Source organism: Vanacampus margaritifer, chromosome 2 (genome assembly GCF_051991255.1).
Source record: "Vanacampus margaritifer isolate UIUO_Vmar chromosome 2, RoL_Vmar_1.0, whole genome shotgun sequence".
In the NCBI taxonomy this organism is placed as follows: domain Eukaryota; kingdom Metazoa; phylum Chordata; class Actinopteri; order Syngnathiformes; family Syngnathidae; genus Vanacampus; species Vanacampus margaritifer.
This window is the reverse complement of record NC_135433.1, coordinates 17,094,914-17,236,540: the sequence shown is the minus strand read 5'-3', so window position 1 is coordinate 17,236,540 and position 141,627 is coordinate 17,094,914. Positions and strand designations below refer to the sequence as shown.

The following is a 141,627-nucleotide window of genomic DNA, read 5'->3' as shown; positions in this document are numbered from 1 at the left end:
CTTGTGTGGGGAACAACGGGGGCTTGTACCCATAGGCAGCCATGAACGGAGAACGCCCGGTGGCAGAGGAGACCAGGGAGTTGTGAGAGTACTACATCCAAGGCAGGTGCATGGACCACGTGGTCGGGTGGTGTTGAAAGACGCAACGCAACGCGGTTTCCAGGTCCTGGTTTGCTCTCTCAGTTTGCCCGTTGGTCTGTGGATGATAGCCTGAGGAGAGGCTTGCCGTGGCTCCCATGGCAGAGCAGAACTTCCTCTATACGCGGGACACAAATTAAGGCCCACGGTCTGACACAATGTCCAGCGGGATGCCGTGAATGCGGAAGACATGTTGGGTGATCGGGTTGACGGTTTCGAGGGCAGATGGCAGCTTTGGCAGGGCGATAAAGTGGGCCATCTTCGAGAGTCAATCGACGACAGTCAGAACCACTGTTTTCCCATGGGAGGCGGGGAGTCCCGTGACAAAATCCAGCGAGATATAGGACCAGGGGTGAGCAGGAATGGGTAAGGGCAGCAACTTACGATGAGAAGCCTTGTTGCTGGCACACACTGGACAGGCATTGACGAAACTTGTCACCTCCCTCTGCATCTTGGGCCACCAGAACCTTTGGGCCAGGAGGGCGTGGGTGCGTCTCACACCTGGGTGGCAGGCGACACGCGACGAGTGCCCCCACTTCAAGACCTCAGAACCGAGACAACTGGGGACAAACAGCCGGCCTTCTGGGCACTCGCCAGTGACCCGGTCTTGGGCTTCCTGGACCTGTCTCTTAACTGTCCCACTGCAGGGCCCCCACCACTCGGTCGCTAGGGATGATGGTCTCCTCCACGTCATCCCCAAATGCCGGCTCATGAACCCGGGACAATGCGTCGGGGTTGGTGTTGGAGGTCCCCTTACGATAGGTCAACACGAAGTTGAATCGGGCCAAGATCAGGGCCCAGCGGGCTTGACGTGAGTTCAACCTCTTAGCGGTCCGAATGTAGGCTAGGTGCTTGTGATCGGTGTATACTGTGAATAGTTCTCGAGCGCCCTCAAGCCAATGCCTCCACTCTTGGAGGGCCATGACAACTGCCAGGAGTTCACGGTTTCCCACGTCGTAGTTAGATCCGGCCGGACTGAGGCGTCGGGAGAAGTAAGCACAGGGGTGCAACCTCTGGTCTTTGGGAGAGCGCTGGGAGAGGATGGCGCCCACTCCGGAGTCCGATGCACCAACCTCAACAAAAACAGGAAGGGAGCGGTTAAAGTGACGCAAGACTGGGGCACAAGTAAATAACTGCTTTAATTCCCTGAAAGCCACTTCGGCTTCGGGAGACCACTTATAAGCAATCTTACTCGATGTCAACCGGGTCAGTGGCCGGCCTTTTGGCTGTAATTTCGTATAAACTGGCGATAGAAGTTCGCAAACCCGAGAAACCGTTGCAGTTGTTTACGTGTAGTGGGAGTCGGCCAGTCAACTACTGCTCGAATCTTGGCTGGGTCGGCCTGGAGTTGACCACCCTCCACAATAAAACCCAGGAAAGACACCGACTGAGCATGAAACTCGCACTTTTCAGCCTTGACGTACAGCCTGTTTTCCATTAGACGCTGCAGTACCATGCGGACGTGTTGACGGTGTTCCTATAGCCTACAACCAAATATTACCAATTATTATTTGAAGTGAAAGAGAGAGAAGCCCGGAGAGCAATGGCAAGTGAGCTAGCATGAGCGGCAAACAAGAGCAAGAACTAGCTGGATCGGCTAACAAAAGTGCCAAGTGGGAGAAGCTAGCAAAACTTAGCGAGAGCAAAGCCTGAATCACGGGACTCAGTGACGACCACCTGCAGGCCGCGGCTGTGGAAGGTAAGTGGCAGTCGACTCATTGGGTCCGACACTAGCTGCAAGTAAGTACAACCAGAGGCTAACTACGTTTGCAAAGTTCTTCTCCTTCAGGTAACCATAGCAGAAAGATGGCGGCTAAACATGTCAGCCTCCTGTAAGGCAAAGCGCGACGTATGTAATATACGTAGCGATTACTAGACCTACAAATATGTGTAGGTTAAACTAAAAGACCTTTTTTTGTGTGCATATTATTAAAATTAAAAGCGGGTTTTTAAAATGAATTATTTTTTCACCACTAGATGGCACTAAATCCTACATACTCCCCTTAATGGGAAAATACGACTTTATTTTTGTACTATTATGGCTTTTGCCTTACAAAAATATGACTTCATCCTCCGACATCCATTTTTTTCTCTCTCCCAAATATTTTCCTTTTTAATAAAACAAAAAGGTGACCTCATTCTCACACTGGGTCTTTCCCTTAAAGAAAAAAAGAAAAAGAAAAGAAAAATCTTTATTTTTACTCAGAAATAGAACTTTATTATTGAAAGACCAACTTGTAACATTTTGACAATTGTTCTTGAAAAATGCAGCTTTATTCACATATCAGTTTATTGTGGTACTAAAATTACATTTTGAATGTAAAATTGACTAGCAACATATTTTGGGTTCCCGACCCTCAGTTTGGCAAACCTTGATCTAATCATTAATCAATAATGCTAATATTAATCTGCCTCACTCAGTGGTAGTGGCGCAGCACAACTCAGGCTGAAAGGCAGATGCTAATTTTTTGTTAAGCATCTTCAGGAGAAGCTCGGCGTCAACCTCCAACGTCGCCTCAACCTTTGCCCTCTGGGGACGGCCAGTGAGGTGATCTGGCCAGAGAATACATCTGCTCATTCACAGCTGCTAGCTCTCCAAATATTTATCCTACAGTGAAGGGGTTAGTGGAGAGCCGAAAGGTGATCATTACTGCACCAGTCAAACTCCAGCAACTTAGACCGGGAACAGCACAAATCAAATCATATCGTCTATATTCTATACAATATTAGGACTTATTATTATTATTATATTATTTTAGAGAAATTATCAGTTAAAAATTCAACAGCTTTATTTTTATATTATTTTCAATTTTTTTCTCTAAAAATAATAAATGATTAGCCTGAAAATACTTTTTTCTTATTGTACAACTTTTTGGGGTTCTCATAAAATTATGACTTTCCTCTGAAAAACATCTTTTCATTTAGAAAATACAACTTTATTCCCATACAATGATGATGACCTTTTCCCCAAAAAATATTTTGTCTTAAAAAGAAAATCACTCATGAAATATCTTACAGTAGACTTAAGTTTCTTAAACAGTCACTGTTTTTTAACAAGTTGACAGTATGTGCTGCTTTGAACACCCCCTTTTTTGGTACCGCTCAGTTCCTTAGACCCCAATATTAGATTTGGCAGAGGCATCTTTTGTTAAATTACAGGTATAATTCAAGTTTCCTCCTGTAAACATCATTAAGCATATGATTTATACATGTATTTAAGGCAAGTTGTAAAATGTCTGAAGTCTTCTTGTTTATGTTTAACAAATTTAAAACATCAGAAATCATGTTGTTTCTACTAAGTACTGTCACAAATGTTCTCCAATTTTGATACTGTAAATGTATAGGATCGTATGCGAAGAAATTAACTAAGGAGGAGCAATATGGCGGCCTCGCGACTTAGCCTATCGGCTATCTATCAATATATACAGATCAGTGATATTGTGCTATGTTTGGCTTCTTGGAACATGAGATACTTGTTTGGTCTGCTCAAAAAATAAACTCAATCAATCAAAGCTTGATTATCTCCACCTGTGCTTGTCGTCTTGGTCCCTTGTGTCATCCAATCAGCTCCCTCAGTCATGTGTGTCTTGTCCAGGTGCCTCTCGTTAGTATGTGTATTTCCCTGGTTTCTTTCAGTCCTTGTCGGTTCATTGTCTATGTCATGTCTTCATTGCAGTTTGTGTTGAATTCCAAGTCCTTTGCTAAGTTTGAGCTGGTTTGTTTGGAGTTTGACCCTTGTTGTTTTGGACTGTTTTTGTATTTTTATATACGGTGCTATCGCTATGGGTCCACCGCCATAGCAAACCCTGATATTGTCTTTATAATATGTTGTGTGTGGCTCCACTAGTCTACTCTTAACACAGCATTCTGATGAATAGTAATTAAGCAACAAAATCCACCCGTTTCTATTCAAAATCCACTTGTTTTTCTTCAACCCAGGGGGCGGCCATTTTGCCATCTGCTGTTGACTGAAAAGATCCCATAGGTGCTCAGGGCTCAAATAACGGCCAATCACACCTCACGTGTTTTCTGAATTTGATCATGTGATGTCGGCAAACTGAGCAAAATGACTTCCCCACCGGGACAGATTAAAACGGGTGGATTTTCCTGCTCAATTCATATTCCACAAACGCAATATTCATCAGAATACTGTGTTTAGACTAGTGGGAGTGCATAAAAACATTTTTGTAAAGAACATTTTTCACTTGAAGGAAAAATCACAAATATTTATTTTTGTAATATTCCAAGATTTTGCGGGGGAAATTCTAGACTTGAGAAAAATCTGACACATTTTTCTTTGGAACTTTTTTTCTCAAGAAAAAGTCTTTGTTATAGTATTTTCTCATTAAATCCAAACAAGACTTTAATGTTCTGATATCACACCTTTAAAAAATAAATTAAAAAAAGGCGACTTTAAAAAAAACAAAAAAAACAAGTACTTACTCATAGATATTCAAACATTTTTGCATGTGAAAAAATGACTTTTATACAATTGTATCTTTATCCTTATATTGCAATAAACCTCTTGGAATGAAATGCTCTGCTGTACTGCATATTGATCAAATCACTCCCAGAAAGTTTGCCAACACGGGCACCAGGTCACTTCACATGAGGAGCCACTTGTCATCTGCTGTAGAAATAGCTTCACCAGTGATGAGACATTGTGATTTCCTGTAGGAATCTTGCAGATTGTAGATGTAGAACTGATCATTTAAAAATGTAAACACTTGCATATAGAAGTGATGGTGGCATATTGCTATTCATCTGCTTGCTATCTCATTAAAAAATGTTGATAATAAATAAGAAATCACAAAAACGATCAGTGCCTTCGCGGGGACAAATACCGTTTATTAATACAAAGCTTTACCCTCAAAGGTTAGCTGCCACATTTGCGCTGTGCCTACATTACACGCATGGATGCATGCGAGACTGTCACTCACTAACGCAGATTTCTGCAAATGTTCCCCTCAGTGTGCATTGCACGGCTGTATTAGCACACTTTATTGTTAAAATCCATGCAGATGCATGCATATTTTGTGTTTATGGCTTCTTTACAGTAGTCACGCCTGACATTTTGCAGACCCCCCTAGCTGCAGGAAATGACGAAGGTTCCCCCCCTTCTCAATCACTAGCTGCCTTCCCCCACCCCACCACCAGCATCTTCTAGTCCCTAAGGACGCGAGCACCCAAATCAATTGAAAGAAAGAAGAGTGCACTGCGGTCCTCCCCCTACATCTGTCAGGGAGGGAACGCAGGAGGGGCCGCGCTCGTGGACCCAACGGGAGGAACAATATCACTCCATCTGTCACAGAGCGTTTCATCTCGGTTGGGATGAAATACAGCTCGCAAATACAGCCACCGCTATATCATTTGCGCATATTAGCTTACTGCAACTCCCAGAAGCAGTACTGTATAGCGAGCGGCTTTTTGTATCAGATTACCGTACACCCACCAGCGAGAACTCGCCAACCGCCTTGCAAATCACACTTGAAGCTAAACAGCTTGGATAGGATTCTCCATCACGAGACACAATAGCGCCACCACTAAAATAGAAAAATCCAAATCATATAATATAAAATGTTGCTGGCGTTCAAAATCATCACTTTTCAGGAGATCACAAAAACATCATGTTTGTTCAACCATTAACATTGCATCATCAAAGAGACCAAGCCCTTTTCAACACTTTAAATTGGTCAATAGTAGTTGGTAAAAACAAAAACAAACAAATAGCACCACACATGTGGGCTGACCAAAAGTATAGATTTGGGGGAAAAAAAAGAAATATAAATATGCCAAATTGTGACTTTTGGCAGTGATACACATGATTTGCCAGTTTAAAGAGCACATTTAAGTGAGCCTAGTTTGTTTAAAAGTGATCAGCCTGTGTCAGGCTGTCTCCATCCATCCATTCATTATCTGATTTTTGTCTATTTAACTGCATTTGAAAAGTAATCTAATGGCGAACCCTGCAGGCATAGGCAGATTTTTTTTTGTATAAAACATTAAAATAACCTTATTACATTTTTAGTCATACCCCAATCTACAATGCTGAAATTGAAAGTAATGGACTTGAACACATTTTTTAATAATATTGTCATTTATTATTGAGAATAAGTTGTTGATTTTTAAGAAAAACTCAGATTTTTCAGAAAGTATGTGAACCTCTCACTTTGCACCTCCTTCCTAATGATAACTTGATTTATCAGTCTTTCACATCTACTTTGGGGGATTTTGGCCACTCTTACTTGCAAGATGCAGCCAGTTGAGAGAGGTTGGATGGACGTCTAGCATAAACTGCCCACTTCAGGTTCAGCCAGTTTTTTGAAAGAATTTAAGTCAGGATTTTAACTGGGCACATCCAGAACATGAATCTTGTTGTTCTTCAGACATTCCTTGGTTGTATTGCTGGAATGCTTTGGATTATTGTCATGTTGCATGATCCATCGTCTACCAGGCTGTAACTTCACAGAGGACGGCTTCAGGTTATGTTCCAGGATTTCACAATATTCCTCTGAATTCATAATTCCCTGGATTATGTGGAGTTGTCCAAGTCCTGATGATGAAGAGCCAGCCCAGAATTTAACATTTTCACTCCCATGCTTCACTGTAGGGTGAAGGTTTTTTTTTGCTGGTATGCAGTGTTGATTTTTCACCAAACATGACTGTTTTAGTTGTGACCAAACAACACACACTCATCTGTCCACAGAAGGGACTTCCAAAAAGCTTCAGGTTTGTCAGGTACTCTCTGGCAAAGTTGAGATGGGCAGCTTTGATCTTTTTTTGTGAGCAGGGGCTTCTACCTAGCAAACCTTCCATGAAAGCCTTGTCGATTGACTTTTCTTCTGATTGTTGAAGCATGCACGTGTCCCAGATGCAGCAAAAGAGCTCTGCAGATCCCTCGATGTGATGTTCGAGTTGGATTTTTACCTGAATTATCATTTTTCTTGTGGTTCTTGCTGATATTTTTAGAAGGTCGTCCACTTCTAAGCAGGATTTTAGTAATTTTCAGTGTTCTCTAGTCGCAGATGATCTGCTTCACAGTGGAATGATGAAGCAAAAATTTTTTTTAGATGACTTTATAGCTTTCCCCAGACAGATGTGCTGTCACTACCCACTTCCTGAGGTCCCCTGAGATTTCTCTTTCTCTCAGCATGACTGACCTGTATGTGTTCACCTGGGTAAGACTAAAGTGATGTGGTTTTGTTTCAGTCAGTGATACACAGTTTCTTCGCTAAACCTCTCATTTCATTGGTCCATTTCAGTGGTTAGTTAAGCTACCAATTTGTCCTAACTGATCCTACTTGACTGCTTGTTTTAAGCAATGCAGCTCAGAGTTCACTTACTTTTGCACCTACATGAATTGACCAAAAACTCTTTTTAATTAAGTTTTGACTACACAATTGATAAAAAAAAAGAAGAAAAGAACAATGCATTGAATTGATAAACCTACACCTGTCGTTTCATATAAAATGTAATGGTTCAGATTGAACAACAAAATCAGGTTTAAACAATTGGAAAGTCCAATTTTCTCAAGAGGTTCACAAACTTTTTAGCAGCACTGTATACATATATATATATATAACTATATATAACTATATATATATATATATATATATATATATATATATATATATATATATATATATATATATATATATATATATATATATATATATATATATATAACTGTGTGTGAAGTGGCCCACTGGGCGGCTCACACTCGCACGCCCCGGCGCAAAAGATTATTTTAAATTATTTGACTTTATTCTTGTAATTCTATAAATGTAATTTTGTCTTGTTCAATACAGCCCTGCCACTACACTTACTAAAAAAAAAGTGATAAACAAAAATGGACGAATATCCAGTAATGTCGTTTGCATTTAAAAAAAAAAAAATCCATAAGCCTACCAATGACTTTTATTGGGAAAAAAATGCTCCAAATCCATTTGGCTAATATCCAGGATGCTCTTTCAAATAGAGTTGTAGTGGGTGGCGGGCGGGGCCCTTGATTTTGCACAGCTCTATGATGTACACTCTTATGTTGACATCATCGAATCGTACCGATGCGGCCGACAAAGTGTCTGGTGTTTGGTTCCTAAACAAACAAGCTAAGCTAAGAAGAGCACAAAATGGCCTGTTTATAAGGAGGAGGAGGAGGAGGAGAGATCCATCCATATCCCCGAGGGCCATCATGCATCTCTGTGAGCAGCAGGTAGAGCTGCAATCTCAGTCATTCATATTTAATTCCACAAGAGTTTCCGGGCTAGACTAATGCGCTATTGATTTCTATTCTCCTATTACTGAAAAAAGGAGGAGGGGCGGAGTAGATGTGGGCACATGGCGGGTGGGGTGGTGGTGGGGGCGTCTGCTGGACTGCATGGAGTGAAAGCATGAGAGGAGGAATATTAAGTGCAATAACAAAAACTGAGAAAAAAATGCAACGAGGATGAAAGGCATTGTATGAATGAATGATTTCATGTATACTCTTAATATCAACATTGCAAGAATAAAGTTACAATATTAAAAAACAGTTTAAAAATAATATTACAAAAATGACAAACGTCAATATTTGGTCCTAATACATTTGTAATGCTTAATAATAATAATAAAAAAAATGAACTATTTTTGGACAACAATAGTGGAATATTATGAGAAAAACAGTTGTAATGTTGTCCTGAGAAGAATGTTGCATTATGTTGTTGTTTTTGCATCCAATTACATAAATAAATTAAAATTGTGAGACTTAAGTCATAATTTAAGAACAGTCATAATACAGTGGTGCCTTGGGATGAGTGACTCGTCTTATAATTTTTTCAAGATTCAGTGATTGCTGAGCCCAAACTTGAGCTCTGAAAACAGTATGGTGGCACTAAACTCAATTTAACTCCATAATCTGCAACACTTTGGCAATTAGTGAACATTTTATATCAAAAGAAAGAAGCTTCAAGCTGTTTCTTGCGACTTTCACTTGACGTTTACTTTCAAACTGATAATAATAATAATAGAAAGAATACATGTACAGTACACATAATTACATGTATACCAATACTTGAGATTTTACAGTCTTTTAAGCAACAGATATTTGAATAAAAATGGTGGAACACATGTAGATAGATAATAGAAATATAATAATATTCTTTGTCTCGTACGAAAATGGTGGTGTCTATGTAAACATGTCTATAACACATTCACAACCACAGTTTGTTAAAATAGTAATAGCTTGTAGTTTTCATTGTCTATATTGTCGATGACTTTGTTGGCTTTTCAAATAAATGCATAGGTGACAAAGTTTAGTTTAGTTAATTTAGTTGAACCATGAGCTTAACTGTGAAGCTAACCTTGCTAGTATTTTACTTGCATCTGTGGGTTTCATAGTGACAGATAAAGATAGACATCGCAGTTGTGTGTCTTGTCTTTGAGTCGCACAACCTTGCATGCTGCCAGTGTCTTTTTCCTGATTTGATCAAAAACATCATCCTTGAATCCAAATGTAATTATCTTTGGCACTCCCTCAGGCTACTCGCTTAATGAGGTGGCCTCAGCATTCGTCTCATAGCATACTGGCTGGGATTACCAGGTTTGCGGCACACAAGAAAGAAAAAAAAATCGTATCTTTGGGAAATCAAACTTTTCTTTCAAAAACATAACACACTATATTGAAATGTCAGATTTTCGGATGTACCTATGAAAAGTCATGCAGTTTAACTTTAGAGGTTAATCAGTCTGCAACTAATTGATGACCAAATTAGTCAATAAATATTTGTGATAATTGATTCATCGTTTAGAGACCTTGTTTAATTTAAAATTGTCCAAATCATTGGAATTACAGCCTCTCAACAGTAAATATTCTCACATTTCTGAACACATGTAGTGCCCTCCATATTTATTGTCACCCCTGGTTAAAAAGTGTTAAAAGCCTTCAAATGAATTCAATCTTCATTGCATAAGTGCATGATACTCTCATAGTGAAAACTGTGGAAAGGGTTCACCAGACACAGACTCAAGCTCCTCCCATGGCCATCACAGCCCCCCAGACTTCAACGCCATTGAATACATGTGCAGCGAGCTGAAGCGGAAAGTGCAGAGGAGAGGACCCAGGGTCGCTAGATGGATGATTAAGAAAGACTGTGCAAAGACGAATGGTCGAAGATAAGGTGCTGTTTTGTTGGCATAAGGGGGATGGACTAAGTATTAACATCAGGGGTGCTAAAACTTGTGGCACAAATGATTTCATTAATGTGATATTTTTTCCCCGACTGAATAAATGCACTTGAATTAAAGGTTGGATTTTTATTTTATTATATTATTTTTCAAGCTAAAAACAACTTAATCAGGGGTGCCAATAATGATGGAGGGCAGTGTACTTATCTTTGCATCCAATCAAAATAAAACATATGCAAACATCTGCTTTTACTTTGAAAGAAAAAAAAGAGATCAACATTTTTGCCTATTTTCTGACGTTACGGACCAAACCAGTAACTGAATCTTAATAATTTATGTTTGTGCATTTTATACACTGTCAATTTGAAATAATGCCCGGTCTTGTGTTTTTTTTTATCTCATTCATAGATTAGAATCGAATTAAAATGGAGCCCTATTCAGGTCAGTCAAGTGGAGTCTCATGAAAACCAAGTTAAGAGCTTCAACCAAGTAAGTCCTAAAATTTGTGACTCTAGTCTGACTCCAGTCAGGTCATGTGACTTGAGTTCCCCACCTCTGCAGAAAAAAAAAATCTTCGCAGATTAAGTCATAATATAATTAAATTAAAATCTTATTATGAATAGAAAATAGTTATGTATGTGGAATAAACATGGAGGAGTGCAATGACTAAACTGTGGCTCACTTTGCATTTGCACAGCCTGTCTCGTCGACTAAATGTGGAACAAAATTGACAGTACATGACAACCTTTCGGGTATTTCTGCATTATTGACGCCATCAAAAAGTATTTGCAGTTTGCCGAGCCAAAAACAGGCACGGCTAAATGGGAGCTGCCTTTTTGCGTCTTGTCACTTCAGGAATGGCGGAAGGAGAGAGGAAAAACAAAGAGAATGTCTAAGAGCTGTGTACATTTACGGTCTCTCCCCAGATACCCAATCAGACAGGAGCCAATGAAAGATTTATAAACGCCAGCTTCATATTTAAAAAGCTGTGGAGTAAAACAGGGCGTCTGAAGAAGTGGGGGTCAGTCCTAGTTCATTCACTCCAGCTCCGAGCCATTCACGTGCATGCTGGAGCAGCATCATTCCACAATTATGTGCGTCATCGGGACTTTCCTTTCATCCAAGAGCTTGATTAAAGCAATCCTGAACCCTGCTCTGCATGCAAACAAAGAATGTGAAGAATTGTGTATGTGTGTGTGTGTGTGTTGGGGGATTTAATCCATAAATAAAAAGATGACAGGAGCGTCTACTTCAGAGACTTTCTTCCACCAGCCTGTCGATTCTAATAATAGCCCAGAGACAACGGCAGAGGAAAAGGACGATTTGGGAGGGGAAAAGTGCAAGGTGAGCCCTCGAGAGAGCCCGCGCATTAAAGAACATTTACCAAATGCACGCATAAATGTGCCGTCGTCAATACAACGTCCCACATTTGCGCTTGGACCTTTAATGTCGCCACATTGCTGCTTCTGCTGCCCACAGAGTGCCAAGAGGGACTTACAGAGACCATCCCCCACACGCACTGTCAAGAGTCACATCCACATTCGGAAAATGCAGACACTGAAGGGAAAAACAGCCAAGCATTGTGGCCCAATGCTACACACTTGTCAAAGTGTGCTGCAGCGAAGAATCCATGCTTCAGTACAGTATAATTCAGTTAATCGTGTCACAGTTCAATACATTTAACATTTTACTCAATGGACCTTTGTAAAGCATTTGTAGGCACACTGTTTATTTAATTTTGTTTAAGTGCAGTGGTGCCTCAACCTACCACCTTTGTTACTGAAAACACTCACATCTCAAATCATCTTTCCATATTTGAATGAATGGAGGTGTCATTAATCCGTTGCAGCCACCCCCCCCCCCCACAAAAAAAAAACTGAAACAACAATTTAACGTGTTTTTAATAAGGAAAATGGCACTCTATATTGCACTGAAGACAAAATAATATATAGTCAACAAATAAAATAGAACGTAAAGATCTAAACATTTTAATTAATTGTGGCTCCTTCTGGTGTAGTAACACGGTGGGCAGACAAACAAAGAGTTTCACTTAACTACTTGAAGTGACTCAGTAATCTGCAATAGTGTTATTTGTTCTTCACAGGAGATAAATAATATATGCATGTGAGTATATTAATTGTCTTAACGTTCTGAAGGGGGAAATATGACTATTTTCATAATGACTTTAATCTTAATCTTGTAGTATTTATTAAAACACTTTTTTATTTAAAAATATAAAAACATAGTTCTAAAAATAGATATGATTTTATTCTCGTATCATGATTTTAACTTTGAAAATATACAACCTTTTGATTTTGCATTGTACAAAATATTCCTAAAAAATATCTGACTTACTCTCATAATTTTCACCTTGAAAATACACAATTTATGAATTTAAAAAAATTGTTAGACAATTTAATTGCAATACTAGGACTTTAAAAAATATAACAAAATGTGGCACTTAAAAAAATATTAATCTAAAAAATACACAACTTTATTCTTCTAAGACGACTTTTTTAATTAAACAAATACAACTTCAATCTTGTAATATTGTGATATGTTCCGTATTGATGACAGAATGAATATGTGGCTATTTGTCCTGATGCTGGATGAGAATGGGAATATTTTTTGGGTTAAACTCAGCATCTATCCCTAAGTATTCCTCGGTAATCCAAGCCAAAAGCAAACGCTCCCAATCACATACAGCAAAAGGAGGCGTCAAACAATAAGACAATAACCCGTTCGAATAATAATAAAGCTTTTACGCAGGCAAAAAAAACACTGCTTGATCCTGCGATTCAGGAGCGTCCAATGGGTGCTTGAAATGCCCTCTTTAGCCACGTGAAGGATTCAGCTGCCGTGTTGCTAACCAGCCCTCTAATGAGGGGCCACAATTAGGCCCATTTATTCACATTAAGTGTGAACTGTAAGTGGGCCCGCAGTCAGTCCACCGACTTGGGCGCCTTTTGTGCGATAAGGGCCACTTTTATGCCGCTAACAAAGACGGAAAAAACACAAGCACCTAATGACAGAAGCCTGTCTTCTCTCCTCTGGCGTGCACGCGCACACAGACACTCACATGTGCACTCGCTCTCTTGCTGACAAAGTGACTCAAAGGCTCCAACGCATGCAGGCTGAGTTGAGTCACTGCTTAACAGGACTGTGGGGGCGGGGTTAAGACAGACTGACAGCGGGGCTCCATCTCCATCCTCTTATTAACGAGTGCTTTCCTCATGCAATATTCATCGCCGCTAATATCGCCAGAGCTCAGAGCTCAGAGCTTGCTACTTATGTAAGGCAATTATGTAAACCACCAGGCCGGGGTCTGTGTTGGGAAGCAACTGGGAAGGACGGCGACGTAAAGCCGGGAAAGAACGCAGGCGGGCGACGGAATAACAATCATGCAGAGTGGGAGGAAACGAGCGTCTTTGCGTTTCCTGCGCCATACATCGACAAATGCGCGTCTGCATGCACACAAAGATCCATACCGGGCGGGCGGCCAGCGATGTAAACAGCTTGCTGCCTTTGCGCCATCGCTGCTCACAGCCAGACATCTGAGGACTCGTCAAGGTCATGTCGGGAGAGCTGAGAAGCCCTCGCAGGTTCAGCTCACAACAACACAACACGCAAGTAGAATGACAATCAATTGTGTCATTGTGGGAAAGTCTCTACAAAAATAAAGAGTTTTTCATTAGCCTACATCTCCCTGCCTTTTACAAAGTGTCATGGAAATCATAATTTATGCCACACAATCTTAATTTAAATAAGCACCAAACTCATTAAAACCCTCTAGGATTATTTAGTGGCTGAAAAAAGAAAATCTTGAAATGGTAAAAAAAAGTAAAAATGGCAAGCATAGTAAAAAAGGAAAATAATTTCTACAGAAACAATAGGGACCTCACAGCAGTCACTGCTCGGGCCCTATAAGAAACAACCGGAAAAATTCTTACAATGTTTACGAGAGAAAAAAAATAAAATGGAATAATGGGAGCACAAATATACTATTTTATATAAAGAAAATAATGAAATAAAAGATTGGGGAAAACATCAATTTTCACAAAGTTAATAAAAGTGAAATAAAAAAAAGTTTTTCAATATTAACAATGAAAAAAAAATCTGGGGAAAAAGATAATTCTTACAATGTTAACAAAAAAGAAAAATTGAAAATTGGAGAAAAACATTTCAACTCTGACAATATTAACAAATGTAAAAAAGCAATCAGAACCTAACCTTGCCAGCAAACTGAATTCTCGCGGTATTTGTGAGTTCACAAACTCCGGAGAAAACATCTTTTATCGCCTCGAGCTGATACATTTGCAGCCAACCTTTTTTAGGTCGGACCAATCATATGTTGTTTAGGGCAAGACGAAACCAATAAGCGCCGATTTGGGGGGGTGGGGGGTTGGCGACTGGTGGGGGGTGGGACAAACAAACTTAACAGACGAATGGGCGCTGCAATTAATTCTGTTCTCGCAGAATTACTCACCGTTTCCTTGTTGAATTTGAACAGCAAGAGGCGCTTTGTGCATTTTTATCTGAAAAAGATGTTCGCCCCCCAAGACGAGACGGAAGACAACATTTTCATACATTGCCTTGATTGGTAGTGTTGTCACTAAGTAACGCGTTATTGTAATCTGAACGAGCAATCTAACCTGTTCATTCTTCCAAACCTGCAATCTGATTAAAGTTACTTTCCTAAGTGGCTGTACGTTACTCTTTTTTTTTTTTTACCTCCTAATGTATGTAGAATGCAGAATTTTGTTGTCCATTTTGAAGAGAATTTCGAGGAGAAAATGCTTCTCTTGCTTTTGGGAGTGACGTCACATCGCATGTCATGGTTTCTTAGCGGAAGACGCAACGCAGGCTCACGTGTACCAACATGTGTGAGCGCTTGGAGTCTGGCCAAAACAATAGACACTACGACAATAGACACTACTCCCAATAAAAACAAAAAACAAAAAAAAACAACAGACACTACAACGTTAACAATGGAAGAAGCAGGCAGTTGCATTTGCCATTAATTCGCAATTTTGTCCAGTAAAGATGACAAAAAGCTTTCAATGCGTTGCAAACTTTGTGCTGGCTCAAAAACAGTCGACCGCTAAAAACACATCCAATTTGAGAAAACACTTGTTATCACAGCACGTGAGAGCGTTGTCATCGGTGCAGATTTCAATGGACATGTTGGTGAAGGAAACAGGCGATGAGGAGGTGATGGGCAAGTTTGGTATCCAGGAGAGGAACGCAGAAAGACAGATGGTGGTTGATTTCGCAAAAAGAATGGAAATGGCTGTCGTGATTACTTTCTTCCAGAAGAGGCAGGAACATAGGGTGACCACAAGAGTGGAGGTAGGAGTACACAGGTAGACTACATCTTGTGTAGACGGTGTAATCTGAAGGAGATCAGCGACTGCAAAGTAGTGGTAGGTGAGAGTGTAGCCAGACAGCATAGGATGACTCTGGTGGTGAGGAAGACAAAGACGGAAAGGCAGAGCAGAGGACGGAATGGTGGAAGCTGACTTTCAGGAAGGAGTTGAGACAGGCTCTGGATGGTCAGGAGGTGTTTCCAGGTGACTGGACAACTACAGCAAATGTGATCAGGGAGACAAGTAGGACAGTCCTTGGTGTGTCATCTGGAAGGAAAGGGGATAAGGAGACTTGGTGGTGGAATGAGGAGGTGCAGAAGTGGATACAGAGAAAGAGGCTAGCTAAGAAGAAGTGGGACACTGAGACGACTGAAGAAAGTAGAAAGGAGTGCAGGGAAATGCAGCGTAAGGTGAAAGTAGAAGTGGCAAAGGCCAAACAAGGGGCTTACGATGACTTGTATGCTAAGTTGGACAGTAAGGAGGGCGAGACTGATCTATACGGGTTGGCAAGGCAAAGAGACAGAGATGGCAAGGACGTGCAACAGGTTAGGGTAATAAAGAATAGGGATGGAAGTGTGTTGACAGATGCCAGTAGTGTGATGGGAAGATGGAAAGAGTACTTTGAAGAGTTGAAGAATGAGGAAAATGAGAGAGAACAAAGAGTAGAAGAGGTGACTGTTGTGGACCAGGAAGTAGAAAAGATTAGTAAGGATGAAGTGAGAAGGGCATTTCGAGGATGAAGGGTGGAAAGACACTTGGTCCTGATGATATACCTGTAAAGGTATGGAAGTGTCTTGGAGAGGTAGCAGTAGAATTTCTGACTGGGTTGTTCAACAGGATCTTAGATAGTGAGAAGATGCCTGAGGAATGAAGGAAAAGTGTGCTGGTGCCCATTTTTAAGAACAAGGGAGACATGCAGAGTTGTGGCAACTACAGAGGAATAAAGCTAATGAGCCACACAATGAAGCTATGGGAAAGAGTAGTGGAAGCTAGACTGAGGGCAGATGTGAATATCTGTGAGCAGCAGTATGGTTTCATGTAAAACAAAAACAAAAAAAGAGTACCACAGATGCAGTATTTGCTTTGAGGATGTTGATAGAGAAGTACAGAAAAGGTCAGAAGGAGCTACATTGTGTCTTTGTAGATCTGGAGAAAGCTTACGACAGGGTGCCCAGAGAGGAACTGTGGTTTTGTATGAGGAAGTCTGGAGTGGCAGAGAAGTATCTTCAAGTGGTGCAAAACATGTATGAGGACTGTAAGACAGTGGTAAGGTGTGCTGTAGGTGTGATGGAGGAGATCAAAGTGGAAGTGGGACTACATCAGGGATCAGCTCTGAGCCCCTTCTTGTTTGCTATGGTAATTGACAGGATGACAGATGAGGTTAGATGAGGTTAGACAGGAATCTCCATGGACTATGATGTTTGCAGATGACATTGTGATCTGTAGTGAGAGCAGGGAACAGGTGGAGGAGAAGCTAGAGGCGTGGAGGTTTGCCCTGGAAAGGACGGGAATGAAGGTTAGCAGAAGCAAGACGAAGTATCTGTGTGTGAATGGGAGGGACCCAAGTGGAAGAGTGAGGTTACAGGGAGAAGAGACCAAGAAGGTAGAGGAGTTGAAGTATTTAGGGTCAACAGTCAAGAGCAATGGAGAGTGTGGAAAAGAAGTGAAGAAGCGTGTGCAGGCAGGCTGGAACGGGTGGTTAAATACTGCAATGATAGATAGTGATAGATATTGTAACATTTTTAATACTTCATTTCATATATTAACCATTGTTACACATTATTAACATTTTAATTCTTTATATTAACCTTGTCGAAATGTTTTGTGTCCTGTGCAGAGCAGGTGGTGTTGATTTCGGTATAATTTGACCTTAAGCTGGGACATACTATTTAGTCTAAAAAAGTTCCTTCTCAGCGTTTTGTGCGAAAACACATTTAGTCCTTGAGAACAGAATCTGTTTCGAGCACGCACTCCTGACTCTGTTTTCGCTACTGCTCATGGAAAAGTACTCAGAGATATGTTTTGTCTACAAATGAAAGAGAGGAGGTCTTTTAACTATAAGAAGCCATTGTACACGCGGAAGAGCCACATTCGATGCTCTGAATACCACCTGTTTTAGTGATTGTATTGGAGTATGTACGATGTCCAGAGATCTCTGACCTTTTTTTATTAAATCATTTTTGCAAAGGTGTTTTTTCTTACATTAAATCTGTCTTCAAGTTTTCGAACACGCAGAGGACAAAAATACTTTTATTCCTCTTTCAATAGCTATAGTATAACTATATCGCATGTTTTTCCAATATCTACTTAACTCATTCACTGCCATTGACGGCGATTACAATTTTTAATTGTAATTAATCGCATGACTTCAACAGTTAAAATGAATTTTTGACGTCTATAGCCGTCAATGGCAGTAAATGAGTTAAGAGTCACCATTACAGAATTACAATCTTGTCTCTCATGATGTTTTGAGCGGTTTATCGTAATACCTATTCTTTTGAAACATGCTTTTGAAATTGTATTTTGCTTGAAGTTGTGATTACACTATTGCAGACTCAAAACTAAAAGTATCACATTGTTTATTTTTTGCCCCCCATACACTACAAGTAATGAATGTTTATGAAGGGTATTATCCCCACTGGGGTTGTTGGACACTACGTTCATTATCACAACTTGAACACCACCGAAATCTTGAAAAATGTTGAAGAACAAAACTTTTTTTCCCCCTTCAAGGTAAAGTAGCAGTTATGGAAGAGTTCAGAAATTATGCTATAAAACTTGTGCAGTTTGAGAAAAAAACACTTCAAATAAAATCTAATTATTCTATTATAACATTGTCATCTCATAATTTGCTAATGCTCTCCTCACGAGTATTGCAGTCGCAAGAAACCATAAAGTGCCTCCTCTTTACCGGTGGTTTGGATCCACACAACAGCGAAACACAACCAGGGTAGAAAAAGAGCAAGGGTGTTACAATGACACAGGCACAACAAACAAAAACTAGATACATGTAAATCACAAAATAAAGTGGTGCAAAATACTTATATGCGTGAAGATAAGATAACGAGTACAAGACCTATGAATAAAGACAAGACTATTAAGACAGAAACATCTCTTGGCACAACCGCAGTGAGCAAATCAATCATCTGGCACCCTTTTAAAGTCCTTGATTGTAACGTACAGGTACCGTGTGGCGCTGTAGGAAACACCCACCATCACCCAGGCACTGTAAAAAAAAAAAGGTCTGAGAGCACAACCATGACACCTCCACTCCGCTCTCCATTTGCTCAAATTTGCCCGCCGACCACTGTTAATCTGTCAAAGAGACGTTCAGGAATCCTGAGCATTGTAAAAACATATACCGGTAGACGTACAATGCTGAGCGCTCCTGCTAGCGCTATTTTGCTGTGAAAAGCGATATATTCTTGGCCTGGCGTGAAGGGCTATTTTACCGTGATTACAATAGGTTGCCTGTCAATGGATTATTTTAGCGTGATGTGTACGTTGCTGAGTATCGGTTATTTTGCCATGAGCCATGCACAGAGCGCTTTCAAACGTATTGTGAGTATATTCAAACACATTTGCGAGTATGTTTGAACATATTTGCGAGTATGTTTGAACAAATTTGCAAGTATGATCAAACATATTTGCGAGTATGTTTGAACGTATTCGAACATATCTGCAAGTATGTTCGAACGTATTTGCGAGTATGCTATTATTTAATTATTTGATTTCAGTGTGCTGAAGGAGGGAAAACTAAAAGATGCAGGATTGCGGCCCTCGAGGACCTAAGTTTGAGACCTATGTTTGTTTGCTTTAATTTTAGTGTCTGTCTGCGTGTGTGCGCGCGTGCATGCAAATGGTACACAAATGGTCACACCTGTCCACAAGGTTTTGTAGAAATTGACCGGGTCACTAATCAATAAAGCAATTAGGTGGCATATACTGTACCTAGAGCAGGGAAGGGCAATCCTACTTTAGATTATGTCCAAATGAAAGGTCGAAAATTGTAAAAAAAAAAAAAATATATATATATATAATTATTATTTTTTTAAATAGCTCTGTAATGTTAGTGGGAGAAGGAATCCTCCATGCAATTTCATGAGATGGTTAATTTCCACCTGGTATGAAGTGAATCTATAGAATTCTGTATATTTGTTTGGATGAACTACTGAAAGAAATTGACGTTTTCCACAATGGTCCAATTGAATGAGGTACACTTCATTGCATGTAATAAAGGTCTTGTGCTGCTGCTCTATGTATTCATATGAATTGGTTGAGTGCAGTCTTAACCATATGACTGTACGTATTTCATCATGAATCCTATAATATTCACAATTAAATCATGGAAAATGTACTATCACAAAAATCCACACCAAAATGGAAAGTGCCACTCAGTAGCGATCCACAACTAAGACTGCTAATTAACATACCATAAAACAGCGCAAACAACATAACCTCCTTGGCGGAAGTTGCTGAAAAAACAAACATACACTGATTTACGCACTGGTAGCAGCCCACCCCCTCAGGTCAGAGGCCTATGGGATCTGCACAGAAATAGGTCATTTGTCACACATGATGTCTCAGGGCAGCGGCCTGCATTATAGATGAGCCCAAACAGCATGTCTCAGTGAGCACTCAGCTTGGACTGCGTTGAGAGGTGGGCGGACCTGCGACCAGAACTCCCCGGAAGGGCCACGCCGGGACGCCGTTAAGTAAACACAAAATCACTGCCGGCCACAATTTGGCCAAGAGCCCTCTCCATCCAACGTTTTGGATTTTGAACACATTTAGCAGGAGATGTGACACGGGGGTTCTAATTTGTTACTCCCACGTCTGCACCTGACCCCCCGATAGCGCGCCATCTGCCTTGCGCATCGCAACTTCTCCATGCTTTGTTTTTAGTCAGCGTTCACACGTGGACACATTTTCCGCGGCCTTGCCATGCGTTTTCCTTTCTGTCGAAAAGTGTATTTGCAAAGCCTGAGGAGTGAGATTGAAATGGAGGATGCAAGGGAGGGGAGGGGAGGGGTGGGGAAGGAAGAAGGGACAAGTGCTGCACCCATCTGTTCCGCCAGTGCAGGTGGAGTCCTATTCACTCAATTCTATGTGTGCGTGCATGTGTGTGTTTGTGTGAAGAGGTAGGGGGTGGGGGCCAGGAAGAAAGGAAGGGCATTGAGAAGCAGGCAGTGGAGTGATGGAAGGGCAGGGAGGGAAGCGATTGAGGAGGAGGTGGGGGGTGGTTGGAGTGTGGCGGTGGAGGGTGGGGGCTTTCGGTGATCTCTCTCCTGAAGGGGATAATGGGCGAGGAGCGCATCGCAATGGCCGCTGTGTAGTACCCTCCCTGTACAATTAGCCAATCAGCGGCTGGCTACGGCAGCCAGAAGCGCACATAAAAGAAGAACATTGCAGCAGAGGCGCAGAAGGAGACTGCAAGGCGAGCAGGGAATCGAACACACGCGAGAAAAAAAAAACCACACTCAGAAGCAGAAGGCCCTCCCTCCTCCTCCTCCTCCTCCTCCTCCACTTCCTCCTCATCATCATCATCCTCCTCCCATCCTTGGACACACCCTGCCGAGGATCACTGCTTCTCCACTCTACTATTTTTTTTATTATCGTCCTCCAGCATCGGAGAGAACGCTCTTCTCTTCCTCCTCCGTCGTCCTGCAGTGAACCCCTTTCTCCTCCTCCTTTTCATCCTATAGAGGACCCCCATACAACCTCCGCAGGCTGAGACCCTCCGTCAGGCCCCAATTTGTATTTTTTTATCTTTTTTTTTTCTTTTGATTTTTGGAACTCCAGAGGGGGGGCAGAGCACCGAAAGACCGCCGCCGAGTTTCCGCAAAAAAGAGGGACCTAGATTTCCTTGTCGTCGCACGTCAAGAATGGTTACTGTACGTATGCCTTCTGTCTCTCTCGTTTCCTCTATGTCGGTTGCGGGGGGATGCTGGGACTGCATGTTGTGTCTCTCAAGCCCCTTTGTGTTCATGCGTGTGCTGCACTGCCATAGGGTGTGCACATGTGATGCGGCCATCTCGCACCAGTTAGTGTAAACACAGATTTAAGGCGATACGGGCAAACCTCGACGCAAGCAGGAATGGATATGCTGAAATTTTTGTACAGTATATGTTTTAGGATATTATAAGGGCTCTAGAGTCATATTTATTCTTCTTATTAGATTTGACGGTCTTCGTGTCACCTCTATTAATGGCAATATAGAATTCCACACAAGGGATAAAAAAAGAGGCAAAGAGAAGGGCGGGGAATTGGTTTCCTTGGCCTGGCGCATGCATCACAAGGATGCCGGAGACAAAACGTGACGCCTTGGAGGCTGCTCCATCCAGCAAGGAAAAGAAAGAAAAAAACTAAAAGAAAAAAGGTCGAGTCACTCCATGTTTGGGGAGGAGAGACGTTACACATCCTTTGCCTTTGCTTCTTTCAAAAGGAATAATTCAAAAATGTCGACGTAAGCGTGCGTGTGAGCAAAGCAAGTAAAGCGGTCTCCATTTTAGTTCCCTCTTTAAAACACAACACACGGCGGCCACGCTTGGTAGTAAAAAAAAAGGAGAGATTCAGGAAGGAATTGGCTCGGCTCTGTGGCCTCTGGTCTGGTTTTTGGGCGTGTCTCAGGATGGACACCCGGGCCTTTATACAACCATCCACTCTACACTTCAATTCAATGACTTGTACAGTAAAGGATACAAGCGACAAGGCTTTTTTTATTTTTATTTTTTTACTTACGCTGAATTGTAGTGTTAATACAAATTCAGGTATAATATAATTTAACTGCAGAACATGCAATTATAATTGGAGCATTTTATAACAATCATTCCCATTTCTTTAATCTCTGTACCTATCCAGGTACGAACAGAGACAGTGCCCCCCCCACCCCCCTTACCCCTCCCTTCTCCCCCAAATGCACACACACTGGCCGCAGCCCTCCTCCAACGTCGCTACCGCAGTGCCAAAGCGACGAGAAAAGCGTTGAGTCAGACAACCTTCCCGAGGCTCTTACACAATTCAAGGACAAGGACGAGGCGAGGCCACCGTGGCACTCCGTCACGTAATTTGGTTTCAAAAACAATATTATATTGCCCGACGATTTAAAAGCCATGTTATTTTTTAATTGACATTTTCACAGTGAGGGATGCACAAGACACGTAATTACGTTATATAAGAAGTGTGTTGCATTACTGGATTATATCATTGTACAACTGTCAGAGAAATATCATGAAGCGTAGTAGGCTAAAGGTTAACATTTTTCTGTTTATACATCTCACACAGCTGTGACATTTTAACAAATAAACAAAAAACATTTTAAATAAGTAAAAATATATATCGGATGAATTTTTTTAGACTTGACTGTAGGAATCATTGTCCCGCAGTCCCCCGCCTGGCCGCCACGCACACGCACAAAGCGCCACTGTTGGCATTAATATTCATAGTGCCGCCGCGGCCTGTGCAAGAGGGAGAAGAGGAGGAACGGGTGGCTCTTTTGTTTGGGCCTGTCAATACGTTTATTCAGCAAAACGACTGCTGCTCGCGTGGTGAATGCCTGCAGAGCGCACAGGGAGGGACGGCGCACATGGAGGCCTGGCAGGGTGTGAAGGTTACACTCCACAGAGAAAAAGGAGAAATGCACTTTTACATATTTAATAAAAGGACAGAGCAGGCGATGAAGATGTCAAATGGCCGCTCCCTTTTTTCAGCACGCTGGATAGCGCTCGGGCTGATAGTATTTCAGTGAGCTGCTGTTTTATGGAAGCAGCACTCGACTGCTATCTTTTGCTTTTACTTTTGTTTCAAAATGGGCTCTTTTTAGAGGAAAAAGTTTGAAGGCGGTTGACATTAACTGTGACTCCTGTTGCCTTTTTTTTTTTTTTCTCAGCTGCCACGATAATCCCTTAAAGTACGGAGAGTGTGCCTAATGCCCTTTGTTTGGGATAATCCCGTAATCTGTGTTATTTAGACGGCTCATTTACACTTCATCCTAGTATGCATTTGAATTGAAAAAAAGAGGGGAAATTTGATAGAATAAGATGGACAATTGCATTTATATAACAGGGAAAGGGCTTATTATTGCAGGTGTTATACGCCTTTTCAAGGTCAATTTTACACTTGAAAGTAATTTGAAGGAATATTTTTTAAATGTTGCATCTGTGAATTGGTACATACCCATAATAATATATTTATTACATTAAAATAAATTGTACTGGAGTACAATCAAACAAAATAAATGTTTTATGTATGTTATTTCTAGTAAGCTAACTACTTGGTCAGGAAGCTATTTTTGTGACAGACACTATAATAAATATGAATCTTTGAAAATGCAACATGTAATTATCAAATACTTTTTTTAGTGTCACTTTTGGTTTGGGTAGAAAAAAAAAAGTAGATGACTCCTGATGGTCGCTACACGCTTTTCGTTCACTTCACATCTCAGTTTCATTTAGTTTCTAGTGATTCTCACAGTGCGCATAACGTGTGATGACTTCCAGTGTACATCACATAGCCTGCAGTGCTGCGCTGCATTTGGAGCAGAAGTGAATTGGCAGGCCTGTTTACATGCTACTCAAAGGAAAGGAGAGCGGCAGAAAGGAAAAACAAGTCTGCTTTTAGGTGTAGTCATGCGGCGCCTCACTTTTTGTTTGTTATTATTATTATTTTGTTTTTTTTGGGTGATCTCCGAGTGTAGGCCGCGTGTGAGCTTGGCAGCGAGCGAGGCAGCAGGAGGAGGACTCTTGTGTTTGCGTGCGAGTCTGGCTGGGTGTGCAAGAGGAGGCTGGCCTCGTGTTTGCGTGCGAGTCTGGGAGCATGTGTAGGCGATGCTGATGCAGTAGATTAAATATTAAGGGAGATCTCACAGAACCCCAAAATAGAAGGGGGTGGGGGAAGCGCAGCGGTGGTGTGGGCCACACAGCGCTAGCATAACAAATTGAGTTCATTAAAAATCTTAAAAGAGGGTTTATAAGTGATAATTTTTAGGCTTTTTCTTAAATTTTTATTAGTTAGCAAACGGGGGATACGTTTTGATGGATGGCAGAAAAAGATGGGCCAAATCAAAACAAACTAAAGGGAACATTTGATAGTCTTATTTGTGATTATTCATGTAATTATAAGCCTGACGCAAGGGTGTTGCTGCAAAGCAAACTCACCATCATCTGATTTCTGATTCTTCACAGATGAAGTAATCCCCCAAAAGGCTTATTAAAGGAGTAAAGCATCCTCTAGATGGAAATCTTAATCTGCGGTGCTGCTGGCTGCGACTGCTAATCTCTGGGGCCAGCTTCTCACACGGTTGTGATTTATATAATTTTACTCTTTTCACTGCCAGAATATGTTCTATCCCCACCCCACTTAGAATGCTTTTGTCATATTCGGGACACACGCAGTTGCTCATATTCCTGTTAGTAGGCCGCGTCACATCACATAACAATGCAAATGGGGGTTTGAATTGCAGCGGATACAAGCGCATTTCTCAACTGTGTTTTTTAAGTAATTGGAGCACAGTAACGATTCTGAGTGGGCATCAGCTTCTCGACATGACAGATTGCTACACGGTATTTTTATTTTTAGGATGTCCAAACTGTCCCCACGTACCAATTTCCCTGTCATCTTAAATTTGTCTTGCATGTCCGTGCTTGCAGTGTAACATCAGCATACAAAAAGGAGAAAGGGTCTTATTACCGGGCATGTATTAGCAGTAATAGAAGCAGACACAAGCTTGGAGTAAGAAAAAGCCACGCAAGGAAGCCATTAGACACAATGCAGTCTTTGAGGGGCGGTTGCCTGGGTAACCTGCGAGGAGGTGAGGCTGGGAGGAAGGCTGCAGGTTGCAGCGATGAGGGGAAGAGGCAGGTTAGACGAAGCTATTCATAGATGTTGGAAGAGATGCAAGAACATAGCACACACTTGATGCATGTGCTTAGAAACATATAGTACCAGTATATAAAAATTGCCCTGAATTATTATTATTTTTTTACATTTAATAATCCTTTAGGAATTGAAATAAAGCTGGGTAATATGTGGTATAACAGAATGTTAGGTCAGCAGTCAGCTGAAATAATTCATAGTTCATATTTAGTACACTGAGAGAGAATATTATGGGTAGAATTTGGGTTGATGTTTTCAGGTTGCAATTTGAGGTCGCACCGCGCCAAGAGACTTGCAGGATTGTCTTCGGTTTTTATATTTATATACACAACAAGCGTGCGCCACAGAAAATGTGGCAATGTTATGTTTGCAGCAGAATTTTTGCGCCGGGAAACAACAAGACAAAGACAGGCAAGTGAGCGAGCAAGAGGGAGAACTAAAGCAGTGGAGCAGGAAGTTTCGTTTCTGACCACACAGCTGTTACTTGAGAATCCCCCGTGGAACAAATTAAGCAACACAATACACAGCAATGCAAACACCGTACTGGCACAATGCTTACGCCACCTGCAAGTATGGGTGCAAAAAATTGCTATTCTTTGTTTAGAATCTTGCTTGTGAGCCAGCATAGGTGTCGTTTTCCTACATGAACTATGACCACTGTCCATCCCCGTGTTGTGACGTAATGGTGTTTGAACCTAGAAGTAAGCAGGGGGAGGGGTGGAGAAAGGAAAAAGGGACTGTGACATCTGCAAGACCAGAGGCAGGAAGAGAAGAAGTGGGGAGGGGATGGGGGCTGTATATTAAATCAGCCTGAGCATCCATCTCCATTTTAGCAATGCTGATTCCTGACCTTTCCCTGAGACAAGGACAAAGAGGGAAGCCACTCTTTGTGTATGTGTGTGTGTGCTTATCTGTATGGTTACCATCAGCGTTTGTCCACCATACAAAATGTCAGCCTATCTGACGCCGCAGTCTCCCTCAGCAGATAATCAGCACCATGGAAACCCAGGTGTCCAACGGTCCGAGCGGAACCAGTCTGCCCAACGGCCCAGTTATCAGCACCAACGGCGCCACGGACGACAGCAAAACCAACCTGATCGTCAACTACCTGCCCCAGAACATGACGCAGGAAGAGTTCAAGAGCTTGTTTGGTAGTATCGGGGAGATCGAGTCCTGCAAGTTGGTCAGGGACAAGATAACAGGTAGTCATTCCTTCTTTATGTACCAGATTATTTCTTTTAGAATCTCTAAAACCACTTTTCCTCAAGGTCAGAGTTTGGGGTACGGCTTTGTCAACTACGTGGATCCGAACGACGCAGACAAGGCCATCAACACGCTCAATGGCCTCAAACTACAGACTAAAACAATCAAGGTGAGAAGACCTCTACACTGGAAAATGAGTACAAAAAAAATCCACGCCAGACAAAAATAGAGGAAGTGCAGATTTTCATCAAGGGACTTGAGCGAAGTGACGACAGACATGGCAGCAGGGAGGGGAGGAGGCAGAAGGCAGCGGGCGAGGAGAACAAAGGAAAGTGGGAGAAAGGGGTGAAAAGGGACGGAGCAAGCGGAGGTCAGAAAGCACGCCGAGGTTATTGTGATGGAAATGCAATTAGGAAGCCTTGCTGTGGCGCACGAGGGGTCAGGCCAGGTTACCCCCATCTGCCTCCAGTCCGGGCTAATTAGGTCTCTCTTTTTTTGTCCCCAAATCAGATGAGGGGAAATAGGCAGCACGTTATTAATCGCCACCATCCTGTCGTCCGCCCCCTCCAACTTGAGTTCAAAGATTATCGGGGCAAAGTGCAGCACTATAAGAAATCGAATCTCCTGCTGAGGAGAGCAGGTGATTGTCTAACAGCTGCCGGCGAATGAGGTTTTAATTTTTACTCATGACTGCAGCTGCAAGGAAAAAGTCTGCGTTGGACAACCAATGAAATTGGATTGGTTTAGTATCTAAAGACGATACGATCTGTACTGACGAACCAGTCCTTTAGTACTGAACAAATTATTTTTGTTTTTGCAGTTTGGGTCCCATGATAATGTGAAAGTTATTTGGGCTCGAGTTTCTCCCATTTCCTTGCTTAGGTTCTGCATGAGGCATGAATAGAGATGGGGAGGGGGGCAAGTCCTTGTAATATAGGGGCAGCAGTAGAGGGGTAGGGGGTAGAGCTGACAGGATTAGAGGCCATATGGGCCTCAGGCACCATCTGTACTGTGGGTGAGGCAGGGAGAGGGTTAATTATAGGGCAGCCTCTGGTCCCCTAATGTAGCGTCTCACCCCTCCCCAACCGGCTTGTCCAGCGCACCCTAATCACTGTGCCGCACAACCCTCCTGCTTACACAGCGCACACAATAGACACTTGGTGTTTGGTGATCACCTGTATTCATTGCCTAAGATATCATTCAAACTGTTTAATTTGAAAAACTATATAGAACGTTTGCAGACTTTTTAGCTAATCATATAGGTGGGGATTTTGAGCGTAACAAGCCTGAGTAAAAAGGGTTGTCAAGGATCCGGCGAGTCTTGCGATGCATTTAGCCTGATTGCTGTTTGCCAGTAGGGCTGTTCCCCCCGGAGGATAGAAACAAAGGAAAAGAGGCAGGGCTCGGCAAGGCAGCTTAGCCTATCTCAGACAACACGTACCCTGTCTCAAACACAAGACTCGCGACAACGACGACGTGCTGAGCTGGGCTATCTCTCAGTTGTGCTTGCACACAAGAACATATTGTTGTTGTTTTGTTTTTTTGTTTTACAATCAGACGTTTCTCTGAAACGTTATGAAAGCGAACCAGCAGAAGGGGCGGAAAGTGGGATAGAACGACAGATGCACCAAAGTAGTTTAGTAAGAAAACACTTAAGGCTTATTATTGTGTTGGTCTGGAGTATTAAAACTATTGACTCATAGGCTTGTTGTGGACGAGAGGCACCCGACTGATTAAATTGGCTGCGATGGCCACAGTGCGTCATAGCGTGCTTGTATTCAGGAAGAGACAAAGGGACGCATACTGATTTTGTAGTTTGATTCAGAAAAAAAAAAGTGTATTTCCTGATTTGTTGAGAATTGTGTAATTCGTAGGTATCATATGCACGGCCAAGCTCTGCTTCTATTCGTGATGCAAACCTTTACGTCAGTGGACTCCCTAAGACCATGGGCCAGAAGGATATGGAACAGCTCTTCTCTCAATATGGTCGTATCATCACATCGCGCATTTTAGTGGACCAAGTTACAGGTATAGCCTTATTTCACCTTAGCACAAATGAACTCTATCTAGCTTCTTTTTTTTTTAAGGGTTATTCCGCAGGCACCGATCCTGGATGCCAAGGTAGTGACATTGGCGTGTTTTCTTATTCGGAGCAGGCATATCACGAGGAGTGGGCTTCATCCGGTTTGACAAACGAAACGAAGCGGAGGAGGCCATCAAGGGTCTGAATGGACAGAAGCCTCTGGGCGCTGCCGAGCCCATCACTGTCAAGTTTGCCAACAACCCCAGCCAGAAGACGGGCCAGGCCTTGCTGACTCAGCTGTATCAGACCGCTGCCCGACGCTACACGGGGCCCCTGCACCACCAGACGCAGCGTTTCAGGTACTGAAGAATGAACATTCTCACATCGCCCACAGGATCATCATCATGATGTTTTCAGGCCAAGTTCCGCGTCATTTATGGGTGTCACAGTGTTAGTCTCTTTAAAGGGTAACATATCTGAATGAATACATTACAAGGTTGTCCCTGACAAAACTGGTGGGTCTGTCAACAGGTTCAATGAACCCATTTACAGCTCTAGGTGGATTTCGGTCCTTTCAGTCTGATGATGCTAATTTGGTAGAGTAGTAACAAAGTCTCTCTTTTTTTTTTATAACAATTTGAGCGGTGTCAAATGTCATAGTTTTACTCTAAAATGGAATACCATTAATGACTCAACAGTCAAGATGAGCATTAGACAATGACCAACCCTCAACTACACTTTAATTTATTTATTCTTTGGCCACGTCAAGGTACCATCGAGTAGCACAACCCAATAGCATTTGTAGTCCAGACCATGTCTTAAAAACAGACACACAATTCACAATTTTCCTTATGTTAAGGGAATTGTGTGGTCGAAAAATTCAAGTGTGCATATCCTTAAAACAATATCTTTTTTCTCTGACTTTCTTTTAAACTGCAGCGTGATCCCTTCTCTCGGAAAGGGACCAGATCCAAATAACAGCTCAAAACCAATGTAAGAGACCAGATTCTTACCATAAAAACACAACTTTCATAATCACTGCCATACATGCTGACCCTTCAGATCTTGCTAACACGTCACTGGGATTGTATTTTACAGGATTAAACTGCTTATACTACAATATTCTTCATATTTACAATTAGTTTTAAAGGGAGTTTATAAAGTGGTCAAGATGGGCTTGCCATTTTTAACAGTAGACCCCTCCGCCCCCCAATTATTTGATGTAAAATGAGTAGGGATACAACGTATGCTTTAAATCTCTGTAATGGGCAATTCAACAAAGCAGTCAGAACCCAATGAATGTGGTAGGATGGTTTGGCCCAACATTGCAATGAAGGATGTCCTCTGGAGGCCAGTTGGCAGCAGCAAGCAACGTACATGTAGAGTGAAAGGCCAACACTGCCTTGTAGATCTCCTAACTAACTTCTCCATCCCTTCACTCTCCCTCTTGCGTTGCAGACTCGACAATTTACTAAACGCCAGCTACGGAGTCAAGAGGTAAATGCCAAAAGGTGTACTTTCAAAAGCATCCATGCTAAATTAAATCTCAAACAAAGTGCCCGGAATACCATCTGCTGATTTGGAAATTAGACAACAGCTTGTAACGGCAATCACGTAGTCCCATCACAGCAGGGTATTCTGGCATGGCTTTGTTTAACCTTATTTTTTGTTTGGTTTTAGTTTATCGATCGAAATTATTTACGTTATTATTTACAAACTAACATTGTCCTTTCAGTTGCTTTAATGTCCCCTTTTTCCACCAGCATGGGCATACCAGATTCCGTTTTTACGTCTGTTTGCTCCAGTTTTTGTATTATTTGACTCTTAATTTGCTTTTCATCCCTCTCTAGGTTTCTGTGTTTCGTTCAACACTATGGTTTCAGTTGAACATTGTGATTTATGTGTTCGATTCTTGCAGCAGGCTTTTGGCCAGCAGAGACAATAAGCAGACTGTGTGGGTGTCTGTGTCTCGGGGCACACACTGTCATTTTGTTACAAAAGCAGGTAGTTTGGAGACACTGCGGTGCATAGTCACTACTGGATAAGATGGGGTTGGGGTTGCCGTGACTCCTTCTGCATCTACAAACTTAAAAGACACATGGTCAACAAAGATAGCGTAGAGCAGTGAATGTTGTGTGGAACTTCAGAATGACACCCATGGTAGTTCTCCCACTCTCTTCCCCAGATTCTCCCCAATCACCATCGACAGCATGACCAGCCTCGCCGGCGTCAACCTCACTGGTCCCACCGGAGCTGGCTGGTGCATCTTTGTGTACAACCTGTCGCCCGAGGCGGACGAGAGTGTCCTGTGGCAGCTCTTTGGGCCGTTTGGCGCTGTCACCAACGTCAAGGTCATCCGTGACTTTACCACCAACAAATGTAAGGGCTTCGGTTTTGTCACCATGACCAACTACGACGAGGCGGCTATGGCGATTGCGAGCCTTAACGGCTACCGCCTGGGCGACCGCGTGCTGCAGGTTTCCTTCAAGACCAGCAAGCAGCACAAGGCCTGAGAGAGGGGCTATTGGCGCCAGCACCTTTGACCTGCACGGGGGGCTACCTGAGCCCCCTGTGGCATCACTTTATATATGGGCCTGGACTGAGTCTCTCTCTGACGCTTTCGCACACAAATCCACAATATATAATCGCAAAATACAAACACATGCAGACACAGATACTGACACACATGACCAAACCTATCCATAGGCAAGCAACCACAAGTCAGAGTTTCAAACAAACACACTAGTGGAGTTTTTCTGTTCTTTCCACAACATGCTAGACCTTTCCTGTCTTTGCCTGGATTGAATTAGAAGGGGTACGTAGCTGATTTGTTGGGTAAAGGGTTAAGAGCTATCTATTTAGGAGACAGTCTAATGAATGTGACAAAGAATGTGTACTTTCTGAGTGCTTTGATTGAATTCAGGCAAATGATGGCAACTGATGAACAAAAGAAAAAAAGAATAGCGATCAAATTTTTTGATGAATATGTGCAATTTACCCCAAACTTTTACCCCTATAATCTCTGCCAGTATCATGCTGGAGAGGTTGTAGTCACTTTTTTTGTTTTTTGTTTTGTTCCGTTTAGTTTTTTACACTTGGGCATTTTGAATCAGTGACTTTTTTAAGATCAAAGAAAATGTAATTAAGACACAGTGTTCTCTTATATACGTCTATCAAAAATATAACTATATTATCAATATACAGGTATAAGGTGGTAATAATAGCCGTATATGTAAGCATTTTCTAAAAAACCTTGACAACTGTTTCCTTACCTGCTTTAGGCGGTGCCAAGTATAAAGGCAGATTCTCTACCCCATGTGAGCTTATTCGCTTTGACCCAATGTCATTTAAGTAAACTTGTGAATCTGGGAACTGGAATTAAAAACTAGTCTGAAGGCCATAACAAACCCTCCCCCATCCCACAGTGTCACTCCAAACAACAAGACAGTACACCTAAGACAAGTCCACTAGAGCAAAAATAATTCTTAATCTATCCTCAGGGTAGAATAAACAGAAGCAGACTGTCTGTGAACTCAAAGCTGAGTAGTAAGAAGGTACATTAGGAACCCTCTGACGGGCTTGGGATTGATTGCCAGAGCGACAGAATTTTATTTTTATTTTTTTGCATCACTAACTGCATAATTTGGCATGAGATGCTACAGGAGACCAAAACATTAGGAAACAATGAACCGAACACAAAGGTTCTTGATGGCACTCTACCACACACGAGACGGCCCATGTGGTCATGACTGATAAAGTAAAAATACATTTATATCAGACAAGAAAGACTGACCAATGGCTTGCCAGGTCTGCAGAAAGATAACACACTTGCAAAATCTCGAGAGTGCCGGTATTATTCCTCAGACTCATCCCCAGACAGAACCCTCCAAAATAACAAAAGTTTAGTCTTTTCGGTTAAAACACCAACTAAGAACTGCAGCTCCAAATTAAAGGACCAAACATTGACTGCAAGCGTTGTTAAAAAGACGAGAGAAATTACTCATCCCTGAAGCTTTGACCCATTCTTGGTTTTATTCTTAACAAAAACGTCGGTAGCTTCCTAAAAATCGCTGAACTCCCGGTCTCACAAGACAAAAACTGAGCAACAACAAGATGACAAATGTGTCATTCATACTTGCCCTTTTGTCTATAATAGAGGACGCTATTTCAACGATTTACTTCATGTTTCTCAAAATATCACCAACGCATTGGCGTGTTCACGGCACCCTTGATGTAACATTAGGCCGGCCCATCTTATCTGAAGTGTCTGTCAGGGAGCAGGCGTGAGCTCTACCATGGGGAGGGGCTAATGTCTTTCAATACCTGCACATGATCATAGATTAAATAGGTTCAACTATATTCAAGACATGTTTGCGTTTTGCTTTTCTAAATGACGCTGTGTTAGCCAAAGAGGACGATCTCTTTGAAAGGATAACATTAGAGATAAATCTATTTTTATACATACAAAGGAACAAGACCTTGTGCTGAATTTTTACAGATTCTTAAGCTTGGGGAAAAAAATTGGGACATCGCATGGCTTTATTTTAAACCCTATGATGTTTGCAGCGTGAGAGGGAGGGGAAACAAGCATGCGGTGTACGGGTGGAGATCTAGGGAAAGGGGCAAAGGAGCACTGTATCGCACACACCAACTTAAACCGCTCGACCATGGCTAACGTTTTGGAGACAAACTTGACAGTTAAGAAAAAAAACAGAACAGAATCTGACATAAAGAAAATAGGTCAAGCTCAACCCGTTAGTGGTATGACAAGCCTCTAACTTTTCAGTGCTCAGACACTTTTGTGCTGAATTCATGTACAGTGTTGCTTCTAGGCTCTGACTCGTGAATCCCAGATGGGGGGAAAAAAAGGGTGCGGTGAGACCATCTCATTGCCTGGCTGACAAAACGAATCGCTGCTTGCAATGCAAAAAAAAAAAAAAAAAAGGATACGCGCAGATTTGAAATGACAATGCGGCCTTGTGGTGAACACTGAGCACGATTCCTTAGATTTGATTTTTTTGCCAAAGAGTTTGCTTTGCAAGTCAGTGGAACTTCAATATATCACACCCCCCACCCTGATTAATTGCTGTACAAATGTGTTATTTATGGTGTCTTCAAGGACCCTCTCCACAATTCTGTTCTTACTTTTGATCATCTCCGCTGCGCATATCATTTGTGGATCCTAAAACCCACCAAGCTCCAATACGCTGATACATCACAGCAGCGAGCAAATCCCATTTGCACACATTTTATGCACACACGGACTGCTAAAAAGGCTTATCAGAAACAAGCCATGAATCATATCACCTCTCGATAAATTGAAGCATTGGATACAGTACACCTCCCCCGACATTCCTATCATCTGCTTTGTCTCACGACCGATTTGATCCATAAAGATCACTGCACCGCTTCAAATACCTAATCTAACATCTGTCGATCTCACTGCTGTTGCTTAACAGCACTAAAGCCGCGTTTCCACCGCAGGACGTTCGGGTATGGGGAGGGGAGGAGGGACTTTCACAGGTACCGTCCTCTCAGCCGGCCCACTTGTGGCTGTGTCTCCACTGCGGAGTACGACCCATTTCGCGACGTCACGAGTTTCGATTGACACGTAAAAGCCGTGCGACGGTTTCTCCCGTGATGTCACCCAAGCACGGCGCCGCAAAAATCAAAACGAGGAAAGTGAAAAACTTGTGGCCGTTGCCGTTCCCCCGCCCCCGCTTTTTTTTTTATGTACTTGGCGTATATGGATGCTTTGAGTGAGAGGAGACGGAGTCTAGATGAAGAATTTGAAAAGGCTAACAGTAGGGTGGAACGAAAATAGGCAAAAGATTATTAAGAGAATTGTTTTGGTGGAAGAGACTTAAGCCGAGAATGCATCATCGTCGCGCATGAAGGTAAGATCATTTTTTATACTAAATAATTTTTAGCCAATTAGCACGAAAGCCCGATTGGGAGTTTAACGAGCCGGCGGAGTACCTACCCTCGAGTAGGACCTCCGCTCGTCCCCATAAGTTCCTGTAAATGTGGCCCGGTTGAGAAGGCTCCTGTAGTGGAGACGCGCACTTACGGGGCTGGCCCCGTAAATTTACCCCAAAGTTCCTGCGGTGGAAACACGGCTTAATATGTTTAGGCAATAGCGCCTTAATATCAAGTATGTTAGATTTTAGGGAGGCCAAGATCGCAGCCGTCCAATGTATTGCAGTTCACCCCCAAAGCCTGGAATTAACTTCCATACGCAGTCTACTCAAAGACCACCTTCACTCAATGTACAGAAGAGAGCCGAGGAACAGGAAACAGTACCGCACACACACACACACACACACAGACACCGCTCGAGCAACAACAATAATCATGTTTAAAAAAAAAAAGACAAAAAAACTTTCCTATGGAACAGTAAGTGCAATGTGCTTTGTTTTTATATTGACTGAGAACAAATGATATATATTTTTAAAAAAAGAAATTAAACGTCACACTGAAAAGGTTTGCGGAATAGCGTAAGGAACAAACAAGTAAAACGAGATCAGACGACCAACAGCGCTCGGATGAGTCGGCTCGTTAGGAAAAATCAAACGAGAGCTCTGATCTGTAAATTTCCATAACGACCTCCTCAGCCCCCGTAATTTGTGCTCTGACCATGTAAGCTCAAACACTCTGACTGAACAGAGCAATCCTCAATGACCTTGAAAGGAATACTGTCTAACAGATCATCGGTTTTTTAGCCCATGTCGACTGAATATCTTTTTTTTTTTTTTTTCCTCTTGTAATTTATTGATTTTAATTGCATATCAGGACTCACTTGTTAAATGAGTGTATTTGTGTTGTTGATGTTGCCATAGAGAACACACATATGGGTCAAGATTATGTTTGGTTGCATTCATTGGGTACGGTTTGTTCTTTTTTCCTCCATTATCTAATTAGTTGCAGTTTTTTAAAGTGTATGCCGATTTTAGACTTAGTTAGATTATTTTTGTTCAATCAAACTGTGTTCGATTGTGTTTGTAAAAGTCTGTGGTAGCTTTTGTTGCAACATAAAAATAATTTAAACTGAAAAAATTCAAAATAGCGCCAACAAACTTGTATTATTTGGGCGACTTTAAGCTTGTAGTTTTAACTTATTGTTAACTTAAAAACTATTTATTATGATTATTATTATTGCCTCGTATAAAGTATGTTTTGTGTATATTTATGGTTTCTTTGGTTATATTTGCAAGGTTAAAAGATTTAAGTTTTTTGCCGAAATTGTGGTTACACCATTACGTTTCTTGGGGAAAAAACAGGGGGGCAACTAGAAAAACAGCTTTAGAAGTTTGATTTGGAAATGTTCTCCATAGTCAAAGAATGCACTGCTATATTTAACTACCGGTAATTGAACTGTATAAACATACATGCTGTGTGCTAGATGTTATGCCTTTACTGCCTGTGTTCTGTTTGTCTTGTTCAATGAAAAATCTTTTAATTATTTAGCCTAATCACAGTCTTGTTTTTTTTCAACCGCTCAGTCAGCCCCCAAGACATGGGACAGCCCCCCCCCACCAGCCCTCTCAGTTCGCTTGGGATTTGGCTCTCGAAGAAGGGGGTGTGGCTGTCCCTCACAAGATGCTTTCCTGTTCACGCTTGTCCAAAAAGGAACATTAGGAGGGAGTATTTATAAAGAGCACCTACATTATTTTGTGCAAGAAGAATGTTTGTTTTTGGCCAAAAATGAGCAGGGAAGCTAGTTTATTGTTGACGTATGACAAGCCGCAGGAAGGTCTTGTTTGAAGGGGCGAGTGGTTCTTCTGTTTCTCAACCAACTGTATTTTGTGTCTATTTATTTAGAAGAGGGGACGCAGTATATTATTAGTGATGTTTTTCTTACATTTTTCCTGGAATGGTAGAACAAAATCAAAAAAGGAGAAAACGATCAAAGTAGTGGAATACAAACACTCATACATACTTCCAGACATGACCAAATGAGCAATGAGAAACAAAACAAAAAAATACAAATAAATCCTTTCAGTTTAGTTTAGAATATTTACTACTGGGATTTCAGCTGAAGACGCTTGAAGACTTTTTCATGGAATTGTTTAATTATTTGTACTTTACATGCCAGAAAAAAATAAAAGTTACAAATATGAGTGGGCTTAATTTTGTTGACTGAACTGATTTATTGGTGTAAAAAAAACCTCTGGATTACATACAAAATTGCGTTAGATTAAGGCCTCTGGCACACAATTAGATAATGTAGGTGACTTGAACTAGGCCGTTGCCACTGTGAACTTTGTCCTTACTTGGCCTTCCTTATGGCATTCTTGGAACACCGACTACCGGTAGTTGAATCCAGTCAAGACCGGGAGTCACACATTATCACATGGGTTTAGCACATTAAATAAGAATGAGCAAACTCAGAGTGTGTCAAAGTTACAAATATGAGTAATCCCCATTTAGGTAACTAAGCAAATATACTACGCTGTAATTTTCTGAAATGAGACTCGATGTGACCGTTTTACTTGCAATTTGATTATTTCAAAAACAGCAGAAAAACCCCCACCATAAGGACTATGAGGCGGGTTTGTTTTTACATGTTAATTTCACTACTCAATCTCTACTCGGTATAACAAAAGAAGTATTAAAATTGGTAAAATTGGGGTGTGTCAGATGAAAATGAGTAGTCCCTTATCTTGTTGACTGAAGACATAATACACTACACTGTCATTTAGGCATCACCTTAATTGCAAGAAGAAGCTAAGGTTCAATTATTCATGCAAGTTTTTATTACATATAGTTGAATCTTGATTACTTAAAAAAAAAAGCAAATACATTCTTACAATACTTTAAGGATTATTAATATTAAGATACGTCCATTTATAGCTCAAATGACCACAAACACATGTAAAAGCACTAATTTATTTATTTATTTAACATAATGAAATGGTAGTGCGGTGGCTCCTCAAAACTTCATGTTGCCACGACGACATGGTCCCTGGTGAACAACCTGCAAGAGGAGCACAAACAGTCACTCGATGTTGTAGGATGTAAACCACTTATTTAGGTGCCAGATCCCCGTGGGTTGAATTCCGAGAATGAAGCGCTCACCAGAAACCAGGCCACTATGCATGCTACAGTAGGGTCAGCATTTACAGCATAATATTTTATTGGATATATAATAAGGACAAAAGCACCACCAAGGTAAGCAAGGAAAAACATTAAATTATGCAGAACCGAAACGTTTTGAATCAATGAATGAGACAATGAAACTAACAGGTTTTTCAGGAGAATCTAGTGGCACTTAAAACAAAAACGCCACGAATATTGGAAAGGTGACACTCATATATATACTTAAAGAAAAAAAAAAGGCTTGCATGCTTTTATAAAATATCCTTACTAAAAGGAAAAATTATACAGTATATGCAAATTTTTCAAGTGGTTTACTGAGTGTAGCATGCAGTGGCGCTAATCCCATTATGTACAAGTACTATCAATTAGGTTTGAATTGTGTACATTTTCCTACTAAATTCTTACGAGAACACGACACATGCTACAACAACAAAGAAATGCGCATACATGCAGTAATTTAGCATAGACAACTTTGGCTTGGGACGACTGCAGTGCGGCATTTCAACTCTGCCAAATGCTTCTGTCTGACACCACCTCGTTAAACTGTCACATTTAATTAATTCCTGTCCCTCTATTAATGTAATGAACTCATAGGAAGATGCCATTACCTTGCCTCTGCTGCGGTCCTGCTCATTCTTCACACAGAGAAAGGGAAGGCCGTAACAGCACATCAACCCATTTCCTCACCATCAAATGCTGAGATGTGCTATACTGTCATGTAACCATGTCCACTGCGGCTGCATTTAATTTGAATTCGGTGAATTTTGTGCTTAACAATCAAGTCTTCAGAAGTGTTCTTAAGTAAGATAGCAGTAAAACATGCAAAGCCAAACACTGCAGCACATGCATTATTGTAAGGGATGACTTCTATATTAAAATATTACTCACGAGTGAAGTGGGTTTAAAGTTCGGTATGCTCATGCAGCATGGAGTCCAGGGTCTTGGGGTCCTGGCAGAGGGCGGGAGTGGTGAATTCCATCAAGTACTCGCAACGACTGGGCTCCGTCGTGGACGTTACTGTAGTCTCTTTCCCGCATTTTAGCTTGACCTGCAAGACATACCCAAACATGTTATCAAACGCTTTCGGGTTCTTTTTTCTTTTTTTTGACAAAGACTGACCGTGGTGGATCTGTTGGGGCCTTGCCAGCATCCCATTCCATTTTCATACTTCATCACAGCGTGGACATTACCCTCGGGACCGTCCCAATGACCCCATGACCTTAGAACAAAAACATTCCTAAGTTGCCAAGACCTCATGCAAGTGTTATATACGCAGGCATTTTGGCATTACCCTAAGCTAGTCTCTGAGCCGCCGTGCTTGGGTTTCTGGGTTACTCGATTAAATGGGCAGAGCCTGTATACGTACCTGAGAAAATTAAGTTATTAACACCAAATAACACCAGAAAAAAAAAAAAACGTTGCCACATACTCGCTAGTATTTAAGTCGTAGCACTGGTTGTAGAGGTAGGCAAACTCGGCACTGGGTCCAAAGTCTGAGGATGTTTCCTTTTCAAGGCTCCTACGGGAAAAATATGCATGGTCAGCTGGAGTGAGACTGAATCAGGGTGAATTTCCACCACATAATACAAGTGACACAGTACAGATTGTTTTGCTCTCAAATGGACCAATTGGGATGGCATCACAAACAGAAAAAATAAATATGCATGAATCGGATATCTTCAACCCTTTTCCAAATTTGCATAACATTTGGATACCCATCGGATATCTTCTAGTACGAGTGCAGTGTAAACGCACAGATCAGATATACACCGTCAATACCAACTTAATGTCACTAATATACTGTACCCCAATTAGTGATACAGTATATACAAAATAGAGGCTGACATTTTTGTCGGGAATCCCGCAGGTCACGGGTTTGGGACGGGACAGGATAAAAAATTCACGGGAGCAATCGCAAGCTGCATTAATTCAATATCCATTTTAATTAAATGATGCAGTTGACCTCCATAAAGGGAGCGAGATGGGACAGGAGTCGTTTTCACTGGGAATGGGACTGTTTTTTTTTTTACTATTGTCCAGGACTGGGACGGGACGGGATTTTTGCTGTGGAAGTGGGATGGGACAGGAGTGAAAATCAACTCCCGTGTCACCCTCTAATACACAAGACACCTGCCCACCCTTCAAAAAAAACAGACGGCAGCCAGCAATGCAGAAGCTGCTACCTTCAAAACCAATTTGAAGAAAAGTCTGCCCAAGCCAACTAAAACACAATGCAACATTTAACATTTGTATTATTAATGTATAAATGTTTACTTTTGTGTTGTTTATACCCGGTGTTGGCACTTTTGGAGTTATTTACGTGCAGTTATGGCAGTGCTTATCAATTATTATTTTTTTGCCTACCCAGGAAGAAAAAAAATCTCTCCACGCCCCCAACTCTCCCACTGTGACTGTAAATAGTACCATTGTGCCACTTTCACCTAATGTAGTGTGTAATTAGGGCTGGGGAAAAACAGTTGACCAAGTCGGTTGGGTCGACCACAAAAATTGGTGGATGCAAAAATGCATGCGTCAAAGCTATTTTAATTAAAAAACAACAACATATTTGCGGCACCTGTTAGTTGCCGGAACCAATATTTCGTGTTTCCGCACGGAGACTTATTGCTGACGGACTCCAACCGGCATTCACCACTACTAACTAAGATGCTTCTTAGGGTTTGTTTGTGGTCTCTTTAGACTGAAAAGGGAGAAAATAAGCATTGCTACATGTCTGATGTTTGTAACAAAACAATCCTCGTCAAAATCGCTAAATAAGTGAAAGAGATCTAATGAATTTATTGGAGCCAAACATAAGATGGAGGCCCGATGTGCATCAGCAACAGGAAGGCGGCATCTACTACAACAGCGTAAGACTCAAGACTCCTCCCGATACGGCTCTGACTCTTCCAAGTAAGCATTTGCTATAAGGACTACTACTACGGTTTTATGCGACCAAAGTGCGCAATAACTGAGCCAAATTGACCCAGTTGGCCACAATGCACTTAACAACAGACGCAAGGCGGACCTTAGAAATGAACTCGCTTCGCAATACCATTAGCTAAATCGCATTATCAAGTATGAGGCTAAAATAAGCGAGTATTCATGACATTTATGGATTTTAAATGGGATGGAACCAAAGAAAAACATCAGGGTGACGGCGTGGGAACCTGGAGCATAAAGTAAGCTATTCGAAAAACCTTTGTGTGTGGTTAGCATGCTGCGTCAATGGCCATTGTAGGCTTCAACAGCTAAATATGTGTGAACGAGACAAGCAAATACATCAGGCTTAGTAAACGTGAAAATAAAGGGCTATTTAAGTGCACTCTATTTACCATTTAATATTTTGATCAAATTGGATTTTTCATATGTTGGACTATGAAGTGATTTTCAGTAAAACTACAATAAGTAAGTGATTCGAGTTTATTCAGGGCTAATGCTAATTGTGATTCGTAATTGTTTAGCACAGGCTAATGTAGGCGTTTGTGTAATATGTGCATATGTGTTTTGATTTTTGATTTTTTTTTAGGGGGGGGCGCATATAAGCCTATGAGGGTTGTTACATGTTTTCAATGGCCATACTGGATATGTGTCAATGGTCAAACCGGTTCAGTTATGAAATGGACACAAAAAGAATGAAATAAACAAAAACAAAAATCTGCTAACAGGCATTCAGTTAGAATAGAGCACTTGGACCTGCAGAGTAAATCCAGCTGGACATGTCACAAAAGGAACATTACTGGAAATGACGTCCGTTGCGGTCTGAGTAGAGTACTTACTTCAACTGATCATCCAGTTCCCGGAGAGCTCGCTCAGCCTCATCAAACTGCTCTCTCGCCTTCTGGGCAGCTAGCAAAGCAAACATGCTGGATTCAATTACCAGGCCTTAATGCGGAATTTAATGCACTCATACCCTCAACATTAGGTACGCCTACGCCATCGAATGGGGTCAAATAGTTCGCTGTGGCGTACAGCGAACTATTTGAGGGCATTTCCATGCTGGTGGACTGAAACTATCTACTATCAAAACATGATGGAGAATACATGCCATTTTTTAAGGGATACTTGACTCATTGAGACATTTTCAGCAGTAAAAAAAGTTAATATTTTGTCCGGAATTAATTACATTAATTATCAAAAAAATATTATCTTCTTACTCTTGAAAATGGTTCAATGAGTCAGGTATCCTTCAAATTATTTCAACATCACACAAACATAAGAAGTCAACCAGTGTTGTGTAACCAGTGCATTTACATTCAAATCTTGCATTTTGTACCAAAAGCCAGCAAAGTCACTTAAGATGCTGATTGAGCTGAAGTCTCATAACATTTGTTCACATCACAAATGATGATGGTTTGAACGTTTGAGGTGTATTGGTACAAGTCCAAAAACGCACACACAGGGAATGCAGGGAAGAAGGTATGTTAAGGTTTGCATTGACATTTGCGATTTTAGTGAATCGTCAGCAGTGAGTCACACAAGCGCTTACCATCAATAAGGTTCTGCGTTTCCCCATCATAGGGTGGCATCGTCCCCTCGTCCTCATCATCTTTCTTTTCTTGGACCGCAGGAGGTCTCTGTGGGATAAGCACGCACACACACACACACACACACACACACAGTGAATCAGACGAATCAACTTTTCTCACATAGTGGACATGCTCCAAAATTGTACATTGTAGTCTGCTTCATCTGGATCTTCATCCTCTTCCTCTTCTTCATCGTCCTCCTCCTCCTGTTCATCACCATCATCATCTTCCTCTGGAATTTCACCCTCAGAATAACGGTCAGAGTCATTGTCGGAGAGCGTCTCCCTCGTCTCCCCATGCGGCGTCTCCTCTTGTGGCATCTCCTCTTGTGGCATCTCCTCTTGTGCTTGGGCCTGCCAACAAGAAAGGTCCGCTTTACAGGACTTCAGCCTCGTACTGACAAATGCCTCATTAACATTAGCCTGATTCCACACTGAGCCCGCCTCCCTTGACCCCGGATGTTTGCCTTTTGATGAGACTTTTTCGGGTCCGAGCGGTTACAATGGAACCACTTTTCAGAACCTTCGCGGATGTGGTTCTGTAGCATCAGCCGAGTGCGGCCGTGTCGTCAGTGTCATCTGATTGGCCGACACGGATGCGACAAATGTTTTTTCACAAGCGGGGGGACAGGTGCCCGCCGACAGTCACCAAAGTCATAAAAATACAGTGTATACAATAAAAAATAATGGTGTTTTACACTGCTGAATCATATTTACTAGGGGTGTGAATTGCCTAGTACCTGGCGATTCGAATCGTATCGTGATTCATAGGTCACGATTCGATAGAGATTAATCCCGATACGAATCTATAAATTGATTTTTGCGATTTTGTTTTACTCAAATCTAGAAAATACTTATCAGTAAACTTGTACACTGTAAGATTTGTATGAAAATGTATTTGAAAATTCAGGCTTATAACTGACCCACTGCATTTAACAAACAGGTTGCAGTCTGTTTCATGTTTATTAAAGCACTAAAATAAAATATTAAGGCTTAATGTTCCAATATTACATTCTTCCATGCTTAGTGTGTCAATCCTAACCCTAAGTAAGACGTTTTGTTGAATATTCCCACTAAAAAATTATGTTTAAAAATTGATTCGGCCGCATATCGAATCGATTTGAGAATTGCGCGCTGTAATATCGCGATTTATTGCCGAATCAATTTTTTCGAACACCACTGTTTACAATTCCATAGTTCAACTGGCCCCACCCCGCATCTGTTGTAAATAATGGCTAAGCATAGGAGGCCGTGCAGTGTGGTGCCCACCCACCCACGTGTGTAGTGTGGTGTGGCGCCATTCGGGGCGAATGGAAAAGTGGCAAAAGTGCGCCTTTCGGGGGGCGCTGGTGTCCTACCTCAGAGATGTATTTGTCTTTAATGTCCTTCCAGACAGCCTCGAACGCCATCGTGTCCACTTTGTCCATGCCTCCCAAAAGGGTCTGTGCACAATTCAAAGACAAATGCCACATAAACTGTCGTGCTACCACTTATCCTCACAAGATGAACATCAACACAAAGGTGACTGGGGTAAAGTAGCTCAGGTTTATAATGCCCTCATTGTTGGTGCAAATTTCATTTAACAAATTACTTTGGGTTAAACTGCTGAATACATGTTGCACAATGAAATGTCTTTTTAGTGTTTATTTAATCAATAAGTTACACGTCGAAACTCTTAAGTAGTTGTTTTCAAACTTTTTTACACTAAGGATCAAATCCATTTAATGTCCTATTCACCAAGGATATTGCTCTAATCATATACCGTCGCAAACACTCCCACAAAGTTTGACAGTTGAGCGCACTTTGCACCTGATTTGTCACACATAGCAATGCTGGATTTGCGCCAAGGAAACCATGACAGAATAATAGCAGTTGAGAGAAAAATGAAATGATCACAAAGTGAGCTTGGACCGAGGAGGTGCAAAAGTGGGACTGTCAAAAAACAGATTATAGACATTAGCGTTTTCCTCATTAAGCATCATTAAGCTGTAGAGAGGAATATAACGTCATTCATCATTTAATGTCCATAAAATACAAATAACCTGCTTTTTTTTATATATATAAATCTCAAAACATTTACCACCAAAAATGGGGGTGCCTTTACGTAAGTCCCCTGTAAACAGTCGTTAAAGAAAACACCGAACAAGAATAACACTCAGAGTCATAGTATAGGAGTTTAAATGTATTTTTAAATAAAAAGTTATGAGTACTTAATTGTGAGTTATTTCTAAGTTTTCAAATACTTGCATTCGAGCCATAAGTTTTAAAATGCTTGACTTTGCAGGAGCAGGATTTCAAATGGAAAGATGCTCTAACTGTTAATTGTGTGCATAAATAAATAAATAAATAAAATAAAAAAGAAATAAATAAAAAATTGATTCTCATAAGAATTGCGATTCTCATTTCGTACAATTCAGAATCAATTTTAAATGTCTCAAATTAAATTTTATTTAAATTATTTTATACTGTCTTGCCCTTGTTCGTGTTTGCTTTTAGTGGGAGCGCTGTTCATGTTGTACACAATTTGGCCACTGAGGGGCAAGGGTGGTTCCGAGCATTCTGATACATTATCAATTTGAAGCCACATTAGAGAGTAGAAGGAAAAAGTCACGATCAAGTTATTCTAGTAAAAGTTGTTTTTTGCAGCGTAGGAAGAGCATATGCCAGTGAGTACTGTTAACATGCTTCTCTGTACACATTCCTAAAACGTTTTGTAGGAATAGCCTTTTGTGTGTGTAGGGTTATTATAGTTTTGGAATTTTTCATTTTAGTTAGTTAGTTTTTATTTCGTTTTGAGTTTTTTATTTATTTTATTTAGTTAGTTTGAATTAGTTTTCAGGGTGGTTCTGTTAGTTTTAATTATTTCATAAATACTTAGTTTTAGTTAGTTTCAGCATTAGTTTTATTTTTTATTTTTAGTGTGTATTACTTGTGCGCAATTTTTAAAAAACACCATGGGGGCTGCTAGATGACGTCACTTTTGTGTGACACACTTTCAAATGTCCTTATTCCGGTTAATATCAAAATAAATCATCCCCAAAGGCTCATGCATTAAATTGATTACCAAAGACTAAAACAAAGGACATTTTTGCTATAATTATAGTTAGTTTTAGTTAAGTTTTGTAAACATAAAATGTAGTTTCAGTTAGTTTTTTTTTTTTTTTTTTAAATCATTTTTGTTTTTATTTTATTTTGTTAACTAAATTGTTTTTTTAATTTTAGTTTTATCGTTAGTTTTAGTTAACTAAAATAACCTTGGTGCTGTGTGTGATGTGTTGTTTGAACGATATGTCTCAAGGCGGAGTCAGCAACATAACCACTGGTCGGCCATCTTAGGACAGGGGACTCTGGTTCACTGTGCTGTAGTCGTTGTATAAATTACTCACTTAAATACTCGTAACTTGCTGACCTATGAAAAAAAATCATTATTACAAACCTTATTGACGTGGCTCAGGTTGAATTGTTAAATCAAAGATTTTTTTTAACACGGCATAGTTGTTTGTGCCATATCTAACAATAAAAATGAAAATTAAATTAAAAGTGAAAAAGTGACGCGTGATCGAGCAGCCCTGTCCCAAGAAGACCACCCTGTGGTTACCAGTACGTTTCTTCCTATTGGCTCACAGCTTGAATGAGCCATCTAGTGTTCATATCTATTGTTTCAAGTACACCGCACAACGAAAGAGCGGTAAAAACATACTTGTCCATTTTTACCATCATTCTGGGGACTGTAACAATCAGTCAAGATGTTAAAAATCAGTATGCGCGTGTGGTGCTGAAACTAGTGTTTTTTGTTTGTTTTTGTTTTTACCTGAGCCTCCATTTCAGTGAAAGAACCATCTGAATCTGTGTCGAGCTCACTGTGAGACTGAAGCTCAGTCAGGGAGACACTGAAATGAACATGCAATTTATTAGGGAATCAAACAATGAAAGGATAATCTTACAAAATACAAAAGTCTTATACAATATAGGTGGGAGGTAGCAGCATGAGTCAAAGCAAATTTTAACGAGTGAGTCATTTTTGTGTGTTGATACTCACAGGCCATCGCCATCATCATCCAGTTCAAGAAACACCTCAGTCATTCGAGCCTTGTCCTTCTCTGCACGTACTGCAGCCTTCTGATCTGCATTATTACATTTAATATGAATAATGACTTGTCCACAATAAATGCGGAGCTGCCACTTTGAGACGGATCTGCTTACCTTCCCAAGCCTTCAGATGGCGCCCTTTAGCTTCTTTTTCGGGCTCCTCTGCAGATTCTTTCACCGTTCTCAGAGCCTCCACCTTCTCCTCCAGTTGTTTCTTACTGGCCTCGAATTCTAATGCTTTGGCCTGCCAGGGGGAAAAAAACCCACATTTAATTAAGCAGAATGATGTGTTTACTAAATAAGAAAGATATTAGCTATGTGCTTTGTCACGGGATATTCATAATTCAGTTTGATAAATACTGTATAGAATTTGATGTGACCTCCTTCAATTTTAATGAATTTTCATCCACACCTTCTTTTCCTCAAGACCCCTCTTGGCCTCCTGAATGAGTTGCTGTTTGAGAATGAAGCCCTCCTTTGCAATCTCAGCCAGTTTTTGCAGACTCTCCCTCTCCTTGCGCCCCAACTCCCTATGTACAGAAATGAGCATTTTTTTTTAAAAGTGCAACCTCTTAAAGACACTTGTATTTAGGTTTTTAAAAGGAATTTATCGACCAAAGTCATCTATGGCCTAATTATCAGATGTTTCTAAAACAATATCCTGTGGTGTAGAATGTGTTAAATAGGCCTGCATCTATCAAATATTTTTTTTATTTTTTATATAGATTATTCAACAAATTATGCAATCGATTAATGTGATTTTTTAAAAATTACATTATTAAACAACAAAATGTGCATGTGAGCTGCAGGTAACTTGGGATCCTTATCCTCACATCACAAGTTAGCCAACATAAACTTGTGTTGGCGTATGTAGATGTGCTGTTGAGGTATGTTAGTTCTGTTTTGCAGTAGACACATTGCACTTTGTAATTTTCCTTTTTAAGTGGGGAAAATATCCTAAACATTGTCTTTTATACACTGTCTTCTTCTGGCTCGCCGCCATCAACCAAACTTATTTCTACACATAGTATGAGGAAAAATTATAATATAATAATTCACACCTTTTTTTTCTCCACAGTTTGGCTGGTCCTGCAACTTTCACTCAAGTGTTTCTCACAATTTAAAAAATGCTTAAGTTGTCTAAAATGAGTATTGTGTGTACCCCGCTGTGACCGATGGAGTCACACGTACCTGCAAGTGTTTGGGCAACGAGCACCGCTGTTGAACTCATCTGTTGCATCGCAGCAGTCTGCAAAAGGGCACAAATCCATTGAATAGAAATTCTGACCACAAGTTGTGTTAAAAAAAAAAAGAAAGAAAAAGGAAAGAAGTGGTCTTACCGCATACACCATCATTGATGCGGGACGATGGGATAAAGGTTGGTCGATGCCCCGCGTTAGTGCAGTAAAAGCTGCCATTGGGGCAAGCCGGAGTACCTGCAAGTAAACTAATGGGTTGGTCTGACGTATCAAATGCAATTTGAATGGGCGGGAGGCTGCCGGATGTACAAACCTGGCTCATCTGAACCATCCTGACAGTCACAGTAGTCATCATTCACCCTGTCAAAGGGAATTGTGCGGGAGCCATCCAAGCAAGTGAATGGTTTGCCCTCAACATAAAAGTGCTTTTCTGTTGAACACCACATAATAGAGATTTTCTATTATCCAATAGGAACAAGTCAAAGTTTCACACATCGGTTGAGACTTTAAAGTGGTGCCTTGACTTACGAGTGACTAAACGTACATGCTTGAGACACGGGCCTTCACTTGGTCGATATTTTTGCTTTGGCGTTTGGAGGAAAAAAAAATCATTTAGGAGTTGGGCCTGATAATGTATTTATTGATTAGCACCATTCCAATTATGAAATTTAGCAAGAAAAAATTAAACTGACCACTTCGTTTTTGGTTCCTCAACTCTTACACCAAACATACGAATTGAGCCATAAGTGGGTGGACACTAGTGCAGGCACGTCATCATGTGCCGCTTTTAAACTATATTGGTCAACCTGTAATTATTGACTCTTCCATTAATTTCGATCAGGTATGTTCCAATTTAAGATGCGGGAGATTTAAGTTACGACCATGGCCAATGAACGAATTAAAACTTGAAAGTCAAGGGACCACTCACTGCTACTAAAATCCCTTCTTACTTGTCAGGGGGACTCCCCGGGGGCGGTGCACTTCCACGGTCGACACTGCCGCACTCAGCAACAGCAGAGGGATGAGGCACTGACAGGCCATCGCCATATTTCTGCTCTCTGCCGAACACAGTTAGCGGATAAACGAAAAATTCAAAAACAACGGAACCGTTCGCGCCTCGAATGGATTTTAAAAAAAGGACGCTATAATAATTGATGTTTAATCCAAACGAACGATACAAATCGTGTGGCTTCAAGCGAAGAAGAACTGGTAGTATACAAAAAAACATTGTTAAAAAAGGCAAACGTACCTGAATCGTTGTCTTGTTTTCTTCCCTCGAGAAGACAAGCTAATGGCTACCCGTAGCCTGACCTCGCGCCGCAGTTCCGTAGTGACGCATTGCGCATGCTTGCGGCTCCAGCCCTGCTGCTTTGTAAGCATATGATTGGTTGGTGTTTTCAGAAAGATAACTGTGATTGGTTAAACATGGGGCAATCCGCATGCTGTTTCATTGACACGTCTTTACGGCACACATCGATTGGCAAGAAGGATGTCACTCAAAACGCTGCAGTGCAGCCATGTTGTGCCAGAGTTCATGGCATATCTAGGGTTTGGGTTGCAAAAGGTCACATTTTAAATTCTGTATATGATCTACTAAACATTAGTATCACTATAACCATTATTCATATTCTACTGTCTTTACGTCATGTAAAGACAGTAACATATGAATAATGGTGACACTCTACCTGTGTAGTGTGTACTGTACAATATTGGTCATGGGCAATTCCAAACATCCGGGCATTTTTTTATATTTCAACAATGCAATGCCAACACCCCTACGGTGTGGGGGGGGGACAGTGTATTACTGCTTTTGCCTGTGACTAGGAAAATAGCATCCAAAGCTCTCAGAAAAATCATGCCTCAAAGTTGTTGTGCGGATGAATGTTCCAACCATATAACATGATGGAAACTACATTTTCATTCCATGTGTTTCCCATGGACTCTGAACATCAGAGAAAATATGCACACACAAAAAAAAGGAGTGAAAGAATGCAACAGGATGGATTGAAACTGAGGCTAACCAAGACCACAGTGCTTTGTAGCGAGCATTTCCGTTTTTGCGTGTGATAATATGTATTATTTTGTTTTCTGTATATTTTAGGCATTAAATAGCTTGCATCGTCATCTAATTAAATGGAGGATATCCCCTTTTGCTCTCCTCAGAGTGACGTTTACCTGTTTTTCATAGCAACAGGAGGGCAAACATAATATAATCGTCCAAATCGCTGAAATTAATGACACAAATGTCTTACTCTTTGTATTGACCATTTGCACCAACGTCACGTAATCACGTGACTGCCCTATGACGGATGGCGGAAGGAAATGATTGTTGAATGGAAGTGGACGTGACCCGGAGCGACTTAGTGACTTAGCGACTGCAATTTTACAAATGAAAAGTTATTAGTGCCCATCGGAATCTATTACTTCAACCAAAGCTCGCCTGTCAGTCGAATTTGCACATTTAGTCGGGACTCATAGAGCGCGATATTTACTTTAGTTTGAGATCGCTAGTTTGAAAACAGCCCCTTACCTTCTGTTGCATGCTGTTTTTACCAAAGTTAATCAAATGGCCGACTTTGCCGGAATTCACAGCGCACGACCTATATCTTTATGTAGTCAATGCCGTCTCTTCTGATTTAAAGGCTTGTCGCTGGCTGAGTCTCTGGGACGAGATGCTACGCTCATAATATACCTCTTAATGCAAAGGTAAAACTTGTTTCTCATGCTAACTGACTTATTTTTACATAGTCCGTTCTATATTGAAACGCTGTGATGATGTTATGTTACTATGTTTACTAGCATGGAACAAATGACTATCGTAGTGGCAAGTTATGCAGTCATTTCATGAATATGATTCCGGCCGGCTCCAGAGTGGAAAAACTCCAAGCACAAAGACGAAATCTACCGTTATTAAACAGTCAAATTCACTTAATAGTTTTGAAGAAGGTGCATTTTAAAACTAAGCTGTGTGTTCGTGCAGTTGAAGTCATAACTAACTGTCTGATTCGTTTATGTGATTTGAAACACGCAATTGTTAGAGTGTACGTTTATTAGTAAAATGTATGAACATTTATCTACTAATTACAACATTTATCTACTAACCTCGCAAAAAAATGATGGCTGCAAATCCGTGAATACTTTGTGGGCTGCGAGTCCTTTCTGTTGATTGCGGCTATCAATCGACGTCTTTTGCCTTCATTAGTAGGTATGCGATAAAAAGCAACATTTGGTTTACTCCTTTGTGTGTCTGTACAACCGATCGCAAAGCAAGATATGGCCGCTTTATAAGATAATCGATTAGATAAAGGACTTTACGCTGTACGTGATTCAATTGTTACAATACAGACAAGTATCTCTTTTGCCATCTAGCGTCCCGTTGGGGTCGTTCCCATGAGGGTGGTGACGTCACGTGCAAAAGGTCAATAGAATGTTGTTTTTACATTCATAGCATAATGTACAATATTCAGATGACCTAAGAGCTAACATGATTACGTGGTTTTGATTGTTAAATTTTTAAGAATCTAACAATAGACCAATTAGGGTAGGTCCAATTTCTGTTCATATTGGACTTTTGCCTCTGCAGGCAGATTGTTATAGTAGTCAAATAACATTTCATCATATTTTGAAATCAAAAGAATCCTCACAAATTACAAGTACAATGATTCAAAGTCTAATGCTTTTCAATGAGCGGAGAGCTTGTTTTCACCAAGTAAGACCGCCACGTTGTACTGTATTCCAGTATGTACTGTATTTTACACTATCAACCCAAACAAACTGCATTCAAAAGTACCGTGTAATATAAAAATCGACCTTTATTGTATTTCTAACACACTTTACAGTACCGAACAGTGAAATAAAAAAAAAATATACATATATACTGATATACTATAATTTTATATATATATAGGTATTTGCTTATTAAATGCATTTATTCACAAAATGACACCTCGGCTCTTTTAAGAGAAAAAAAAACTTTCATAAAAATTATATGATAAAAAATAACCAGACACATTTTACACATTACAGCGAGATCATTTACAAATATTACAATCATTTCATGTTGTTTTACCCCCTTAGTATAATTAATCCCGCTTTTGTGAAAACACGCGCACGTACACGCACGCACACAGTCACACACGTGAATTAAAGCTAACAAAAATACTTTTTAGAGGGAGTCATTCTGCATCGCTCCAGCCTGACAGGCAGGTGTATTGGTTAAAGTTACTAAGAAACAAGAGGTGCTAGAAATGGTCGAGATAGATAAGGACACACTTATTATCTTTGAACACGTCACATCCCGCGTGACTACAATATAGCCACTAGTTTTGACTTTAGTAGTCAAATGAATTCATTCTCACGTGGCCAGTCGATAAGCGAATGGCTCGTTTTGACTCTACATTGTACAATGAGGGTTTATGATTTGGCCCCGTGGAATATCATCATTAATGGTAAACCCCCCGAGCACAGACCACACACACACGACTTGAAACTCTGCCTCCGAGCCTTGTGAAATAAAGTGCTGGTACATGTATATTTGAACAACAAATAAGTGACAGTACAGGCAAACTAGAACATACTGAAGAGGTGAAGGTTGTGGCCTGCAGTGTGTTTGTATTGTTCAATCATTTACAATGCAATATACATTATATACAAGAGTGATTATGTTTACACCTATATCCACATCATGTGAATGTTTTTTTCCCACCCACCAGCCACCTGAATGATATAAAAATAAACTGTACACACACTGTTCGAAGAAAACACACTTCCCGTGATTTCTTTTTCATCATTTCTAAATGGCAGCATCAATCCACTGAATAATCTCATTATTAATAAGAAACAATTTGCTACAGTATCGTGTTTGTATGGCAATTAAATAGTAACTTTTTTTATAGAGCTATATGACATCACAAGAAGAAGCCACCAACAAAATAAATCAATAGCTTTTACTTTACGTGAACAGGCCAGTGCATATGGGAATGTTGTGTTGATGCGTGTTATTCCATAATCCCGTGGTTACACACACAAAAGGAAGAGCTCGGTTTCTGACCTGCATAACCTGCTCTCACCACCTTTCATCATCTTTTGCTTTTTACCCTGTGAAAACAACTCTAGTTAAAAAAGATGGACAAACATACTTGAAAAACATTTTAGGCCTTCTTGTCCTCTTGAACTGCTGAGCAACTGTAAATAATTTATTCAAAAGTAGGGTACACACAGGCCGATTTTTGACATCTTAAACAATTGTTAATCACACCCAGTGGTGGAGTATCGAGGTCCAGAAAGTAAAAACTCTGCCACAGTTTAGGTTTACCAACATATGCTTCTTCTCAACTAGCAGGTAACAAACTCATTTGCCTGCCGGATTTGATGCCTGGATTTTCCACCTCCGAACATACCACACACACACGTCGCCACCACCAATTGAGTTTCTTTCCTATGCATAAGTCTGTTGTACTGGGCTCCAGGTGGCAGAGTGGTACCGTCACTTGCCTACGATGCAGGTTGGCGTGGGTTCACTTCCCCATGTGTGAGTGTGTGTGACCAAAAAAAAAAAAAAAGAGTCTGTTGCACTACCAAGGCTGTCCTGTGAGAGGCAGAAAGGAGCCACAGGGTATCAAGGCTGGTGGAAAATACAAAGAAGAAAGAAAAAAAAGCTAGGCTAACTGTTAGCTTATTTGGTAACCATGCAATACGGTGGGGAACTCATCATCTTTTCATTTTTAATGTGGTGAATGTACTGTGACACACGTTATACAACACTCAACAGAAACAGTTGCCCGTCTGTTTGTGTCTGGCCACAGCAACATGTCAGGTCGCATATTGATTGGCTTATGTTGAGTTCCACTTCACAATCACCGAGTCCATGACAGGTGGAACTCTGACCACAAACAGGTCTAACATTTCCGATTGTCGGCCCCTGCAATTTTTCAAGAATATCAGGGAGGAGAATCACTCCACAACACAGGTTAGTTGGTCAGCATCATCTTTTCGAGACATCGAATAATCCGTTTTTATGCTGCCTTTGATCGGAAAGGCGCGACTAATGCTCAATCCAGCCTGATTATCGGTATGTGTGTACCCCACTTAAATGTTCACTAAAAGATGATTCCATCTACGTGGTAGCTGCAATGTAGTGATTTTGACAACAAAAACATTCTTTATGTTGGTCAGAGCACAGCCATAACATACTGTAAATAATCGACCAACGCAAGGAAACTAGCATACAGACATAATATAAATATAGTAGGATATCTGCTATATTCCTCTATGTATAGCGGCAAGTATGAATCCTGCCTCTGACATTAAGGCAAAAAAAAAAAACATCAACAGGACAACAGACCTTTTTCTGAGGCCACCTTTGCCTGGAATTATCTTCACTCCTGAATGAATAATGTAAAGTGGATGTGTTCATGAAATGACAGAGCGTTAGTGGTCTGACAAATAAGAACAATTGATGGACAAGAGATTTCCAGAACAACATTCCTGAATTCCTTTTCCCATTACCCGCACTCGTCTACTTTGGTGATCATAGTATTGAGAGGACATAAACACAGTGCGAGTGGGCACGGCACAAAATTGATCCGCTGATGGCGTAACAACAAACCCCAACCCCCCCTTCGTCCCACTGTTAAATAGAAAGTAAAGGCAAAACGTATGCGCCAAAGCATCGCATGGCTTATTGTACGAAAGAAATCAAAGTTGGTCAGCGGTTGTGGCGGTAGTAGTGGTGGTGATTGCTCTGTTATACCAGGAGAAGAGCAACAAAGGAAGACTTGACAGCTTAAAACATGTCACCACAGACACACCACAATAGCACGAGAGACAGTCAAAAGGAAGAAAAATGCAGACATGCGCGCACACACAACTCTTGTCCCACAATGCATTGCTTCAACACAGCTCTCCATTCAGGAGGCTGGTGAGTCAGAAAGGCACAGAGCCATCTTCTAGCTAAACCCTCTCCTCGTGATGGGGTATTGGGCCCGGTCGGCCCCCCGATGTCCAAATCCCCCCACTGACGTCCAACTTCCTTATTTTTCTTTTCCGACAGAAATGGAAAAAAAAATTAAAGTTGCTCGCTTTGCTGAGGAGAACAGTTCCTGTTGGGATTCTACTGAACATGAATTGCTAAAACGGACTAAACACTCCATTGAGAGATGGCTTTTTCCAAAACAAAACAAAAGATAAAAGAATCATTGTTAGCGATCCCTTGTGTAAATGCACACATACAAACATACAGTCAGTGTGTGTTTGCAGGAAAACGGCAGCCCAGGTGGTGTAGGAGGGGGGGGGGGTGCTGCAATGCTCAATTATTCTGCATATTTGCATGTGTACGCACACGTCGCATCGCAGCATTCAAAATGACTTGGTGTGTGTTTATTTGTGTGCATTCCAGTCCCAGAGTGCTGCTACACCATCTTGTCCAATGCTCACTACTTTGCATCTACAGTTGCTGTGTGATGAACTCCTCTTCATTCCCTTTTTGAAAAATAGATTTAAAGGTCTGTATTGTCACTGCAGTCTTATTATTAATGTTGTTCTTGGTTTGGCCTCGTGAAAGGATGAAAACAAATCACATGTGCAAGTGCGGAGTGCCCTGTGACACAAGAGCAACACTCATGTATCGTCGGCTTGCGAAGAAGAATCCTCCTCTTCCTCTACAGGACTCGTGTCAGAAAGTCTCTCCCTCTTCGACTCGGTCTCCAGTTCGCCTTTCAGCTCCTCGCCCTGCTCCTCCTCCTCCATCGCCACCTCCTCGTCGTCCTCCTCCTCCTCGATGATGTCCTCGTTCTCCTCCTCTTCCTCCTCTTCCTCAGCCAGGACGTCCTCCTCTTCGTCCTCCTTGACCCCCTCGTCGCCGTCTTGCTGCACGTGGTTGGGGCACGCCGCGGTGTCGCCCTCGTCGCACACCGCCTGAGAACCGTCGTCTAGTGTGAGCTCGAACTGGAACTTGTCCACGCAGGCGTTGAGCTCCTTGTCCTGGCACACGGGAGGAGGCGACGGGCTCTGCGGGATGGTACTCTGGTACCAGTCCCTGTTGTCCTCCAGAGTGTCCAGGATGTCCTGCGCGTCGGGGTGCACCAGGTCCCCCCAGGTCTCCCACAGGGGATGGACGATGTAGTCGATGAAGCCAACCTACACGCAGAGGGGATATACGTATGGTGTTAAGGCTAGTGAAAATTGCCAACATTGTGCCCATTTTTACTGTATGTTGCAAAAGCAGTGATTTATCGACTTGTTGTAAACGTTTTACATGAGGTGTAACCTGTATGACGCTACATGAGAAAACCCTGTGAGAGTGAAGGAGGGAAAGCGTCGCTAACAGTTCGACAACAGACATATGGACCATACGAGCCAATGAATATATTAAATGTTCAATTGTCGAACATTTAATATATTCATTTAATAAAGACAGTTAAGTGCACTCTAAAAACAATTGGGTCAAAATACGCCAAATTGGGTCAAAAATTGACCATCTCAATTTTTTGGGTTATTCAATTAACCCCCAAAATTGTGCCAAATAAACAGCCCACAAAACAACCCAAACATTTTGTTTTGTGGGTTATTAATATTAGTTTTACCCAACATTTTGAGTAATTTAACCCAAAGAGTTGGGTCGTTTCATTATTGACCCAGTTCAATTGGGTTTATTCAATTTACCCAAAAAGTTGTGTCAAATGAATAATCCACAACCCAACAATTGGCTTGCTTTGTGGATTTTTATTTAATTTGACCCAACATTTTGGATTAAATAACACCAAAAAAATTAGGTCACTTCATTTTTGACCAAATTCAATTGGGTTTTTCAATTAATCCAAAAAGTTGGGTCAAACAAATAAACCACAACAACTCAAGAAAGTATGTTGCTATATGGATCATTAATTAAATTTGTTTAATAACTCAAAAAGTTGGGTCAGTCGGTTGACCAATTTGGGTTATTTTTGACCTATTCGTTTTTAGAGTGTCAGCGATTCCTTTCTAAATACATAATACATGTTGGAAGACAATTGTTGTAAATGTAAAAAGACAGAACTATTTAGTACTCACTTGTGGCGAGATAGCGGTAAAACTTTTTTAGTTTTCCTGATTTCCCGGGGGTGTGGCTAAAATGGCCCACATGAGTTGCCCCTTCCCAAGTATATACAAATTTGAGTGCCTTTATTTCTAACAGTGGTTAAAGGGTAACGCAACAGGAAGTGAGACTCTTGCTCCACCACTCACTAAGATTTGAAATCGGGGTTCAAAGCGGATGTTGCCTGGGTTGCGAATGGGGAGAGGGCCGGCTGGTCTGGCTGTGATTTACAGCAATGAAGGGAAAAAAAACATGGTTTGATATGTCCTCATGAAACCTCTTATATAAGGATATGTTGTTGTCCTGAACTGTTGTACAAATCCAGGTGCCCAACAATTTGTAAATAAAGGGCGGGATCAGCCTGGGAACTCTTCCTTGTTTATACTACAGCCTTCCCTGCTTTGCAAAACATGTTTTCGAAAGTGTCTGAGAAAGGGCTTTGCTAGCCCGGTTTCCCACGCTAATGAATAAAAGACGGAGCGGCACGCGGTCCCGACAGAGTCAGCTGCGGAACACGTACGATTGCCCAGCCGTTTTGCAGCTCATTCTACCCGGACCGTGGGCTCTCCGGTCTAGTGTCAAGGTAAACGTTGATGATCATCATATTATGCTGCTTAAAGTTGTAGTGTATTGATTGCTGTTTGCGGGGAATAAAAAGGTACAATAATTCTAGCAAAGCAAGCTGTGATTATTGCTGTTTGCGGGGAATAAAAGGTACAATAATTCTAGCAAAGCAAGTTGTGAGTATATCTGTTTGCGGGGAATAAAAGGTAAATTCTAGCAAATCGAGTTGTGACTGTTGCTGTTTGCGGGGAATGAAAGGGATAATCATTCTAGCATAGCGCAGGTGTTGATTACTGTTTGCGGGGGATAAAACGTACGATTATCCTAGCACATTATAAATGTTGATTGCTGTTTGCGGGGAATAAAAGACACGGTTATTCTAGCAAAGCATATCAAGTCTCTGTGTATTCATTGTTGCCGCCGACCACTCACGATCCTGCATAAAAATATAAAGGTGAAGTAGTGTTTTCCACAAAACAAGCAGCAACTCGCTAAGAAGGCGATTAAGGAGGTGTGTACAAGACTGAGCCGGTGGGTGGCGGGGGCGACTACGACACGATCCACAAGTGAGGTAGTCTGCCACACTTCTTGTGTAATGAGAGGACAAACAGCCAAATTGTGTTTATCTCAGTGTTTAACCTTAAGATGGCACCAAACACACGGTTGTTGCCTCAAATTCAAGCTTTCAACAATTATGCACTAAAATGTCAAAATAAGGACCAAGACATATAGACAGCATTTGTAGACACCAGTTTATACAGTTTATCAGCAAAAAAAAAAAAAAGTTTATTTAGTGTGGAGTTACTCTTTGATTGCAACATGCAGTTAGCAAGCTAGCGAGGCCTACACTTCAAAAAAGCATCTGCACTCCGGATAGCCTGCCGGTGTCGCCTTAGAGCGCCTCAATGTCAGCTGTGAGTGCGCGCATGTTACACAGAGAAAGGCAGAATAGTGAGGTTGAATGACAGCGACTGCGTGGACTAGGGCTTGAGGTTGGCATGGCAGTTTTAGAGTGCCTTGGTGTTGCAGCATGGAGAAGCCACTCGATGATTCTTTGTTCAGACTTTTGATGGGTATACTGTATAGCGTTACCAGTTGTCTCGGCATGGGCCTGCAAATGTGTTTTTATGGAGACTTTAGAGCTGCTACTGTTAATACAGTCCTGCTCACCATTATTGGCACCCATGAAGGTGAAGTACATATGTGGAATATCTTCTCCCAAAAAATGAATCAAGTAAAACATTTTATTTTTTTTATGGAGAACTTGTGTTTTATCCAAAAGATCAAATGATTAAAAAACAATTTAAAACAATAAACAATGGGCGGAAATAATATAAAACTTAAAATGTGCTCTGTCACTGGTATTGGCGCCATTTCCTGTAAATCAGTAAGGAAACACATTGTGACTCACCTTCGGTAAATCACAAATGAGAATTCCCTGTTTTAAATTGTCTGTGCCCACTTTGGTGTTTTAAAAAGACACCTTTTATCCCATTTTCTTTTGTCACAATCGTGTAAACAAAGGAGCCGTCTGAGGACATCAGAAGTGCAATTATTCACAAACACAAGACCTCCAACGGGTATAGAGCCATCTCCAAAGACTTTATTATCCCTGTTTCAGCAGTGCGTAATGTTATTAAGAAGTTTGACCAGCACGGAACTGTCAAGAATCTCCACGGATGTGGGGGGAAGAGAGAAATTGATGACAAAAGTCTTCGACGGTTGGTGCGAATGGTGGAAAAAACACTACGTCAAACATCCAAAGAACCGAAAGCCAACCTGGGATCTTGGTTTCAAGAAGTACCATACGCCACACACTGAACCAAAAACAGGGCTTCATGGGCAAAGACCATTCCTGAGACAGACATATAAAAAAATGGCTAACCTTTGCCAAGGAGTACCTGGACAAACCACAATTCTTTTGGGAAAATGTTCTGTGGACGGATGAAAGAAAAATTGAGCTTTTCGGCAATGCACGCTAACAGTTTGTTTACGACACCGCAATGAAGCTTCCAAGGAAAAGAACAACCTCCCTACAGTTAAGCATGGTGGAGGATCCATCATTCTGGGGGGCTGCTTTGCTGCATCTAGTACTGGAGGCCTCAATCACATCACAGGAATCATGAAATCTGAGAATTATTAAGACATTCTAGAGGGACAAGTCCTACCAAGTGTTAGACAACTTGGTTTGAGTCAAGGGTCAGGGGTCCTCCAGCAAGACAAAGACCCAAAGCACACATGCAAAAGCACACAGGAATGGCTAAAAAGGAAAAAATACTGTTTTAAAATGGCCAGCAATGACTCCTGATCTCAATCCGATTGAAAATCTTTGATATGAGCTGAAAGAAACCTGCAAATATTCAAGAGCTTACAGTGTTTTTTTCTATTTCTTCTTTGGAATTACATTATGTAAGTTGAAATACAATTTCCTTTGTTGAATTACTTTGGACATCCAATTAAAAGCCAATTCCTCCGCCAAGGTTGCCCTTTGTCACCGATTCTGTTCATAACTTTTATGGACAGAATTTCTAGGCGTAGCCGAGGCGTTGAGGGGATCCGGTTTGGTGGCCTCAGCATTGCATCTCTGCTTTTTGCAGATGATGTGGTGCTGTTGGCTTCTTCAAGCCGTGACCTCCAGCTCTCACTGGAGCGGTTCGCAGCCGAGTGTGAAGCGGTTGGGATGAGGATCAGCACCTCCAAATCCGAGACCATGGTCCTCAGTCGGAAAAGGGTGGAGTGCCCTCTCCGGGTCGGGGAGGAGGTCCTGCCCCAAGTGGAGGAGTTCAAGTATCTTGGCGTCTTGTTCACGAGTGAGGGTAGGTTAGAGCGGGAGATCGACAGGCGGATCGGTGCAGCGTCTGCAGTGATGCGGACGCTGTATCGGTCCGTTGTGGTGAAGAAGGAGCTGAGCCGAAAGGCAAAGCTCTCGATTTACCGGTCGATCTACGTTCCTACCCTCACCTATGGTCACGAGCTGTGGGTCGTGACCGAAAGAACAAGATCCCGGATACAAGCGGCCGAAATGAGTTTCCTCCGCAGGGTAGCCGGGCTCTCCCTTAGAGATAGGGTGAGAAGCTCGGTCATCCGAGAGGGACTCAGCGTCGAGTCGCTGCTCCTCCACGTTGAGAGGAACCAGTTGAGGTGGCTCGGGCATCTGGTTCGGATGCCTCCTGGACGCCTCCCTGGGGAGGTGTTCCGGGCATGTCCTACCGGCAGGAGGCCCCGGGGACGACCCAGGACACGCTGGAGAGACTATGTCTCTCGGCTGTCCTGGGAACGCCTTGGGGTCCCGTCGGATGAGCTGGCTGAAGTGGCTGGGGAGAGGGAAGTCTGGGCTTCCCTGCTAAAGCTGCTGCCCCCGCGACCCGACCCCGGATAAGCGGAAGAAGACGGACGGACGGACATCCAATTAAAAGGTCCTGTTGATATAAGTTTGGTACATTTCCATTTATTTTTGAAGATATTGTAGAGATCATGCAAAAAAATGAAGAGGTGCCAATAACAGTGAGCAGGACTGTAGATAAAGCTTCAATCGAATGCAATTCTGTCATTGAGACTCCATAACAAATTAGCATTAACAATGTAGGTGGATGACTACTGTCTTCCCAGATGACAGATCACTCTCTGTACGGTTCTGTTTTTAGCAAGCCACCCCAGCATGGACAGCATCTACCAGCTGGCCAGTGGTGCTGAGGGCCACACCCACGCACGTACAGTGGTACCGTATTAAGGACAAAGATGGTTTTACCTGACTCTTTTCCACCGAGGCGGTGTGCTTGTCGCACATAGGGCTGATCTCCATCCCTCGTTCCCTTTCCTTGTCACCTTGCCTGAAGAACTCCTGCATGATTCTCTCTGTCCATTGTCGGTACACGGCCAGAGGCTTGGTGGGATTGCTCAAGTCGGCACAGTGCACCATGTTCCTCAACACCTGCACGGACACGGTCACAGATGCCAGTATTAATTTGTGGGTGAATCGTGTTTGAATTAACAACTCAAATAGACACAAAGAAAAATGGCAGGTGGTGTCACTTAAATTACCATGAAAGTCATGCAACTGTGTGTAGCCTGTAGAGCGTACATCGCATCTTTAAAGCTGCGATTTATGCTAGAATTTAAACCCTTCTGACCCATAGATGATTGCAGTGGACATGACATATTTGCATGTCTAAACCAATAAAAAACATATCATTTGGATGATGTCAACACTTTTGGTTCATGATCCTATAGCTAACCAATCACAATCGCAAGTTGATTTGCATGATGTTTATGTTTAAAATGTTACATATAAGCTTAGTAACTCTACAACATGTTACAGCCATACTATCCTGGCTTATGTGGAAAAATAGTCAAAACAAGTCAAATAAATAAATAAAATAAATTTGCCCAGCAGAAAAAATGTGAGTCTGAAGGGGTTAAAGCATGAGGAGCACTCATTTTCAACAATGAGCTGAAAAATGAGCTGGGAAAAAAAAGAAGAGTTTATCGCAGGGGACATGATCCAGACCAACCTACAATAGGCAAATTTTTTTTAATAGAGATCATATAAAAACATTTTACAATATTTTAACGTTACCCCTTCAACACACTTTAAACATATTTAAATTAAACAAACACTCTTTTTAAAAACATCCTAAACGTGTTTGAACATAAAAACACATAGAATGTATAGAAAATATCCGTATACATGTATATGCCTTTAAGAGGCGGAGCCTGGTGGAGTGGCTTGTGAATGCATTGTATGTAATACAGTTCTTTTTGTTATTATAAAAATACCTTTGTACAAATGTTGTACGCCTAAGAATTGAATATTCACTGTAATTAATAGAAAACACTCAACAATTTTACCAAACATTTTACAGCTTACATTTAACTGCTGCTTCTGTGTCTTCCACCCATTGCCAGAAAATGGCTCTGGATCCTCACCCATACTAGCTACCGAGTCATTGGTGGAGAAACTCATGTGGGTGCAGCGTTCAGTAATGCAGAAAAGAATTTCATACTAATTTTTGGAAATCAAAGTAAATTTGACCTAATATCCATCCATTTTCTATAGTGCTTGACCTCAATGTAAGATGGACCATATCTAGAAATCACATTTACATCTACAGGCAATTTAGAAATGTCTATTAATCTCCTAAATGGAAGGCCGGAGCCCGGATTCAAACCCCCTACCTCAAGTGCAAGGCAGATGTGCCTTACGTAACCCACTTTGTTGCTGTTTTCCTAATATATCCCTTTTAATCACTTTAGAAATCACTTTCCAACCATGTTGCCTTAACCCACACTGGAGAATGAGACCTACTCAGATTCTCAGAATCACTCGCTTGTTAGATCTACTTGTGTAACATGGCACACACACAACACTGCTCTGCTGACCTACTTTTAGCAATGGACAAAAATCTACCTCTGCCTAGACTGGGATGTCTGATAAAAAGGCTCTTGCCGTGCTGGAGTTCTTTGCTTTGAAGACGCTACCTCGTTATCTCCCCACAACGAGTCAAATGGGGTCAGAGCGCGTGTGTGCACGGCTGCCTGCCGCCTCCAGGTTGAGATGTCACGGTCCCTCAAGCTCGGCACAGACAATAACGAGCAGCTCACTCTTTCATTAAAGTGCCTCCTCGCAATATGTTGACAAAGTAGATTAAACTCCAAATTGAAAATGTGCTACAGGGAACCAGATCAGGGCCTTGCAGCTGTAAAGAATCTTACGACGCAAGCTCTTGTGGTTTAAAAACATTCAAAAAAGGTCCTTTTAAAGTTCGAACCATTTTTCCTCAAGTCATTGTTTATGATACCATCTGCAGTCAGGGTTTCATGAAATAAAATGTGGACAAATACAGAACTTTGCCCAAAAATACTCGTCATCCAAACAAATCCAACTAAAAAGAAAGATTTTTCTCACTTAAATTTACTTAAACACTATAATTAATTTTTGTTTGCCGTTATTTGCCTTCAACATCACATATTTCCACCCCTGCATCACATCCCTTTCTCACCTGTATCCGATCAGTGTAGTGGTCCAGCAGTAGGACTCCCGAGCTCGTCACTTTCTTGGTTTCCACCATCGTCTTGAGGTCTGCCAGCAGGCTCATGTGTTTGGACATATCTGTGGCCAAAACCTGCATAGACACATTTTCACTGGTTATTATTAGCCAGGAGATGATGTATTAGCGCTCATAAGAGTGGGGAAACAAAAGTCACCATATCAATGACAAGTTTTCTCAGGCTCTGTCTCTGCCTCTTGCTGAGGTTCTGGAAGATGTCACAGTTGTCCTCGTGAAGCAGCTTGAAGCCCACAGCTAAGTGATGGTTTTCCAGAACAGACTCGTCGTTGTACATCAGAGCAAGTTCGGAGTCTGTGGGGTAACGGAGATGATTATTTTGCTAGAATGCTTGGATTTAACCTTTTATCGAGCATGGGGCGATGTATGATAACTTGCGTGGCTGTTCAAGATGGTGCCAGAAAACATTTAAAATACAGTACAATGACATTAATTATTATTTTAAAGGCACTACACCATGGTATTTTAAGCCCTTCCATAGTTAACTATAAGGCATACAATGATGAAATCTTACATTTGACACAATCGCAATGTAAATATGAGTTGTTTCGGTGGCTATTTCTCTTACCCGCAAGTCAAACGCTCGGTTCAGTAAAACCCCGCCTCTTCCCCTGTGGCTGCCGCGTCCCTCTCATGACGTCGTCCGAACCGGAACAACGGCCACGAAAAACATACAGACGGGTTTTAAACCGATTTTTAAAATGGATTCTAAATTTCACGGGCTGTTAGATCTCTGCGTTTGGTCACGCAAGCCATCAATTTTCTTGAATAAAGATTTGAAAAAAAAAAGCGGGTCTTTGCCGCAAGAAATCGTTCGAGGTTCGAGGAAAGGAGGAAAAAAAAAACACCACAACGGGTCACGAACCCACAGCGTATTGCTTATGGGGCGAACGCAATATCCACTACAACATCCATTTGTATAAACACTTCAGTGCAAATGTTTTACTTGTAGATTACACGAGTGTCAGCCAACGCATTTTAAGACAGCCAATTGTCATTTCATTGCACTTTGAATAAGAATAATTGATTGCTTTGAATTCATTTGGACAGAATGTTTATTGATAAAGGCTACTTTTGTCATTATCCCATGGAGGGAGGTCTCAGAAAAAGTGGCCGTGCGTTTAGTCCGCAGAGGCGGTGCGGGGGTGGGGGTGGGGCAGCACGCAATGACGTCAAACCGTGCCAACAGCTCATTTTCTCAGGTTGGGAGGGGCTGGTGCTTGGAGAGCAGAACAACCTCGAATTTCTCATACAGGGGCGAATGGAGGAAAACACAACTTTGGTCATGTTTTTGGTCTGGAATTAGCATTTTAGCATGGCTAAATGCTCCAAAAAGTGGATTTTTCATGTTGCAGTCCCTTTCACTGTCCAGTTAAAAGCATTACTGTATCTCGAAATGTAGTCTTTATAATCTGAAAAACAAAAATAAGACTTTTTAAAATAAAAGACAAATGTCTATGCCAAATTTAAATACGTGCTATATATTGGAAAGAAATCATATAAAATATAGTATTTTGTATAGTCCCTTTTAATTTCCAAGTACTTTCATTAAATGCCTGTAAAGGGAGAAGCAAGAGGATTTTAGTATGTGATGAATATGTGTAAACAAAGTATATCTTAAACAGGTGTGTTTGTATACGGTAAATATCATATTTTTTAGTAGTTCAATTCAAAAAGCTAAACTCTAATATAAGATCTATAGCATTTCCACCAAACTTCTATAATAAAAATTGTGTAGATTGTTGTGGAATTTTCAGCAGGTAGGCAAGATGAATGAAACAGTCTGGAAAACAATTTGTCTTTTGGGTTTCTATATTTTTGAAGCTTCAAATATCCCCAAGTCTAACAGAGCAGTCTACAAGATAGTGGTCTGTGAGAGAGTGTTCAGTAAGAATCACGGGAAGATTGTTTATGCTGCCAAGTTAGGAATTTGGGAGGAGAAGGGAAGGTCAGCTAGACAGGAAGGCAAGCAGTCAAGGTCACTTTGGTATTGCTTCATGTACAAGAAGTGAAAAGCTTATTGTTAACAAAAATACAGGTGTCCACAAGACAGTAGGCTATAAACCTGTTATGTTAATATGTGCTGAATAATTATTTTCCATAACATGTTTCGGATGTGATATTTGAATTTCTTTAGACGGTGAATGTAGGGATTTTGTTAACTGTAACTACCCACATTGGGGGGGAAATCTTTTTGGAATTGAACTACTGAAATAAAAGAGTTTTCCTACAATATTAAAATTTTATTGAGATGCACCTGTATACAGTATTGAGTACAGTGGTGAGTTTCAAGCTGTTTTCTGCAACTGCCCCCCATTATTCATCTCATATTATCCATTCCAAAATTGAAGCACATTTCCTGTCCCCTCAATTACTTGTAAAACTATCCATGCACAAAATACAAAAACATGCATTTGCTGTGTAAACTATATTTGTGACCAAATGTAACTGTAGTGATTAGTGAACTTAAAAAATATTTAAAATAAGAAATAGCTTGTGAAGAGTCACCAAGATGGCTTTTTTTTGCATCTTGCCTTTAATATCAAATATAGTATAACAGATAAAACCAGATATAAATGATCTCTTTATAATTTGATTTCCTTGCTGTCTTCCTTGTAATTGTTAAAAGGATTTGTTTTACCACAGACCAAATTTTAAATGGTAGCAATTATATATCATTTTTACGAAAAGCTAGAGGAAGAGGGGCAAAAAATTGACTACATGACTCAGCATAAGTGTCATCATCATCAAGGTAATTACCCTATTGTGTATACCTATAAGGTAAGTCTTTTTTATTTTTTTCAGCCATAATGGAGAGTATTACTCCTATTAACACAAAATGACATATTAATATAATGTTTTTCTTTATATTAATTAAGTAGCGAAGTTTCTTCTTTACCAGTTAGCATAGCAGCTAACCAGGGTTGTGGAATCCTGGTCCAGAAAGTAAAAAACCCTGAAAGAGTTTGGCTTTAGACAAAGGTGCTTCTTCTCAACAGGCGGCGACAAGGTCATTTGCCTGCCAGTTGAGTAGAAGCACAAGTGACTAACTGTTTAAGGATTTTTACTTTCTGGACCTGGATTTCTCAATCCTGCAGCTAACACAGCTTGCATGCACACTAGAGCAAAAACTAACATAAGCATGGATTTGATGCAAGGCTATTATACTTAATGAAACCTAATAAAAAAAACTAAAACAAAAATTTTAAAAATATTTTCGTTAGTGACAAATAATACCCGAAAATTAGGGGTGCACCGATCACAATTTTCTGGCCGATCTCCGATCTTTTAAAAAGTCTAACCTGCCAATCCCGATTTTTCCGATCTCGATTTTTTCATAACAAGCAGCATACACCTTCAGAGTTCCAATCTTATTTTATTGGAAAACATTGAACTATATCTGTGAAATAATACAAACGGGTTGTTTTAACTGCAAATTAAGTAGTTCTCTGAAATAAAAATGAAAAGCTTATTAGTCATCTCAGCAGAAGAGGACAGAGGCTAACTTTTTCAGACCTCTGAAGAGGGAGATGAGATCGGTGGAAAATATCGGTTTATATTTAAGGGATCGGCCGATCCCCCCCAAACTACGGAAATCTATCGGTGCACCCCTTACCGAAAATGGTTTTAAAAGAATGAAAATTAAGTGAAACTGCATTTGACATTAAACTGAATTTAAAAAACAAATGTCAAAACAAAATAAACACAAACTATTATGAAAAATCCGAAACTATTACAAACCCTGATTTGATGTGCCTTCTGTTGTGTCATGCACATGCATCCCTACTCACTGGTATTTATGAGGAACTGGTTGGACACTCCTGGATGGTCCACATCGTGGATGGCGGCCGCAAATACGGCAGCTAAAATTTCTAGATCAGTGAACACAGCCTGCCAAGGAACAGAGAAATTACACATTGGTATCTCCTCCAGATATGCCAATCGTAGACATTACAAACTGCGATTCGTGTAGCCATTAAGCATTCTTTTAGTGATATTTACATCTAGAGCCGGCGTAGACAGCAGTACATGTGTGGACTGAGTGACATCTGCGGCGTGGAGGCTGTTGTGGTAGGCCACGTTGGCATGGTAATGGTCCTCCAGCGTCATCACATAGGTGACAAACGTGTCCACTGGGATCCGAAAGGTCTTCAGTAGATCTCGCTCCTGCAGACGGGAAGCAGCCAGTGGTCATGCATGATCATCCTTATTAACCTGTATTGCTTACTGTAGCAAGTTTCGCACTTGTCTGGTCTCTTCTAGTTGTTACTTCACTTGTGACAATTATTTGAAATTTCACCCTTTAGATAATTATGAGGAAGTTAGCAGCTGCTTCTGGCTGCGTTTGGACCACAAATTCAATTCAATATTAAACTACTTACTATTATGCTTTCTTACTGTGTTGTGATGTTGAGCTTTACTGAAATGTACTGTGTACATTGTACACAAACAATTCAGAAAATTCTGGTTTAAGTCACATGTTAGCATTGACATTTGTTGAGTTGATAAAACACGATCATGACAGTACAAAAATACAAACTGTACACATTTGGAGAATCTGACTTCTACATTCAACTACTCATAAATTTACATCACACAGGGTCCTCAGTGTTAGAGCACACTTCCATCCCTATGGCATTGACATAGCATAGCGTTGTTTATCACTACCTCACGCTAATGCAGTAGTTAAGTCATATTATTGACAGTCAGGGTTGGGGAGTAACGGAATACATGTACCGCCGTTACGTAACCAGATTGCAAAAAAATATGTAACTGTATTCCATTACAATTACAGGAAAATACATGGAATCAGATTACAGGTACATTCATAAAAAATGAGGATTACTTCGAGGGATTACAATTACAATGTGAGAGAGTGCGAAAGAGGGCGAGAGAGAGAGAGGGACAGAGTGAGAGAGAGCACGTGAGAGAGAGCGCGTGCACGCCAGCGCGAGTGGGAGTGTCGGGGAGGTGGGACCGAACAAACTGACTAGTCGTGTCCTCCACACGCGGGCAGTTTGAAAAAGATTCACGGACGGGAGGAGGAAATGGTGACCGGTATTCACTGGAACTTACTCGGAGCGAAAGTTTGAGCTGAGAGTCCAGCGGCATGCTACGCGCTGTAGCTTCTTGCTAGCTAGCCCGCTAGCCTACAATCATAATGTGAGTTACACCTTCCAAACAAATCTTCCTCCCACCAATTCACTATTTAAACATCATACACAACAAATACACGGCTAAACTTGTGACTGGGATAAAAGTTCATTTTGCAGTTGATGGCACGCATCGTCATCTTCATTGGATGACTATCTATCTATCTATCTATCTATCTATCTATCTATCTATCTATCTATCTATGCTTTCAGTTACTTCAATATTATGGTACTTGGATTACTTTACTAACTAAATTTTTTAGCAGGTAACTTGTAACTGTAACGGAATACATTTTAAAAATAACCCTCCCAACCCTGGTAGCTGACCACTGGTGTATGAATGTGTCTGTGTGAATGTGAGGCTTTATACTGTATTAAGTTAACACCAGACAGAAGTACTCATTCTTATGGGGTAGATTAGGCTGACAAGGAAACATAAGAGACTGAAATCTGATTGGACCAAAACAAATAATAATCCAACATCCACATACTGTAGACATATTGGAAGCATTTCCATCAAATGAAACGCTACACTGTTGAGAATAAATTCATACAAGTTCATGAAACAAAAGTTAGAATTGAAGTTTTGAATGTAGGTCATTTTTTTCTGACAGCCCACTATTGGTTTGCACTCACAAAGGAAAGGCTGACCTGATATTACAAGTAACTAAGCGCTATTGCAATGGTGCAGTGACTTCCTCACCTGGAAGATGGCAAACATAATGCAGCTCAGGGGTCTGTTGTTTGAGAACTCTGCCACACGAAAGATATTAAGGCCCCACTTGTTCAAGTCATTCAGCTCCTGTGGACACGAGATCAAACACAATTATATATACAGACAGGAAATGACAAAGTGAAACGTTTTTGGAAGAGAGCCATGGAAATAAGGTACGAAAGCTACATTATGGATTGTTAGGTTGCTCCCCGCCACTCACTCTGGCTAACGAGTCCTCGTGTTCAGTCTTGACGCCGAAGCGAGGCAAGGTGGAGTTTGAAAGGCTGGAACTGTGTGTGAGTTTCTTCACGCCGCTGATGTGACACATGGGCTTGTCCCGCTCCCTCAACGTCGGGGACGGGATCTCCACCTCATTCTGCTTATCTGCCAGAGCAATTCCAGTCAAATGATGTCGTTAGTTGCCAGCTGGAATTGAAGCTTCGTTATGGACAGCTGCAGCCTTGGTTCAAAGCTACGAAGCAAACCTTATAGTTTGTCAAGAGGTTGGCCTTACCTAGAAAGGTAGTGGAGATGTATTCGGACACCTGGTTCCCTGAGCGACTCATCTCTGACAGATGGGATAACTCCCTGTTCAGCATTCTCTTGAACTAAATAAAGAAAGGACAAACACAAACATTGTTCATTTGATTTGATAATAAACTCGCTCTATAGACACAAAACCAGAAACCCTTCCATTACATGTAAATATCATATCATCATATTGTCATGGGACTTGTATTTACTATATTTTGATATGCATTGTTGTTCCATGCATTCATTTTGCTTATATTTTAATATTCGTGTCGTTCCACTGTCGGGGTTCACAAGGTTACATTAACAGGCTTGGGGAGTAACGGAATACATGTACTGCCGTTACGTAATCAGATTGCCCAAAAAATTTAACTGTATTCCGTTACAGTTACAGGAAAAAACATGTAATCGGGTTACAGGTACATGTATTAAAAATGGGGATTACTTCATGGGATTACAATTTATACGATGAGAAAGAGTGCGAAAGAGGGCGAGAGAGAGAGTGAGAGAGAGAGCGAGCGAGAGAGAGAGAGGGACAGAAATGATCTATCTATCTATCTATCTGTGAGGTCCGGTTGCTTTCAGGCATATGGCCTTCAATCAATCAATCAATAGCCTACATGCTTTTTAATTACACATGGATTTTTGCTATTTGTAGGCTGCCCGGGTCCCTATCACCCGCAAATAGCAGGGGCACATTGTATAGAATATATATTGTGGTGATATTTATTTTTATTTTGTCTTCTGAGCATACTCAATATTGGAGTAATCCAAAAGTAATCCAGTTACATTACTTTAATATTATGGTACTTGGATTACGTTACTAACTACATTTTTTAGAGGTAACTTGTAACTGTAATGGATTACATTTTAAAAGTAACCCTCTCAAACCCGGTTATATACAGTAGCTAGCTGTCAGATTACTTTGCCAACACACAGCTTTGAAAAGGATTGTTTTGACTCAAATAATACTAATGCCAATCCTTTGTCCTTAATAAAGTACATATAACATTAATAAGTCACACTAGAGCAGAGCAATTAATTAGAAATGTCATTGTATAATAAATAAAAAAAATGTGCCGAATGGCGCAGCATGTGTTCACAAGTATCTAAATGCACCGGGCTGTTTGTGCGGCAAGGGTGCGACAAAGTTTTAATATGACCATTTTTTTTCTATTTCTATATATTGTTTCTATTGCAAATTTTTTAAAATACATAATTATTTTACTTTGTTACCTATTTGTTTACTGGTTGTTCTTTCAAATAATATTTAAAGATGAGTTTTAGCAGTTGAATAAATTGTAAGTTTGAAAATAAATGAATAATCGGGTTTATTAATCGTAATTTCATTATCAATCAAAATGATTGTGATTAATTGTTTTTTTCCATAATCATTCAGCCCTAAGTCCCTCACAGCCTTGACATAGCATATAAAAACAACTTGGCTGTAAAACGATATAACTTGTTGCCCGCAAACTTGGATTGGGTCTCGTTCTTATAGCTGATTATTACCTTTTTTTCTTTGCTCCAAAAATATAGATAACAAAAGACAAATTGAGTAAATACTCAGGTTATTATTTATCCTTTTAAGAAATCCCATGACATTGTCAATAATTACAAGAGTGCACATTTTCATTCAGGTCTTGTCGTGGATCTCATTAGATTGTGCAGATGTACCAAAAGTCTTATGTGACAAAGAACACAACCACCCTTCTTTTGAGTCACATTTGTTGAATTCAATTATCATTATGATCATCACCGCATCCTTGTTCACAAAAGGTGAGAAAATCAGTTATGATTCATGATGCGTATTTTTCACACAACACTGCAGTGCATTATGATGGCCATGTACTGATGTTCTGCAATAATAATCTGGTTTCTTTTTCACATTTTTCCTCAAAGATGTTTTCAAACCTTAAATTAAGGTTGCCTTTTTTAAATAGAAGGTAAAAGCAGCATGTCTGAATGGTGAAGGCACAATGCGATGTCCTACGGACCGAACCCTCGCACACAACAACCTCTAGGCAACCCGAACGAGCGGTTGCCGTGACGACTCCTTCCTCGCAGCCAGTCACTTGAGCTTGATGTGAGCGCGACGGCTTGCTTGGGTGACAATTCCAAAAGGAGTAGGAAGGTGTCTCTGACCTTTACCAAGGTCAACTGACGACACCCTCCTTCCTTCTTCCCTTCCCTCCTGCTTCGTAAAAACACCACAACGTCCTGAGAAGCACCGCCCTTACCCCCCCCTGCCATTTTATTTACCATCATCGCAAATAGGTGCTCTGACAGGCTGTCCACGCGTAGTGGTCCTGGCCCCCAAACCGCCGCCCCTGTTGCCCTCCCTCGTGCCTTTTCCTTCACGCCGATGCTGTAACGCTGAGTCATAGCTGCCAACCGACACTCGCACGGCGCCAGGACAAACAACACTTTCTCTGACACTGACTAATGAAGCGAACGCTGCACAAACATGACACACACGTACACAAATGCAGCACGCAGCGGCCATTGTGTCTCTCCTCTCTATGAGACACTACACAAAATGGTTGTCTGGTGTGCGCATGTGACTGAAAACAACAGCAATCAAATCAATCAACAGTCGAGTTGTAGTTCAGGCTCAAATTTGGGACAAAAATTAGAATAGTCACCAATAGTCCACTGTAAAGGCGGAAAAGTTGACTTGGCAACATTTCTTATAGCACGGTAGTTCTTATTTTAAGAGAACCTTGCTCAAAACTAGTAATAAAATCTCAATAACATATTATGATACTGTAAGACTTAAGTAATTAATACATCATGAAAATATTGTCTTATAGGGTCCAAAACATTTGTCATTTGGTGCAAAGCAAACTGTTAACGACGTGTGTCCTGTGTCAGAGCAAAATTTGACCACAATCATGCTTTTTATATATTTCATTTTAAGTTTTCAGTGAAATAGAACATACTGTACAGGGCTCATTAACCTTTTTGAGTGAGAGCTATACTTCTTGGGTACTGATTAGTGCGAAGGGCTACAAATTTGATACACACTTCCCAAATAGCAAATTAGCTCAAATTACCTTTAACGATAATATTAGTAGTGTTGTTGTTAATGATTAATGATATTCGTTTTTGTGAAGACACTGATCATGTTAGTTATTACAGAGATACCTCGGAGTTTGAACATAATTCGTTTATGCGAAGTGTTCAAAATCCGATTTGTTCAACCTCCGAAACATTTTTTCCCATAGGAAATAATGTAAATGCAATTAATCCGTTCCCAAGCTCTAAAAACAGAATTTTATTATTTATTATTATTTTAATTTCTATTTATGTTTTTTACATTTATACCCTGTACAGTATTCAAACAATAAAAAATACCTTGCCTTTTTTGTTGTGGTTTGATGGCATCAGTGGACGATAAATGCTATGTTAATGCTTAATTTAGTTCACTGCTGAGTTTGGGTATTTTACATTGGGCATATTGTTAGACTACTAAACAGTCCTTGCGTGCGTTGTTTAACGTCAGGCTCGTTGTTGAAGGGGTGGGGGGGGGTGGTATCCTCGTGCCAGTATTTACAGAAGTAGTCACAGTAGTTACAATGGCGCGATAATCTCCTTCCTAATTCCACTGTGGTTCGTAGCACTGTATGTTTTTCTTTGCTGCCACTGACACTCTTGTCTTTCTTCAGTGCATCGTCTCAACTACTGCAACGTGAGCATTCAGCATTGCTTGGCTTCGCTCGGCTTCTCTCGGCTACCCGTTTTCAAGGTACGTTCGGCTTAGCTTGCTTTGCTTGGGTGTTCGAACTCCGAAAATGAGTTCAAACTCCGAGGCATTTTTTGGTTGAAGTCCAAATTGTACCAGTTCCAAGACGTTCAAACTCCGAGGTTAAAAATGATAAATTAGAAGAATGGAATTTTTTTTATTAATTTCATGAAACTGTAAGGAGGAATGATATATTGAGATATGTATAGAGCCACAACACTGACAGTAAGATTTGGTATTGAAAAAAAAATTGTCATTGTGGAAAAAGCTGCATTGACATTAAAACAACTATTGGCATTGTAAAACAAGCATTGGCATTGTAAAAGGTTGTATTAAAAATAAAATAGACATTAAAAAGAAACACAATTTTCTTTAAGCATATTTTTTTGCATTATGATGTCTTTTTCAATGCAGATTTTTTTTTACACCGTCTTTTTTCCCCCGAGTGTCACAGGTTTTTCGTTTCAACTCTCTGGTTTTCAATTTCACTTCTCTTTTTTTCAGTTCCAACTTATTGGCAGTGTTTAAACGTGGGGGCAGGTTTGGGGCGGGGCTTTGAGCTCGAGAACGCCTTCCAGAGAGGAGAGAGGAGAGCGCGCCCTCTGTTGGTTAAAGGCAATACTCATGGTTACAAGTTCACCAGGCACTCCTAAACCGCCTGTAAGCCACAAGGTTATATGTGGTTATATATTACTTGTCGTGTTAAAACCACCATGTTTGAAATTACTTTTTGCATCATGTCATGCTAATTTAGCTAACGTGCTAAGTGGTTTACTACAGAAACATTAACACTGACGCCACGAGGTTATATGTAAAAAACAACACAGATTTACAGGCAGTTTAGGAGAAAAGCTGGAAGACGTTCTCAAGTTCAAAGCCCCGCCCCTAAAACCACGTTAAAACACTGCCAATAAGTTGAAACTGGAAAAATAGAGAAGTGAAACTGAAAACCAGAGTTAAAACCTATGACACTCGTAAAAAAGAGAGAATGTAAAAAAAGATGTAAAAAAGACATCATAATACAAAAAAATATGCTTAAAGAAAATTGTGTATTTTTAATGTCTGTATTTTATTTTTCAGTACAACCCTTTACAATGCCAATACTTGTTTTACAATGTCAATACTTTACTTTAAAATGATTTTTCTTTAAAATTATCTGTAATTATTTGGGGGGGATTTTATGTATCGGTACTTGGCATCAGTATCAGTGACTACTCAAAATGTGAGCACTCGAACTGGTATCGGTCAGCAAAGAAACAGTATCGAACATCCCTACTGTTTATTATACATCCGCTGCAGACCCATAACTGTATACCGTGTGAAATACTACAAAAGTTCTTACACAGAAACTGCATGGTGAGGATAAATATCATGGTAAACAAACCATTTATGCCTAGATTGATGAGAGATATTTAATGACAGATTTTAGTTTTTGCAATGTGAATATCACTCCTGTCATTAAATGGCAGACCATGTATAGAAGTGACGTTTGCGTAAAACAAACTCATGCAAAGCAGAGAACGTAAACAAAGCGCCTTCCCTCCCTGCGAATGCTTTCATGCTATTCAGAATCATGAAGGCTAACAACAGGAGTTGCTAATGCATGGACAGTTGGAACACTTGATGCTTCCAGCAAACAAAGATGGCCACTGCCAGGCCTTGTTTGCCCTCTGCGAGCCCTACCTGGTCCCACCAGCCGATGAGCCAGGGCCGAGAGCAGGTCTCACAGAACAGGTCCACCAAGGGAGTCCTTCGCTGCGCCGTCGTCCCACCACCCTCCAGGACCCCTCCGGCCGCCTCACCGAGGTCCAGCTCTGCCCCTGCCCTCCCCTGCAGGGGGCTGTAGCTGGAGGAGCGGGGCAGCCGGTAGCCCCCCGGTACAGGCGAGGGACAGGGGGACGGCGTGGGGTCAATGGCCTCCACCACACCCATGCTGAGGGTGACGGGGGGGTTGGGCCGGTGGCACAGACAGGAGGTGCGGTAGTGGAGTGGGGTGGGAGCACTGCAGGTGCCCCATTGGCATGAGGGCGTCGTCAGGGTGCGTGGGGAGAGGCCAGGGCACTCCAGAGTGAAGGCTGCCCCGACAGGGGGTGAAGGAACGGGGGCGGGGAGGGCGAGGGAAGGGTGCCGACTCTCCTGGCCTACATGCAGCACCCTGAAGCGGCCCGCCCGGACGGCCCAGAGACGCTTCCAGTTGGGCCTCACTTGCGAGCTAATGAAGCGGGGCCCAGGAGCCCCCCCTGGATCTGGAAACTGTGGAGACTACATCTCAGCCCATTTGGTGATCCGGCTGACCCAAATGTAGAGCCACTGCAGGGTCGAGGGAGATGGGAGCGGATAGAGGGACGATGGAGGTAAAGCGTCTGAAGGGCACGGAGACGAGCCTGGAGAGGAAGATGAGGCCGATGTGTGAGAGACGAGCAGGACGAGGGATGCTCGACTAACAAAAAATAGGACAGTTAGACGACAGAAGCGGACCAGTTGGGGAAATGGTGACAGCAGCTCCGCAGGATGACCCGGGTACCGAACAATAGCAAAGGGAGAAGCGAGAACATGGGGAGGATAGCGAGCAGGGATGGGTGAAAGAAATCCGGGACAGTTCCTTATAGCCACAGTCTGGAAAAACAGGATCCTTCTCCCTGCGTCGACTGCCCCTCCCCCACGGTACGGCTCCAAGAGGGCCAGTCCTCGTAGCAGTGGATCAGCCCCGTTCGTCTCCAGTCGAGTCCAACGTCCCGCTCCGTGTCACTCCGATGCGATCCCCGCCGCCTTAGGCAGACGCTCCTCCTCCTCTTCCGATGCTGTCGCCTCTAACGCCTCTTTTTCCCCAGGATGCCCTAGACGGCTCTCGCAAGCTAATCAGGCGGTGTGGCTGCACGCGCATGCACGTGCGTGCCTGCGCCCGCTGGCTTCTGCTGGCGGCACCAGTACGCATGCGTGGCGACACGGCGTGTACGTCTGTCGAGAATATGTGTGTGAGTGTGTGAGAGTGAGAGACTGAGTGGGAAGACGGTAGTCAAGTGTCTCCATGTTGGATCTCTGTAGGTTGGTTGCAGCACAAAGCCTCTAGTTTAACCCCCTTGAGAGATTTTGACACCACATGAGCACAGACAGACGCCCGACTGAATCCTCATTGTTTACATCCAGAGCATGTTAAATATGAACAACACAAGAGACCTTGCGCAATAGAACAAACGGTGCCTGTCGCTTTAAGATGGAACACTACCACAAGAGCGTTGCCTGCGATGTCATTGGATCTCGTGCGGACCACATGGCTTGTGGTCAGAGCGGCGAGCCAATGACGGAAAGGCAGAGGCAGAGCCTGCTGCTGTTCGATAGCAACCAAGGTTACAGCGGAGACATCAGCATCAGGACCACTACACCCCCCCGCCACCACCACACTCATGTCCTCACCACCGACCATCACTAGTCGTTGCTCAAGACGCTGCGTGCACACAGTGCCACGGGGACGTAGTAAAGCACAAGATGCCACACATAAGAGCTGTGACTCCCAGCTATTGATGAACATTGACAAGCAGGACAATTAAATACTCTTCCATGGCACAAGGTGCACAAACCATCAGATTTTTGTCATCTAGTTTAATGTATTAGTATCATGCAACTTGGCTGCATAAAGAAACTGAAAGGTATAGTGACCCATTCATTAATACAGTTAGAGACATAGAGTTTCTTAGGTTGAATGTTCGTACAATTAAGACCAAATTAAGACCAAGGTTTACTGGAAAATATGCCTACAAAAGATGAGTTAACCATTAAAAAAATAAATAAAAAATTCTTAACTTATTCACTGCCATTGACGGCTATAGACGTCAAAAATTCATTTGAACTATTTTGAATAGTTTAACATTTTTTCCCATTTTTCTCAACAAGAGTATGATAACCTAGAATTGTTTTAATTGTATTAGAACAGATGTAAAATTTGTGATTAATTGTGAGTTAACTAGTGAAGTCATGCAATTAATTACGATTAAAATTTTTAATCACCTGGCGCCCCTAATTTTTAATAATCTTTTCTTTAAAAAAAAAATATATATATATATATATTAAAAATTAAACAAAAAAGGTTTGTTTTTTGTTGTTGTTTTTTTTTAAATGAAGAAAAGATTATTAAAAATTAGGGGTGTCAGGCGATTAAAATTTGTAATCGTAATTAATCGCATGACTTCACTAGTTAACTCATGATTAATCACACATTTTATATCTGTTCTAAATGTACAAAAAAAATCTAGGTTCTCATACTCTTGTTAACAAAAATGGGGAAAAAAATGTAAACTAATAGAAATAGTTCAAATTAAATTGTTAAAGTCTATAGCTGTCAATGGCAGTGATTGAGTTAAAAATGTCAGTAGAAATGTGCACTTATACTGTATCTGTCTCTTTATCTGCATAAAGCTAACCATAGTACACTAGTACAAATGATATGTCAAAAATATTGTCCTTCCCTGGCCCTGTGCTTTGGATTATAATTTTTTTAATCACTTTGCCCAGCCAATCACAGTCAGAAAGTGTGAACGATGCGGACATATGGTGTCAATTTGCTGTGCGTTGGTGGGTACAATTAGCTGGTCACCGACACACTCCCACAAACTGACCTGTTAACTTGTCATCAGTGTTGGGCAGTAACTAGTTACTAGTAATGCGTTACTGTAACTTAGCTACGTTTTACGATAACTAATGCTAACTAACGCATTACTTGTTTAAATACAGTATCACAGTTACAGTTGCAATATGGTGCGTTAGTCAATTACTTCATTGTGCGACACTTGTAAGGATAAGCGGTTCAGATTCAAATAATGAATGGATGGCTGCTGTGTACTGTACTACTTCCTGTTTAAAACGGATTGCCGCTGCCGAAGAAGACGCATTGTGGGCGGATATCGGATTCGCTAGTCATGGAGGCAAGTGCAAGACGAGTTTTTCGACATGTGGACTTCCTTCTAATAGTAACGCATTACTTTTTTGTTTAAGTACACTCTAAAAAATAGATTGGTTAAAAAAACTACCAATCCAGTAGGTTAAGCTCATATTTGCTTGATTAACCAATAAATTGGTCAGACTTTGATCATTCCGGGTGATTACGGGCATACCAATTTTATTGGTTAGCCAAACAACTAATTAAATCGGTTACAATAGAAAGTAAGTCTAGATAGATTGAACTCGCACGCCAATAGTTCAGTTTATACCACAGCACTGTAATCATCGGAAGGTCAATAGTGGTTTTTGCTTTTGGTGTGTGTGTATGTGTGTGTGTGTGTACAAGTGTACAAGTTTACAACTATACTACACACAGTACATTTTGTAGAGTACATTTTTCTCCCCCCAAAAAAACCCTATATTTGGTCAACTTTACATTTGGAAGAGAGTAAAATACTGTACTAAAAAAAAAAGAAACTCAAAGATTGAGGAACGATCCCACAACCTTCAGCATGGAATACAGCCTTTTTGCCATTTGAGCTATGCTAGACTTATAGCTAGTTAGCATATTGCTGGTGCGTCCAAAAGGAGACCAAAAATAGAGTGACGAGGATTCCACTTGACACCTGCAATATATTCACACAGAGTGTGAGTGGCATGGGTCAAAGGTGAGATTGGCTGCCTCCTAACCTGAAGGTTCTGTGATTTTTTTCCTTTTGGAATATTTTACCCCATCATATATGAAGTGTATAAAGTTTACTCCCTTTAGACTGGGACCGAATATCGTCTTTTTCAGAGTAAAATTTACTCTACCATATTTATTGTGCACCTGTTAGAGGGGCCTTTAAATGTGGGCAGCCAAAGAACACCTGTGCAATAACCAAGCAGTCTAATCAGAATCTGCATATGTGACACCTGTGAAATGGATGCAATCTCTTGAAAAAAAAAAAGGATAAGTGCTCACTAAAAGATTTGGATCTGATTTAAGATCTGGGAAAATAGTTTTTTTGAATATATAGAACAAGTCTTTAAAATGGGAACATCCTGCCAGCTCAGATAGGTTCCAAATCACTCGTGACCCTAATGAGTACAAGACCTATATAGAAAAGGGATGAATAGAATAAATCGGAGGTTGACCACATTGCATTGGACCTTAGAGATTCCATTGTCAATTATTGCTACAGGTTTGTAAATATGTAAAATCAGCACCAATTTGCTTAGAGTAAGTGTGAGTGAGGCACTTTGATGTTTTGCTATAAAGATACACATGAAAGAGGAATAGCTTAAAGGTGGCCGATTGGGCCTCATGTCCAACATGACGTTAGTCAGTAAAGTCTTGGAGTTTGTGTCATGTCATGTTTGTGTTGAGACGGGCACCTTGTTGGAGGCCATCTCGCTGACCGAGCGGTGGGTCTGGATGGTCTCCAGCTGGTCCAGACACCAGTCCAACTCTTCCAGTGTCTCCCGAGCCATCTGCTGGTATGTCTCCTCTGGGGGGTGGACAGGGAAACACACACACAACCATTTCAACAAATATACATCAACAAATTTGATTTATTGTGGAAAGCTGATTTCCTACATGCTGCCATAATTCATGCCAAAGACGTTTTGAATTCATATAAATGAACATACCTTTCACAAGGTCCAACATTACTTAATTACTACGCTAAATATCTTGTTTTCCTAAGTGATATTCACATTTCTTGAAATGGTGAATTTATTCATACAGTATACACAAATCATAATATATTAAAGTAAATAAATCTATATGACAATATTCATATTATTTTTTTTGCTGCATTGATCCAAAAACAAGATTTTCATTGTGCACACTATTGAGACTTCGTTAGGCACACCTTCTCAATTTATCTAGAGCTGAGCTGTGCCTAATTCTGTCCCTCTCATGTAGGTAATTGGAAAAACATCTGATCAAACAGTAGCAATAATATAGATTTGAAAAATGTGTACAAAATCAATTAAGATACAAGTGAAATGCTACACTGATTACATCCAATGCAGGGGATGGCCAGAAAATGTAAGCATAAAAATAAAAAAAATAAGCACATTATAATTTTTCTGTGGATAGAATTATAATAGTATGGTTATATTGTGAATATTCGCTTTATTTTTTCATTGTCTCTTTTATTTTGATTGTAATTATATTTTATCTATTGTTTTAATTAATCATGTTTTTTTTAATGAAAAAGCACAAAAAGCACACGTTTTTATGTTATACCTTTAAGTATTTAAATTTTTCCTGTACTTTTACTTTTTGTGTGTTTTTTTGTATATATTTTTTTACGAGCGTTTATTAATATAATAATTAATTTTAGCTACATAATGTTCTATCAATATTTATTTTTACAGTATGATTATTATTATTATTGTTATTATTACTCAATTAACTTTTTTATGTATTTGTTGTTTTGGATAAAATAACCTTACCAGAGAGGGTTGCTTGGGGAACGGTAGGTTGACTTGTAACGGGCGACCTCCTGTGGACAAAAGCATCATTACATCAAAAGCAGAACTGCACGCTGCTGCCCTCTGTCGATCTTTGACACACCTTTCACCATGAGTGCAGCAAATGCTCTTGACACACTCATGGCTTATTTTCACAAATTGCCACACATATCTCATTTAGTGTGTTTGTTTTATTCTCATGACTATTTGCATTGTATATTCTCACTGAAGGCATCAAAACTAAGAATGAACACGTGTAGAATTATGTCCAGGTGAAATAACTGAAAACATGTTTTAGATTTTTGTTCCTTCAAAATAACCACCCTTTGCTCCGATTACTGCTTAGCACACTTTCGGCATCCTCACCCCTGGGAACTTCAATACTGCTGGAAAACCATTTCAGGTGATTTCTCTTGAAGCTCATTGAGAAAATGGCAAGAGTGGGAAAAAAATCATCAGAGCAAAGAGTGACTATTCTGAAGAAACTAGAATACAAAACATGTTTTCAATTGTTTCACCTTCCTTTATTAAACAGATCATTTAAGTCTAACCCTGAAATGAAATTATTAATACATCAGTATTTTGTTCAGTTTTTCTAAAAAAAAATTTTAAATTATTAACTCATTCACTGCCATTGACGGCTATAGACATCAAAAAATCATTTGAACCATTTATATTAGTTTAACATTTTTTCCACTTTTGTTGACAAGAGTATGAAAACCTAAAAAAAAAAAAAAATATTGTACTTTTAGAACAGATATAAAATTTGTGATTAATCGTGAGTTAACTAGTGAAGTCATGCGATTAATTACGAAAAATTGTAATCATCTGACGCTCCTAACTTTTAAGAATCTTTTCTTCTTTTTTTTATTAATTAAAAAAGAATATATATATATATATATATATATATATATATATATATATATATATTTTTTTTTTTTTTAAATAAACTTTTTTTTCTTTTTCTTTTTTTAAAAGAAAAGATTATTAAAAATTAGGAGCATCAGGCGATTAATTTTAATCATAATTAGTTGCATGACTTCACTAGTTAACTCACAATTATTCACCAATTTTATACTTGTTCTAAATGTACAATAAAAAAATGTTTTCTAGCTTTTCTTAAAAAAGTGGGAAAAAATGTTAAACTAATAGAAATATGGCATCAATGGCAGTGAATGAGTTAATGAACATTATTTTAGGATATGTAACTCATTCTACAAAACGGCGGTGCACATGCATTGAAATGCTGAATCACGATTAAAGCTTTGATGAGCCCCCTCCCTGCTCCCCAAAATACCTAAAAATGTTCTTGTTATGCTTGAAATATAAAAAAAAAATAAGTCAAAGTGTAAACCGTGCTTTTTGTTTCATATAGCTTTCATAATTAAGCAGCGAGGCGGGAGGCATTTTCAGGACACGGCTGCATAATTATAGAATGCTGATCATTCTGCTGCATTGCTTTATATATCATATTGATGTGGAGGCTGAAAGCCTGCCAAAAACAATCGGCTTGCGTCTACTGCATCACAAAAAAAGAGCATCCTTTTTAGAGTTATTGACTGTGTCGTTACACTACAAGGCAGGGAGAGAAATGTGTGCCAGCTGCTGGAGGAGGCGGAGGAGAATCACATAAAGCTGGATAGGGGATACACATACTGATAATTGGGAACGATTTTGAAGCCGATCATTCAGCAAAGGCTTGATTCTCAGATGTCTCTGAAAGATTATTTTAAGTGATTATCCTGTGGTGTGTTGAGAATGATTTCTTTCCCCCTCACCGATCTACTTGCAAAGTAGTAGGGGTCAACAATTTAGAAATGTTAAACCATCTGTGATTGTGGTGTGAAACTGAATGATAGCCAATTAGGATACACACATAATGATAACCGGGCCGATTCTGAGCCCGATTTCCCCTTCCGATGTCTCAAACTGATGATCCTGTAGTATGGTGTGCATTGCAAGTGAGTTCCTCTCTGATCTGCTTGGAAAAGTGCAGACAATCGTAAACGTTAAACCCTTTCAATAGTTACGATCCAAAGTTTGTTCAACATTTTCCGATTACAATTTCTCAACACTGAATTGGGCCAAGCCACAGACTCCATGACCGTGACATGAAATGGAATGTTAGTCACTTAAAGTGCACATAAACTGATAAGCACACCAATTTAGAGCCCGATTCTCCTCTTCTGGTCAAAGTGAGCCAAGGCCTGATTGTCAAATGTGGAGCAAAATTAATGATTCTGAGCGATTATCCTGTGTCAACTATCAATGTGTGTGTTTTGAACCCCCAGTCTGCTTGAAAAAAAGGATTAACGTTGCTCAACATTTACGATTGGTGGTCGGGTTGATACTGACTTGTTAGTGGGTGTGGTGACATTGGCGAGGATGGTGAAGTTGCTTCTTACAGATCGTAGGCTGGCCAACACCTGAGGATGGGGGAGGTAAGGGAGGAGAGAGGTGGGACCACCACAATTAGGCACAATTTGATTATTGGAATGTTGTTGAACAATCAGCAACGCACCTGAGCGAAAGGGGTGACGATCATGTCTTCAGCATGCCTGTGGAGGAAAAGCGATTGGTACAAATTTGGAGACCCGTGACTCGTGATGGATTCAGGTTGATGTGTGTGCGCTCACCCCTCACTGTTGATAGAGGAGTTGCGTGACATGGTTTTGGGGGATGTGTCGTAGTCGGAGTCGGAGCGGTACAGGAAGGACTCCCTGCGCTGGCTCTGGGGGAAAGAAGGGTGCAGCACCAAGCCAGGACTCGCCTGCGAATCCATGGGACTGCGTCCCGGCGACGGGCCATTCTCCGAATCGAAGCTGGGGGAGGAGGATGCCAATGTTAATATGTGACCTCGTTTGATAGTGACACCGAGATGCGATACAATAAAGCGTCGCAGGCCGTCACTGTGTGTGAGGTAAAAGATGTGACAGGCGCAGCATGCAGCTGTTGGATGGCACGCCGCCCGCCACAAGGCTGCTGGAAATTACTACATTATAACACATTATATTCGCCAGCTAAATTAGATGCATAAATCCAGCTTCATACTGTTTCAAAGATTGCTGTTTATGCTCCTTAGACACTTGTCTTGGACACCCATTCATTCTCCTCACACACAAAAAATTGTTACAAAATAAAATATAAAATTCAATAAACACAAATGGAATACATTAAACATTTTTATTAGGGGTGTCAAAATTAGTGCGAAAATTTTGAGTTCATTTAAAGTTCCTTTAACGCCACTCATTTTTTTAAACGTGCAATTAATGACCGCCCCTTACTTGGAAATCCTGTACTGGGGGAATTCCAGTCGCAACACAGCAGACACGTCCACGTCAAAATTGATCAGTAATAAATATAAGAGTAATGCATATATTTGTGGAGACTGGGGTCAAGTTGTATTCTACAATTTAAAAAATGTGCAGAATTTTACAAGTTACCTCATGTTAAAGATTAGATAGCTCTTAAGATTTAAAGAAAAATGCACCGAGCTGTCACCAATGTCTTACAAATGCAATTATGCCATCTTGTGGCAGAAAAATTACCTCAACACATCAATAATACACTTGCTTTTTTTTTTTTTACAGTACAGCTTTTTAATTTTAACTCAATTTTGTAAATTATTATAAAATTACTGTCTCAACTAGTTTAACATTTTTCAACAAGAGTATGAAAAAAATATTATATTGTACATTTAGAACAGATATAAAATTTTCAATTAATCGTGTGTTAACTATACAAGTCATGCGATTAATTACGATTGCTATTTTTTATATAAATTGAAAAAGAATGCTATCAGTATTATATATACTTAATACTCTATATACTGTACTATAGTGGAATACATGTACCGCCGTTAAGTAATCAGATTGCAATTTTTTTTTAGCTGTATTCCATTAGTTACAGGAAAACACATGTAATCAGATTATAGGTACATTTATTAAAAATGGGGATTACAATTTCTACGATGAGAGAGTGTGAAAGAGAGAGAGAGAGAGAGAGCATGCACGCCTGCGCGAGTGGGACTTTTGCTACATGTCCCGCTAGCCTACAACCATAATGTGAGTTACACCTTCCAAACAAATCTTCCTCCCACCAATTCACTATTTGAACGTCATGCACAACAAATACACGGCTAAACTTGTGACTGGGATAAAAGTTCATTTTGCAGTTGATGTCACGCATCATCCTTGTATCTATCTATCTATCTATCTATCTATCTATCTATCTATCTATCTATCTATCTATCTATCTATCTATCTATCTATCTATCTATCTATCTATCTATCTATCAAACTGAGTTGTGGTTGCTTTCAGTGACAGTTCGAAAACAGCATATGGCCTTCAATCAAACAATCAATCAACCAATTAATCGCCTTCATGCTTTTGTAATTACACAAGGATTTTTCCCATTTGTTGGCTGTCCGGGTCCCTATCACCTGCAAATAGCAGGGGTGCATTGTATAGAATATGAACATACTTGTTATTACCAAAAGTAATCCAGTTACATTACTTTAATATTATGGTACTTGATTACGTTACTAACTACATTCTTTAGCAGGTAACTTGTAACTGTAATGGATTACATTTTAAAAGTAACCCTCCCAACCCTGTCTACAACAAATCAAGATACTACGTATCGAATTCTCTTTTATGGGAGAGATATAAAATATATGGAAATGTCACATTTACAGTAGCCTAGTGACAAGTTCAATCATATTGTAAATTGACAACAAGAAACTCACTGTGTCATAACATACCCTCTTGAACCGAGCCCTACCATATTGAATCGAATCATAATCTCATTCAATCGAACCAAATCCAATCGTTCCACATTGAATTAAACCCTCCTTTAATCATCTCACACCCATGAGGTTTTTCGTTTTTTCATATCTCTTTTCTATTTTATTCATTTAGTTCATCCAAGGGAAACCATGACACTCTTCATATTTGTGCGTGATACTTTTTCAACCATTTGCTACCAAATGTGGTTCCTTACAGTGGTGGCTGGCATGGTGACACATTTTATATTAAATTAATGCAGAGGACTGTGATTTACAAGATTAATACAGTTAACAAATTTCTCATATCAACAGCCAAAGGGGGCATGACTGAAATATGCTAATTTTCAAAATTCCTTTGCCAATGAACCTCTGGGGCATGACTGCAATGAGAGTGATCCATAAAATCTGTCTAGTAAACTGAACTGGGTCTATCCCAAGCCCAGGACCCTAATGAAGGACAGTCGGTCACTGGGCTGGCGACCTCACAATGTAAAAATACAGAAATGCTGTAAATGAATAAATAAATAAATAAATAATGTTATGGAAAGAAATCAACCTGCATACTGTAGAGGGGGAAAAAAAATGCGGATCAATGTCCTCCTAAGGACTGAATGACCTAAGGTCAAATGTTAGCAACAAGTGGCAAATCATTAACAATGCTGTTCATCTTAAAATGCATAGTAAACATGTTCTGTTGATTGTGTGATTAATGACATGTACTGTACCAACAGAAAGTTGGGGATATTCGGCATTTTTTCTTTCGTGCAGATGAAATTTAGTTGCAAGGAATTCCATGTATCTCTGTGTCAGTTTCAGTTTATTTTGTTTGTTTCTATGTTGTTAATTATCACTCATCTGGTTGCGTAATTAATGCTGGCTTGTGGTTTGATGCAGCCGCCATTCATCATTACTTTGGCAGCTGCGTGGGTTTGCGTTCAGGGACACCTTGTAAACTCATTCGCTCCCAAAAATGGATAGCTGGTCAGGTTAGTGGGTTTAGTTGGTTTGTGAATTCGTCATACAAATTTACTAAGTTGACAGCTGTAATAGAAGTACTGTAAACTGTCTTCCATGTTTATTCACTCATCATATTCACCCTTTACCTTAATTTTTTTCATAAACGTATGACACCAAAACATTTACTGTATGTATAATAAATCTGTTAAAATATTGCTGATTATAATGCAGATTAATTTATGGGCAAAAAAGGTATATATATATATATATATATATATATATATATATATATATATATATATATATATGGGAAGAGGGGAAAAAATCACAATCGCAGTAGTGAGGAAAAAAAATATAGCAATTTGATTATTTTGAAAATCATTCAGCCCTTCTATCAATTATCGGCACTATTGGTAATTACTTGTCTTCGGACATGGCCTTAAAAAGTGGACATGGTTTATCCATCTCTACAAAACAGAGATACAGAGAGACTGAAAGAGTCACAGAAAGGCTCAGAAGTTTCCCCCTGTCTTAAAACTACAATTAAATTTGTTTGTCAGCAAGAACAGTCCTACTCAAACTCATTTGGACATGTTCATTATGAATTTTGTAGAAGGTCAAATAAAGTTCACTTTTACAGGTTATAATTTATTCAGAAAAATTCGCCCAAAGCCCAACATCCCCAACTTTTTGTAGGTAGACTATTTATGTGTATACAGTTTACATAATGTTTGTAAGGCCTGTAAAACTAGTTGCTGATCCAGTAAAAGCCCTCCACAGAACAGTTGCTCAAATGTACCTGCAGTAACTCTGAGACGAGCGTCTGCGCTCCTGAATGCTGCGGTTGAGTTTCAGACGACGGAACAAGGCGGAGCCTGCGTGTCCGCGAGAATGCTCGCCCGGTGACACGGGTGAGGTGAGCGAGCTGGCCGGAGGTGGCCCCTCCGGACCGTCCCATAGCGTCAGCTGTCGCGTCAGCTTCTTCTGAGTCATGGCCGCACTTGGCCCCGCTTCAAAATGTCCGTCCTGTCCTCCTGTACGAGCGTTCCCAACTGCCTGACCTCGACTTCAGCGCCAGCCGAGTCAAAGTGCATCAACATGCATATCCCGCGCGCGGATCCTCGGGCCTCGGCTGCTTCAAATCCTTCCGCTCCCCTCCTCACTTTGTTCTCCAGATTTATGCAGGTCTCCTTAATCCGTGCCTGCGTCGGGGTCGTTTCAGGTCTGACGGTTAAAAGGAGCGAAGGCAACCCCCCCACCCCTCCTGATATTTCACCACCTCAGCTACACTCCACTCCCACCACACCACCCCCACCAGAAAAGAACACTCCCACCCTTGCTCCCCGTGAGAGCAGCCGCTTACTTTTCCTAATTAATCAACTTCACGCCCTTCAAATGAATATATGTGTGACTCCGTTTGTCTGCCCTCCCACACTCTTCACCTCCTTTCCCTGTGGGCCCCGCGAGCATGTGCTCTCAATGTCCTTATCTCATAGCTCACAGTTGCTCTGCAGCAACAGGAAAGCTGATCAGTAACAGACCACAGGCAACAACAGCAACACGCGCCGTCTGTGTGCGTGTGCGCGCAAGGAGGATTTGCAAGATAGAGAACCACCCAGAAAGAGCAAAAAAAAAAAAAAAGTTTGGAAGGCAACGGTTGACTCACGACCCCCCTGCTGTTTACACGTTCCACTATGGTGGCGGCGGGGGGTTTGCGCCCAAAACATTTCAGTGTTTTGACATCAACATCCTTGCTGGGAAGCAACACTTTGCGTGGCCTTTAGATGGGAACAGACACAACGTCGGCTTAATCATCATTTCCACCAGCAACAATTAGACCATTAAATAGCTTTTTCTACCAAGGTGCGAGCGGGTCAAGCACAACTAATTTGGTGATGACATCGGAGATAGGAATATTCGACAGCCTCGGGGTTTGAGGGCGTTTTTTTTTTACACTTACATGGCCGGCTGTTAAAAGGCGGCATTGTTTTTGCGTGTACTATTAGAAGCGCTGCTGGCGGAACGAGCTGAGCTGTTATTTGTTACGTCAATAACAGGAGCCCGCATCGATTGTTATTAACAACATTATGTTCACGCTGCACCCTTATGGCATTTGGACACAGCGCTGGTACATGTGAGTGCTTCACTGCGAAAACGAGAAAGAAGCATTTGGAAGGGAAGCTAAGCGTAAGAACGTGAGAGACCGCTTGCTTACATGATAAGAAAAAACATTATTTTTTAAATCTCATTTTGTGCAGTTTACATGCCTGGGCATAGTGCCAAAAAGATGAAGATGTAAATTGTGATTTGTGATCGTAAATATTGGACAAGTTTAACATTTATGATTGTCAGCTCAGATCATTTACTGAGCATATTGGGGAGGGGAAATCGCACTCAACACCCCCCAAACCGGAGGATAATCGCTCAGGATAATCTTTCTGAGGTATCCGAGAATTGGACAGCTACTCACTTTGGATCATGTCGGATTCTAATCAGATTCCTCCTCAAATTATTTAGTACTTAGCAAGTGCCCAAATATGTTATGGTTGTGCTCTCATTGCGTTGTTTTATTTATTTATTTATTTATTTTCAGTCTCTGATTGAGTAGAGGGGCGTGTCCACCTGCGCCCGCACCTGTTTCTCATTCGCAAATCAACGCTTTATAAGTACTGGAACTGCCGACACTCCTTGTCGGAGTATTGACCTTGCTACATCCTCGCCCCAGAGATTTATTCTGACTTTGTGTTCCGGGCTTTGGCCTTCCAGGGTGGAGTTTGCATGTTCTCCCCGTGCTGGGGTGGGGTTTCTCCGGTTGCTCCGGTTTCCTCCCACATTCCAAAGACATGTATGGCAGGTTAATTGAACACTCCAAATTGTCCATAGGTGTGATTGTGAGTGTGGGTGGTTGTTTGTCTCTGTGTGCCCTGAGATTGGCTGGCAGCCAGTTCAGGGTGTACCCTGCCTACTGCCTGAAACCAGCTGGGATAGGCTCCAGAACAGACACCCCCCCACCCCTCCCGCGACCCATGTGTGAACAAGCGTTTAAGAAAATGGATGGATGGATGCTCCAACCATATTACAACCAAATTGGGAGGAAAAATCACTCTTAACAAACCCAATACCACAGAATAATTGTTAAGAATCATCTTTGAGTGATTGATAAACTGATAATAGGGCTTTGGCTGATATTGATCAGAAGTCTTAGAAGATTATCTGTATTTGTCTAACCCTCTTGGCTATCATTACATTTCGTCACAATCATAAACTCCATGGCTTGGCCAAAAAGTGTTGAGTACAAAGTGAAAAATCACTCCACACACACAAATCACTCTCCACAGCACAGGAAATTTGCTCAGGATATTCCTTTAGAGACGCTCAATAATGGGTGTGGCTTTTGCTGATATTGATCGCATGGGAGGAAAAAGGCTCAAATTTTGAGCAATTATAGCATGTGTTTACACCACTGAATCAGCTGACACTGCGTCCGTGTTGACCAGACCATACGCAAGAATTTGCAATCACTATTATTGAGCAAGTTTAACATTTACGAATGCTTGACTGATTTTCTAAGCAGTTCATAGAAAAAAAAAATTACTGTTAACACAGCCCATGCCTTTGGATAATCGCTCAGGATCGTCTTTAGTCATCAATCAGGCCTTTGCTGACTTTGATTGTAAGCGTAGAAATAATCGGCATGTACATACTGAAGGCTTTATTTGATTACTTTATTAAGTGTAATCTTTTGCGTGTTCAAATAAATCAGAATTGAGACCTCATGAAGAAGTTTCCTTTGCAAGGATTTATTAAGAGCTCTTAAGACACAGGAAAAAAGCTTACATTCGAAAAGTGATGTTAAGCTCCCAGTGTGTAGAATATGGAAACACCCAGTATCATTATACTAGTAGAAAAGGTTCTCTCCGCCTCTTAAATTTGACAAAGAGATAGTGTTTAAAATAAGCAGGCACAGGATACTGACATGTCCATCTCAGCTCCCCACCAGCTTCGGAGAAATGATGTAGACAGGCTTTGACCTTGGACCTTCAGTTTTTACGACCAAATGACTAATGACATGAGACTTTGACAACTTTTAAAACATACACATTCTTATCTCAAGAGATGGTGAGGAGTACGAAGCTCAAATGTAGTTCACAAAATCATTATCACATTGTTATTCATTTAACTACACATAGTTATATCACATCTATATACCTATAACTAAATTCAAAAACAGTAAAAATATAAATTGAAAATGTTAAATGTCAACAATACCCTACTGAAGGCAGAGCTCACTCATGAAAACTCCTCACGTTTCAACAAAGACAACTTCAAGGGGGAAACGTCAGGAATCATCATGCTCATGACAGTTGCCATTGTGATTTGCAGAGAGCTGACAATGACTCCATCGTGTGTCAAATAGTGAGCCCGGGCTGCATAATAGCTGATGAAAGCTGGCTAAGTGACTCATGCGCACGGAGGGAGGACCACAAAAAAAAAAAAACACCCCCATGTTGCACTCTTTGTATTTGGTGTGTTTTCATGTTTTTGCTCACGCTGCAGCAGAAAGGCATGCTCGCATAGAACGCAAGATGGCGATAAGCCGCGGCCGTGGGCAGCTGGATTTGCGCGCGAGGAGCATTTCAAGTGCCGACATGATGATCAGAGGCCTTCAGCGGGACGCCGATTTATTGCGGTTGAGCTGCTCCTTCTTTATGGCAGATAGCAAAGTGTCTGCGCTGTGGATGCAGAGGAGCACATTAACTCTCACTGCTGGACAACGCCTGAGGCAAGAGATGTTAGGAAAACCCATATTTCTGGTGGAGGGATGCGATCGCTGACGTGGAACTTGTAAAAGCGCTATCTACACTCCAGGACTTCAACCAAGGAAAATGTGCCTTCAAAATCTACCGAAACGCGTCAGACTTCAGCAAATGTTGTGAGACTAGAGCAGGGGTGTCAAATTGATTTTTGGCATGGACCACATCGCACTTGTGAAACCATAGAAATATCTGATCTTATTACAGTCGACCCCCGCTGTTCAGGGCGGATAGGGGCTGGGCGAGTCTTGCCAAAATACAATATGCCCATTTAAAAAAAAAAAATAAATTTCAACCCTTAAATGGAAGAGACTGTCAATTAGTGTTTTCCACAACAACAATAACAGGATGCAGGTGTCCACTGTACAAAACAAATTGATGACTAACTAAATTATTCTTTATTTTATTTAAAAAAAAAGAGTGCACTATGCTTGCAGTATCTCAATATATATATATATATATATATATATATATATATATATATATATATATATATATATATATATATATATATATATATATATATATATTAGGGGTGTTAGAAAAAAATCGATTCGGCAATATATCGGGATATTACAACGTGCAATTCTCGAATTTGATATGCCGAATCGATTTTTAAACATACATTTTTTTCAACAAAACTTAATGGAACATTAAGCCTTAATATTTTATTTCAGTGCTGTTCAAACATGAAACAGACTGCAACCTGTTAAATGCAATGACTCAGTTATAAGCCTGAATTTTCAGATAAATAAATACATTTTCATACAAATCTTACAGTGTACATGTACAAGTTTACTGATGAGTATTTTCCAAATTTGAGTAAGAAAAAAAATATCGCAATAATCAATTTATAGATTCCCATCGGGATTAATTGGCATTGAATCGAATCGTGACCTATGAATCGAATCGCCAGGTACTAGGCAATTTGCACCCCTAATATATATATACAGTATATATATATATATATATATATATATATATATATATATATATATATATATATATATATATATATATATATATATATATATATATATAAATAAATAAAAAGAAAATGTTCAGTTGCGATGCGATTTTTTGCAAGAAACACAAAATGAACGCACATGATTTGCTTTGGCAGGCCACATAAAATGATGTGGTGGGCATAACTAAGACTCGCCACACACACCGTGTGATGTAGTTCAACCTGACTGGAATAGTGCACACGCAATCCTGCGCACTGAGCAATTCAGCCCTACAGACATGCTGCAAAAGGAAACTGTATCGGGTTTTGAGGCACCACACACTGTGTATTGTACTGTGTTATTTTTTGTTGAACCACAAAAACATGGTGTGATTGTCAAAGATGAGAATAAAGGAGAGAGTGTGGACATAAGACCTGTTCGTTGACTGTATCCGGCGCGCGTCATTGACTTCACATATCTTATTGACAGCAACGTATAAAATTATAAATATAGTTAAGTATTAATGCAAAACAAAATGTTGGTACACTAATGAATGAATGTATAGTTATAATGGGAAATAATGTTCCACCATTCCTACCCTGTAGGTGGCAGCAAATTAGAAAGCAAATTGAGCTTTTACATCACTTTGTACGCTATATGGTCATCAGACTGTTTGAGGTACATTTCCTTGCTCCGCCTTCATGTCCATACTTCTCATGTCTCCCCGTGCTTGCATGTCTTTAAGTGTCTTATATTTGGCTGGTGACAAGTCCAGGTTGTGCCGCAGCTCTCGTCTGTGCCCAAATCAAATGTAATTCTTCTCTGCCTTTTCTTGAACAAAACCAAATGTATGGAGTATGGACATATTTCTTGTGTTTAAAATCGGAATGCTCTTTTGCACATACAGGTATCAGCATCATTTGCCTATGATATTAGGGTCCTCTTTCAGGGAGTCCTTGTGTGCTGAATAAGCTGGGAAAATCCGGTTGTTCTGCTGCGGCACTTTTTTTTTCTCTCTCTCTCTGTCTTTGCACACATTCATGCCACAAAGAGGAAGGGGTGGATTAGGTGTCATTAATACAGCAGCCTTCAAAGGGCTGCGGAGCACTGAGTCCAAATGTAGCGATTTGTTTGATTAAATCTCAATGAGGGAAGAGGGCGGGAGGGTTTACATACATTTCCCTCCCTGTGCGTTGACCCCTGTCTGGTCTCCCCGCGCAACTTTCCTTGCCATTGATTATTCATTAGGATTCATGATGAGGAGGCAAGCCCCTGCCACATCAGCGTTTTCCCAAAAGTCTCGCACGGTGTCAGCTGCTGCCACCGCCGCGCTGTACGCAGCCATTAATCGGACCTCTCAGCAAAGGAGCGCTTACACAAGACTGCATTTCACTGAAAATGGTCAAAATGATGTCGATTTTTCTCTTCCTTTGCAAGATTTGGAATCAACAGAAAACAACAAAGTTGAAAACACTGAAATTGATCTTCAAATGTTTGAAGATCAAATGCCAATCGCAGGGCACACAGAGACGAACAACCACCCACACTCACAATCACACCTATGGACAGTTTGGAGTGTTCAATTAACCTGCCACGCATGTCTTTGGAATGTGGGAGGAAACCGGAGTACCCGGAGAAAACCCACGCAAGCACGGGGAGAACGAGAACGAGAACGAGAACCCAGGAAGGCCGAAGCCCGGACTCGATCTCACGTCCTCTGCACTGGGAGGCGGGAGGCTGAGACAGCGATTGAAAATGATGTCTCTTTCGTAAAGATCACAACTTAGAAGTGTCGTAGGGACCAAGTTTAATAGATTCAGTGTCCTTCAAACATTCAGAAATACTCTTGGTCGAAAGAAAAGATTCTTAAAGAAAAGAGTATTTTATTGATTTTTAAGGACTGTCAAGTTCATTGGATTCAGCGTCCCTCAGATAACAAGAAATTGTCCTGCTTGAAACAAAAGGAATTGCAATCATGTAAAATTGCAATTATGCAATATTTATATGTATGATTGTGCAATAATTATAGCAGGCCTGTCCACAGAATACCCCCCACCCCCTCTCCTAATCCCTTTCTCCGCTGAAGGAGAAAAAGGAGAAAGGCAAACAAAGATTCAACATTAATTAAAAATTGACATTTTAAACGTTTTAATTCAACCAAAATGCAATGTAGATGCAATGTCATCTTCTAAACACAAACTTCAATGTTGACATAATGTTGTTGAACCAATGTTGATTGACCAATCAATCTTCAACCGTAACCAAAAATCAACCTTCTTAACCCTAATTCAATGTTGATATAACATCTTTTGCTATCTGAGGATGCACACATGCTGATAATTAGGCCCATTTGGAACCTGATTACTTCATTATGATTGGCTGTTCATATTCAAATTCAAATTCCCCTAAAAGATTATCCTGAGCGGTTATCCTGTGATTTGGATTCATTTTTTACCCTCAACAATCTGGTTGTATAACAGTTGGAGTTGACAATCGCAAATGTTGATCCTGTTCACTATTTCCAATAGCAAATTCTCATGTGTCATCAAAGCTGGTCCAAAACATGGACATGTGATTGTAACGGAGAGACAGCAGTTTGAGCAGGATGGCAATGGCCCGATTCTCTGATATCTCTAAAAGATTATCCTACGGTGCGTTGGGAGTGAGTTTGCAACTGCGATCTTGTGAAATTTGGTTGCAGCCAACAAATGTTCAAAACATGTGTGTGTGTGTGGTCAACAGCAAGTTGGGCCGAGCCTTGGACTTGGTTCGTGATTGTGACATGAAGCCAGTCAGGGAGGGAACTAAATATAGCTGGTAGAGGAGCAACTGCTTGTGTTGAGTGTTTATACAACCAGTCTGAGAAGTCACATTCACACAATTAGGAGAAGATTACCGGACAAGCTAACAGCTAGCCTAGCATCTCCTATTTCTTATTCTAGCCCTCTTTTTTTTCTTTTTGTTATATTTTCACTTAGTCTGGATGCCTTTGGCACAAAGCTGACAGACATCTGGTTTAGGGATAGACTCACAATTCTTGGTGGAAATATTATGTATGTTGGTCATCTAGAGTTCTTCTAAGCTTTTTCCCTTTTTGGGTTTGCCATTTTTTGATGAAGCTTTGGAGTAAGCTTTACGAACAGATGCACTTCCTGACTCCAATTTGAATTTATCTGGGCTTGGAACTGCCATGAAGTTGGGCTTTAGATGCGGGAGGACTGGCAGTTGGTGTGAATGTGTGAAAAAAAAAAATCCACATTCATTCAAACCTATGCTCCGGGCTTCCTTTGTGGCGTTTGTATGTTCTCACTGTACTTGCGTGGGTTTTTTCCAGGTACTCCGGCTTCCTCCCACATCCCAAACGGAAACATTTTAAGTTAATAGAAGAAAATGTATATAAATGTGAGTGTGACTTGTTGTTAATATGGGCCCTGTGAAGAGTCACATCGCCAACGACTGACTTGGCATGCATATTACAGCAGCCATTTTTACAAGCTAATGTTAACAACAGGTAGACAATTAATTTGCAAAAAAAAAACTATTCTCTCTAACTAATATAAACCTTCCCTAAGGCTACTTAAAAAAAAAATCACAGTCAATATCCCATCCGTGCACACACAGCTTTCCCCCCGTTCTCTTCAGATCATCAAGTTAATGATTAACCTGCCCGAGTACATCACCCTCGCGCCCCACTCGCCGCACACGTTCATCCTCAGAGGAGAATGACAGTTATTTCCTGCCCCCGCTTCGTCTTCTGCCAAGCAAGCACAGATGCCTTTTTTTCAGGCGCAAGCGCCAATCCCCCTTACTTCCCTCCTCCTACCCGTGAGCCGTGCCTCACCCAGGCATTTAGCACCTGGCTGATTGCTAGAAGTGTGGGGGAGTGCAGTGGATAGGGGATAAGGGCGGTGCTGCTTGGCCTGACCATACTGTATAATCACAGCGGCTGAATCATCCTGCCAGCTAGCCATTGAGCATGCGAGGCGCTTTTATTCCGCAGCAACTCCCCAGGCCGGGGCATGCTTTCGGAGCAACGTGCCCGTAACTGACACATCTCCAATGACATGTCCATGTCCGCTTGCCTCAGCTTGCCCTTTGTGTGCTTCTCAGACAGTCACAAGAGGGCAAGGAATGACAGAGGCAAGCACCCGCTCGCTTCCATTTTAACGTTGGCATTTACAGTACAATGCACAAGAAACAGAAGCTCCCGAACGACGGGCGGGGCCAGTGCGATGGATGCCACACGGGGCAGGGCGGGGCCAAGGCATCCGGCTACCGGAGCTCCATGTGAGCCAAGATGAAGGCATGGACGAGGCCAAAGATGGCACAGCGGGGCATCAGCACTGGGCAAGGGGTTTTAGGAAGCGCGCCAAGGTGATAGTGATGCAGTGTTGCTCGGTAGACATGTTGAGACAAACCATTTCATTTGTTTAATGTCAGGAAAAGCATCAGCGCTATCCTCCCAGAAGCCATAACAATCAACAGAAACCTCCTAGCGGACCCGCTTTGTGTTCATTTCCTACCAGTATTGTCAAACACAATTTTATTAGCATTACATCACAGCACCAACTGCATTTGCAAGCTCTACAGATGCTGTCTAAGTTGATCCTAAATGCATTAGAGAGGGTTTTTTGCGAGTAAGGATTAGACTTTCAAGGAGACATACAGTGGTGCCTTGTGATATGAGTTGAATTCATTCCCTGACCAAAACACTTGTACCTCAAATTGTGTTTTTCCCATTGAAATAAAAAGAAATGCTACTCCTAAAATGCGAGAATGATGTAAAATAACATTGTATTTTATATGACATCATGAAATAGAATTCAACAGTTGTTGTCACAATGCATCAGTTGAATGCTGTGCCTTCTGTCCTGCCCACCTTGGCCACCTGGGGGCAGTACAAGACAGACGGACGGATATCCTCTTCATTGCGAAATCTAGGCAATCCTTGGTTGGATGCAGCAGCCAATCATACTGTAGCGGGCGTGTCTCAACTCTTCCCTCAATTCGTCAGTACGGCATTAACAATAGTCATTCTATGCAGAGGATAAAGAATATATGCTGAACCAAATTTCAAATGAGACTGGCAATAGACAATTTAAAACTTCTTTTTGGATTAATTGTTCACTATTTTCTCATTGTAAAGTGTGTTGAGTTGAGTACACTGCCACCACATGGTGCTTATGTCATAACTCTAAAATATTCTTGAAAAACTCTTAAATTGAGTCACTCACATCTCAAGGACCATGCATACAAGCATGTAAAAGTCAATATTACATAATATGTCTCCTTTTAAACAGTTTGGGAAGCCCTTCTCAAAAGAGTTCAATGCATTGCGCACCCTTGGGGTTGAAATGGTGAATAATGCTGCCCCTCTAACCTGGGTCCAACATCCAGCACTGTGCCGCATACGGTGTGGTTCGCTCACACAGCCATAGATTACAGCAGATTATGTTTCCCTGCTGGATCGTGACTTGAGCGCAGAGGGCTGGTCACCAAATTTACAGAACCACAGGTGACGGCCACGAGCTGACACCTGCTGGATTCCATGGGAAATTGTCTTTTTTTGATGTGCTAAACCAGGGAGGGGATTATCGGAGCCGGAACATGGCTGGCAGACGTCCACCACCTATCAGCCTTTTAAGATATTAATCCTCGATAAACTCCACCTGGATTTAGCGGTCCAGATGAGACACACTCGTTTTACACAATTGGCTTTTATTTGAGGGAATTGCCCTGAAAGCCCCACAGGGAGCCACTCACTACAAAGACTTCCAAGCTTTTCAACAGCCTGCTAAATTCTAACTACGTTATTGCTACTAAAGGAATATTGCCAAATTCAAGTCTTCACACTGCCTTAAATGTTATCTTCCACCTTTGGATGTGATTCAATACAGCCGTTCTATCCAAAAATCTGCTATTACAAAGATAAGCAGGCCAAGGCCAAATAATCCTTAAGTTGTCTGTTTGCCTTTGACTGACTTAATAATCATTTTTAAAAATCAGAGTGCACCAGGCAATAGTGTTCTATTTGATTCCTTTGTGTACAAACCACAGTTCCATCTACTGGGTCTGGCGGGTCACTGCCCCTCTTGGCACGAATTTGAGTGACTGTAACAGCAGAAAGTAGGAAGTGTTTACATTTTGTTAATTCATTGATTCCAGATGCCCTGAAGGGACAGTTCAAAAGTCATCATGCCGCTTTTGCTCTATTTTCACTACAACAAGTCTATTAAAAAAATGTCCAGCCGGGGTTCCAAGTGTGCCGAGCAGATAGCATATGGGCAGTGGTGTGTAAAGTGGGGAGACATCGGGGGGGGGGCACCCGCATTCTGCAATGTGGGAGGAAACCCTACAAGCATACGGAAAACATGAAAACTGAGCCAAGATTCAAACTCAGAACCTCTCAACTGTGACGCAGATGAGCTAATCACTAGCTCTATCACTATATATATTATATGTATATATATATATATATATATATATATATATATATATATATATATATATATATATTAGGGGTGTGAATTGCCTAGTACCTGGCGATTCGATTCGTATCACGATTCATAGGTCACGATTCGATTCGATACCAATTAATCCCGATACGAATCTATATATAAATTGATTATTGCGAATTTTTTTTAAACTCAAATTTAGAAAATACAAATCAGTAAACTTGTACATGTACACTGTAAGATTTTGTATGAAAATGTATTTATTTATCTGAAAATTCTGGCTTATAAGGTGGCAGTCTGTTTCATGTTTGAACAACACTAAAATAAAATATTAAGGCTTAATGTTCTATTAATATAACATTCGCCCATGCTTAATGTGGGAATCCTAACCTTAAGTAAGACGTTTTGTTGAATATGTCCATAAAAAAATGTATGTTTAAAAATCGATTCGGCCGCATATTGAATGGATTCGAGAATTGCGTGCTGTAATATCGCGATATATTGCCGAATCGATTTTTTCTAATACTCCTAATATATATATATATGTGTGTGTGTATTTGTGTGTGTACATGATTACACAAAAGGCATTTCCAAACTTTTTTTTACACTAAATCGCGACTCGCTACATGTGCTGGTGGGATGTGATCTCATGTAAACAAGGGTACTCACGACATAACTTGCTTCAAGTGCATAAATAAAAGCATTCAATTATAATTAGAAATGGTATCGTTAAAGAAAGAGATGCTGGAAATGACAATTAACTATATTTGGATTATTCGCCGTTGTTTGGATCGCATCTGCTATAAGGTAAGAAAAAGCACATACAGACGTGTCGCATCAATGTGCATCTTGTTATTCAACATGGATGCACACGTGTGTCTGGCTTCTGTTTGATTTTGTGCTGAGGGACAGATTAGGATGTTTGCGACTTTTATTGGTTGTTATGTCCATTTATATGAATCATTTGTGAATGACATTAGAAGCGATCGCCAGTTTATTTTGGAACAGGTGCCCGAGACGCAGCGTTAGCTTGCAGCTCGGCTAAAAACCACGCCCTAGTTACGACATAGATTGCATACATACAAAATCACTTATATTTTATAAATGGTTTTGACCCGACACCAGCGATATGTATATGTATGTATTATATTTAAAGGCCATACAGTAATGTTTTTTTTGTGTTTTTATGTTTTCAGATTGACATTAAATTGATCGATGTGACTTTTCTGATGTGTCATTGTCACCTTTGAAGGATTAACAATGTCTCAGTGGAATGCTGTATAATGAAACACAAGGTCACAGCAACTCTCAGCCGTCACGTAAAGCGCCGCGGGCGACAGACATCCACTTCCCGACAACACCGCCGACTTCAACTGGGAATGATGGAAACGGTCACCCATGGCGCGCCTGACTCCTTTATTAAGTGTTTGTCGCCTACAGAATACTGGAGAATAACGTTCACTTGCCCTCACTGCCACCAAGAACGTAAGCGTTCCTGAATTGTGATGGTAGCATTTAGCGCTTGAACCCGCGGCTCGGTCTGATTCCAACCGCCCCGAGCGGCAGCGCTTAAGAGCAGCTGCCAACGTGGCCTTTGGATTGAGCCGGGTTGCCAGGTCATGATGACAGATGGCTTCAAGACATACCGCTGAATACATTATAGAAAATGAAGACCTGGGGGATGTGATGCCGAAGAAAAAGCCTGAAAGAGGCCGCTTCCATGTTTGCTGCATTCACTGGCAACTCTCAGTATAGGACATTGTAAAGCAAAGAGATATTTTTCTTTTTTTTATATGCAAAAGTTTCCATTAGATTTGCATCATGATGCTATAATCACCATATAATGTACAGTACTAATCACCCAGCATTCAAACTGAACAGGGTTCTGCTCAATTGGAGATGAATAAGGGCTGAAGTGAATGTTAAAAAAAATAATAAAAAAATCATACATTCAAGGAAGCAAGAAGCCTGCTGTTTTGTGAACAGCATGTGTTACACAAAATTGTTCAGGGGTGTAGCTGGCGTCAAAAAGGTCAAATCAGTACTTGGCTTTTCAGCACTGCAGCTGTCCAGCACTCTTTCAAATGTCATGGATTGTTTCCAAGAGGCTGATTGATCAAGGCAGCGCTACCTGACTGCATCTCGGGAGTATCCACTTTCCTCATTGCAGCTCCGCAGGGGACGAGGCGCACCATGTCGCCTGCTGCCGCTGCAGTCTAACCTTTAACTGAATAGTGTTTTAATTAAAATGTGCCAAGATAAAACACAAAGTGTATGTCAATTCCCAAAGGCCATTTGGGAGTGGTGATTCCCCACACCCTGCTGTGTTTATACCCGCCATTTGGAATTCCGAAGGAGAGATGCTCTTTGTTTAACGAGCATCCTCCTTTAGTATGTCTTCCTCCTCCTCGTCTCCAAAACAGATGGATGGTGTGACACGCCTTTGTAGTTTCCCGCCACTCGCAGACAAATGACTAGCTGAGCGACAAAAACACTGGTGAGTGTGTCGTCCATTGGCTTTTGATGTCTAATGGACTTTGTCCGGGTCAGGATGGATGCAGGCGGCAGCATCCTGCTGAATTTAATGAGCCGGATTTTTAGCAGCTCTGACCGGCCTTCATGGAAAGCGGAAGAGAGCACTTTTTTTAGCAAGCCAATTACGGCCAGCGGTGTGCTGATGCGTGAAGCAAATGAGTTGACGGAAGGTGGACTGCTGACTTCTACCACCGCCACCCCCCGGCCTCCCTCTCTCAGCCGGCAAGCCCACACAAGCGCGTGTATTTTTAGGAGGTGGTGACTCCCTCTCTGCAGGCTTTTCTTTTCATACAAACTGAGAAAATAAAACACGAAGACAGAGGAGAGACGAGTGTGACTCATCCACAGCTACCACCGTGTCACTGTGACTGTTCCTCCTCATCTATTTCTAGGTTCCGTTCAAAGGAATAAAGCTATCTCGCTAGATTTCCAGCTCCTGTAGGATTTATCGTTCACTGCCATGTAGCCAACTAGACAGGCAGCAGCTAACTACAGCTAACAATTGTAGATTTCACTATTAATCACAAGTCTGCCTAACAGCTCCCTCGCTAGTTACCTATCCCCGCCAGATTTGATAATTTCTCTACTGTAATTAGCTAACTACTGTACATTTTATTAAGTGCAAAGTAAAAACTTTATTGAGGTAAACTGCTTATGTATGGATGTATTAGTGTACTGTATACATGTATCGATCTGTCATTCAATATGTAACCTTCACTATGTAACAAATCTAGCGATTGGGCTATTTTGCTAGCAGGCTAGCTAGTGAGCAGCCATTGAGCAAACTACTCCAGATTTTGTAGCTAACTGCAATAATAAATGTAATTACCGATACATTTAACTCCCTCACTTGCAAGCAATATTCCTATCTATTTTAGATTTGATCATTTGCTGGACTGTAACTAGCCAGTTAGCAGCTAGCTAGCTAACTATTGTGGATTTCATATTTCATTATTCACGCCAATGTAAAAAGTCCAACTTGTTGCTACATACATTCGAGGTGGAAACATCAATACATTTTGAGCGTCCACAGGGGTGAAAGTGGCTAGAATTTCTTGCCGAAACTCCCTGACATAAAGGTCGCCGCGCAGCCAAAATTAATTAATTTATTTATTTATTTTATTTTTGGGGGTGATGGTCCTTGGGGGGAATGGGGGGGGGCAGGTCTTACACATGCATTAGGCTACATTACACTTACTGTAACATGATTGCAACAAGGCATATATGAGAAACTGCTTTCTTTTGTTGCACTCTAATGTGTAAGTAACTTTATGTGAATAAAAACTGTTACAATTTCCTTGACTGTGAGTATGTTAAACCGCAAACTTTGAATACCGCTCTTGTAAAATCCTTTTTTTCCCCTCAGTTTTATAAATAATTGTATTTTGTTAGCTGTTGTGAGAAAACATCTAATGATTTTGACTTGTGGTGCTCACAGAATGCCAAAGGGAGAGTGCATTTTGGGGGCACTGACTACTTGTAAGACATAGAAATTAGATTTTTGACACATAGGTGAGTTGTTTTGGGAGAGATATGAGCTTTTGCAGATGATCCAAAGAGTTGTGCAAAATCATCCAAGTTCTTTTTGGCAAAATAACTAATTGAATGCAGATGCAGATGAGCCAAAGCAATTGAGAAGGATCTTTGCAGTTGTGACTGTACCGACTCTTTGTTTGTGAAAGGAACTTTGAGTGAAGCATGAGTGAGAAGTTTTGGGATAGATAAGTGCTTTTGATAATGAACGGATAGGTTGTGCACAAATTTAAGTGTGGTTGGTCTAATGCTAATATTGAATTGATTGTTTGAATAATTGCGATTTCAGTTACTGTATACCAAAATAATAGTCATAATTGAGTAGCACTAACTCAGTTTTTCATAAACACGCATGCACGCACAAAAAAAAAGTACATCTTAGAATTAATTATTACAATGTAACAAACCCACCCATCCATTTATCCATGCAGGCTTCAATCTCCGCATCCTCTTTCTTAATATGAATTCATGCCACATTGAATCCAATCAACAAGCAAAATGCCCGCTAATAAGCAGCCTTTGCATCAAATTTGTCATATGCCGCACAAAGATAGCGGGACGACCATTACTCGGCAGCAACGGATAATTATACGTGGTGATGTAACGCAGCGAGCAAATAAGCCTTGCCCAGCATGCAGCCGAGTGAAGAAGCGTTCAAGGTTGATTTGACATCAAAATGGTCCACTTACATCGTCACGCCCGCAACTGTCCTCTCATTTGTTAGCTGCGTGGGCGAACTAAAGGCAGGGAAACACGTCAATGGATTGCCTCCTTGCACTTTTATATGGATGAGTTAGTCATTGTCAACTCCATCGACAGCACGCAAACCATACATCTGTACACATTTTTACATACATTTTCGAAAGGGGTATATTGGGAGATTTTATGTTCCGTTTTTTTTTTAATGGCCTTTTTCCTGCTCGTGACATTTTCACTAGATTGTGTTATTATGAATTCCACTAGGCAAGACACACGCTGCAACATGATTGACTGCTGTTGTTTTTTCGCATTGAGTGTTCTAAGAATGTATGGGAGACCAGGGCTTGATGTCACTATGAGAACGAAAATGTGTACCAGTTGAAAGACCAAAGTTTTAGGTCTATACTTAGTATTCAAGTCATTTTCATATTTTGTGTTAGTGCAGAGTTATAAGCAATCAAATAGTGTGGCTAAGTTGTTTCACTACAGTATATGGGGCAACACACTATTTGCCCCAAAATTAACACGAGCTCCTCTGCGTTTACAATGTAGTCGTTAACCATGTGAATGGAAAAAAGGGCACTTTTAACACGTTCAATAAGGCAGATTTTATTATTGGGTCAGGGTTCATCGTGTCCAAAATACGTGTTAGCTGCCCCATAGCTATGTGCTTTAAAACAATGTTGAAGCTAGCACTCATTAACTGCTCAAATGAAATAAATCTAGATTAACTTGTTTGGTTTGGCCACAAAATATTATAGAATTGTTTGATTGAAAGATTATGAAATTGAGGTATGTTTAAAAAAAAAAAAAGAGCTAAAACAGTTGCTACATGATATTCCTCTGCAGGAGTGTCAGGGGAGTTTACACTATATCTAGCCAATTGCTACATTAAGCTGATAAGCTCCTGATAAAAGCATCATTTAAAGGATCTTGTTTTATGTTATGCCTACCATGAATTAATAGCACCGTGTAATTACTATCCCTGTTGCAAATGTTTCCTGGCCTCCCCGGAGATGAAATGTAGCAATTAGCATGACTGTACTCCACTATTAGAGTACAATTCCCATAAGATTTAATAGAGAGGAGAAACCCATTAGTGGGATTAGACTAACAATACGTGCATTTATGGGCGGTTAGCAAGGTAAAGGCGGGATGGTACACACGTGTGTGTACAGTTCTCAGAAAGTGTCCTCGCAACGGGCCGGTTGAATGAGTCGCATTTGTTCGATGACTCAGTCTGTCTGTCGTGTTCACTCTTGTGTCACTCGCTGCCCGGCCGGCTGCCCCTAACAGCCTCATTTCTTTTTCTTATTTTCTTTTAAAGCGCCACAATTCCTTCCCCCCTCCAAAATGTTCCATAATTCAAATGTGCTTCTTCTGTTTCCACTTGGCATCACTTTGCACCAGACGCACGCCGTCTGTTGTCCAAGGCGTCTGGAAAAGTCGTCGGCGCCAAATGAAGCAGGGAGATGTTTAAATCATATCGTGAAAGGTGTATTTTTATTTCCTTTTTTTCAGCTTTTGAGTGGTGCTCGCCGCTCGTCTGCTTTTGCCCGGAGGGAGGTGCGGGGGCTGTCATTGTGAGCGGCAAAAAAAATAAAAAAATAGCCAGTGACTTAAAGGTGCATTGTGGCGTTTAAAAAGGTAAACCTTTTTCTACATCATGCATGCTCCACCAATGCCCAGATGAGTACGAAGAGCCCTGAGCTTTTATCTTTAGTGTACGGACTCTTCACACTCCAGTTTCTTTGGGGAGGGGCGGAGTTTTTCTCACCTCATTTGAAGTCATGTCTTCGTTTGTCAACTGTGGCTGTCGCTTTAAGATCGTACACGTACTCTGACACAAATGCCGCAGTGACGCTTTGGGCCAGAAGTGGCAGTCGCGAGTAAAAAAAGTGACAAACTGCACAGAGCTCCTTTAAGCAATACGGATTCATTCTTCAGATCAGAAGGGTCTTTGTATTTACTTCTCCAACATGTTGTCCAGGAGATTAAAGGTAGCAAGACAACAGAACACTGCACTAAAGTGGCGACTGTGGAGTATGATATCATTCGGAGCTAAATTACAGCAACTGGTGAGGACTTTCTCGTTTACGCACACACATACACAATAGCTGCCACATGCACTGAGTGTTTCACTATTGCTCTATTAGTGGCAGCAACAGATGGTCACACAGAAAGCGGTGCTGCAGGAACATCAGAGCGCGCTGCAGTGGTTTCAGCTGTGTGATAGCGACAAACGCTTTACCAGCAGGCTGAACGAGTCACTGAGCGCTCCCGTGCCATCGGATGCGGGTGTAACCGTGAAGACATTACACACTCACTGCACTCTAAAAAAAAAAAAAAACTCACACAGCCAAAGGTGCTGCGCTCTGCTTGGCAAGCAGAAGTGGCGCTCTTTATAGGCCTCAGGCGATGTCCGTGTAAATAACTTGGACCCCCTTAAAAAAAAAAATCCCCACGGTTTCGTTAAAACGTTCCACCTGAAGACACATGCATAGTGCATGACAAAGCAACAGGCGGTGCTGGAGACATAAAGCCGTCTGAAAGCTTTTCCAGATAAGGCACAATAATAACAGTGGCTCAAGAAAAGAGCAAACCGTTGTGGACAGAAAGTGAAGTCACCCCCTAAACCTTATTTGGGAAGCCAAGTCAAAAGGCAATAAAATGTTCTATGCTCCCCCATTAACCTAAATATGGCATTCTGAGTAATATTGTGTTTGAGGAATATGAATTTAGCAGCAAAATCCACACAATTTTATCCACCTAAGGGGACGACCATTTTGCCACTTGCCGTTGACTGAAAATGACATCACAGGGTCACGGCTCACCTCTTTGCTCGGTTTGGTTTTGTGGTGTTTGCAAGCACGAGCTAATGATTAGCATCACGGTTTTAGAAGAAACCAATATTTGAATACAAACTAAATATTAACATATTAAGAGGAAGAACACTCACACATTTAAGCACCATATGGCATATGGTGTAGAAAGCACAAAATAAGCACAGTCCATTTACAATTCTAAAAACAGTTGGGTCATAAATAACTCAATTATAGGTTAAAAAAAAAAAAAGAACCCGTGACTGTGATTAGTTCAATTTGACCCAACTATTTTTCATTTTCATTCTATTATTCTATTATTAGTATTTAGGTCAAATCAAAAACAAAAATTGTGTTATTTTGTGGGTTGTTCATTTGACACGTTGTGGTCATTCCTTTTTTTGACCCATGATTGGGTTATTTTTGACCCAATTGCTTTTAAAGTGCCGCCACATATTCTTTTTTTTTTTTTTTTTAAAGACCCTCCAAAATGATCAATGTACTTACAGTAGTAGTAGGAAATAAAACTATATTCTTCTTCGCTTGTGTATACATGACTGTACAGTATTATACTGCCTCCTAGTGGAAGTGGCGGGCACAGCAGAAGGAGCAGCACAATGAACTGGATTCAATCATGACGCACAAACTGTTTAAATCTTTCCATTGTATTTATGTGATTACTCTAAGGTTTTAGAAAGTGTACAAACCACAAAAGGACTTTAAATGGTGACAGTTCCAATTATGTGCGTTTCCGTTGCTAACAAAATCGAAAGTAGTCAGTAACAGAAAAATGGGGGGAAAAGTGTTTGGTGTGGACGTATGGCAAGCAGAGGCTGGAAAGTGAAGCGAAGCTCAATGAAACAGCGAGAAGCGAGGCTGGTTGTGTTAATCTCATTACACCGAGAGCCCCGAGGCTCCTCTGGCCCTATTTATAGCAGCCTGACAGAAAAGAGAAAGGCCGGCCTTCGTATGTACGCTGCCGTTGCTGTTGCTTATGCAACTGAGTGGCAAACGATGACGCCAATCACTCGGGGGCCCTCGTGTCAAACGGAGGAAGACAATGGCCGAGGCGATGTGTAAAAACATGAGCTTCCCTCGCCACACTCGCCACCATGAAAAGTGCAATCCCGAGACTGGATGCAATATTCCATCAAATACGAACGATGTCGTTCGTGTATGTTTAAAGACGCTTCCCAGTGTGTCTTCTGAGTGGTCACCTTGCCAAAAAGAAGAAAAAAAATGAGGCGAGATGAGAAACAGCACGGTTTGGAGAGGACTCAATTTTGATCCTCTCACAACAACAAAAGCCCTCATTTCCCACAAGTAATCACACAATCAGCCCCGGGACACACACTCATGCACATCACACTGTGTGAACACACTCACTCACTCACTCACTCACTCAGAGCGAGAGGGAACTCAGACTGGGGGAGTTAATTACCTCCACCAAGGAGGTTCTGTTTTCACCAGCGTGGGTTTGTTTGTTTATGTGGCACTTCCTCTATTCATTTTTTTTTTTTTTAAATGACAGTTATTTTTGCTCCCATTAATGTGTTTATTAGTGACAATGCGAAAAGTAATGAGGTCATAAAATGATTATAAAATAAATAAATACATTTAAATCATTGTGATACCCCCCTTGCATGAGGATTTTAAAGTGAAACCCGAGTAGGGTGATGACATAGATTTGCTACAAAACATAAAAAAAATTAATAAAATTCAATCTCGCGGACTGGCACTGGACCACGGACCAATGATTAGTTCGGGACCACTGTTTTAATATAGTGGACTATTCAATTAAATTATTTAAGAATAGATTTTTATATTATTTTACATATATAATTATTAAATTATTTTTCTAATTGTATAAAATATATACATAAAATATGGGAATGAATAATTAAATAAAAAACAGTAACTTTATTTGATTAATATTCTTAACATTCTTACAAAAATAATTCAATGTAATTAATTGTAATTGGTTTAATAATGAATACATGAATTTCATTTAAAATTAAATAAATAAGAAAAATCATTACTAGCAGCAATTAACTAACAATTATTTTAATAATTGATTAATCTTTTGATTATTTTGTCAATGAATCGATGAATGTGATTTAAAAAAAAAAGTTTTCATTCCCATCTTTTATTCCAAAACAGAAAATTATTTGAAATTGACAAGGCCGAAAATACACAAACAAATGAATTATGATTCAATCCCTGGTGGTGCCTAACATACCATCATAACCTTGCCTACAAGATGAATTGGCACGAGATTTGTGAGTTCACAAAGCCCGAGAATCCATCTTGTACCGAGACCACTGATTTTCACCAATCCCAACCATTGGTGGTTTGGACCAATCACAAAGCAAAATTGTGTTTGGGGGAGCGGTAGATGCGGCTGAGTCGAAAACAAGACCTGCCGAGGCCGCGTGAAACAAAAAAAACAAACATGGACGAATGCATATACGCTGCAATTAATTCTATTTTCGCAAGATTACTCACAGTTTCCTTGTTCAATGAAGAACAGCGAGAGGTGCTGGTAAAGAGGCTTGTGCTTGTTTTTTTGTTTTTTTTAACCTACGACGACAACGACGGCGACATTTCCATCCGTTGCTGTGATTGGTCAAAACAAAAGTTTGATAGACGTGCACAAGCTGCACATTGCCCAATCAGCTCGAAGTATTGTACAAAATGTCCCGCCTTTCCAAAAAAAATGATGATCATTGGTTTGCTTTCATTGAGGACCACAGAAATTAGAGAATTTCTGGGGATTTGGACCATTTTAAGTTGAACAATTTCTCTATAAAGTAATCAATTGATTTGATAATCGATTCATTGTGGATTAAGCGTTTCCCATCTAGTAATTGAAAACAAATTAGATACATGGTTAACATTACATAAAAAATACACTATTCAATCACATTCTCATGAGATCTGACTAAAATTGTAAAACGTGCACTCTCAAGGTCAACCCAACCATTTGGCTGCAATTCATTAAATGAAATAAACATTTTTGTTTGTTGAATCTTATCAGATTAGTTGGTAATTTCTTGTGTTGTAGAAAATAAGTCTGGATTTGTTCTTGTTACGTCTGCCTCTAAAGAAATATGGAGGCGTGATTGGACAACTGACAGACGTTTAAGCGTTGGCAGAGTTTGCGCTTTTTTAATTTTTTTATTTGTTGCGGTATGGAGAAGAAGAAAAAAGACGTAGAAGAAGAGCAAGATGCGCTCCACTGACCCCCGGGCGGCGCAATTGGCCCGTCTGCCCTCTGACACATTGAATGCGGCGCACTGATGTGTGAACGCGAGTGTGTGACCTACAAGGAGACAGGTTGTGCTCACACGTGGATCCGGGCGCGCTCGCTGGCCTCCTTGACACTCGCCCCAAGCGCCTTTCGTGCATCGTGGAAAATTCTTGTGGCGGCTGCAGGTGGTCGCTTTTATTCCATTCTGCGCACATGGGACTATTTTGTCTATTTGTTTTTCCTTTTTCTCTTGGACTTAGACAGGAAGCTGCAAGCATTCCTGAGATTACATCAACTAAAAAGAGCGAACCATGAGCTGTTCATTGAAGTACGTACAGTATACTCCTCTGCATCGCAGGTTCCTGGTTCCACTATGTTGTGGATTTTTTGGTACAGTTTTGTATTTTGCCGTCTCAAGTCCATTTTAGTTGTAATTCCACTGCCGACCACTAGATTGTGCCACACTTTCACTATTTTGTTTGCCACTGTGTACATTTGAAGGGAAGAATGAAAACAGGAAGTATTTCAGCTCAACATAGTTTTTGCTGACAACAACTTGAAAAATTTACTGATTAGACCTTTTTTTTGGGGGGGGGGGGGGGGTAGAAATTAATACAAAAAATTATAAATTAAAAAAATTACAAAAAAGTTTTTGCTGACAACTATTGAATGACAAATCTTCTTGAATCCTTATTTTTACGCTTATGGAACGCAATGACTGGGCAACGTGATTCTTATTGATGAATATTGTGAGATCATAAGTTAAGTTTGTTTGTTTGGAGAGGGGGAAAAAAACGGGATTTGCTTACCGTAACCAGAGGAACAGTGCACTGTTAACTATTTTGTATACTGTATGTGTCTTTTTGTGCCTGTATTCATGTTGGTATGTGTCCATTTGTCTTGGTCTCTCACAATATATTAATGATTCTTAAATGTGTTTGTAGTATTTTAAAGTGTGTTTAAAGACCTTTAAAAACCTGGATCATAATCATTATAAAAACATGCTCTAGTCTCAATAAGCGTACCTAATGAAGTGCCCTATTGGCATTTTTAACTGCCAAAGTTCAATTTTGCACATCTTTCAACCGACTTTCGAATGTCACTACCAATTGTCTGACATTTGAATTCCAAACTCAACATTTCACTGCTTTGACAGCACCAAAGTCAACAGAGCAGGAGGTGCATGTTTTTGGTAGCGGAGGCTGACGTATATTTCATGCACCAATCGCTCCCAGATGCTCCGGCGCAGGAAGCCCGACCTTCCCTGAAATGAAGCTGCGAGCTGCCGTGACGCCCCCCCCCCCCCCTCCCTTCCCCAACCTCCTCAGCATCATCATTTCCTCCTACACGTTTCCACTTGTGCTCATTTGCACATCATCTCCTGCAACGTCGGCGATATGTTCCATTTTGACGCCGTGTGGAATAAAAGCATTGTGACGGTGAAAATGGAAGAAAATACGGAGCTGTAGCTACACAACAGCTTCCACTCACTGATGTGGGATCTGCTGGCTTATCATATTTGTTCGAGTTCAACCTAAAGGGTGTTTGGTGGGCTTCTTCCACACCAAACTCACCACAAACATATCTCAATCTATGGGGGTACAGCACAACTCAAGAGCTGTACCTTTTCAAGTGGAACAATTTAATTTGGTTTGATTCAGTGGGAATTATGTTTTGATTCAATCTGGTACGGCTGTATGTACTAACAACAAAATGTCTCCAAAGCCCAAGCCATTCAAGTTATTTTCGATTCAGAAACAACAAATCATCAGCAACATCCAACTGATTTGTACCAATTTATACTTTTTTTAATCGTTTTTTTTGACTGGTTCAAGCTGTATCGACACTCATTCATTAATTCGTGGACTTAAGCACTCAGATCTTTTAAATCAAAACTGAGTAGACCTTAACTCATTTGCTCCCCAAAATTGATAAATATGTTATATTTTAAATATTACTATGCTCCCAAAGACGTAATTATACGGGTTTTTATGTGTTTTTCTTACGCTAGATCATACAGAAGGCTTTGATGCAGCCTCTGAACTGAAGAGAATGGTTGAAGCAATGGTAGTTATTACAAAAACGGCCAACAGGTGGCAGCAGAGTATAAGAGGTCAACCAAGGCAATGTTGAAAAAAAAACCCTCAATTACTCACAATTCTAAATAGATTTGTGAATACTGATGAAACTTAGCTATATTCTAATGCTAATTGTTGCAAAACGAAGACATATAGAAATGTACTTTTTCCTGATGAAAGAACATACTTTTTTTTGGTAGGTTCCATGTTTTTATAGCAATAGAACACAATATTCTGTGGGCCTTGCAAAATCAGTCAAAATCCAGTAAAACGAAGAGGGCTGCTTCAGTGAAAATGGCTGGGAGTGAATGAGCTAATAGACAGACAGTATAATACAATACTCACAGTCTTCATCCTCCGCGTAGAACAGCTAATATTATCGCTGTACCAGGAGGGAGGAGTTATGAATGTCGCTTCAGTTCTACGCAGAACACACCCTGCTGGTGTCATATATCGATTCAAATCTTGATACAGTACATGGGGTGCTATACAATTTTATACATTTTCTATGAGTAACAATTCTATTCAGTTCATTTAAATCATAATTGATTTTCCGATTCAAAACGTTTTTTGTTACGCTCCAAATGCTTTAATAAACCAGAAAAAGGCCTTCACCAAACTGCTGGTAGCATAAAATTGTCCAATATATCTTGGTGAGGAAGGTCTCGACCCAGCCCTGATTGACTAATTCACTGACGGGAAGCTTTGTCCAAATAATTCTATCCATGGACGGATCCATTTTCAAAAGAGCCGTGCCGGTATAAGCACAAAACGAGACACTCAATCCCAATTGGTAAAGGTGCACAATGTTAAATGAATACCTGTCTGATCGCATCCATCAAAACACAGCACTTTTCTCGGCTAAGGCAGAATAGACAAAGAAGTGAATCAAATAAGCTTGTATTGTTAAGCATTCACAGCCTTCATTGTCGCAACAACAATTGGGAACCAAATAATAAATGCAATAAAAGCATAAATAATAAGAGCCTGATTCACATGGCGGCGAGAGAATGAGCAAATGTCTGGACAAAGACGAGTGTTATTGGATTGGGCTGAACACACACACACGCACAAACACACACATAGAGAAGTCTGCCACTATCAGCACCATCTGTGCCCGCTCTTTGAAGACTCCAGCAAGCTCATTTTGGGATGCGACATCCACGCTCGAGTGTGTACAGCTCAACGTGTCTGAGGCACTTCCAAAAATGGAGTACATTGATTCTATATCATTGCTTCATGTCATTTAAAAGTTATACTACAGTGTAACGTTCAGTGCATTGCAACGTGTCATGTTTGTGTTATTATCACCAAAACAACAGTTGAATTTCCAAAGTCTGACATTACGTCAAAACGTCGAAATGCCAAAAACAAGATGTCAACAATCTTAACTCATTCACTGCCATTGACGGCTATAGACGTCAATAATTCATTTGAACTATTTCTATTAGTTTAACATTTTTTCCACTTTTGTTAACAAGAGTGTAAAAACCTAGAATTTTTTTATTGTACATTTAAATACAGTTATAAAATTTGAGATTAATCGTGAGTTAACTAGTGAAGTCATGCGATTAATTACAATTAATAATTCTAATCGCCTGATGCCCCTAATTTTTAATAATCTTTTTTTTGTTTTTAAATCGCGTCAGGTGATAATTTTTTTTAATTGTTATTAATCAGATGACTTCAATAATTAGCTCACGATTAATCACAAATTTTATATCTGTTCTAAATGTACAGTATTTTTGTTTTTGTTTTCATAGTCTTATTAACAAAAGTGGAAAAAGTGTCAAACTAATAGAAAGAGTTCAAATGAATTTTGGACGTCTATAGCCGTCAATGGCAGTGAATGAGTTAATAGGCTCGCAAAGCTTTTTCATCGATTGTAATAACATGAAATGCTTCACTTATTCCAGAAGTTTTTTTTATTCTATTTATTTAATGTGTGACACTAATCAACTAAAACTCCAATCTATAAAACACTGCTTCACAGGTTTAATGAGTGCATATGGTTGATGTCTGTCCTGTCCAATGATGTGAGACTTCAAGCCAGCCAATGGCAGTGCAGTTAGATCGCACGGGAAGACTTTTTCTGAAGGGAGTGTTTAAAAGCCACCCGGAAGCATAACAGTCACGTCCTGGGTTCGAATCCCATGTGTTTCAACACACTTAAGTGTGCTGATTGCGATTTAATATGCCAATCAAGATCGTTTTCTTATGTATTTTCCAACAATCAACAACATCAGGTTGATTACTGGCGTGGCGACACAAGTGCGGCGTACATACGCTGTACTTGCTTTCATCTTGCATCCGCAGAGTTGACTTAAACCATCCACTCAGCTCGACTCCCCCCTGACATCGCTCACATTAATGCGACAGGACGCTCTGCTCGACAGGTGTACGCCGTTTGTTCTTTCCGCATCACTGATTCTATGTGTGTGCGTGCGCGTGTGCGTGTGCGTGCGCACTACTTTGCGCGTTTGTCATCCTCAGTCAGACAGACAGCAGCCCAGAGCGGGTTCCGCTGGGGACGTACTCCTCGGTGGTACACATTTGACATGTGGGCTCCGTTTACACGATATCATCCATCAATCTTCTACTGCTTATCCCGTTCTAGGTGGCGGGCAGAGCTGGAGCCTATCCCAGCTGACTTTTGGCGAGGAAGGAAGGTATGGCAACAATCGCAGGGCACATGTAAACACTTAGGGACAATTTAGAGTCTTGGACTCATTCATTCATCCCCAGTTAAAACGGATTTTTGTCGTCAGTTAAAACGGATTTTTGTCGTCTACATCCTTCAATGGCAGTGAATGAGTTAACTCATTTGTAATGTGGAAGGAAACCCACATAAGAACAGGGACAAGATATAGACTCTGCACAGAAAGGCCATAGCCAGAATTCAAACCCAGAACCTCGGAACTGTCAGTGCCAGGGATAATCTTCCACCATGTTGACCTACGTGGCAATCGAGTAAAAACATGACTCTTCTACTTTTTGTGATTGTCAAATCATGCATGCAAAAATGCTTTGAAAGACTGCAATATGCATGCCAGGCCACTAGTTGGTGATACCACTTTTTCACGTGACCTCATTTTTTACACTACACTACAATAATTCAACATTGTGTAAATTAATGTCTAAAATTAAAAATTGTGATACGTCTCTTGTATTGGCGTTTTTAGGTGTACCTAATAAATTGTCCTACCTGTATATTCAACTATCAAATTTTTGCACATTTTTTTAAACTGGTTTTGCATGATTTAAGTGTAGCTAAGGGCCTGATATGTGAACTATTAAATCAACAACAAAAAGTCATGATTGATGCTTCAGAGCTGAAAGTCGAACCCAGAACCCTTTGTCTGTGATGGAGATGTGCCAAAACAAAAAAATGGAAATAATAGTCATAATCATGGCAGGCCTTTAGTTGGGTTACACGCCCGTATCTCAGTGGGGGAATGAACGTTTGTGATGCTAGGGAATGTTGATTTCACGTCAGGGTTCGTTTAGAGGACCATTAAGACTGTTTAGAGAACTTTCAGGAAACAGTGCGCCCTTGAACGAACCCTGATTGAAATAAATGGACGCTAGTTTGTGTCGCAAACGTTTGCCCCTCAGTTCATTTGTTGTCTGTCCTCCAGGATCTCATTCTGGAGTATATTTTGAATACGCTTTTGTCAATAATGCCATATGAAAGTTGAAAATGCATATATTATTTAAATTTTACTTGTGTGAACCCAAACAATCTTGTTATCTATTGTGGTGGGGGGGATCCCCCCCCCCCCCTCTTATCTCGCCCCATTTTTCATGGAAGTGTTGACCAGCATTTTATGAAGAATTTTTTTGGTTTCAAAGAATTTTTTTTTTTTTTCAATGTATTTCAATGGGCTTCAATTATACATGGATTTCGAGCCGACCCGGTCCCTACTGTAGTTTCTTCTTTTCCTAAAACATGCACATTTTACTTATTCAATTATGCTATTGGGTTGCTAACGATTTGGGGCTAAGCGCTGTCTCTCTAAGCTTTTCCCCAAGCTATCACAGTAACAAATTTCATACTCGCCATTGGCTCAGCAATATATTCTCTCGGGAACTTCTTTAAATTATGAAAAGGGGTGTAATATGTCTCCTTTAATATGAGCGAGTGGCTGATGATGGATGTGTGATGTGATTAATGTTGTGTTGTCGTGAGGGAGGACAAAGCTGCAGCGGGAGAATCCCAGCAAGCAATCAGACAAGACGTACAATGCGGCAGCAAAGCAGAGCAGAGATACAATCAATGCGAGTCATTTACGGCGGGCTCCGAATGATCACAAAGAGACAAACAATCACAGCCAGTCCCTTTTTCTTAAGCACAAAGGCAGCCGGTCCAGTCGTGTTATTGGATAGTTGTGTTGCACAATGGAAAGTTGGGTTGCATTGCCATGTAAGTAGCGCAGCGTATTTGAACACATGAGAGCGTGTAATACGGTTTGGTGGCGTTATTACGCCAAAGCAAGCGCGACAGGAAGGCTTGTGTGGCGGAGGAACAGGTGGCTTTCGCTTGTGATTTCGTGAGGCTTTTGTTTCCTCTCGCCGGGATTGCTGCCCAGTCACACCTCTCAGCACAATGAAACAACAACAAAAAACATTACAGGAACCCTCCATTGGCTTTACAATATATCATTAAATCAAGGGGAGGGGGGCCATTTCACACCTAAATCTACAAAAACAAAATGATCAAATTAAAAGGGGCATATAATGCAAAGTCAACTTTCATCGTTTGCATACAAACATTTCAGTCTCTGGCGTACCTGCCCACCAATCAGGTGTGAAATTAAACAACCAAGTAAATCCTTTGTAGGCTAGGTCATTCTGAAAATTTGTCTGTGAGCGAATCATTATGCTTCCTAAATTATCCAGTGGTGACTGAAATTGCAGTCGGGACACGGTGGGGTGAACATTGTGCTCTGGAGAGACTCTCTGTCTCTCCAGACGTCTCAGATAGCACCACAAAAGGTCGCTACATTTAATTCTAGTTGTTTCTTTTTTAATTGCAGCTAGGGGGGTTGGAAAAGTAGCTAAGTTGGCAAAACTGAGAACAGTTCAGTGTTGTAGCTGCTAATGGCTAACATTTACTTTCCGTTGTACATGTTATCTGGTCAATATAAAGCACCGCAGCCTGCGTTATTGTGAATGTCATCTGTTTTGTTTTTCACACAGTTCACTGGCGCCGCCTAAAAACTTCATACCTCCAAAACATTTTTGCTCAATTATTAGCATTGCATCGTCAAAGAGAGCAAGCCATTTTCAACACTTCATTTGTGAAAAAAATAATAAAAAATGAAAATAGCACCCACACATGGATTCGCCAATAGTATATAGATTTGTGATATAATACTAAATTGATCAACATAAGAGGTTTCGGCTTGACGCCAGCAAAGTGCTCTCACATTTAGCGTTTTACACTTACACTCGTATTATATGTACATATTTTGGTCTTTAGGGCGAGGCTTATGCCAAAATAAAGGCAGTAGATAATAATCTACTTATCTACTACTACTACTAAACATCTAAAATATATTCTATATACAAAAATCTACCAACCAACTGAAATAAAGCCGTTTTTCCCCACCTCCAATTGCCATCTTTGCATTCTACTACATTGCGATGTCGATTTGAATTTAATAATTGCTCAGCCCTACCTGCCACCACTGGAAATTCTGAGTTTTCTTGAAGGCTTTTATTTAAGTGCACCAGATTGAGGAACAGCAGATACAAAGAGGGTCACAAAGGCCACCAGCTGAGCTCAAAGTGGTCACGCATGGCATCTGAAGCAAAGCGAGCTCAATGAGCCGAGAGCAAACACAAAAGACGGACCTTGGACGCCAGCCGCACGCCTCCCCGGTCGGCAAACAATCCGCTCGCGCCTGACGTCTCCGCCATGTGCCGGCGCGCCGGATTCCCTGCCTTGCGGAAGCTAATTAGCGCAAAGCGGGAATTCGCGCCGTGCACTCCGCGCCGTCAACAGATGGTCGCACGGTCACAAATGACATGTATTTGCCGGGGTGGTTTTCTTGAACGCTCGCTCAGTGAGACTTGTGCTCCTCGGCGTCGATTAAAGTATAAATCAACAACGAAATGCCGCGCTCTTGCTAATTAACTGTAGCTCATTATGAGCTAAATGATGATGGCAGCTGGCCCGTGAGGCAGGCAAAAGAGCAGCTCCTCTGTAGAGACTTTCTGCGTTTTCATGCCGAGTAAAGGATGCAAGTCGCGCTTCATTGCTCTGATTCAAGAGGACATATTACGGGAAATTGGCTTTTTAATTGTTTGTATACAAATATTGTAGTTGGCCCTGCCTATTTCTGAATTCAGTGGTGCCTCACTCATCTTCTCCCACTGAATAAATGGAAATGCCATTAAACCATTCCGGTCTCTCAAACAAAGTGTTTGTATTCCTTGAAATATGAGCCATCATTTGGACATTTTGTAGCTTTGACTTGTGAGTGCAAACTTGAGCTATCGTACGGGCACTTTATGGTGGCAGTGAACTCAACTCAATTCACTTCACAATGAGCAGTGGTTTGGCAAACAGTGAACAATTATTTAAAATGGAAGCACTCCCAGTCGAAGTTTACTGTCAAATTCAGCATAAAACAAAAAGAATTGCAGATGGCGCATTTAAGTAACCACAGCTTTGACATGGGATAGTGCGCTTAGCTTAATGCTAACATACCATTTAAAATGCCATTGACATGCTAGCGTTGATAGCAGTGGTTATAAAAGAAACAATACTCAGAGTGTGGTATCCTTTATCCTCTATGAAAAATTACTAATATTACAGTATCTTACGGAGTGACTTTTTACAGTAGTAGTAGTAGAAGAAGTACTATTCTTCATTTGTGTTTGCATGATTGTAGTTTTATACTGCCTCCCAGTGGCCAAGGTGAGCACACCAGAAGGAACAAAATAGTGAATTGGATTTCAGCATTCAATCATGATGCATGCATGAACTGTTGAATTATTTACATTCTTTTTAAATGTGTAATTTGTCTTTGTGAATAAGTTAATGAAAATTAACTTATTTACTGCCAGTGTTACGCATTTGAGATCTATAGCTGTCGGTGGCAGTGAATTACATACAATATCAAGTGCAATATTGAGTGCTAGTTTTCCTTATTGAAAGACACTAACATTATTTTTTGGGAGGGTGGTGGGCTGGAATGGATTGATGGATTGTCATTCACACCAAGAGAGAAAGATGATTTAAGATACAAGTGTCTTGAGTCATGGAACGAACTAAACTCACATCTCAAAGCAACGCGGTACGGTCATTTTTTATGCTTGGGGTATTTTTGATGAAAGCACGGAACAGAAATGTTATTAAGGCAACTGGGAGCTGTTTAAAATTGCCCAAAAATGTGCCCAACATATCTCCTTTAAGCAAGCAGGTCGCTTTGCAAGACCTGGGCGAATGATTGTGATTCACTTGTTTGCCATTACAAGCAGACAAACTTACGACACCCCTCTACTGGGACGTGTTGATGATGAATGATCTCACTAATCCCTCGTAAAATGCCATCCAAGCCATCACCATTTTTTTTAGGGGGGGGGGGGGGGGGAGTTCTAAATGAGATCTATTCTAAGTGTGCAGAAAAACAGGCGGTAACCGTGACAACAGAATGGCGGGGAAAGACTTGAGTTTGCTGTCAGTCATTGATGCTCGCCTTTGGAAGTTCCCGCGGCATGGCGGCCACGGGACATGGTGACTGATGCGCTTGTATTAGCATATTCTGGAGAGAGTGTCGAACAAAAGATGCCGGAGGGGGAAGCGGAGGAAGACATGCAGTAGGAGGAGGGCTGCCATTTTGTCAAAGATGCGAATTATGAAAATCCACATATAACTGTCTGACACCTATTCTAAATGCATAGTTGGGTGGAATTATATAAAGTATACATTACTCAGCATAAATGAGTACACCCCAACAACCACATCTTTAGCTTCCTTTCAGAATCAAGATTTTTTATGGGATACTACTATACTTCAAAATACTCCCACAAATGTGGGCTAATGATTGCAAACAATATTTGTTAATTAGTACGCACACACAAAAGTAGTTTTCTTAACAAATTTCTTAAAGAACATTTTGACAACTTGTTCATTCCAGGCCTAGCAGACATGTTGCTATCCATAAAAGTCATGGAGGTCATAGAAAATTAGATGTAACCATTTTTGTTTTGGGGTATATACATTTTTTGCATTAGTTATTTTCTTTAAATTTTCCGAAAGGGACCTACCAAATGTTGCATATATTACTGAATGCTAACATCTTGATTGTCGTGGATTTAGAGCGTCTGTCACCATCAATCTGTCATTCGTCGATTGCACAGCAAAATGAGCGTCCCTCAATGTTCCGTCAATCGTCATTCGTCAATCCGTCACCTGCCTCAGAGAGACCACACTTCACACGCTTAACAACAATTATTACCAACTTTATTATTTGCCGTGAGTGAGTGAGCGAGCAGCCCAGCGAGCAGGGGCTAGCAGGTGCGGCAAGTAAGACCAGCAAGACCTCACTGGAGTGGCTAACAAGAGCGGCTAGCAAGAACTAGCTAGAACGGCTAACAAGAGCAACTAGTGGGAAAAGCTAGCGAGCGCAAAGCAGAGAGAGGCAAGTGGCGGAAGCCCGAAACACAGGACTCAGCGACGACCACATGCCAGCCCCATCTGTGGAAGGTAAGTGGCGGTCGACCCGTTAGGTCCAGCACTAGTTCTAAGCACCACCAGCTAACTACATTCGCAAAGTTTTTCTCCTTCGGGTAGCAATAGCAGAAAGATGGTGGCGAAACAAGTCAGTCTCCTGTAAGGCACAGCACGACCTATGTAATATAATTAGTGATTACTAGACCTACAATTATATAAAAATATATATTCTTGAAATTAATAGTGTGTTTTAAAAATGAATGAATTGTTAGTTCTCTACGCCTTTTAATCAGGCATCTGTCTGACATGTATGCCTTTAGTTCCCGATCATAAGAAGGCCACAGGAGGGTAATACCAGTATAAGCCATCAAAGTGAGTACCGATACCTTGAAATATGGCCGGGTATAAGCCCGATACTGAAATATGGTATGGGTACTCACCTATCCCTAGTGGAGCATGTAAATGGCACATCAGCAGATCACGTCATGTGACCAGAGATCTTCAGTCAGAAACATTTCATTTGGAATGAAAAAAAAAAGAAGTGTCCATGGAAACCATGTAAAGCCAGTCAATTGTGTAATTTAGACCACAAGTCGTTGATTAGCAAAATTGCTCATCAAAGAAAATAGTGTTTTTTGAGCCTCGTATATATAAGTAACCAAAACTGGAATTACATGCCAAAATAAAGACAACATTTTTTCTTCTTCTTTTCGTGTCTTCAAATGTTATATGTTATATGACTACCATTTCTGCGCACAGTTCTTTGCATGTGGTTTGAACTCTGCAAGGTCTTTCTGGCTACAAGGGTTGAGCAGTAGAGGGCAGATGAGACAGTGGCCCATAGTGTGGTCTGCTTCTCCACATTCGCAGATGGTTGGTCCAGTCTTGTAGCCCCGTTTATTTATAACTAAATAAATCATAATAAATAATAATTGTTGAAATAGCACGATCGCAAACTCGGATCCCGCGTTGGAGGGGGTTTTAAAAAATATTTATATTTGAGTTGTTTACCATGCTGCTCTGGTTTCTCACCTCAACCTTGTCCCAAACTATTCCAACAGCGCCTCACGAGCAGATTGATCTTCTGGAGCTCCAGATGAGGTCTCGACCGATTCCGACCAAGTGATTGAATGGACTTCATTTCGCACAATAATGAGGTCATCCGGCGGGTCGATCGGCAGCCGACCAATTTAAGAGCAATTACCTTCCTCTTGCCACGCACTCACTTCATCAAGTTTGCTCTTGAGGTAATGCGAGAACAATCCTTACACACACGCATTAGCGTTCGAGTGTTGATGGTGCTTGTGTTGGAGTGTGTGTGTGAGGGGTGGGGTGGGGGGGGGGAAGACACACTCAACCTTATAGCAGTGATTCTCAACTGTTGTGACCCTGAGACTCGCATTTTCCTACTGTTGGAAACTTGCGAACCAGAGTTCAAATGCAAAAGCAGGCAGCTCAATTGCTGTGAATTGAGTAAAAGGACAATTTTTCATTTCTGGCTATAAGTTGCACGGTGGTAGTGACTCAGCTCACTTCACAACAAGCAGCAGTTTGGCAAATATAATTAGTCAATTGTTAAAAAATAAATAAAAAAGAGGCTTCACCCTGACCCTGACAATATTTCAGAAACAAAAAAAATGTGTCTCAAATGTATCGTTTCCGGCTAAAGACAAAATAATCTGGGCTTCTTATGTCCCGTTTTTAACTATAAAGTGATTATGAATTGTGTCATTTTGTTATACGGCAAATGCGTCTTAGAGAGAAATAACACAAACATTGTCACAAAGTTCGCGCTTTTGTCCGAGTTCAAAATAATTTGCATCATTTTCTGTATGCTGCAGCATTTTTCACAACAAATGTTTTTTTTCTTAAATTTGTGTTGCCAGTTTTTTTCAATGGCAACGACATTTTGGAGATTTAAAAAAATAAATAAAATACTAGCATCGTATGAAAGCCATCATTTTTGTCTGAAGGCACACAAAACTTTTAACTGAAAACATTTTTTGTTTTAGACTGTTGTTTTAGACATTTCTTGAAGGGATACTCAACACTAAATCAACTTTTTTTTTGCGGATAAACCGGATAAACGGTTGTGTACTAATGCTGCCTACATGTCAAAGATGCAAATTATTTTGACGTTTTAGTGTTGGGGCAAAAAACGTCTGTGTGGCGCCATATTCAGGTTAAACACTGGGATGAACACAATTTGGATGTTTGCCCTCTCATTGGATGAGGAGTGCCTCCTTAGGGAGTTGGAGTAGTAGCATTTTGCTAACTTTTTTTCAGGCTAGTGATTTATTAGCATAGCATTTGGTTAGTTTATTTAGTATAGCTTGTCGTAGCATAGACATTATTTAGTTTCCACTGCTGCTGTCAATCACATCCAGACCACGCCAAACCCTCCTCCAGATAACACCCACTTTGAGCACCATTTTCAAATATTAGTGAGCTTTAAGATAGTGACAGTTTTTTGTATACTAAACGAAAAACCGTTCACATTGTCTGGTATTTACTTTTTGATGTCTACATGAGTAGTGTAGTTCTCCTGCTATACTGTATGTAGCCTACCTATGGTCATTTTTTCCACCTAAAAAGGCCTCTGCGCAGACAGATTGGCGCACAATGAAAGCTGGTAGTAGGATCGGAGCTGTCTTTTTTCTTTTTCTTTTCAATTGTCTCGCCTGTCTGCCGCCATATCTCCGACATGACACCATATTCCCCGTAGGCCAAGCGCCATCGAAGCAGAAGTGCCAGCAGACTCGCACGGAGCCGCTTCTCCATCCGGCTCGCCTTGAGCTATGCGGCGCTCCCGATAAAGAGATGAGGAGATGAGGCATGTGGCTCCCAGCGCTCTGTGGACATGAGCAAAGAGGCAGCGAAGACGCTCGCTCATTGGAATATGTGGAAAAAGAATGAATAGCGCATAAACACGACGGAAATCCCTCTGGCCTCCCACCCATTCGGACATCAAAAAGATAAAAACAAGGCGCATGGCAGTCCGTACAAGCTGAGGGTCAGACGCTAACCTGTGTGCGGCCCACTCCTAAACACACACACACGCAATAGCTCTCACCACTATCTGCCAGCTTCCATTCCTACAGCACAAACACCCACACAAACACACACAAACGGAGTCAGTTTAGTGCGCTCGTAGGAATCAAATGATCTCCATCTCTCTCACCGTGAGCCGCCTACAGACGGAGAAAGGCAGGCGCTCGGTCCTAGCGGACGGGAGATTGGACTACCCTGGAGCGTGTCTGGAGGACCCTGACCTAAAGCGGCCTTTTCCTTCAATCTGCCGCCTGCCGGGGGCCTGCCCCGAGGAACATTGCGGGTAGATAAAGGGAAAAAAACAAGTATGGACAACGGAGAAGGGAGATGGACCCTAACGGCGCTTTACAGACACTCGCAGGGAATTGTTATCGGGCTAATAAACACGCTGATTCAGAGGAAGGAGCAAGATGGCTGGATGTAAACGAAGGCCATGGCTATTTTTACAGATCGTATCTATTCTCTCTAGGCTATTTTTATATGACTATTTTCCTGAAAAGCTTTATGGGATCTGAGATTGGGTCTTAAATTGTATTTTTACTTGCCGAGGTCTACGCAATCGATTTCAATTGGTGTTTGGACCACTTGGCGGGGGGGAGGGGGGGGCATGTTTGGGCCTACTTGACACTTCAAGTGCAGTACATCCAGTGAGTGTAAGTGTGCGCTAAACATTACACTTACGCAGCACATCCTCCGCCACGTTTAGACCACCCAATACAAAATACAAACATTCAACTGCACAGGGACATGCCTGATAATGCGTCTGCACCAGGCCTGGCCAACCTGCGGCTCTATGGCCGGTTTCATGCGGTTTCAGTCCAGGTCCAGAAAGTACATACCCTGACACAGTTTGGCTTTAGCCACAGGTGCTTCAATTCAACAGGTGGAGATGAGCTTCTTTACCTGTGGCTTCCTCTAAACCCAATTTGCGGCAGGGTTTTTAACTTGACTTTACTTGGAAGTTCCATCATGGAACAGATGACATTGGTCAACCAAAGTACTAAACACGTGAGTAGCGCTGGTCTAACAAATTTGCTCTTAACTTATTCACTTCCAGCCATTTTCACTGAAGCAACCTTTTTGCTCCTGGCTGTTTTACTGGATTTTGACTGATTTTGCAAGTCCCACAGAATATTGTGTTCTATTACTATAAATACCTACCAAATGAAAGATTTGAGTCTCTTCTTTCATCAGAAAAGCAGCAATTAGCATTAGAATATAGCTAAATGTCACAAATCTGAATCACAAAACACTGGCGAAAAGAGCTTTTTGCAACATGGCCCCGGTTGATCTTTTATACTCTGCTGCCGCCTGCTGGCCATTTTTGTAATAACTACCATTGATCTAAGCGACCTCTTCAGGTCAGAGGCTGCATCAAAGCCTTCTGTATGCTCTAGCATAAAAAAAACATAAAAATCGTACAAAAACATTTTTGGGACCATGGCAATATTTAAAATAGAATGTTTTTATACGTTTTGGGGAGCAAATGAGTTAAAATAGAAGGCAAAATATTAACGATTACACACAGTTTTTTGTTGAATGTAAGCCGGCTTCACATCTTCAGCGGCACTTCAGTTCACTTCATGCAAACAGCAACCAGGAATTGCCAAAGGAGACTGAACTTGGCAAGCACAGGTCGCTGATTTTGAAAGGTCAGGTTGACAGAGTTGTTCCCAAAATTGATGAAAGATCAACTTGCTTGGAGCATTCACACGGGCTAAAAAGGCATACAATGAAGGGGAGTTTGTCAAAACATGCAAAAGAGAGCCAAGGACTGAGGAGATGGGATGGGGGAAGTTGATGAGTGTCCATTGGTATTAGGTGGTTTTCTCAGAAGAAAAAATAAATCAATAAATAATAATAATAAAATGTATTGGGTGTTTTTTGCAGTAGCACTGTAATTATTGTGGCTCATTAGTCTGTGCCCCTAAAATAGCAACATGGCAAGCTTTCCCAAAAATGTCAGTCTGTCAAAATGCGAAGTCTGCTTGGAATTGCCTTTTCAATCTGAGCACCAAAAATTTTGAAAAGTGGGCAAAAACGTTTTCAAATGACAGTAAAAGGCGATTATTTGTCGATCTCCTCGACCCTTGGAGAGTGTCTTCTCCGATTGGCTGACAAGTTTAAGGTCAAAACATCCACCAATAAGCTCATATAGGCCGAAATTCCAAGAGGTTCTCCAACTCAACAGGTAAGAATTAGCGTGGCGTTTCAAACGGTGTCACTTGCCCTAAAAGTTTGGCTTAAATAGCACAAATGGAACATTATTTGTGAGAAGAGCCATGTGGCTAGTTTAATATGTCATGTACTTGAGGAATAATAAATGTTGTGAATTTATTTGTTACAGGGAATTTTAGAAGTGTTTGAAGTGCTCATTTATTTTAGAAATTCCACAAAGATGGCCGACACTTATCATGTTGCTACTTAAAATGGTTTAAATTGTCTTTTACTTCTAAATGCATGTATATATATATATATATATATATATATATATATACATATGTATACACATATATGTATATATATATATATATATGTATATATATATGTATATATATATATATATATATATATATATATATATATATATATATATATATATATAATGCTGACACTCCTCTTGTCCTTTATTCGTAATGAAAAGCCACAGTGCATATCAGAAATACACTTGACAACTAGAGATAAACCAGTAATTGGATAATTTTTTGGTAATTTGTCAACATTTAGCACAATTATCGCGATTTGTCAATGCATTTCTGCCATTTGGCCAATGTTACTGTCAGTTGCAGCGCCACCTGGTGTTCTGGTGTGTGCTTGACAGTCTGCAAAAGTTTTCACTTGCATGTAGACAGTGCCTTGAAATACGAGGAAATACATTTTTCCAGATACGAGCCTACGGTAAGCCGTTTTTTTTTTTGCTTTGACTTGTGATCACAAACTTGATATAAGAGAGTTGTGAGGTGGATGTGACCTCAGCTCATTTCATGACAAGCAGTAGTTGTGCAAAAGGTGAGCAATTATTCAGAGGGGGGGAAAAAAGTAGCTTCAAGCTGCTTGTTGCAACTCGCAGTTGAATCTTACTGTCTAACTAAACATCAAATTAAGACGATTACAAGATGTGTAATCAAAACAACCAGCAATGCGTTTGTTAGCTTATTGCTAATGCTAACACGTAATGTGAAATAACATATTAATGGCAAATGAATTGAACTAAAAAGTGTGACAAAACTGCCAAATTCTATTTAATTATGCCAGGGGCTCATTAAAATAAGCAACATTTGGTATTTTTTTTTCTTGAGGAAGGGGGAATTGAAAGGAATTCATGACAAAGTCAAAGGAACAAGAGCAGAAGCTTTAAGAGGAGCGTCACATGCAATGATGTAAGCTTTTACAGTCAACCTTGCACAACAAGTTTTCATCCAGCACGCCAAAAAGAAGCAGCTGCAGCTATCAAGAGGATAAATGGAGCTGCCGTGGTGTGAGCGCCAAGTAATCGTATCAAAAACCGCATTGTTCCATGACTCACACTTGATGAAATGCACTTCATCTAATCGACTTGATTAACATGCGTTGCGTAATTCCATCGCTGTGTGTTTTGCGAGCTGCCGCACATTTTGGAACGAGTCGTACGGCTTTGCGACGTTATTTGCCCGTCGCCTCTCAAGCGAGAGCAGCCGCCGTGTGACACTTTGACGAAAGGACAGCGTGACAGTCCGCCGACAGCTCAGCCGCCTAACTCTGTCACATGCGTTTCACCCGAGGGTACGTTACGGACGGTCCGCTCGCAACGCGGCCAAAAACTGTTCAAGCGCCCCAGTTTTCCGGGCCCTTGGGAAATTTCAATACCACAACTCGGAAAAGTGAGAGCAAATGCCACTCAAAGTTGAATTTGATGAAGATGTCTTCCATGAAGGTAGTGGCATGTCACATGACTACAAGCTGTCCTACACTACAGTGATAATAAAAAGTCTACACACCCTGCCCTGTTCGAAAGCCTGCTTTTTGTGATTTTAGACCAAGAACAAGATAAATCATTTCAAAACTCTTTTTTTTCTTTAATGCGACCTACAACCTGCAAAACTCAACAAATGAAATATGTGGTTGCGTAAGTGTGCACACCCTCTCATCACTGGGATGTTGCTGTTCAGACTAAGTCCATCACATTCAAGCTCAACTGCAGTCAGCCACCACTTAAAGTACTTCTAATTACAGTATACACAAATAAACTTTAGCTGTTTTAGTAGGCTTTTCTCTACATTTTTTTGGTTCGCTCTCTAGTAAAAGCCTTAGACAAGGTAGGAATCATGAATAGTTCAGAATAGTGGTTTTAGCACAAAAAAAGGGTCAAAGCAAAGAGTACCAGCAATGGGGAGAAGTGCAGAACTGTGAGGCAGATCTGGCAACTTCTAGTCCACAGTTGATGCCCAGAAAGCATCTCTGCTTGGCATAGTATTCTATTTGGCAGAATGTTGCATCGGCATCTAATGACTTTTGATAAAGTGCACTAAAACTTCAGTTCTATAGAGAAAAATGTGATTGTGAATTTGTTACTATGTAGGGATTACTGCAGTTATTCACGAGTTTACCTTGAAAACTCATAAGGTGCGTTGAAGGAAATCAGCCAATTTTCACTTAATTGGTCAGATTTTTTATTTATTTACAAATCTTCCATCCACGCTAGCACCATATATTGACAGGCAGGCAGAACAATGAAATGCTCTTATGATGACAGGACACAATTTGCTGCGTATCCACGTTTTGTGATATTTTTGCTAGTTTGTGCCATGAGAATTGTTTTTAATGTAAAATATGTGCCCTGCATGGTTGAGTAAAGGTTGGGAAACACTTAATGTCTGTAGACCATTCCTACTGAGATGGAGGAATGACAAGATGTATGCCATCTCGTGACCTCTTAGGCTGTTTTCGAAAGTGAAAGAATTAAATTTGAAAAGTATTGTTTTCAGTCTTTGGATACAGCTCTCTTCAAGATCGCTTCAACATACTTGCTTGACACCAATTATTGTACTACTTTCCTTCTTAGACCAGACTTTGGCGGCATCTTGAGGAACATAAAGGTGTTTCACAAAGACTGCAAAAACTCACAAGATTTGTCAACGAAAAGCTCAGGATGGGTTAAAAAAAATTGCAAGTTTAAGTATAGTTAACATTGAAATCTTGCATTGTATCTAGTGCCTTCAACTGATTTTTTTTTTTTTTTTGCACAGATTTCTTTCGAGTGGGCGGATCTCACCTGACAATCCAAAGGCACTATTATACGCACCAACATTCCAAAAACAGGAGAAAATAAATAAATAAAAATAAACCCACGCGTTCCTGCACCACCACGCACAAAAACGCCTCACGTCACTTAACCCTGCAGGCTCATGCGTTATTTACATTAATAAATAAAAAAAGAAATCATCCCACCCCTCTTCCTTTCCTCTCCCCCCCCCCCTTCTCCTTCCACCCCCTTGCTGTCGTTCGGCAGTTTTACGCATACGGCTGGTTTGCTATCACTGGGATGTTTTTGCGAGGCACACCCGTGCACTCCGTCTTCCTCTTACCGTCTGGTGGCCACACAGTGGCCGATGGACGCGTGCGTGGTGCCGTGAAAGGACGAGGGCCAGGACATGCGCGACTTCTTGAGGCCGGGCCGGTCGCTGGTGTCCACGGCGTCCGAGCGCTCCATGTGCCGCTGGTGGTGGTGGCGGTCGGTGTCGGAGTAGCCGCGGTGCTTGATCTTAATGGGGGTGCGAGGCTGCCTCCAGAGGTGCTGCGGGGGCTTCAGGGTCGCCTGTCCCTCGCGGGGCACCGGCAGAGAGAGGGACAGGCTCTTCTTGGAGCACGGCGTGGGCGCTTCCATCATAGTGCAAAAAAAAAAATGTAGCACTAAAATCAGAGCGAAATTTTAAAAAGATCTAACAATTAATTTTGGAACTTCACGCGTGGCTAATATGGCTCTTTTCTACGTCGCTGCACTTGAGCGCAAAGTCCAGACATACAGAACATGGGGAGGGATAACAAATCACAGTGCTCATGTGGCGTCCGGAGTCCAAATCATCCACAAATGTGCGCTACTCTGATTAATCTCATGGTGGTCAATTGTAATTTAATCCATCATCTGTCGGTTGTTCCAGCATTCAGGTGAGGAGGTGCCGCTTCTCCTGAACTTTGACGCCTCCTCTTGTTTCATGGCGCACCAGCAGGGTTGTTCGTTTAAGGAGAATCTATTGCTTTCTTCCCAAGACACTTATTGCAGAAAACTCGCCGGTGGGGAGTATCGCCGAGGGGTGCGCGGCGTTTATTGCTCTTGCAAAGAAATTCCCAGCGAGCTACGACGCGGAGCGGCTGGATGCGCCCCGACGGCGCGGGGAAGCCTCCCGAGATTCCTCCATGGACGGACGTGGAGATGAACGAACGCTCTTTCATCTACACTCGCCTTCGTCCTGACCATCCGGGTTTTCCTTTTCTTCACATCCACCCCGGAAAGTGTGGTTCCATCACTCCCTCGTCTTCATCCTCACTGCTGGAGTTCTCCGAATGTATTGGCTTTCTCTTCTCTATCCCTCCCTCCCTCCCTCCTTCTCTCTCTCTCCCTCCCTCTCTCTCTCTCTCTCTCCCTTTCTCTCTCTCTCTCTCTCTCTCTCTCTCTCTCCCTTTCTCTCTCCCTCTGTCTGTCTGCTGGCCCTCGTGGTGGTTGGTTGCTTGCCTGTTCTCCTCCATGATTTGTCAGCTCAACCTTTTATGTGCTCATCCATTATGGTAGTATTTTTTTGCCCCCTCCTCTCTCGTGTCGTCGCAGAAAATCACTTCTGGCATGTTTTTCCACTTTTTGCTTCTCTTAAAAAAATAAAAAAGGAACTCTTACTAACGAAGTGCAGCCGTCCATGTGCGTTTTCCTGGCAGTAAGACAAATTGACCAGCAGTGACCTTTGACTTAAATTACGTTGGTCCTCTTGACAAAGAGAAAACTTGCTAACCCTTAAAATGCTGGTTAAAAGTAAGCCAAATTGAGTGAAATAGCAAACTGGGCGCTGCGTCCAAATTCCAAAAAGGACAGAGGCAAGCCAACACTGGAATTTGACCCTGGCGAGCACTTTGAGTCACGATTTTGATCCAACAGGTAAAAATGACCCATAAGTGGTTATCAGGTTAGATGTGGTTAAAAATACAGCAATACTCATTTTATTACCAACATTTTCAAAGAAGAAGAAGAAGCAACTTTCCTGTTAGGGGTCACCACTCCACAGCAGTTTTTAAACCTGATGCCCTTCCTGACACAATCCAACCCTTTTAAGCTATAGTCGTGGGACATAGGGACCCGACTGGATGTCACTGTGGTCCAAAGTCAGCGGTGTAACCCAATGAACATTAAGTTTACTTCTGCCTGTGTCCAAAATGGGGATCTGCTTGGTCAAAATAAAACAATCTTGGGTTAAGATAACGCAATCTGCTGGTTAGGGAAACAACTCAGGTTTTGAATTTTTTTTTAGAACAGGAAATAGAAGTCATGCCTTTGCCGTCTGCCCAATACAGTAGAGCTGTAGAGGAGCATTGACGCAAGCACCAATGAATTATTAAAGACTGATAGGACCACTCTGACCCTTGATTGATTAATTGATAGACTGATTGATTGATAAGGGTGGCACTAGCTCATAAATATTTGAAGTGTTTTTGACACAATGGTCTACAGCTTATCAACACTACTGTGTGCCATTTTAATATTAAGCACAGTGGTAGCTTGAAATATGAATTTCATTTGTTCCCTGATCATGCCTGAATTGAATGGAAATACCATCAATCTGTTTCCAGTAGCACTCTAAAATATATTTTACAAAAACGCTCAGTAGTGACATGATGTAACAAAATGTAAGAATTTTTTTATTTTATTTTTTGCTTCAATTCAATAGACATTGAGATGCTCCTGCTGGTCCGCAAGCTTTGGCCACCTTGAGGCGGTATAAAGCACAAAACGAAAGGTCTTGTTCCTGGCTCCATCTTCCATGACAGTTGAAAAATGAATGTCTTTTTGATTTGTTTTCACACCAAATCCCACAACAACGGAGCGTTGTAGTGTGTAATGACCACTACATCCCGGGTGGCTCTATACACTGTAATTAATGTGCTCCGTTAACAAACGACACTCTGAGGGATGGTTCCCTTCTCATTCACCCCAACCCCCATTTGAAATTCAATCATTATTTCTATTTATTTTTGTGCTCATGGCAGCAAGAAGCATTGATACAACGCGATTTGGGTGTCAGTGGAAAGAAAAACTGCATCATTAAGGGAGGTGAGAAAAATCATGCGTATTGTACAGAAGAATGTACACAGACTCAATTAAACTTAATACAAGCTCATAAATTTTAATTAGAAACACTAATTCATTTAATAGAGGAAAAAATAAAATGAATAAATTATGTTTTTTCAGAATATCAACAAAAATCTTGGAGGAGTTTACCTGACACAGATTTCTGATGGAGCTATAATATATATTACTTGTAATTCATAATAAATGTATTTAATTTGATTTTTATTAGGAAAATTGCACAGTTTTCTTTTAACCATAATCTTTTATTCATTTTATTTGTGTTTATTTTATATATATACCTTAATGAAATGCTATATTAATTTTTACATTAGTCAATTTTAAAGGACATTTTCTTATTCATGAAACTTATTTTATTTAATATTTTACTTAAACATTTGTGATATATATATATAATAATCGTGAAAATGTCTTTTTAATTTTCTCAGGTCATTTTTTTTATTTTATAAATATGAATAATTTAAACATAGCATTTTCAGATAAAAATTTTATTCATATATAATTGCATTTATTTTGTATAAACTTTTATTTATATTTTGTGATGATGTATTTTGTAATATTGATATTAATTTAATTGTGTACAATTTATATATTGTTCATATCATTGTTTTTATTTTAAATTGTATTCATGTAATTTGTACCCAAATACTGCACTAATTTTTTGATTACCTTTTCATCCATATAATTATATTTATTTTATATAATCTCATAAAAAAATTGTGATTTATGCATTTTATTCTATTTAATAAAATACATAAGAGAATCCCATTATGCAGAATATGATTGTGCTCAATTAACTTATCATTTTTCGAAATTTGCATTTATGTGATTTATTTTTTATTTTTATAAATGTAAATAAAAAGTCACAATTTTACTCATAACGTAAATTATTTTTATAATTTATGTGTAATTATTTATTCTATTTTATTTACTGTATATAAATGCAGACATTAGAATTTTGATTTCATTCAATGCTAATTAAATTAATTACCATTATTTATTTTACATTTTCTAAACAAAAAAAAATACTCACATTTTCACATTACTTTATTAACATGCACTACAAAATTAAGAGGAGTTTTGTATTCATTTCAATTTAATTTAATTAACTATATTTTCTCTAATTCAAACTTAGGGGGTTTGGTAGGTTACTCTGTTGTTTTGTTTCAAATTCAAGCAAAGTGCATTTTAGGAATAAATATGAAAGTGTAATTACAATATTTTACATTCTAATTTTTTGATAAATCATTTACATTTTATTTATTCTATTCCATTGTCTTTATATTTTCTTAGAGTATTTTGTTCCACGCAAATAAATACATATACTTAACATGAATGTGATTATGTTGAAAAGCAAACCGTGTGTTGAACACATACAAATCAGTATTAACAATCAACACAGCTCATTAAGGAAAAATTCCCAAAAGTTCAGGTGGAACTGTCTTGATACGTACATGACGTCATCGTACCACACGACATTTCCGCCAGCACTGAAGGCTCAGTAAGCGTCCTTCTTGCTTTACGGCCATCAAAATGTCTCGGTTATGCGCTATGTGCTCACGTGGGCCAGCAATAATTGAAATGTCAAGCGGCCCCCGTATTTGTGGAGCCGTACTGTCCGCAATATGAATAATATCTGCGGAGATTCAACTCAATCATGTGAGTCATGGCTTGGCCCGGGGGGCGGGGGGGTGTGTGTGGGGGGGAACCAGTCAAGTTCAGCTGCCATCCAGTCAACCTTCCCCGCATTGCTATGAATAATGCATTCATACGTCAGATGAGTTTTGGGGTGAGACGCTGAATAGGGCTTCAACTCAACAATTTGGCCATTTTGGCCTTGGAGACAATCAAGTCGTTTCAGCTACGCACCGTGATGGGGAATGTTGGGAATGCTGGGAATGGATGCCATCTAGGCCAGAGGAGACCAAATGAAATATTCTTGCTGCCCTGCCGGAGTGCGTGTTTGTTTGTCCACCTAAAGCGAGCTACACGACCGTCAGGCTACCTTTGAGCATTTTTTCCCTCCCTTATGGTCAAAATGAGCAAACTTCCAGTTGCATGAGGCGGGCGATTACGGGAGCATATTGCTGCCACACTAAGAAAAGAAAAAAACAAGAGCCATATCACCTTTTAACATGATAAATTTTATGTTAAAACATGAAACTTATCATGTAAAACGTGAAAATTATCATGTCAAATAATCATTTTGCTGCATATACAGAAAGGCTTTAGTTTGTCGTACGAGTCGACATGCCACATAAAATTAGGTCCAGGTTTAACGTAAACACGTCGGATCAGGCGATTTCTCCGCCTTTGCACAACACCACGGGGGTCGAAAAACTTCAACTCACGATGATCCAGGATAAATAACGCCACCTCCAGCGGGTCCGACTGATTCGTCCTCCTGTACAGTCACATGCACTTTAAATTCCGTCTGAGAGAACGCAACGCATACTTACTACAACGCCATCAACTGTGCTTAGCAATTGTAAAATCTCGCCATGCCTTAAGCCAAGCATGAAATAGAACTTAATCAAATCGTTTAAATGAACTGCGTTATCCATTCTGCAGACGCGCCGTTCCTCTGCTACTCCTGCTTCAAAGCAATTTTTCAAATTTTTACATGATAAGTTTTAACATAATATTTATCATGTTTTAACGTGATATGGCTCTTGTTTGTTTTTTTCTCTCGGTGTGGCAGCAATACGCTTCCGTAGGCGATAACTGCCTGTTCATGTGACCTCACCTACGCAGAAAAACTCCTTAGAAACGTAGTGGCAGTCATTTCCTGTATGTTGGACATGAAGGTTTCCACTGACTGCAGACAGGAGACACGAGACGAGGCCCGCTCGGGGGGGAACAGGACGTCCCGTTGTGTCGAGAGGGGCCAGGCCGGGTTTCACCCCGGGGACTCCGACTGCTCCACCAAACTGGATTTCAGAGCTTGCTCGGTTCCGGGAATGTTGCGCTAATGGCGTCGCCGGTATGAAGAAGCAGAAACCTGAGAAGGGAGGCCAGTGTCGGAGTGACCGCATGGTCGTTTCCCCTGAAGCCTCTGCAAACTATTAGTGGACACAGGACACCAGGAAACTCGATTCCGCACGCACACACAAACACACACACACAGACATTGTGAGAAAATCTATGACAGCATTGGGGACAAAAGTATAAAGCAGGACTCGTAGTAGAGCTGAAATGAAACAGGAGGATTTGCATGAATATGGCACTGCCCATTTGGGATTTTACAGCCGTTTTTTAACACTCATTTCTAGGCTCTCAGAAGCAATTGGTCAAAGTGGCGTTACATTTATTGCTTGCAGTCCGTCCCACACACGAGTTCCTCCACGTGAATGTGGAGAAAGAAGTAAAATAGAGAGCAAAAACAACTCTGCCACCCAAAAATAGCAAGCACGCACACACACACACACAGAATGTTTTGACAATATCTAGTAATTGGATGCTGATCAGGTGCCAGACAAGTGGCAGCCGAGGATATAAGAGGAAGGAGCGCAACTGTGGAGACTATTAACATTGAGCAGGCTCTTATGGGGGAAGAGAGTGGAAATGACGAGAGGTAGCTTCGGGAGAATCTTTGTTTTTTTCCATTGTGGTGCTTCAAACTCTCAGGAAAGACGAGATAGACAGCAGGTTCAGGAAAGACATTTGAAATTCTGGTAATGAGCGTGTGCTGTTACGCTTCGTAGTACAGTATTTCTGTGGATTGCATCAAAGCGTCACTGCTTTTTCTACAGATGTCAATATGCACACACATTTCTGCCCGAACACATAAATGAATAGCCTAATTACCATAGATATAGTATGTTTATGTTTAATTTGGTCATTTGAAGGAAGAAATTTGGATTCATGAAGAGACTGTAGGTAGCAAAACACTGGAGCACTACAGCTAAGCGGAGTACAATAATCTTAGTATTTTAAATCTCCTGTATTCTGAGTGTAATTGTACTCTAACAACAACAATAATAATAATCCTGAATATCATCTGTGTAAGAACACTAGGTGGCTTGTGCATGCTGTCAGCCAATGATAAGCAACATCGTCACTGGGCAGCCATTTTGGGACAGGGCCGCTCGGTCACTCGTACCATTACAGTCAAACGCACTTTGAAATAACTGTAGATTGCTCAACTCTCCCAAATTCTCAACCAATTATCATTTTTGTTGCTAGATGTAATGTTTGCATATGGTCAATCAACATTTCACAGATGTCTATTAGCACCCTCTATTGGTGAAGGTCAGACACTACGGTGAGTTGGCAACTGATCACTAGTTCCGTACATGAACAAGAAGGAAGGTAGATTAAAAAAATTAAAATAAGCCGCTGTGAGCACATCATTGTCGTACAAACAATAAATATCACAGATATTACAAAAGAAATGACACAAACAACTTTGCCACATTTTTATTTTTTTTTTTAAATCAGCGATATAAAAACTCAGCCTGAATCGTAGCTATGTTAAGGGCTGTAAAACGGTCAAGAATTCAGCGAGTTAAAAGGTATTAAAGTAGGTAAATATGTGTGTAGTACAAGTGGGTAAACCTGACAATTGACTACATCACAGCATACCAGAGAAGTCACCTGTCCTAAGATGGCCGACCAGTGACGACGCTACCGACTCCGCCTTAAACTATCTAGCGTTTTTTAGATACCTATGGTCAGTACAGCCAGCGCCTAATTTTATTGAAAATGATCTCGTCATCCCCTTTAATCCTGCTTTTAAACACTACAGCAAACAACGGCAGTAAGTTGATTTTATAACAGTTTGTTTTATAATGAAGTGTCATTCCATGCCAAATCAGCAGGTGGGTTTAATTAAACATTTTCATTTCAATGAAACTGAAATTGCTGTATTTGTTAATAGTGATGGCACAACACAAGATTGTAAATTTTAGGTCAATTGGGAGCAGGGATTTGGGAACAAGGACACATTGAAGAACATTAATTGAAGCACATTGAATTTTAAAAATTTTGGGGGGTAAAAGGGGCGTGGCCGCCTTCCTTCAAACCCTTATACCTCAGGAGCTACTGAGTCAAATCCAAATCTGCAATCATTTAGAAGATTGGTGCATATTTTTAGTAACCTTTAGTTTTAGGTGACCTTAAAATTGACCTCGTGGATCACCAAACGTAATCTCTCACATGTATAAAAGAAAAGCTTTTTTGAGGAGTCAAAGTATCTCTAACATCAGCTTTTCATTGACTAGTCATATATTCAATGACTAGCGTTATCTTATCCTATCTGACTTGATGCAACATCATTCAAGCAGAATATCTGTGCCCGCCTGTCATATAATAAGATGTAAGATAATTCAATTTGGGTCCAAATGGAGTCCAACGACGCGAAAGAGCGCGTGGTAGCTACCTTCCACGCTGTGTAGCTTAATGGAGTGTTTGTCACCGAGGGGAAGTGAGCGGCTTCTCTCTGACTAATGCTGCTATAAACAGCAGCCGCACGCTCCACATACGCCACTTGCTTACATTTTTAGCATTAAAAAAAAATGTTTGCAGCACACAGCATCACAATAAATCATTCCCATTTAGAGCATGTCAGAGATGAACTTTTGCTATTTTGTTGAAGTTTTGAGGCAGCGGTTCTTAAACTGAGACTCCTGGATCCTCAATCAGTCCACTACATCTAGCTTGCAGGTGTGAAAAACAATTTGGAATCAATTATGCTGTATGATTTTTCAAAAAGTGCACACCATACAAATTGGGATTGGCCCACTATAGTATTAATTTCATCAATGAAAAGTAAACAAAAATATTTTTGTCAACACATTTTTCACTGGACAAAAACTAGACTAGATTAAAACCTTTCTTAATAAACAATAACTGGGACTAAATAAGTCTGCATTTTTGTCGACGAATGAAGATGAAACGAAAATGTACTTCACTTCAAAACTGGACTAAAATCTAAGAACATTTTAGTTCATGGACAAAGATGATTTACCGGTCGATCTACGTTCCTACCCTCACCTTTGAAAGAACAAGATCCCGGATACAAGCGGCCGAAATGAGTTTCTTCCGCAGGGTATCTGGGCTGATAGGGTGAGAAACTCAGTCATCCGGGAGGGACTCAGTTTCGAGCCGCTACTCCTCCGCGTTGAGAAGAACCAGTTGAGGTGGCTCGGGTATCTGGTTCGGATGCCTCCCTGAAGAGGTGTTCCGGGCATGTCCCACCGGCGGGAGGCCCAGGGGACGACCCAGGACACGCTGGAGAGACTATGTCTCTCGCCTTGGGATCCCGCTGGAGGAGCTGGTTGAAGTGGCTGGGGAGAGGGAAGTCTGGGCGACCCGACCCCGGATAAGCGATGGTAGATGATGGATGGATGGATAAAGATGAGATGACAATTATATGATTTTGCAAAATCCCGTCTGTGCTAATCTGTCACTGTGACACTGTCATGTGACCCCCCCCCCCCTTTTTCAAATCTGCAGCTAGCGAATGCAACATGCGCAAACACATAAAACAGACATGAGGTGAATTCAAGGTGAAAGGTTAAATTATAGTTATAACGTAACATTATTCCAACGGCTATAACGTTCCAATAATAATGTTAATGCGACCGCTAACTTACTAGCCTCGTAGCATGGAGGCATAGTTGCCACTGTAATTGTGTGTGAAGTTGTTTTTCATCAAAAAGATGAGAGAACATTTTTATGTGAAATTGTTTTACATCCGAAATGTTCAATATTCTGCTGACCAAAAATATATTATATATATATATAAATGATTGTCCTGACTAAAACATTGACAGCTTTTGTTGACTAAAACTAGACAAATAAAATTGTTTTCTTGGACTAAAATAAAGACTAAAATGCTAGATTTATAGTCGACTAAAAGTTAACCAAAAAATGTGCGTGATTGAACCTGAGACAAAAATTTTAAATGTCTGAAAAAATTAACACTACGGCCCAGCAATAAAACAAAACAGTTACTCCTTACCTGAGCTTTGGGACAATTAAAAGCTCTGTTATCTTATATAATATCAGACAAATCTGAAATCCCTGTATGTATAAAGAAAACTCTTCCAAAATAAAAGGCGCAACATTACGAAAATATGTAATGTAGCTGTATTTTTCAAACTCACTTGTTAAAATGACTTTGTTCCCTCGTTGTACTACGACAATATCGTCACTTAACTCTCAACTTAAAATAACGTTGTCGTTTTTTTTGCGAAACGACTATTTTTCATAACATGACTTTGTGAATTTGTTACTGAAACATGACTTTTTCCCCTTCAAAAACTAGGCAACTTTTTAATTCCTATACGGTATTTAGGGGTTTACACGGTACCTGATAGGATTGGTGCGCCGTGCAAATTTTTTAAAGGCATGAGCCATCTATCGGCTTTGACTTGATAATAGCTCGAGTGGCAGCAGCTTGGCAGATAAAATGAACAAAAAGTTCTTGAAAAAAAGAGCCTTCAGCTTGTTCCCATTCTCCGCCGAACTATTGTCAAACTAAACATAAAACAAAAAGAATACATATGTAGTTAAAACAACTATAACACCTCTGTTAGCTTAGTGCAAACCTACAATGGGATACATCATGCTAACAATTAGCATCTATGTGGTGGTGTTTAAGCAATACACAAAAACTTACTGCATGTTTTTTTTATAAAGTCTAAAATTATAAAGTATTTTTCTCATGAAAAAAATACTGAAATGTTTTTTGGGAGGCTGGAACAAATTAATGGCACCTTCACTCATTTCAGTAGGGAAAGATTATTTGACACATTGTTATAAATTATTACTGTGGACACGAAAACTAATTAGAGTCTAGTTGCAACTGTAGTTACATTTAATTGATGTTAAGAATACGAACAAGTTCATGAAAAATGGCTTCTTGTGAGGGTCACAAAATTTGAGAAACCCTGGCTTGGGGAATGGCAGAAGAATTCAGCATGAGTGTGAATATGGTATGAAAGCAATCTCAATGTGTCTTACTTGCGTCCTCCCGAGCTGCTGCAGGTCTGACAGCATTCAAGCTGATAAATACTACAGAAATAAAGCTGGCCGCCGGTGAACCGCTGCAAAGGTAATGACAGCGGGGCTGGAAATAAAACAACCTGCCTTATCATTTCTGTGGTATTTGAAAACAGAATTTAAAAAAAAAAATGAACATATTGAAAAATTGGAGCATTGCAAGCTAGGCCTGGAGAAGAACCTTATCAAAACATTTTATCCTGAGGAAAAGGGATTTGTTTACTTTTTATAGCAACACTTTCAGGCCCGTGACACTTCAGTACTGCTTCCCTCAATCACATCAGCACACTTAATTTGACCCATTGAATTAAAGAGGACGTTTGTCAAAGTAACATTAGTTAATTAGCCGCCTCAACAATGGAGGCGTGGAACATAGTCCACTCGGACTCAATGTCCCCGCCTCTCCCGAGACAAGGAAGAAGTTCTGCCGGAGGTGGGTGTTGAAATTCTTTCTGACAGGGGATTCCGCCAGATGTTCCCGGCAAACCCTCACACAAAATGTTAGGGTCGGACCGGTATCTTCCCCCACCATCGGAAGCCAACTACATCACCAGGTGGTGATCAGTTGACAGCTCCGCCCCTCTCTTCACCCGAGTGTCCAAAACATGCAAATCCGATGACAACCACAAAGTCGATCCTTGAACTGCGGCCTATGGTGCCCTGGTGCACACATTGACACCCTTGCGTTTGAAGTTGGTGTTCGTTATGGACAATCCGTGACGAGCACAGAAGTCCAATAACAGAACACCGCTCGGGTTCTGATCGGGAGGGCGAGGGGGAGGGGCGTTCCTCCAAATCACGCCCCTCCAGGTCTCACTGTCATTGCCCACGTGAAGTCCCCAAGCAGAATGAGGGAGTCCCCAGGAGGAGCGCCCTCCAGCACACCCTCCAAGAACTCCAAAAAGGGTGCGTACTCTGAGATGCACAAACAACAGTCAGGACCCGTACTCATAATGACACAATTCAATAGAATGTACAGGATTATTCAGTTTTGGCCACATTTTGTGCTTGAAAAGATGGACAATAAAATATAGCGCTATGTGACGTAAAATCATGCCAAAGAGTTTTGTTTTGAGGTCAGCCTAAAACCTCATTTGACCCAACATGACATCTGTCATCCCTGGTTTAGACTGAAGCCAAATGTCATCAGGCTGTGCCCTGACATTACTGGTTTTGTGAATTTTCACGCTGCTTGTTATCAGCATTGAGGGCAATTATTCTTCCCTCCTCCACAACAAGCTGCTAAATATTCATGCCGACTCCTCGATGTTGTTACACGCTGCTAATGGGCCCATTAGAGGCACCCGCGGCCCTCCTGCCTGATAACAGGGTGGCAAAAGCGTGGCACACCAACAAGGGCAAGGGCACCGCAAGCAGAGCGCGCAGCTCAGGCGACAGATGTTTGGCTGCAATGAGAACTTAAACTTGTTTACTGTGCAGATGCTTCACTTCAACACTTCACCTTTAAGATTGAAGACATTTAACATTTTCAATTTGATGTTTTACTGTTTTTGAATTTACTTATGATTATATCACATTGATATGCCTATGAGTGTTTAAAAGAATACAGTGGGATGGTGATTTTGTGAACTTTATTTGATCTTTGTACCCTCAAATGCTGTTGGAGGGGCAATGTGCATGATGTTGTCAGAGTTTCTTGTCATTTAGGGACTGAAGGTCTGGGGTCAGATTTTGATTACTTCTGTTCCCCCAATCAAGAAGGGGAACTGTATAAAGATGTCTGTTTACCATCAACCTTA

The 141,627-nt window shown here is 40.8% G+C and overlaps 3 protein-coding genes across 19 annotated transcripts; 1 reads left to right on the top strand and 2 right to left on the bottom strand.

Annotated features, from left to right (window-relative positions):
* The first annotated feature begins 21,078 nt into the window (after positions 1–21,078).
* elavl3 (ELAV like neuron-specific RNA binding protein 3) lies at positions 21,079–36,884 on the top strand. Of its 14 annotated transcripts, none has more exons than XM_077558097.1 (8): positions 21,079–21,559; positions 26,521–26,740; positions 26,807–26,910; positions 28,616–28,769; positions 28,898–29,123; positions 29,704–29,757; positions 30,223–30,261; positions 30,929–36,884. In XM_077558097.1, the coding sequence occupies exons 1-8, from the start codon at positions 21,551–21,553 to the stop codon at positions 31,275–31,277; spliced, it is 1,155 nt and encodes a 384-aa protein (XP_077414223.1). In that variant the 5' UTR covers positions 21,079–21,550; the 3' UTR covers positions 31,278–36,884. The 14 variants fall into 14 exon arrangements, with proteins under 14 accessions (XP_077414223.1, XP_077414224.1, XP_077414221.1 ...); XM_077558098.1 differs by having other exon boundaries at positions 28,895–29,123; positions 30,950–36,884; XM_077558095.1 differs by having other exon boundaries at positions 28,895–29,123.
* Positions 36,885–37,639: 755 nt separating this feature from the next.
* prkcsh (PRKCSH beta subunit of glucosidase II) lies at positions 37,640–49,055 on the bottom strand. 2 transcript variants are annotated; one of them, XM_077558094.1, is made up of 18 exons: positions 48,926–49,055; positions 48,627–48,734; positions 47,990–48,106; positions 47,818–47,913; positions 47,669–47,726; positions 46,890–47,007; positions 46,592–46,721; positions 46,428–46,512; positions 46,200–46,278; positions 43,747–43,830; positions 42,536–42,742; positions 42,350–42,437; positions 41,640–41,709; positions 39,293–39,382; positions 39,155–39,229; positions 38,983–39,082; positions 38,752–38,911; positions 37,640–38,600 (listed from the first exon to the last, which is right to left on the bottom strand). In XM_077558094.1, the coding sequence occupies exons 2-17, from the start codon at positions 48,721–48,723 to the stop codon at positions 38,765–38,767; spliced, it is 1,641 nt and encodes a 546-aa protein (XP_077414220.1). In that variant the 5' UTR covers positions 48,724–48,734; positions 48,926–49,055; the 3' UTR covers positions 37,640–38,600; positions 38,752–38,764. The 2 variants fall into 2 exon arrangements, with proteins under 2 accessions (XP_077414220.1, XP_077414219.1); XM_077558093.1 differs by having other exon boundaries at positions 37,640–37,741.
* A 2,415-nt stretch (positions 49,056–51,470) lies between these two features.
* Positions 51,471–130,063, bottom strand: pde4a (phosphodiesterase 4A, cAMP-specific). Of its 3 annotated transcripts, none has more exons than XM_077558089.1 (15): positions 129,096–130,063; positions 83,557–83,742; positions 83,442–83,478; positions 83,276–83,346; positions 80,903–80,952; positions 79,835–79,947; positions 69,761–69,854; positions 69,467–69,630; positions 69,235–69,333; positions 67,381–67,545; positions 67,170–67,269; positions 63,518–63,672; positions 63,313–63,435; positions 61,062–61,244; positions 51,471–55,812 (listed from the first exon to the last, which is right to left on the bottom strand). In XM_077558089.1, the coding sequence occupies exons 1-15, from the start codon at positions 129,395–129,397 to the stop codon at positions 55,294–55,296; spliced, it is 2,361 nt and encodes a 786-aa protein (XP_077414215.1). In that variant the 5' UTR covers positions 129,398–130,063; the 3' UTR covers positions 51,471–55,293. The 3 variants fall into 3 exon arrangements, with proteins under 3 accessions (XP_077414215.1, XP_077414216.1, XP_077414217.1); XM_077558090.1 differs by lacking the exon at positions 129,096–130,063 and adding an exon at positions 87,464–87,895; XM_077558091.1 differs by lacking the exons at positions 79,835–79,947; positions 80,903–80,952; positions 83,276–83,346; ... (1 more) ...; positions 83,557–83,742; positions 129,096–130,063 and adding an exon at positions 75,206–76,467.
* Between the last annotated feature and the right edge of the window lie 11,564 nt (positions 130,064–141,627).

Excerpts from the sequence above, each read along its gene's own strand:
- elavl3 (XM_077558095.1), top strand. Across the intron at positions 28,770-28,894 it reads TTTAGTGGACCAAGTTACAG|CAGGCATATCACGAGGAGTG; the intron begins GTATAGCCTTAT and ends TCTTATTCGGAG. Across the intron at positions 29,758-30,222 it reads AATAACAGCTCAAAACCAAT|ACTCGACAATTTACTAAACG; the intron begins GTAAGAGACCAG and ends CTTGCGTTGCAG.
- prkcsh (XM_077558094.1), bottom strand. The coding sequence starts at position 48,723 with ATGGCGATGGCCTGTCAGTGCCTCATCCCTCTGCTGTTGCTGAGTGCG. Across the intron at positions 42,743-43,746 it reads AAGACAAATACATCTCTGAG|GCCCAAGCACAAGAGGAGAT; the intron begins GTAGGACACCAG and ends TCTTGTTGGCAG. Across the intron at positions 39,083-39,154 it reads GGCTCAGAGACTAGCTTAGG|GTCATGGGGTCATTGGGACG; the intron begins GTAATGCCAAAA and ends TTTTGTTCTAAG.
- pde4a (XM_077558089.1), bottom strand. The coding sequence starts at position 129,397 with ATGATGGAAGCGCCCACGCCGTGCTCCAAGAAGAGCCTGTCCCTCTCT. Across the intron at positions 69,334-69,466 it reads ACGAGGACTCGTTAGCCAGA|GAGCTGAATGACTTGAACAA; the intron begins GTGAGTGGCGGG and ends TCGTGTCCACAG. Across the intron at positions 61,245-63,312 it reads ACTACACTGATCGGATACAG|GTGTTGAGGAACATGGTGCA; the intron begins GTGAGAAAGGGA and ends GTGTCCGTGCAG.